General features: G+C 40.6%; 2 protein-coding genes across 9 annotated transcripts; one reads left to right on the forward strand and one right to left on the reverse strand.

The window, feature by feature from the left end:
* Positions 1-5,857: 5,857 nt before the first annotated feature.
* On the reverse strand, positions 5,858-82,006 carry MRRF (mitochondrial ribosome recycling factor). Of its 6 annotated transcripts, XR_775611.3 has the most exons (8): positions 81,898-81,971; positions 72,628-72,839; positions 62,579-62,734; positions 57,218-57,336; positions 50,702-50,793; positions 26,603-26,762; positions 15,595-15,726; positions 5,858-13,332 (listed from the first exon to the last, which is right to left on the reverse strand). XR_775611.3 is itself a non-coding variant. In XM_023544965.2 (7 exons), the coding sequence occupies exons 1-7, from the start codon at positions 81,963-81,965 to the stop codon at positions 15,649-15,651; spliced, it is 882 nt and encodes a 293-aa protein (XP_023400733.1). In that variant the 5' UTR covers positions 81,966-82,006; the 3' UTR covers positions 5,858-15,648. The 6 variants fall into 6 exon arrangements, 5 of the variants coding, with proteins under 5 accessions (XP_023400733.1, XP_010585963.2, XP_023400734.1 ...); XM_023544965.2 differs by having other exon boundaries at positions 5,858-15,726; positions 72,628-72,836; positions 81,898-82,006; XM_010587661.3 differs by having other exon boundaries at positions 5,858-15,726.
* A 2-nt stretch (positions 82,007-82,008) lies between these two features.
* RBM18 (RNA binding motif protein 18) lies at positions 82,009-108,139 on the forward strand. 3 transcript variants are annotated; one of them, XM_003407766.4, is made up of 6 exons: positions 82,009-82,123; positions 87,391-87,509; positions 96,710-96,836; positions 99,969-100,055; positions 101,706-101,791; positions 104,888-108,137. In XM_003407766.4, exons 2-6 carry the CDS (start codon positions 87,397-87,399, stop codon positions 105,045-105,047), a joined length of 573 nt encoding a protein of 190 aa, XP_003407814.1. In that variant the 5' UTR covers positions 82,009-82,123; positions 87,391-87,396; the 3' UTR covers positions 105,048-108,137. The 3 variants fall into 3 exon arrangements, with proteins under 3 accessions (XP_003407814.1, XP_010585964.1, XP_064147562.1); XM_010587662.3 differs by having other exon boundaries at positions 82,010-82,123; positions 87,381-87,509; positions 104,888-108,135; XM_064291492.1 differs by lacking the exon at positions 99,969-100,055 and having other exon boundaries at positions 82,010-82,123; positions 87,381-87,509; positions 104,888-108,139.
* The last annotated feature ends 7,388 nt before the right edge of the window (positions 108,140-115,527 follow it).

Below are 115,527 nucleotides of genomic sequence, written 5' to 3' on the forward strand. Positions count from 1 at the left end.
CTTGCTGGCACTGTGTGATTTTTGGATCTTTTTTTAATGTGTCCCAAGTAGACTGTGAGCTTCATGAGGGCAGGGACTGTGTGGTGGTTTGTTCACCACTGTGGAGTGTGGAGAACCATGCCTGGCACTTAGCTGATGCCTAGTAAGTATTTGTTGGATGGATCGATCTGTTTCAACTGGCAGCCAAATGTATTTACTCATCCATTCAGCAAATACTTGTTGAGCTCTTTGTTCCAGGCACTGAGCATATGGTAGTGACTAGGACAGTCCCTGCTCTCTTGGAGCTCACGCTCTGGTCAGGAGACAGGCATTTAAGCAGTAACATATAGTGAAACGTGCCAGTGAGGTGCTAAGGGCAGCACAGCAGCTGTGGAACAGTTGATGAGGGTACTAACTCAATGTGGGGAAGTCAAGAGAGGCTCCCCTGAGGCAGTAATATTAGGTTGAGATCTAAAGACTGGATAGAAGTTAGCAAGGCAGATTGGAATCTGCAGGGTCCCTGCAGAGGGAATAGCATGTGCAGAGTCCTGGATGTAGGGAGAACAGGCACGTGCGGAAAACTGAGAAAAGTCAGTGTGGCTGGAATGACAGCCAGGGAGAACCTGGCGTGAGACGGGGTTGGAGAGACAGTCCAGGTCAAGCCTTAGAGTTAAGACTCTGTGTTAAGAATTTTGAACTTTTTCCTGGTGGTGGCAGGGAGCCTTGAAAGGGGAGTGGCATGATTTGCATTTTGAAGAGTTTACCAGTTGGAGAACAGCTCAGAGGGGCCAACTATGGAGGAACGGAGATTGGTTAGGAGGCTATTCAGTCCTCCAGGCAATGGGAGCCATTGAATATTTATGAGCAAGACCATGTCATGGCAAAGACTGTTTTTGTTTATTTATTGTACTTTAGATGAAGGTTTACAGGACAAACTAGTTTCTCATTAAACAGTACACATATTGTTTTATGACATTGGTTAACAACCCTATGACCTGTCAACACTCTCCAGTCTCAACCTTGGGTTCCCTATTACCAGCTTTCCTGCCCCCTCCTGCCTTCTAGTCCTTGCCCCTGGGCTGTTGTGCCCCTTTGGTCTTGTTTTGTTTTATGAGCCCGTCTAATCTTTGGCTGAAGGGTGAACCTTGGGAGTGACTTTATTACTGAGCTAAAAGGGTGTCTGGCAGCCACACTCTCAGGGTTTCTCCAGTCTCTGTCAGGCCCGTAAGTCTGGTCTTTTTCTGTGAGTTAGAATTTTGTTCTACATTTTTCTCCAGCTCTGTCTGGGACCCTCTATTGTGATCTCTGTCAGAGCAGTCAGTGGTGGTAGCCCAGCACCATCTAGTTATATTGGACTCCATCTGATGGTGGATGTGGTCCGTTAGTCCTTTGGATTAATCTTTTTCTTGTATGTTTAGTTTTCTTCATTCTCCCTTGCTCCCAAAGGGGTGAGACCAGTGGAGTGTCTTAGATGGCCGCTCACAGGCTTTTAAGACCCCAGATGCTACTTACCAAAGTAGAATGTAGAACATTTTCTTTATAAACTATGTTATGCCAATTGAGCTAGATGTTCCTCAAAACCATGGTCCCCACAGCCCTCAGCCCAGCAATTGGGTCCCTTGTGGAGTTTGGATGTTATCTATGGAGCTTCCATGACCTTGAAAGGCTATGTTTTTAAATGGTCTACCAGACAGCAAAAGATGGAGCAAAGGGAAACCAGTTAGGAGGCGGAAACCAACCTGGCAGCCATTCATTCATTCAACACTCAACAGACATCTCTATGTAGAAGCAGCCCCTCCCTACATTCTAATTAATAGTTCCCAATATGCCCTGAAAAAGCCTTGGTGGCACATTGTTTAAGTGCTCAGCTGCTAACCCAAATGTAGGCAGTTCAAATCTATCAGCTACTCCATAGGAGAAAGATGTGGCAGTCTGCTTCCATAAAATATTACAGCCTTAGAAACCCTATGAGGCAGTTTACGCTGTCCTATAGGGTTTTTTTTATAGGGTCTCTATGAGTTGGAATCGACTCAACAGCAATGGAGCTTGGGCTGAATATGCTTTGGGTGTGGATGCCATATTGCCTATTATTAGAATGGGTTTGAAGGCTGGAGTCAGTAGGCTCTGAGACCCCAAGGGACTCTGCATCATGAAGCTGCTTTCTACTGCACAGACTTTGTACTGACTTTAAAGTGTCCTCATGAGTCATTGCCTTCTTGAGGCCTCAAATTCCTTATCAGTACAAGGAGGGAGTCAAACTAGATGGCCTCTAAGGTCCTCCCCTGTTCCCCAAGCCCTACAATTTTTTGTCCCATGATGGGAGGTTTAAAAACCCCAAAGTGAGGTCTGACTTGCTGTATGTGAGACTCCACTGGGAAGAGCCCTTGATGAAGAGTCAAGAAATCTGGGTTCAAATTCCACCTGTGCACTCACTTGCCGTCTTGTCAAGAGATGAGTCCTTCCTTTCTCTGCACCTCAGTCTCCCCTTTTGTACATTGGGGGAATTGGCTAAAAATGGGGAGACCTATGGCAGCCCCACCCACTAGACTCGAGACACACCTACCACCTAACAGACTTGACTTCCAGTTCCAACACTTACTTTCCCTGGTGACAGTGAGCAAGTCACTTAGCCTTTCTGAGTCTCATTTTCCTCGTCTGTAAAATAAAAACCCAAAACCAACCAGCTGCCATCGAGTCAATTTCAACTTATGGCGACCTCGTGTTTCAGAGTAGAACTGTGCTCCATAGAGTTTGTGTGTGTGTGTGTGCGTGTGTGTGTGCTTTAGGTGATCCATAGGATTTTCAATGGCCGGTTTTTTGGAAGTAAATAGCCAGACATTTCTTCTGATTCCATTAGAACCCGAGTGCTTAACCATTTACACCACCCAGGGACTCCCATCTGTAAAACAGGGGCAATAAAATCTGAGCCCAGAAGTTTGCCGTAAGCATTAAATTAGGTGATGTAGCTCATGTGCAGAGCATTGAGTAAATGCTCCCTGAACAGGGGCTGTGGTTATGGATGGACCAATGCCTGCACTGATGGGTGGACCAGCTCTAGTGAGGTCCTAGTTCTTTCCATCTCTACAATGGCTTCATTTTACCAGCAGCTGGGATTCACTGGAAGCTTAGAATTTAGGGGTTCGTTTAATCTTTGCTTTGGGTGAAAGAAGCTAAACGCCTCTCCACTCCACTGGGGGGAGGGCAGTGGACACTGCTGGGGTTCCAGCTTGAGGCTGTGTTAGCCACGTTGCCACAGACAACCAGCTAACTAGCAATGGAGTGATTTCCTGATCGGCGCAAACAAGACCTCCTCCTTCCTCCCTGAACATTGTTGAATAGTGGTTGCCCCCACCTAGATCCCCATTCTAAAAGGCATGCTTTGCATTTTAGGAACCCTCCCCCCAAAAAGGAGTTCATTGTGTGTGCTGGGTCTGAGATGTGACCAGAGACTTTGCGGGTTGCCTCCTACAGTGGTGGCAGGAACTAGGTCCAGTCTCACAGACACCTCTGGGCATCTCTGTGCTGGGCCTGTGCTGGAAGTCTCTGTCCCCAGGAGGCTCTCGTCTGATGGGGAAGACAGTCCACACACCTCACCAGGGGAAAAGTGCTTAGTGTCCTGTGAGTTTGGTCTGAGGAAAAAGAGGGTGCATCTATGAGTGGCAAATGGATTCCTGGAAAGCTTCCTGCAGGAGGTGGCATTTGTGTTGGGTCTTGGAAGATGGCTGAATATATCTATCTTTTTTTGGAAAAAATTTAAAAGTAGGGGAGAAGAAAAAAAGAACAGAAAACAAGGTAACAACCATTCCTATTTTCACCATCCAGAGTGATTATTAACATTTTGTCAGGTCTTTTTAAATATATATGCAATGTAACTAGTAAAGAATGTCTGCCTTGAGCATTATGTTCTTTTAAGAACTATCTATATAGGATCAAATTGGCCACAGCCACTGGAAAGATTAGAGAGGAAGCTTAGGGGGCAGTGAGTTAATGTTAATGGGGGATGAACAACACAGAAAAGGAGGGTGAGAATGGCTGCACAACACGAAGACTATAATCAATATCACTGAATTGTACATGTAGAAACAGTTGACTTTGGTGTATGTTTTGCTGTGTATTTTCATCAACAACAAATTTTTTTAAAAAAGAAACTAAAAGAGGTGTATATATATGTGACAATTTTAGGGTATCTTTAAGTCTCCCTCCCCCAATCCCCAATGGCAGTCACCATTATGAATTTATTAAGTGTCCCTCCGCCCTCTATTTTATGCTTTTATAGTCCAAAATAGAGTCAGGGATAATAATAATAAAAGAATTGTCTTGTGTTTGTGTCATTCTAACTTATATAAATGGCATCATACTACAGATAAGACTCTGCTTGCTTTTCCCCCTCCCCATTATGTTTCAGGGGAGGGGGTCCTATTCTTGTCGAAACGTAAGGCCCTAGCTTACCATTGCCTCGTACAAACGCATCACACGTATTTACGCCCGGAACAGTTAGGGCTTCCATGAATGGAGCAAACCATAAGGACAGTATTAATGGAGGTAGGAAAGCAGGGGACACATGGCGGGGAGGCTAGTGAGAGCACAGGGCTGTGTGAGGAGTCGGGTGGGGAGGCCTGGCGAGGAATCTGCAGTTAGTGCACTGGGCGCTGCAATTGTGGGGAAGGGCCCCCCTTCCAACCACCCACACGCCCTCCGCAATAATTCCACTTATCCACTCTTCAGGTCCTCCCTGGGGAGGCCTCTGTTACTCTTTCCATTAATTGTTTCATTAATGTCCCACTGAAGTCAAGAACCCATTGTTCTCCGGGCCTGGGGCAGCCTCCCTGGCTTTCTCCCCCCGGCGGAGGGGGGAGGTTTGTAAACGTCTTTCCTTCCCCTGCTTTCCTTTGGCAAGCGTCCTTATCTAGTCCCTGCAGCCTGCCCGTGCTGGTGCTGCCGCTTCCTCCACCCACACCCTGCGCACAGAACCCGGCCCTGCAAAACCACAGGCCTGGCGCCCCCCGCCCCGCCCACCCCCATATCTCTGCCAGCCTCACTCAGGCTCCCCCCATACGTGTGTCTCTTTGCATTTTTCCTTTTTTTTTTTTAACTGTCTCTCTTGTATGCTTCTCTCCCTGGATTTCTGGGTTGTCCTTTTGTGTGTATTTCTCTGTCTCCGTCCGTGTCTCTATCTCAGGGGCTCTCCTTCTGGGTCTATCTCAGAGGCCGTCCTCCTAGGTGTCTCTCTTGGTGTACCTCTCTGTGTTCTGTCTCTGTTACCGCCTCGCGGTCACCTCTATTTCTCTTCTCCGTGTCCCTGTGAGCATCTCTCTCCACATTTCTTTCTGGGTATCTCCTTGTCTGTCTGTCTCTATCTGCTGATCTCTGTGCTTGTGCCTCTGTGCACACCTGTACACCAGTGTGTGCGTACATGTGTGTGTCTTTGCCTTTGTCTCTTCCGCTCTTTTTATGTCCCTGTGTATATCTCTGTGTCTCTTTGTCTCTCTCTGACTCTGTCTCTTTGCCTCTCCCTCCCTCTGTCCCTGTGTGTGTTTCTCTGTCTACTCCTCTGTTTATCTCTTTCTGTCTCCCTTCTCCTCTCTCTGACTCACCTCTCCCCATCTGCCCCTCCTCCCTGGTGGGTCTCTGAACCCTCCTGATTAACTATTGTGCTGTTTCCAACCCTTGCCTCACTGCCACCGCTCACTCACCCACTGGGTCCCCGAAGCCCACACAGGTCAAACCGCCTTCTTCCCTGGTTGCCTCTCTCCCTGGTTACAGCTTCAGCTCCTCTCGGATGACAGCCTCGGAGATGTCAGCTAGGAGTAGGCGTGAGGTCCCATGGCTCTCAGACTTTACGATTTATGCACCTGTAAAGTTAAAAAATGGAGGAGACCAAAAGGTGATCGCAACTTTTTTATTTTCCTAAGTGAGAATTTTTTTTAAGTCACCAACTTCTTATCATTTTCTAATAGAAAAAAATTTAACATCAAAGCAAAAGTAGGAAGAGGGAGATCTAAAAATATAAGGCAGTCCTTTAAGTTAAATAAATTTAATGAAAACATTTGCTACATTGCCCTTATTTTACTTATTTTGTCCCAAATGGGTGAAAATTTTGTCAGGGACTAGCACGAGTAGTCTGGACCAGTTGGAAATCACTGATCTTGTCCAGCCCCTCGTGGTATCCATGGGGAAATGTAGTGACATTTACCTGAATTGAGGGTAGAAAGGGCAAAACTGGGACAGGACCAAGAACCTCTTGCTAGCAACTTCAGCACTTCACAGGGCCCTTCCCAGTCTCACTGGCCTCTTAGTTTAATAATTTATTAGGGCTGCCTAGGCTAAGGGTAAGAAACCAGAGCCATGGGGTTTGAATTCTTTCTCTGGTCCTTTGTGTCTTTGTACAAGTAACTTAACCCCTCTCTGTGTTTCAGTTTCTTCATCTGTAAAGTAAGTAAAATAATAACTACCTTCCAGAGTTGGCTAAGGAGAGCTGGTGGCACAATGGTTAAGTGCTTGGCTGCTAAGCTAAAGGTTGGCAGTTCCAACCCACTCAGTGGGTCAGCAGGAGAAACACCTGGTGATCTGCTCCCATAAAGATTACAGCCTAGAAAACCCTATGGGGCAGTTCTGCTCTGTCACATGAGGTCACTATGAGTCAAAAATCGACTCAATGGCAAACAACAAGAGTTGCCTAGGAATCCCTGGATGGCACAGTTAAGTACTCAACTACTAATCAAAAGGTTGCCAGTTCAAATCCAGCCAGAGGCACCTTGGAAAAAAGCCCTGGCGATCTGATTCCAAACGGTCACAGCCTTGAAAACTCTATGAATCACAGCTCTACTCTACAACACATGGGGTTGCCATGAATCCAACGGACTCCATGGCAACTAGTTTTGTTTTGGCTTGGAGCTGCCTAGGGGGCAGTGGTGGTTCAGTGGTACAGTTCTCACTTTCCATGCCTGGGTAACAAAAGGAGCCCTGGTGATGCAGTTGTTAAGCATTCAGCTGCTAACCGAACGAAAGGTTGGCAGTTCAAACCCACCCAGTGGCTCCACAGGAAAAAGACCTGGCAATCTTCTTCCATAAAGACTATAGTCTTGAAAAGTCTATGGGGCAGTTCAACTCTGTCCTACAGGGTCACTATGAGTTAGAATTGACTCAACAGCAAGGGGTATCACGTACTAAAAGTCCAGTAATTGTTAGTCACTGTGAGTCGGAATCAACTCAAAAGCAAAGGGTTTGGTTTTTATTATCATCGGAGCCCTAGTGGTGCAGTATTTAAGAGTTTGGCTGCTCACCAAAAGGTCAGCAGTTCAAATCCACCAGCTGTTCCTTGGAAACCCTATGGGGCAATTCTACTCTATCCTATAGGGTCACTATGAGTCGGAATTGACTCGATGACAATAGGTTTGGTTTTGGTATTATTATCATCATCAAACAGGGGATTTGTAGGACCATTTTAGAAGAAGAAAATATTGTGGTTGAGGCAGGAGCCTGCGAAGGAGCAGAGTAGAAGGGATGCCTGCCCCAGGGGCCAGATGGAACCCCAGCGTCAGGGGCAGTAGTCAGATTATGGAGGAGTTGCTATGCTGGGAGGACTTCAGGGTCTCGGGGACCCAGCAAGGCTGCTTTGGAGCTCAGGAGGCCAAAGGTGGCATGGAATTAGGAAGAGACCTTTCCTTGCCTCTTCAGGGAACCCACTCAGCACGCTCAGGTCCTAATACTCTTAAATGCTGGCATTCCCAGTAGAAGCAAAGAAAAACTCCCTCAAGTGGAATTCATAGCCACAGATGCCAGCGAGGTGGAGCCTGGGCTGGAGAAGGAGTATGGCGATGCCAGTGGATGTGGACACCATGTGAAGCAGCCCTTAGGAGATGTCCAGGAATCCTCGAGGTAGATTTAGTAGATGAGGTGGAAGGTCCTGAGCAAGCAGGTCAGAGTAATTAGGGAAACTTTGGGTTACTGATGTAAATGTGATTTCATTTGTATTCACAGCCCAGCAGGACCCTTACAATTGGGCAAACATTACCTCAACACCTGCTTTGCACCAAGCACTATACTAGTCAGGGGATACAAAGATTAAAAGAGCAGGGAACTTTCTTTCAAGCAACTTACCCACATTAATCTAGTGTATGAGTCGTGTTCTACCCCATGGGAACAGCAGCTCAACTCACCCGCTGAAGTGAGGCCCAGTGCTCAGAGACTTGGGTGAGGCCGGCCTGGAACATCTGCCATGTGTATTCCCTGGTAAAAACCACTCAAGGGTGTACCCAGAAAGGAGAGGCACTTTGAACGTAGAACTGACAGGACTTGGTGACTTATTGGACAAGGGGGTGAGAGAGAGGAAGGCAAATGTGGCTCCCAATGTCCTGGTTTGGCATCCTGGTGGACGGGAATGCCATTGCCTGAGAGAGGAAATGCAGGAGGGCAAGCAAGTCTGGGGTGAAATGTGCTCTCCAGGTGGTGCTGGCTGAGCTTGAGGTGCTTGTGGCACAGCCAAGTGAAGCTGCCCAATAGGTACTTCTTGTTGTTGGGTGCTGTCGAGTCGATTTTTGACTCACAGCAACCCCATGTAACTGAATAGAACTGCCCCGTAGGGTTTTCTGGGCTGTAATCTTTACGGGAGCAGATCACCAGGTCTTTCTCCCACACAGCTGCCGGGTGGGTTCGAACAGCCAACCTTTAGGTTAGCAGCTGAGTGCTTAACTGTTGCACTACCAGTACTCCTAATAGGCATATGCAGATCTAGATATCAGAAGAAACATCAGATACATACATGAATGAGTTCCCGCAAAGAAGGAGGTGGAATTAAGGAGTTTTGAAGGCTAGGTAAATTTTTCCCGTTGGGTAGGGTAGGGATTTAAGGGAGCACAATACCAGGCACAGAAAACAGTCTAAGAAAATGGACAGAAGTGGAAGAAAGCAGCACAAAATTTCAGAAAAGCTAACAAATTCCATTTAACTGAAGCACTTTTTGTATCAGGGCAGTTATGAGAGATGAGTGGATAAAGCTCAAGAGATACACCGGGCTCAGGCTGCCCAAGTTACTGAATGTCGGAGTGAAGAGTTTGTACATAATTCAGAAGGCAATGTGGAGCCATTGAAGGTTTTGGAGAAGAGTGACATGATAAAGGTGTATTTCACTTATTCATTTAACAAACACTGAACGTCCTCTGTGCAGAAGCAACCCTTCTCATCAATCTAATCTCTAGTTCCTAGTCTGCTGAAGGTTTAGACACCAAATCACACTTAGTATTAATATTTCAGGTAAAGAATGAATAAATAAGTTCTACTAAACACATCAGTGGTATCGATAAAAGCAAATGAGTTTAAGTCACCTATTTTTTTATTAAAAGGAGTTTCAGAATGCTTTATAGAATAAAACAACTCTAAAAAATGTGCCTAAAACATAGTGATCCTGAATGGCTAAAAATACAGGAATGGGGAAAGATAAACAAAGAAAATGCAAACAAAAAGACTGTGATCTTGATATATGACAAGACAGAATTCAGACTCAAAGCACGGAATAAGATGAAGATACGAGTTTGGATATCTATGCATCAGACCACACAGCAGCCCCTCTCTAAAGCAGAAATCACAAGAGACACAAGAAGGAGACGGAAACATACTATTTTCTGTCCAAGATTCATCAAAGGGTCAAAAAATTATGAAAGATATAGAAAACCTAAACAACATAATCTGTAAGATACATTTTCTTATGCATATCAAAATTTGTACCCCCAAAATAGAGAATATATCTTCAACTGCACATCATGAAAAGTGACCATATGTAAGGGCAAAAAGAATCAATGGCTTTTGAAGACATGAAGAGCTTTTATGATCATCATAGTGAGGCTTTTTGCATGGACTTTGTAACTGTAAAACTTCACTCAGTGGTTTCAATGAGACAATGGATGGAGAAGCTCTTTGAAAACTAAAAGCCACCAAGCAAATACTAGTTACTGATGCTGTCAATACTATTATTGTTATTGCTGTTATTATTGTTCACAGCTTGGTAATTGGTGCTTACTTCCTGGATCTCTGTCACATTCTGGAGAGGAAAGTCTGTCAGACAGGTGAGGTATAAATATGTAACTTTGCTGTCTCTGTAAGAGCTGCCATTTCTTCAGTGAGTGGGCAGCATGTTTTGCAAGCCTTCCTTTATTAACATAGCTTCCTGATTGTTTTATGAACATAAGATTTCTGCTTCTCTTGTATTACCTTCGGGGTCCAGGACAATACCTGGTTTATTTTGAGTAAGTGCTCAATGAGACTGAATCGAAGCACAGCCCACTTTAGATACACCTGGGTTTGAGATTTCACTCTGGCAAGTTAAATACCCTTCTTGAACCTTTTTTCTCATATATAAACACAGATAATAGTAATACCTACACCAACTAAGGAGCCCTGGTGGTGCAGTGGTTAAGAGATCGGCTGCTAACCAAAAGTTAGGAGGTTCCAATCTACCAGCCGCTCCTTGGAAACCCTATGGGGCAGTTCTACTCTGTTCTATATGGTCACTGATTCGGAACTGACTCAACAGCAATGGGTTTTGTTTATACCAAATAAAACTGTGGGGAAGTTTAAACACAGTAACGTATGTAACCAGTTACCAGTTAGAGCTGATTGTGATACGTGGTGACCCCATGCCTCAGAGAAATGTGCTCCATGTGATTTTTTTTGTTTTTAATTTTATTGCACTTTAGGCGTAAGTTTATAGCACAAGTTACTCATTCAAAAATTTACACAGAAATTGTTTTATAACATTGGTTGCAATTCCTGTGATGTATCAGCACTCTCCCCTTTTCCCTACCACCCCAGGTTCTCCATGTCCATTCATCCGGTTTTTTTCCGGTCCCTTCCTGCCTTCTCATCTCTGCTTTTGGGCAGGTGTTGCCCATTTGGTCTCATATACTTGATTGAGCTAAGAAACATGCTCCTCAAGTGTGTTATTGTTTTATAGGCCTGTCTCATCTTTGGCTATAGGGTTGTTATGAGTCGGAATCGACTCAATGGCACTGGGTTTAATCTTTGGCTGAAAGGTGGACTTCGGGAGTGGCCTCAGTTCTGATTATCCAGAGGCCACAGTCTTGCGGGTTCCTCCAGTGTCAGACTAGTAAGTCTGGTCTTTTTGTGTGTGAGATTGAATTTTGTTCTACATTTTTCTCCTGCTCTGTCTAGGACACACTATTGTGATCCCTGTCAGAGCAGTTGGTGGTGGTAGCCAGGTACCATTTAGTTCTGGGCTCAGGCTGGTGGGGGGTGTGGTTCATGTGGTCTATTAGTCCTTTGGACTAATACTTTCCTTGTGTCTTTGGTTTTCTTCATTTTCCTTTGCTCCAAATGTGATGGGATCAATAGATGTATCTTAGATGGCTGCTCACAAACTTTTAAGACCCCAGACACTACTCACCAAAGTAGGATGAAGAACATTTTCTTAATAACTATTGTTATGCCAGTTGACCCAGATGTCCCCCAAGATCATGGTCACCAGCCCTCAGCCCCAGTAACTCGATCCCTCGAGGTATTTGCATGCGTCTAGGAAGCTTCCATGACTTTGCCTTGGTCAAGTTATGCTGACTTCCCCTACTCTGTCTTTCCCTTCACCAAAGTTAACACTTGTCTACTATCTAGTGATTTCCCCTCCCCCAGGTCTCCCCTCTCCTCTCGCTAACCTTCAAAGATTTTTTTTGTGTGTAAGCCTTTTCTTGGGTTTTTAAAATCATTGTCTCATACAGTATTTTCCTTTTGAGATTGACTTATTTCACTCAGCGTAACGCCCTCCAGATTCATCCATGTTGGGAGATGTTTCACATATTCATCACTGGTCTTTATTGTTGCATAGTATTCCATTGTATGTGCCATAATTTATCCATTCTTGATGAATACTTGTTTCCATCTTTTTGCTATTGTGAATAACACTGCAATGAATATGGATATGAACATTTATTCATGTGATGGCTCTTATTTCTCTTATTCCTAGGAGGGTTGCTGGATAGTATGGTATTTCTATTTCTAGCTTTTTAAGGAGGTGCCATATCGTTTTCCATAGTGGTTGTACCATTTTGCATTCCCGCCAGTAGTGCTTAAGAATGCCAGTCTCCGGGCAACCTCTCCAACATTTTTTTTTTTTTAATTAGTGCCAGTAATATACGGGTTAGATGGTATCTCATTATAGTTTTGATTTGCACTTCTCTAACGGCTGATTGTGAGCATTTCCTCATGTGTCTGTTAGCTGCCTAGATGTCTTCTCTGGTGAAGTGTTTTTTCATATTCTTTGACCAATTTTAAATTGGATCATTTGTCTTTTTGTTATTGAGGTCTTGAAGTATCCTATAGATTTTAGAGATTAGACCTTGTCGGATATGTTGTAGCCAAAAAATTTTTTCCCAGCCTGTAGGTTCTCTTTTTACTCTTTTGGTGAAGGTTTTTGAGGAGTGTGTTTAGTTTTTAGGAGCTCCCAATTATCTGGTTTATCTTCTCCATATGATTTCAATGGCTACGTTTTCAAAAGCAAATCACCAGACTTTTCTTTCAAGATGCTTCTGGGTGGGTTTGAACCTCTAACCTTTTGGTTAGCGCTGAGCATATTAACCGTTTGTGCCACTTGGGGGACTCCTAACATATGTAAAAGGCCTAGCATTGTACGTGGTCCACATGAGGCATTCAATAAATATTCATCTGGGTCTGAGGGAGGAGCAGGATTTACCAAATATACTTAGAATAGGGGTTCTTTTTCCAACAACAACAAAGAAATCTATCTTCAAACAAAAACAACATCCAATGCATTTTTTTTTTTTTTTTAAGAAAATACCACAGGGGTAATAGTTATGATAGATTCATATTATGGAATAAATACTATATTTAATGAAATTGAATTGTATCTACATGCACACACATGGATAGGTGGCCATGATGTGTTGTTGGATTAAAAAAAGCAAGCTTTAGAATATGAACAGAATAGTCCCCTTTCCTTTAATTACACACATATAGACAAAGGTCTGGAAGGACACACACCTAGTTGTAAAAGAAGAGTAAGACTGGGCACTTATGAGAAGTTTTTTTTAGCTTTTTACATCTCAGTTTCTTTTATCATTTCCAACACACACGTACACACAAGAAAAAAAAAGTTCCTGAATCTTCTTTGGACTGAATTTTTCATGGGACTTTGAAAGCTGTTGAACTGAATAGAGGAGGTGGCTAATTCTTCTGGCAAGTGTGAGAATTTCCATACCCAGCTTTTCTTTTTTGAAAGACAGAGAGAGAGATTGAGGGATGCAGAGGAGGAGAATGAATTGCTCCAGCATTACTCATTACTCAGCACATCCAAACAGGTAGTCTTATTCTGGTCTGTGCCACCACTGCAGCCTGAAACAGAGGAACAGAGAAACTCTTTGATAAATGTCAGCTGAAATACAGCAATCAGCTGAAAGCCATTTGCTGAGCTGTCTGACTGCCCTGGGCTCCAGGTTTTCCTTTATTCATTTATCATGATATTCGGCTTTGGCCAACATACACACAGGAGAGAAATTGTTGACATGTGGAACCCAAGTACAGAAAATCTTTCATTTTCCCCCCGCCTGTTCACTAAATAAGTTTTTGTTTATTTAAAGACTACAGAGGATTTGGCTGTTAAGAACCAAATGCCTTTGGAGTGGAGTTACAACATAATTTATCATTTCCTCTGTTTATTAAAAAATCCTGCATCTTTGAGAACATTTGCAGTGAGTGGGGGATTTCGACCACTCACAAAAACTGTTGCAAAGTCCCTGCCATGTGGCTTTACCCAAAAACGGCTCCATGGTTGCTATCTCTATCCCTATCCTTCCCACAGCTATGACTTTTGGGTGTGTGATGGCCACTCGGGGCTGGTGAGTGGGGTTTGACTGAGGACAGGTAACTGGGGCAGGAGATTATTTTGATCTTGAATCCCCACTGGCTGTTTGGTACCTTGCTCCACCAGTATGAGCAGTGAAAGAAGTGCAGCCCTTACTACCTCTAGCGTGGGACAGTCTGGGAGGAGTAAAACAGCAAAGAAGAGCTGGATTCTACTTCAAAAGGAACTCAGCCAGGTCCTGCTGTTGCCAAAGTGGGTTCCATTCTGAATGCAGACACCTGGCAGAACCAGACTGCACTTCCTGTCTTTCTACCCAAGGCATTATAAGGGCAACTCAGTCCAGTGCACCCAAGCCAGGGATCATATCTTGCCTGTTTTTGTACTTCCAACATGTAGCACAGTACGTGATACGGCTGGTGCTCACTAAACATTTAGGAAGGCGGTAGGATGCAGTGGTAGAAGACACACTTTAGAAACAGGCCTTAATTTGAATCCCAGCTCTGCCGCTTGTTAGCTGTGTCATCTTGGACAAGAAACTTCACCTCTCTGAGCTCTTCCTTCTCTGTAAAATTAGCCTGACAATTCTTACTTTGTACAGTTATTTAATGGACTACAGATAATGAAACCTTCTACCACTTACTAGGTTTTGATACTTTGGGCAAGTTACCTAATACTGACAAATTTCAGTTTTCTTATTTGTAAAATGGAGATAATACATGTCTTTTGAGTTTACGGTAAAGATTAAAAATAATGCCTAGAATTATCTCTGGCTAATGGTGGCTATATTATGAATAAATGAATGAGAAGATATTGGGAGGGGAAAAAAAAAAACTACTTAACCCAGTACCTAAAGATAAGCCACAGCAAGCGACCTGTCTGTCAACAACAGGCAGGCCCTGAGGAGAAAGCATTTCACTCTAAGTAAATATTGAGGACAAGGGCAAGAGTGGAAAATGACAGAAAGGAAAAGAGGCCAGCATTTGTTAAGTACCTACTACGTGCTATTCAATCACAACAAAAATATCTGAGCGCCTATGTTCCAGGCACTATGCCAAGTTCTCAGGATACACAGACAAATGGGCAAAAAGGACCATTAGTGTTCAGATAAAAGCAGTAGATGGTACTATGAGAGCCGAAAACAGGGCTCCCCGTTAGCAGGAGAAGGAAGACTTCCTAGGGGGTAGTGATATCCAGGCTGAGAACTAAAGGATAAACAGGACTGGCCAGGTGACAAGGAATGGAAGGATGTTCCAGGCAAAGAAAACAGCAAGTGTGAAGATGACCAAGAGACAAAGAAAAGTACTGTCATGGCTGCTTTATATACAAATCCTTAGAGATAATCAATCCACCCCAACTCTATCCTTTCCTTTGTGGCTTTTATTCTTTTCAATTTCAGAGTTTATTGTTCAGTGAAACTGGGCTTCTAGCAAAGGTGCCCAGTCACAGATCAAGGCCCACATTAGCACAAGCAGAGTTCTACTTGGAGACAGGACCTGACTGCCTGTTTGAAAAGGAGGCTTCTGAGACAAGGAGCAGGAGGTGTGAATCCTGTCAACAGTCCTAGTCCCTTGGTGACTAGGCAAATGCCCCAAGTAAACAGCCTCTGCCAGCAGCAAGTATTCTCTGAGGGTCACCCATGACAGCAGGCCCAGAGCAGAATGGATGGACAGGGGTTAGGAGGAGGAGAGTGAGCAAGTCTGGGTGTCCCACTGGAAGGCTGGGCTTCACAAGGACCAACAACTGAGTGGGTGCCAGCTTCAGTATAGATGGGTAGAGAGGTCCCAATTTGCTACCCATGGGATCCACCAGAAACTGGGCTTTCGAGTGTTGCTGGCCCCTGTGGACTTTCATCCAAGGAGTTCTTTGGTCTTCACTGCCAGATGCCTGTCCAGCTCTGCAACTGTGTCATCGGCCATTTGGCTGATCTGCAGAAACAGAAAATGAGACAGTCTAATAACTGGGAGTGGAAAAGGGTGGGGGGACAAATATTCCAGAACTGTGAACAGGTTATCTAGGAAATACTAATGGTAACAAAAGCTCATATTACCATATTTTTTTGCAAATACGTGCCCATGTAAATAACGCACCCACACATATAACACGCGGCATAGTTTGATTACAAAAATAGCAAAGGAGGGAGGTTATGCACTTGGCAAAAATGTATAATGTGTGCATTATTTGCATAAAAATACGATAATCAAGTCCTAGTTAGGCATTTTACAAAAAACTTTATATACACTCTTATTGATTGCTAACAACAATCACTTAATATATACTATTATCCCCATCTTGCAGATGATAAAACTGAGGCAGTCAGATCATGTGTTCAAGGACACACAGCTAGAAAGTAGCAATGACAAAATTTAAACTTGGATAGTTTAACTCCACAGCCCAAAATTCGTAACTATTATTATACAATACAGAGAAGCCAGCCTTATCTTTCCCTTAATGAGTTCCTGGAATTTCCCACACCTCAGACACTGTTATATAAAGCCCTCATACCAACAGATGAGAAAAAATATTAAGATCCCAATAGTTAAGCGAAAAAAGAAAAAAGGTCTTGAAAAAAGATGAAATACATCTGGATAACAAACATGGAAAATTCAATAAACATTGAAGAAATGCAAATTAAAACAAGATACAATTCAACTCTCACAGTTAACAAAATTTGATGTTGTGGTTTTTAATTACAATATTCCACGCTAGCAAGCTATGGTGAAATGGATAAGCTCATATATCATTGATAGGAATTCAAACTGATGTAAGAGATCAGACCATTTAACTCCAAAATCTCTCAACTGGGAAATTACCACTTTAAACAAGATCTGAAAAACTTTTCTTAAGTTCTATATGCAAAGGTATTTATCCCAGCTTTATTTATAGTAATAAAAAATCACAAAATCTAAAATTATACAATGGGGAAGTAGTTGAATATATACTCAAACCCCAAAAAACCCACTGCCATCGAGTCAATTCCAACTCATAGCGACCCTATAAGACAGAGAAGAACTGCCCTGTAGAGTTTCCAAGGAGCGCCAGGTGGATTCAAACTGCCGACCTCTTGGTTAAGAGCCGTAGCACTTAACCACTACACCACCAGGGTTTCCTGAATATATACAGCCATTAAAAATGGTTTAAGATTGGCTATTTCCTGGGGCTGGGGATATAAATATGTGAACAGCTCATTGTAAACTTCTGAATTGTTTGAAAGTTTTATAACAAGCATAGACTGCTTTTTTAAGCAAGAAAAAACTATTTTTTAATAATGTTAATGTTTCAAGATATTATTTATAACATCATTTTAAAAATGATCATGTTACCATGCAAATTAAACAAAAAGCAGGACACAAAATTATAGTAGAAATTATCTCAAATACATAAAAAAATACATGCATATTTTAAAAAACTAGAAATAAACTTGCCAAAACATTAATAGTGGTTATCTTCCGGTGATGGGAATACAGGTAATATATTGCTCATGTCTGTATCTGTCACACCCAGCATAAGACCTAGTATATAGCAAGTGCTCAGAAATATTTACAAAATGGATAATTATTCAAGTTTTTTTCTGTATTTTCCAATTTTTCTGCAATAAACATGTATTCCCTCTAAGAAACAAAACACAATACAGTTTAGTAACTGCTACAGCCTCCCTCCCATGTCTAAATGGAAGGCAAGAAGCCTGAGACAGGAAGCTGTGAAAGGGGCAGCATGGTGCCCAGGATCTGTGTGCTCAGCAGCACGGGGGCTGTTTGAAATCTTTATTTGCAGACCACAGGCCTTGGCGAGGAACTGGGAAGTGAAAATGCACTGGAAGGGGCAGAAACGAAAAAGGACTCGGAGCAATTGCTCCCAGGCAACAGTCAGGCTCTCCCCAAAGCAAAAGTTGCACTTGTTTTAGCTGGGAAAGCAGAGATGCAGGGCTGATGAAGGCACTCTGGAAAAGCGGCTGAGCTCCGAACGGCTCTCTGGGCCCTTCTCACTCAGCTGCACAAACCCTTGATATGCTTCTGCCTCTGCGGCTGCCTTGTGTTGGGCATGGTGCCCACAGCACTCCAGTACCTGTGGGCTGACAGCCTGGACCTGCCAAGAACAAGGGCTGCAAGCCTCCTCTGGATAAAACGGGTTAGAGGGCAGTTTGGAGACAGGGATGGAAACTGGGGAGGGAGGACCTAGGGTAACAATTTGATAGCAGCGTTGCTGGGCTGGATTCTCACTAGGGTAACACTTCAGTCTCAGTTTCCTCATCTATCCAGCAGAGATGCTAGTCCCTTCCTCAGGGAGTAGTTGTGAGGGTTAAGCAAAATCATGAATATGCAAGCACTTGTTTAAACTGGTCATTTGCTATGCAAATGTTGTTTGTGTTGCCCTGAATTTTACTATCACTTCCTGACTTCTTTTGAAATTAATCAATCAATGAAAATATTTACTAACTTTCTTTTCCATCTTTATCAGACTTCTTAAAATGGTGATTAACAGCAACAAGAGCTCCCACTTACCGAGCACTTAGAACCTGCCAGACACTAGGCTAAACTTTATATGCATTGTCTTGCATAATCCTCACAACATATGAGATACTAGTATTATTCCTTTTTAATATATTATAAATATTAATTATTTTGCATGGTAGTTGCATAGTATTTCATACTGTGCAAAAGTGTTTTGTCCTCTGTTACTTCGTTTAAACACAACAACCTCATATAACCTTTATAAGGCAAGTGGGACAGTTTTATCCCCATTTACAGAGGAGTAAACCAAGGCATTGATGGTTAACAAATCTCCCCCAAGATCACGAAGAAGTCAGTGGCATGGCTGGGTGAAGAACTAACCCACTCCTGACTGCCAGGAGGGTGCACCTACTCTCTTGGGGGGTCCGCAGCTCCTGGCCTAGACCTTCCTCATTCTAAGCAGGCGGTGTTAGGGTGGCTAAAGCAGCCAATCCCAGCCTCATATTCAGTCACAAGGTTGGGAGAAGAGTGAGATGGACAGACAGAGTAAACAATTACTGAGGACCAGCAACCATCTGGCCATTTTTAAGTATGTTGTATCATTTGATCCTTGTATCAATCCTGTGAGACAGGCACTACTGCTCCCACTTTATGGATGAAGAAACAGAGGGCCAGAAAGGTGAAGCAATCTGCTGACTCTAACAGCTGAGAAGTGAATCCAGGTCTGTCTGACTCCAAAGCAAGAGCACATACCATTATCATATGCTGCCTCATAAAGATTATAACTTATAATAAAACCTAAAACAATAAAGATCATGGAAGAAAAAATAGGGACAATGCTAGGAGCCCTAATGCCTGGCATAAATACAATACAAACCATAACTAATGATGCACAAACACCAGAAAATAAACTAGGTAACTGGGAGCTCCTCAAAATTAAACACTATGCTCATTAAAAGACTTTACCCAAAGAGTAAAAAAGAGAACCTACGCACTGAGAAAAAGTTTTTGGCTACAACATGTTCAACAAGGGTCTAATCTCTAAAATCTTTAGAATACTTCAACACCCCAATAACAAAAAGGCAAATAATCCAATTTAAAATTGGACAAAAGATACGAACAGACACTTCACCAAAGAAGGCATTCAGGCAGCTAACAGACACATGAGGAAATGCTCACAATCAGTTGCCATTAGAAAAATGCAAATCAAACTATAATGAGATACCATCTCACTCTGACATTACTGGCACCAATCAAAAACACAGAAAATAACAAATGTTACAGAGGTTGTAGGGAAATTAGAACTCTCATGCACTGCTAGTGGGAATGTAAAATGGTATATAACCACTATGGAAAACGATACAGCACCTCCTTAAAAAGCTAGAAGTAAAAATACCGTATGATCCAGCAATCTTATTCCTAGGAATATCCTCAAGAAGAGCCATCACACAACAGACATATGCACACCCATGTTCACTGTGGCATTATTCACAATAGCAAAAGATGGAAACAACCTAAGTTCCCATCAACAGATAAATGGACAAACTATGGTACATACACACAACAAGTAACAATGATGAATCTGTGAAACATCTCACAATAAGGAAGAATTTGGAGGGCATTATGCTGAGTGAAAGTCAATCACGAAAGGACACACGTTGTATGAGACCACTATTATATAAAACCCAAGAAAATATTTATACACAGGAAAAAACTATTTTTGATGGCTACAAGGGAGGGGAGGGGTAGGGAGAGGAAATCACTAACTAGATAGTAGACAAGTGTTAACTTTGATGAAGGAAAGACAATACACAATATCGAGGAAGTCAGCACAACTTGACCAAGGGAAAGTCAGAGAAGTTTCTAGACACATCCAAACACCTTGAGGGACCGAATTACTGGAGCTAAGGGCTGAGAACCATGGTCTCAGCACACATCTAGGTCAACTGGGATAATGCAGTTCATAAAGAAAGTGTTCTACATACTATTTTGGTGAGTAGTGTCTGAGGTCTTAAGCTTTTAAGACAAGGAGCCATCTAAACTACATCTACTGGTTCCATCATGTCCAGAGCAAAGAAGAATGGAGAAAACCAAAGACACAAGGAAATTACTAGTCCAAAGGACTGATGGATCACAAGAACCTCGGCCTCCACCAGCCTGAGCCCAGAAGAATTAGATGGTGCCTGGCTACCACTACTTATCGCTCCAACAGGGATCACAATAGAGGGTCCCCGACAGAGCAGGAGTAAAATGTAGAACAAAATTTCAAATTCACAAAAAAAGACCAGTCTTACTGGTCTGACAGACACTGAAGAAACCCTGCTAACTCAGAACTGAAGCCACTCCCGAAGTCCACCTTTCAGCCAAATCAGACAGACCTATAAAACAAACGGAAGCCCTGGTGGCACAGTAGTTAAGTACTACAGCTGCTAACCAAAGGGTTGGCAGTTCAAATCCGCCAGGCGCTCCTTGGAAACTCTATGGGGCAGTTCTACTCTGTCCTATAGGTTGCTATGGCTTTTTTTTGTGTGTGTGTGTATAAAACAAACAGTGACACACTTGAGGAATGCGCTTCTTAGTTCAATCAAGTATACAAGACCAAATAGGCAATACCTGCCCAAAAGCAAAGACGAGAAGGAAGGAAGAGACAGGAAAACTGGACACATGGACACAGAGAACCCAGGGTGGAAAGGGAAAGGGGAAGAGTGCAGACACATCACCGGGATTGCAACCAAAGTAACAAAACGATTTGTATATAAATTTTGAATGAGATACTAATTTGCACTGTAAACTTTCACCTAAAACACAATAAAATTTAAAAAGAAAAAATTATAACCATCAACATATCATCGTCATCATCATCATCACATTTGCTCCTTACAAGTCCAGAAAAATGAAAGGCAGGGGCAGAGAAGGGGGATGGCAGGAGCACACAGTACACTCTTGGGGCAGGTCTGGGTACAAGTCATCCTTCCTGAGGCCTGGCTCAGAACAGCCATGATGCCACTGGGTGCTGCTCCCATACAACTGCCTCACACAGCCCAGCCTCCCTGCCTAGTTTACCGAAAGCCCATTCCTCCCTCAGCTCCACTAGCGCTCTGCTTCTCTCATTTCAGAGCACTCTGTTTCTCAGAGAAGGGTGGCAGTGAAAGGATCTTGGCCAGAGTCACCACTGGTTTCTGCCAAGTGCTTTAATGTTCAGCAGACCCGTTTATGGCAAAATAAAGTTAAGGTGAGACAGCAGGCTGGCAGATGTCAGAAACTTGAGTGGGAAGACCCTGGTCCTTCTTCAGCAAAGCTGCCCTGGGCTGGGGGTTGGGCAGTTTGGGGCCAGGAGTGAGAGGGGTGGAGGTCTGACATGTCTGCAGGGATGGAACCCACAACTGAATCCTTTCATTCTTACACACCAAAGATGAAACATTTTTTATAATAAAGTTTTAAAAAGTCTGAACCCAAAATAATTTTGGAAAATTTTAAAAAAGAAAACTAAAATTGGTCATAATCCCATCACCTGGAATGACACCGTGAATATTTTGATGTGCAAAAGCTACCAATCTTTTTATATACATATAAATTTTCTTTATAAAAATGGAATCATATTATAATACTGTTTTGTAACCTACCTTTTAAAATATAAATATAAAAATAATTTTATGATATCTGTAAAATATTTTAATTAACTCTCTATCTATAAATTCCAGTGAACAGATATAAAACAATTTTCCCACTGTTAGAAATTTAGTTCCCAGTTTTCTATTATTAAAAAGAATACATCAAAAAAATCCCTGTAGAAAAGATGCTTTACAATTTCTTTTGAATAAATTCCTAAGTCACTGAATCAGAAATGTATGGCTTTTAGTATATACTGACATATTATCCTCTGGAAGGTTGTATGGATTTACACAAAGAATAAATTAAACTTTTCTGTGGAATGTGGACGTAAAAGCAATACTTCCAAGATAAGCAACATTTTAAGCTCACATTAAAAATTCCAGGCACAAATTCGTTAAGAAAGGCAAATTTTTTTTAAAGTATACATATTCTAGAAACTCTGTAAGTGATTTAGGCAGTATGTACCAAGTACCTTAAAAATATGCATTTCCTCTGTGCAGTAATTCCACACTTGGGACACCCACGTAAAGAAATCATCTCAAGAAAGATTTATGTACAGAGATATTTGCTGCAACCTTGTTTATAATAACAAAAAAATTTAAACAAACTAAACGTCCAAGAAGGGGGCTTATGAAAGCAATTTATGGGATAACCACAAAACGGACTATTTAGCAGCCATCAGGAATGGCTGTTTACAAAGAGTTTTTAAAGACACAAGACAATGCTAATGGTTTTAATGCTAAACAGGAAATGAAAAACTGGACACAAAATTGTATATAAACTGTATGTCCTGAACCATGTTAAAAACTATGTAGTTAAAAAATAACAAAAGGAAGAAGAAATACCACAAAATGTTGAGAGCAGTTGCTTCTGAGATGTGGGATTATGTGGTGAATTTTCCCCGTTTAAAAAGAATATTCTTCTGTACTCTCTACATTTCCTACAATGAGCATTCATTACTTTGATAATCAGGAACAAACAAATACATTTTTAAAAACTGATGAGTCAGTCACTGACCTATTTTTAAAAAACAAGTAAATAAAAACACTACACCGAATCAGTCCTTTCTGTTGGGGAAAAATAAAAAAACAAAACAAAAATCAAGTGTATACTAGGCTCTCTTGAAAATTTTCTTACTCCAACTCTTAAGTGTATGACTGTAAATGAAGTTATCAAAAATAATAGTAAAAACTAACATTTAAACGGTAATATTTTAAATAATAAAGATTATTGTCTGGAAAGATATCCATAGAATATCATGTAATATAATAATTTTCTTTTATAATAGACGCTTAGAGAGATAACTGGAAGGCTATGTACTAAAAGTTTAACAGTGCTTATCTCTGGGTGGTGAGATTTCAAGTGGTTACTACTTTCTTCATTTTTTAAAAAATTTACAGTAGACATGTATTTTTTTTTTTAATCAGGAAAAAATAATAAAGCTATTTTCATTTTGAAAAATAATAATAATCAACAGTAAGAGGCACTAAAGAAAAAAAATTTAATTTGAAGAGGATGGTGAAAAGCCAGTGCTAAGGAGTGAAGGCATTTAGCAAGGTCTTTTCAAGAGTTCTATCATGAATGCAGGTTATGCAGGGGTCCTCTGGCTTATCCTTTTTCAATGATTGGTGGGCTCTAGCCCCTGAAGCAGACATCCTACCTTGCTGAGTGAAGAGTGCCTGGCAGGCCCTGGAAGTCTGCAGGCTTACCATCTGGAAGCAAGGCAAAGGCAAAGTGTCAACTGAGATGGAATACCCTGGGAGGCAAACAAGGAGCTGGCCCAGGTGGGGCTCAGAAAAGGTCAGCCTAGTCTATCAACCTCCTTTTTTAGATAATCCAGGGAAAGAGGAAAACAGAAAGAAGACAAAAAAAGAGCTTTGAGGATCTAGGTGCTAGGCACTCCAAGGGTACTTTCTAGCATCCCCAGGGCAACCCTTCCAGGCAGGAATTACCTACTCCTTTTTACAGAAGAAACAGACTCTAAGGAGTCAAGTAACTTTCCCAAGGTCACAGTACACTGGGAATCAAGCACAGAACAACCTCTTTCTAACTCTGGTATAAACTGTGAGGCCTCTGGGTCATTACCTTCCATATCTGCTTTTAAGGAATCACCCAGAGAGCTTTTTTAAAAATACACATTCCTAGGCAGACTTACTGAATCACAAAATGCAGGAGCAGGGCCCAGGTATCTATCTAAAATTCTCCCCCAGGGGATTGTGCCAGTTAGGAGAAAGGGAGCAGCTTGTCAACTATGGTCTCCTCCAGATGTTCCCCTTAACATTGCTCCTTGCCTCCCATTTTTTCCCTCTCGTTCCCCTTCCTGCCCACGCTCCTGTTCAATCTTCCCAAAATAATGCTGAGAGCTTTGGGCAAATCCTTTATATTGTGCTAAACATTACGAATTCTATCTATTAAGTAGGAGCCCTGGTGATGCAATGATTAAGCGCTCAGTTGCTAACCAAAATGTTGGCAGTTCGAACCCACCCAGTGGTTCCTCAAGAGAAAGACCTGGCGATCTGCTTCCATGAAGATTACAGCCTAGAAAACCCTACGGGGCAGTTCTACTCTGTCAAATGGGGTCACTGTGAGTTGAAAATTGACTGACAGCACACAACACACATACACAAGTACTGGTAAATCCATCCTCCTGTCTTAATTCCCACTGTAGTGCTCAGGTTCGGATCATTTCCTGGTTGGATTTCTGCAGCAGCTTCCCTGGGCTCTCTGCCTCCAGTCTTGCCCCCCACCCACTGTCATCTTTCATAAACACAGGTCTGATATCCCAATCCTCTGAAAAAATCTTTCAAGGCTGATACCGTATTAGAATCAGCTGGGGAGCTTTTTAAAAATACAGATTCTTGGGCCCCATCCTGGATTCAGTAAATCAACCTCTGGGAGGTAGGGCCCAAATATTTCTATACGCTCTCCAGGTGATCATAATGCTTTGGTAGATTATCTATTATTCAATACATATTCATTCCCTCCCCCAGACCTCCCTGTACACATACTTCCCTGCCCTGGTGATAATGGGCTTGACGATATGACTTGGTTTGGCCAATGGGATGTTAACAGATATGACACAAGCAGGCACTTAAAAATGTTCTTGAGTGGTTGGGCTTACTCTCTTGGCATCTGCTATTGCCATGAAAAGATGCCCTGGAAAGCTTGCTGACTCCAGAATATTGAGGGATATGTACAGCAGACTTGAACCTGATCTAAGACCTGGAGCCAAGTCAGTAAGCCCAGCCTAGAACAGCTGAACCCCAGCTGAACCACATAGTGCTTACTGTTGCAAATCATTGAGTTTTTGGGTAGTTTGTTATGCAGCATTACTGTGGGTGACTGATACAGATGCACAGCCAATGTGGGAACCTGTGGACATGTTAAAGTTCAATCTCCTCAACCTGGTATTCAAGACCTTCTATGACCTGGCCATTCTGTCTTCTCTGTCCATTCCGTAGTTTCACCCTAGGTTCAAGCCACGATGATCAAACTGAACAATGTTCTTTTACATCAGCATGGCTTTGCACATGCTGTTCTACCTTTGCCCTGTCTCTCACTATTTTCTGCAGTACACCCACTCTTCACTTATTGGCATGGTTAGGTTCCAACAACCAGGTCGTTATGCAAAAATCGGTGGGTGTTATGCAGGTCTGCTCCAGTCCCTTCCTCCTTTTTGCTCTTGTTCCCCTCCTTCTCTTCCCTCACTCCCAATTCCTCCTCCACCCCCTCCCTCCTTCCTTCTACTCCCTCTAGTCTCCTCCTCCCTCCATTCTCCAGCAGGCTGGGTCAGCTGCACTAGAGGGATCTAAGCGTAGTAGGTGCAGGCCCAGGCTGGGACTGCACGGGAGCACTGAGCCTGAGGCCATTCCCCGATGGGTTGCCAGCCCTCCTGGCTCACACCCGCCATTCCGCACTGCCCGGAGCCGGGAGCCGCCATGAGCCACCAGGAGCTGGGCACCTGCATTTGCCACCAGGAGGTGAGTCCCAGGAGCCTAGGGTGCTTCCCCTGAGCAGGATGGGGCTGGTACAGGAGGAGGCCCATGGGGGGAGGGGTGACACCATGAGTTACCGCACTGGGTGACACCAACCCTAGTGATGCCGCTGCAGTTACTCTCACCTCACACCTCAGGGTTCGTTACTGCCAGACGTATGTCATTAGTGCACAAAAAAGTTAGATAAGTAAGATTTCTTACTATTGTTGTAAACGTGAAATGTCAGATAATAAGATAGTCAATAAGTGAGGAGTAGGTGTACTTCCTTTAAGACTTGACCAAGTGCCACTACTTGGAACACTGAGAACATTTTTAAGTGCTCACTTGTCAGTACCTAGAAAACCAACGACAGACTGGACAGCACAGAGTATAGGCTCTGAGATCAGTCTGCCTGTGTTTGGGCCTCACTTCTACCATTTACCAGCTATGTTACTTTGAGCAAGTTACTCTGAGCCTCAGTTTCCTCATTACCTACCTCACAGCTTTGTACTAACAAGGATAAATGAAATAATGTTAAGTGTTCAGCACAGAGCCTGGCACATAGTAAAAGTTCAAAAGCATTTTATCCTCCTCCATATTCCCACGGTCCAGCACAGGGCTAGGTCCAGAGCAGGGACTCAGTCCATGCTGATCATGTGAATGAAAGAAACAGGGGTATTCTGTTTTAATTTTCCTCACTCAAACATGTACAGACAACCCACCAAGTCAGGTACATAAACCAACACTCCATTTGTTGGCAAGAGTACCTGTTTCTCTATGAGCCTTAAGGTGTCCTCTGAGGTCTTGCCCTTTGATTTCTTCAGTTTATTCATTGCATTGGTACGAATCTTCCTCAAGGAGTCTTTGGCCTTGTTGGTGTTCTGTTTGGCCAGTTTCACCAGCATTTCCCTGTGCTCCCTGGTTACTCTAATAAAAGACAAAAAGAAGGTTCAATAAAATCATCCTATATACTAACTGCTAGCAAGAAATTTAACATCATTCTATCTACTAACTAAGCATTCTTAAAACGTGCCCATGGGCATGCTCAGGGTCAAGTACAGTTCCTATGCGTTAGCTGAGGAGAACCAGTAAAAGCACAAGCCAGGGAGTCTAGGTAGGCATGGGTCAAATCCTAGCTGTGCCACTTAACTAGCTGCGTAACTGACTTTCTCTCCAGGCCTCAGGGTTTCCATCTGCATAATGGGGACTGTATCAGCATCTGTCTTAGTGTGGGTCATGTGAGAATTAAATGAGATGAGGCACATAAATTGCTTTTCATTGACCCTAGCACATCTTAAGTGGTCAAATGAAAGGAGGCAATTATTAGCTATAACTCCACCCCTTTCTCTCCCACTAAAGAAAGCAATGCAAGTGAGTGATGATGCTACTGAAACAGCATCATCTCTAAATCATCCAAAACAAGTCATTAACAAACTTCAGAATCTTCAGGGTTATCATCACAAACCACTGGTGAATCACCTCGAAAGCCAAGACACAACATGAATCCCAATATCACATGTGAGAACCATTGCACCGGTTAACTTCCATCAAGTACCCAACATAGTGTCTGCCACATCGTAAATGCTTAATACATGGCAGTTATGTTTACAGTTAACATCCTTATCATAATAACAACAACAAAAATACTGAAGGCCTAATATAAACCAAATACTCTGGATAGGCACTTTGTATACTGATCCTTGTGACAACCCTATGAAGCAGTTATTATCATTCCTATTTTACATTTAATCACAACAACCTAGCATAGTAGCCTAGCATATTTGCCCTGCCTTCCTTTCTTCATCATTTACAAACTGAGTACATACTACATGTCAACACCAGTATTGAGCACTGAGGGTACTATGATGAGCATGACAGACTTTTGTCCTTCTCTTAGGGATCTGAGCTGGGGAGAGTAACAAGTAAAGAGACAGCTGCAACAGAGCATGAGAAGTGCTATGGTAAGGAAACCGGGAAAGTACAAGGTGTCACAGAAACACAGAAGGGCACCTGATTCTCAGTTTGGGGAGGTGAGAGTAAGGGCAGACTTCCTTGAAGAAATGATATTTAAACATGGTAGTCATTAGGTCTGTTCACCAGTATTCTGGTTCTTATTCTCTCAGGCATATAGCAGGAATGTACATACCCACCCCCCTCTGTAAGTTAGGTGTGGATGTAAAATGATGGAGCAGAAATGATGCGTGTCACTCAATTCAGGGCAGAAGCTTTAAAAGCCAGTGTGTGCTCCACTACATTTGCTTCCCTTGGCTTCAGTACAAGTTGAGATGAAGCTCCTCTCAGCTTGAGTCCAAGAATGACTATAATGAACAGTGCCCATCATGCAGCATGAGAAAGAAATAAACTTTTGTTGTTATAAACCACTGAGATCTTGGGGTTGTTTGTTACTGCAACATAGCCCATCCTATCCTAATACATCAAACTAGCAACTAAAGAATGAGTGCAAGTTGTCATTCTTAAATGGCAAGTTACCAATCTGCAGGGATTTCCAAACAAAGGAAAGAGCATGTACAAAAGCTTAAGCTGCAAAGATACCATATTTCATTTGAAAAAGCAGCTGCAGCATGGATAACAAAGAAGAGAGTGATAAGAGGCTGGAAGCCTTATGAGGGTGTTATAAGATCATTAACCTCATTTTACAGAAGAAATGAGGCCCAAAGAAGTCCAGTATCTTACACAAAGTCAACCCTGTCTCAAAAACCACTGATCTTAAAAAAAAAAAATTAACAAAATTCCTCTGTCCCTTGGGTCCTGAAGTGAACATCACTGGTGTATGCTTCCTGATCCTCAAATCTCCTTGGTTCTTATTGCCTAAGGACAATCCCAAGCTCTGGATACATGTTCAGTGTGGTATTAAAGATTCAGTGGCATCTATCTAATATTTCTCCCTAATGTAATGAAAAAAAAAAAAGTTTAGTTCTGAGAAAGGATAAGCTCTGAAGACAAAGTAGACGCTATGTTATAAATAAATCTTTCTGGATTCAGCTATTTGAAGATATTCTCAAAATAAAAATGATACTGATTACTACCATTATCAACCCCTCTATGTAAGGTAGGTAAGGTCACTGGGTGGTGCACTTTACTCCTAATCTGAAGGTTGGCCGTTCAAACCCACCCAGCAGTGCTACAGAAGAAAGGCCTGGTGATCTTCTATAACAATTATAGCCAAGAAAACCACAGGGAGAGTTCTACTCTGTAACACATGGGGTCTCCACGAGTCGAAACTGACTAGACAGCAACAGGTTTGGCTTTTTTATGTTAGGTGGGCACTTTAAGTGTGCTACCTCACAGATCCTCATAGCAACTCTTCAAATTAGATTCTAATACCCCTATTTTCCAATAAGAAAATTGAAGCACACAGATGTTAAGTGACTTGCCTACAGGCCTGAGTAGCAGCACTGGGATTCAAACCTAGATATTTCTGGCCTGTACTCTTTCCACTACTCCATGCTGCCTACCCCTTGTAATCTATTTCAAATAAATCACGCACTGCTGCCATTACTTCTGCTTCCAAGCAGAAAGCTTTTCAAAGTCAGTAATATGAATCTTGGGACTGAAAAGGACAAAACCACCATGTCAGGAGTTTAGGGATTTGGATCAGATCTTGTTACTTTTATGGTTTTTAATTCATTGAACAAAAATCATGCTGACATGTTTAGGTCTCTTTTTTGTTCTGCCAAAGCATATGTCAGTATAAGGAAGGAACAGGAAAATTAAAACTTGATCCACTGATTCAAAAAACTTAATCCCGCTGAAATACTAGGAGGAGCAGAAAATAAACTGACTCTAAGTCTGTCAGAAACCTCTTAAACTTCTCTAAGAAGACCTTATTGAAGTATTTCAATCTTGTATTTCATATATAGTTTGAAACAGGTATCCTACTGTTTAGACAATCTTTAATAAAATAAAAAAAATTAACTTTGTTTTCACTACATTGTTACACTTACATTTTAAATGGCAGGAATAAACCACACAGGCAGTCCCCAGACTACAAACGAGTTTGTAAATCTGTCTTTAAGTCAAATTTGTATGTTAAGTCAGAACAGTTGTGTACGGTTTGTATCTAATGTAAGTTAATAAAAAGTTTGTCTTAATATATAGCGTACCTTTCTATGCTTAAAAAGCATTAAAAAAAACTTGTAGATGCACTAAAACATCTTTAACATAGTAACACAGTAATGATAATGTTCTAATGTGTGTCGCAAAGTAGTGCCTATTTGTTATTACAAACCTTTATATGTACCTCAAATTCTTAATATGATAGGCTTTAAGGGGCTTTTTTTTGCAACTAAAGGTTGTATATAAGTCAGATATTTGTAATCCAGGGACTGCCTGTACATTTTAAATATAAACCAAGACTCAAAAAAATCTCAAGAGCAAAAGGCTCTAAAGAAAACAAAATCATAATACATGTAATTTGGCCTTAATAAAATGTATTATTTTGTCTTTATCAATACAAATACGACATTACTATACTGTTAACACCTGAAAGTATCCATACAGGATAATGTCCAGTTATTACTGACAATGATAAAAACATTAGTTTCAAGTTGTAATACAGAGGCAATAATCAAAAGGATACTACAAGGAAATGAGGAGGAGGGTTCAGTGAGCGTGAGAGAAGGGAGGAGTAGGAAGGGATGCTGGGCACAGGAAAGGATGAGAGGAATAAAGGTATATGCCTATTGGTTCAGGGTGTTAAACTGAATGGTATCTAAAATACAGGACCAGAAACACTGTACCATGATGGAAAGGCACTGGTTTTCCCGTCAGACAGACCTGTTTGATTCTCATTATCACGCAGAAGCTGACTAACCTTGGGCAAACTACTTAATCTCTCTGAGCCTCTGTTTCCTCACCTCTAAAATGAAAATAATAAAGATACCTTACAGAGTCACTGGAATAGTAGACATAACACACGTAAAGTACGAATAAAGAGAGTACCACATAGTAGCCTTGAATAAATGATAGCGTTTATGAATGTTTTAATCAACATACTTAATTACTTCCTCATGAAACAATAAGGGCACATCTGTTTTAGAAGAGAAACATACTATGTTATGGAAATATTTTAATTGCTTTCCAAACCAGTGATTAATATATCTGATCGTCTCCATCTCGTATTCATATGATGTTGTCGTATATGCTAGAGTTTGTATTTTAGGCTTCCAGACTCAGCCAGTTGGTTCTGAGCGCCCACTCTGTACTCATCAAGTACTGGCTGAGCCTCCTGGACCAGGCTGAGGAGCTCCAGAAAGGAGGTAGGCCTGGTCTAACTTCTCCAGAGGCTCATTCCAGCAATGGAGACAAACTTGTCGACCACTACTTAGAAAGAGTACGACTACTGCTAGGACAGAGGGACAGACCTTGTGGGGGAGGAACATGGAGAAAGTACAACTCATTCTGCCTTGAGATCTGGAAAATACCTTACAGATGCATTGCAACTAGTCAGCTACAGAAGACAGGAAAGGGCATTTCTGGCAGAAACATGGTGAAAGAAGATGAGGAGGAAAAGAGTGCATCAGGGTCAAGTTTGTTCTGCAGGCCTGGAGTTTTCAAATTCTTCTTTAGCCACAAAACTCTGGCTTCAAAGAAAACCAAGGCAGAGGCCCCATTTATAAAATAGATAAAAAGAGAGCTACACAAGTTGATGCAAGAAAAGGGGGACAGGGGACGGTGCAGTGTTCTATCCCAGGCTACACAGCTCAGCTCCACTCACTCCTCTTCACTTCTGGGTCTGCCACTTACTGGCTGGGTAACCTTGAGCAAGTTATTTAAACTCTCTGAGCCTTGGTCTATTGCTGCTGTTGTGTGCTGTTGAGTTGGATCCAACTCACAGCGACCCTATGTACAACAGAATGACACTGCCTGGTCCTGCACCACTGTCACAATTGTTGTTACGCTTCAGGCCATTGTTGCAGCCACTATGTCAATCCATCTCATTGAGGGTCTTCCTCTTTTTTGCTGACCCTCTACTTTACCAAGCAGGATGTCCTTCTCCAGGGACTGGTCTCTACTAATAACATGTCCAAAGTATGTGACAGTATGCTTCTAAGGAGCACTCTGGCTGTACTTGCTCCAGGACAGATTTGTTCATTCTTCTTTCAGTCCATGGTATATTCGATGTTCTTCACCAATACCATAATTCAAAGGCATCAATTCTTCTTCAGTATTCTTTATTCATTGTCCAGCTTTTGCATATGTGTGAGGTGACTGAAAACATCACTGGCTTGGGTTAGGCACACCTTAGTCCTTTGCTTTTTAACACTTTAAAGAGGTCTTTTGCAGCAGATATGCCTAATGCAATGCGTTGTTTGATTTCTTGACTGCTGCTTTTTTTTTGCTTCCAGGGGTGCTGATTGTGGATCCAAGTAAAACGAAATCCTTGACAACTTCAATCTTTTCTCCATTGATCATGATGTTGCTCATTGGTTCAGTTGTGAGGATTTTTGTTTTCTTTATGTTGAGGTGTAACCCATACTGAAAGCTATAGTCTTTGATCTGCATCAGTAAGTTCTTCAAATCCTCTTCACTTTCAGCAAATAAGGTTTTGGAGCCTTGGTCTACTCATCTGGAAATACGACTTAAAAAAAAAAAACCAACATCTACCTACCTTTCAGAGTATTGTGATAACTGAGATAATACATGGAAAGTAGCCAGTACAAAGTCTGGTAGAAAATAACCACTCAGAATATACAAGCTGCCATTGTTGATGCTGTTGTTTATGTTTTGGGAACCCCTGAGGGACTTTCAAATAATGAAGAGTTTATTCAAGAAGGTTTTCAGAAAGAAAAATGAACAGGCAAGTGATCTACGACGCTTCAGCAAGATGCATTTTTAAGATCTGACTAGTAATTTAAATCTTCAGGTACATTTTAAAATCCAAATGCTCTCAGAATATACTCCTGAAATTATCTTATCAGTATGTATTAATCAACTAAGGAATTAATTAATTTATGCTTTCATTCAACAAGTGTTCACTGCACATCTATTATGCACCAGTTCCCATGCCAGATGCAAGGGATATATAGCATTAAATACAACAGGAACTGCTCTGTACTGTATGAACATAGCAAGGAAGGCAGGCATTAAACAAACACATACACAGTTTATTAATAAGTTACAGCTGTAATAAGTACTATAATGATATATGCAGCTCTACGAAAATAATAAGCAACGTAAGGGCTCTGACCAAGTTTTCCATGAGACTCCAAAAACTAAATGTGGAGATATTTAAGTAATATTTAAGTTAAATAAGAGTGAAAGGGATAGGGTAGCATAATTTCATCTAGAAGGAATAGCATGTATAAAGTAAAGGCATTTTTTTTCCAGGTGAAAAGGAGGACACTGCTCTTGAGGGACTGAAAAAAAAAGGAGTGTGACTGAAGTACAGAACACAGAGGTGAAGGACTATCCCAAATGAGGAGGCTGGAGAGACCGGCAAGGCAAGACTACGCAAGCCCTTCTATGTCATATGAAGAGTTCTAGTGATTGTTCCTAAGAACAACGTGGAACACCATTGAAGAGTCTTGAATAGGGCAGAGGAAGCATGATCAGATGTATTATTTTGTGTAGACAGATCTAAGGACATGGCAAGAGTCTTTCCAGGAGCCTCTCAGCAGGCAGATGGGGAGCTCAGGACCCACCCTGCAACAGCTTCTTAGCTGCGTGATAAAGACAGCAGCCTTTTCCGCTGGGGTCAGAGAGCCTCCCAGCATAAGACAGGGGTTTTGGCTCTACTGGCAGGGTCACACTGTTTGTACAAACTCCACCAGGCAGGTCTTCCAGTAATATCCTGGATGGGGGCCTTCCTGCAAAATTCCTTCAGCATGTTTGCATGAACAATAAGCAGAGGGTATGCCCCACTGGTAACTAACACAGCACAGAATCCCACTGACTGAAATGATACTTCCTACTGTTTCAATGAGAATGCGACCCACGTACAAAACTATATACCAGTTGTGTATCTGAGGAAGTCATGCTCAGCTTGGGCAGTTACAGCAAAAACCAGTTATAACGTTTCAGACGTTCAACTTCAAAAAGATATCTGCTTGCTTACAGGGGACTTTAAAAGATAGAAACGACATGATTTAGAGCCAGGAAAACCTAAGTTGGAATCCCAGCTCTGCCACTAAATAGCTTCAGAACTTTCAGTATGCTATTTAACTTCTGCAAACTGAGTTTCCTTGTGCATAAATTGAGAGTATGAATATTCCTAGGAGGGTGGAAATGAGGATTAAATGAAACGATGGGTGGCAACGACTTGGCACACTGCCAATGCGCCTGCATGGCAGGAGCTCGCTACAGGGCAGCTCTATTATTAGTCTTACTATGGAATCTCTAGAACTTTGGGACAATAGGATGTGAGTGGTGAGGGAGAAAACAGTCAAAAAGGATTAAGTAACTTGAAGCCCGGGCTACTGAGTGGATGGTGAGCAGAGAGGGAAAGAATAGGAATAGGAGGCTGCAGGTGAGGTGGGGAGCCATGTGAGGGAGAAGGAAGCTGCTCTCGAGGGGAATGGCCCATCAGAACATTTTTGACAGCTCCTCTGAGAGAAAACCTTGCCACCTATCTCCTCACTGGGCTTCTGCAAGGCTCTCCCTAGCAGAAGCACAAGCCTGCAATCGGCAGTAGATACATGCCCTGTTTTACTGTTTGCTGGAGCGTGCTGCCCACTCCCTTTGCGCTGCTAGTCCTAAAGGGAACTGATTTTGTTTGTGTAGCCCAATGAGATTTCCTATTCTTCTAGGGACATGTGCAAAGAGCTGGAGATGAAAAACCAAAAGGGAAGAACACACTCGGCATTTCTCAAGCTGAAAGAACTGAAGAAATAATTCAAGCCTCAAGCTGCAATAGTGAAGGATTCCATGGGGAAAATATTAAATGATGCAGGAGGCATCAAAAGAAGATGGAAGGAATATACAGAGTCATTATATGAAAAAGAATTAGTCGATGTTCAACCATTTCAAGAGGTGGCATACGATCGAGAACCGATGGTAATGAAGGAAGAAGTCCAAGGGGCTCTGAAGGCATTGCCGAAAAACAAGGCTCCAGAACTGAAAGAATATCAATTGAGATGTTTCAACAAACAGATGCAGCACTGGAGGTGCTCACTCGTCTATGCCAAGAAATATGGAAAACAGCTTCCTGGCCAACTGATTGGAAGAGATCCATATTTATGCCTATTCCCAAGAAAGGTGATCCAACCAAATGTGGAAATTATAGAACAATATCATTAATATCACACGCAAGCAAAATTTTGCTGAAGATCATTCAAAAACGGCTGCAGCAGTATATCGACAGGGAACTGCCAGAAACTCAGGCCGGTTTCAGAAGAGGATGTGGAATCAGGGATATCATTGCTGATGTCAGATGGATCCGGCTGAAAGCAGAGAATACCAGAAGGATGTTTACTGTGTTCTACTGACTATGCAAAGGCATTCGACGTTGTGGATCATAACAAACTATGGATAACACTGTGAATGATAGGAATTCCAGAACACTTAATTGTGCTCATGAAGAACCTTTACATGGATCAAGAGGCAGTTGTTTGGACAGAACAAGGAGATACAGATTGGTTTCAAGTCAGGAAAGGTGTGCATCAGGGTTGTATTCTTTCACCATACCTATTTAATCTGTATGCTGAACAAATAATACAAGAAGCTGGACTATATGAAAAAGAATGGGGCATCAGGATTGAAGGAAGACTCATTAACAACCTGCGTTATGCAGATGATACAACCTTGCTTGCTGAAAGTGAAGAGGACTTGAAGCACTTACTAATGAAGATCAAAGACCACAGCCATCAGTGTGGACTGCACCTCAACATAAAGAAAACAAAAATCCTCACAACTGGACCAATGAGCAACATCATGATAAACAGAGAAAAGATTGAAGTTGTCAAGGATTTCATTTTACTTGGATCCACAATCAACAGCCGTGGAAGGAGAAGTCAAGAAATCAAAAGATGCATTGCGTTGGGTAAATCTGTTGCAAAGGACCTCTTCAAAGTGTGGAAGAGCAAAGATGTCACCCTGAAGACTAAGGTGCACCTGACCCAAGCCATGGTATTTTCAATCGCATCATATTCATGTGAAAGCTGGACAATGAGTAAGGAAGACCGAAGAAGAGGTGACACCTTTGAATTGTGGTGTTGGTAAAGAATATTGAATATACCATGGACTGCCAAAAGAACGAACAAATCTGTCTTAGAAGAAGTACAACCAGAATGCTCCTTAGAAGCAAGTATGGCGAGACTGCGTCTTACATACTTTGGACATGCTGTCAGGAGGGATCAGTCCCTGGAGAAGGACATGATGCTTAGCAGAGTACAGGGTCAACGGAAAAGAGGAAGACCCTCAATGAGGTGGATTGACACAGTGGCTGCAACAATGAGCTCAAGCATAACAACGATTTTGAGGATGACGCAGGACCCGGCAGTGTTTCGTTCTGTTGTGCACAGGGTCACTATGAGTCGGAACCGACTCGACAGCACCTAACAACGACAACATTCTTCTAGGTACATTCTCTCACCCTCCGGCTCTGTCTCCCCCACCATCACCAGCTGTCTTATACATACTAATGTCTCATGAAAACATCAGACCTTCTGAATGTGTCCTTTCAGTCCAAAAGAAATCATACACACACTTTGGAAGGATTTCTACCACCAGCAGTAACGTAAGTTCCCTCTGGGGACACACTGGCCATCTGTTTTCAAAGGACTGTCCTGTGCCCGGACCTGGCTAGAGCAGGCACACCATCCTGAGATACAGCCCAGCATAGTGGAAGAGTGATCTGATCTACAGTAGCCAATTGCTAGGCACCAAAAATAGCTCCATGACATAAAGAGAAGAGGGGCAGGTAGAAGAGGAATTTGTCCCTTTGTGTGCAGTTTTTGCATAAGTGTTGATGGCAACTTTCTCCTCAACTAGCTCATGCTCCACACTTGATTCCTGATTGCATTTCCCTGTGTGTTTCAATCAGAGCATCTGTGCTGGAAGAAAGTCCGCATTCCACACATTTGGGAGCTGCTCAGGAGCTGTAATAGCAAGAAGGCTCCCAACAAGCCGCAGACCAGGTGGGAAGCAACACTGAACAGAAGGTAGGTATCCCAAAACTGCATGGAGGTTCACCTGGGCCTGGAAGATGGAAAGAAATGGTGCATTGGAAATCACCTGGCAGAATGAATGGCCCTGTGAAAGCAGGATGATGGCAGGCGGTGGGAATAAAAGGGACGGAAAACCAGCTGCAGTTGTTCAAATGCCGTTTGTGGCTGCCCCAGCCCAAATGAGGTCATTAAGCATTCTTCTCTTTTTTTCCCCTTTCAAGATTGCTAGAGGTCTTTATGTGTGTGGGTCGTATAAGAAAAAGGTATTAGCAGTATTTCCTAGAACGTGCAAATTGTACACACTAAACCTGTAACAAGAGCCTGATACAGCAGCTATCACAAGGAGGCCACAGAACTAAGTGGAGATAGGTTCCTGGTCAGTAGCCCAAGGAGCAATGTGATAATGTGACAAGAACAAGGGCTTTGGAAGCTGGCAGAGTCAAGTTGGAATAATGGCTCCTCTGCTTACTAATCTGTGACCTTGGGCAAGTTACTTAAACTTTCTGATTCCCAATTTCCTCATGTGTATTATACCCATCTCTAAAGGGTATTACTATGCAGCAAAACAAACAAAAACAATGAAATCACCATGAAAGGATGTACACAGGCTATTGTTAAGCAAAACAAAAAAAGCAAGTTGTGGTACTACAGACATTCAATCCCATTTATGTAAGCTAAATATGTATATACAGGTTTATATACGCATTTTTGGAGTCTCTGAGTGGTTTAAGCAGTTAAGCACTTGACTACTAACCAAAAGATTGGTGGTTCAAACCCATCCAGAGGCTCCTTGGAAGAAAGTCCTGGTGATTTGCTTCTGAAATGAATCAACTTGATGGCAACTGGTTTTTTAGTTTATACGCATTTTTTTTTTTTTTTAATTTGGAAGGATATACACTGAACTTAACAATGGTATTTCTAGAAAGAACACTTGGGGAAACAGTAAAGGAACTTTTTATTTATGTAGGATTTGAATTTTTGTATGTGTATTATTTTTGCAATTAAATATAAGGGATGAAAATCATGTATCTGATAAGGACCTAATATCCAGAATATATAAATTCTTACGCCTCGACAATAAAAAGACAACTCAATTTAAAAATTAACAAAGGGTCTGAATAGACAGTTCTCCAAAGAGGAAATACAAAAGCCAATAAGCACTTTAAAAGATGCTCAACTAGTCATTAAAGAAGTGTAAGACAAAACCACAATGAGCTTCTATTTTGTAACCACTAGATGCGTTATAATTTAAAAAATAAAGAGTGAGAGAGAGAAACAAACAAGGTGAGGGGAGAGGAGGGGAAGGAAATGAGAAAGAAAATAAGTGTTGGCCAGGAGGTAAAAAAATTAGAACCCTCATACGCTGCTGTTAAGAATATAAAATGGTACAGTCACTATGGAAAATAAATCGGCAGTTCCTCAAAAAGTTAAACACAAAGTTACCACATGAACCGGCAATTCTGCTCCTAAGTACATACCCTAGAGAACCGAAAACATATACTCACACACAAACTTGTACATGAATGTTCACAGCAGCATTATTCATAAAGCCAAAAAGTAGAAACGACTCAAATGTCCATCAGCAATGAACAACAATGAATGGAAAAACAAAATGTGGTATATCCATACAATGGAATATTATTTGGTAATACTGATACATGCTACAACATGGATAATTCTTGGAAATACTATGCTAAGTGAAAGAAGCCAGACACAAAAGGCCACATACCATATGATTCCATTTACATAAAATGTCCAGAAGAGGCAAATTCATAGAGACAGAAAGCAGATTAATTGCCAGGGTCTGAGAGGAGAGGGAAATTGAGAGTGACTCCTAATAAGTACAGGGTTTCTTTCTTTCCTTTTTAAATGGAGAACAAAGTTTTCAGTGATTACCAGGGTACAGGGTTTCTTTCTTTCTCTCCTTTTTAAATGGAGAACGAAGTTTTTAGCAACTACTACAGAGTTTCTTTTTTAAGTGATGAAAATGATATTCTGGGTGTAGATAGTGGTTACGCAACACTGTTAACATACTAAAACCACTGTCTTACACACTTTAAAACAGGGAATTTTATATTATACGAATTATACCTAAAAAGTTTTTTTTTTTAAAAAAAAAGAGAGAGCTCATTGTAAGAACTCTTGATGCTAAGTAATTGACTTACTGAATCCTCACAATACCCTAATAAGGTATACACCATCACTTTTCCCATCTTAAAGCTGCAGAATTGAGGCTTCTCCAAAGTATTATATAATGAATAAGAGGCAGAGGCAAGACCAAAAAAGATGTCTTCTGATGTTTACTTCAAAGCCTGCTCCATCATATGTATGTTGCTTAATGACAAGAGCATATTTCCATTTCCTCATCTGTGGAATGGGAATGAGATACTGCTCCCCTCCCCATGTTATGGACTGGATTATGTCTCCCCAAAATACATGTTGTAATCCTAACCTCTATGCCTACAGGGTTGCTATGAGTCAGAATCAACTCGACGGCAACGGGTATGCCTGTGGTTATACACGTTTACCCAGCTATCCGAAAGTACAGCATTCCTATGAAACCTTTTGTAAGCCAAAATGGTGTAAAGCAAAGAAGCAATTACCATTAATTTTATGGGAAAAATTTTTGAGCACTCACAGACCCAAAAAATAACCTGCCAAATCATACCAAATAACATATAAAACCTAAAATAACACTAACATATAGTAAAAGCAGGAATGATATAACAAATACACAGCATATATAAAGTAGAAATAATATAAGTACAGTGTAGTTTTCTGAAACCTTAGGAGACATCTTGCCAACACACACACAAAACAAATCAAGATAAAGCACAAATGCTTACAGACACAGTTTAAAGCTATGCTGGCTTGATGCTGAGTGCAGTTCCTGGGGAAGGAGCTTGGTGACAACACTCTCACTAACAGCTTGCTGCAAAACAAACACTGAACACTATTTCTACTTTTCTTGAAACAGTGAACATCCTCTTCGGATTTCCTTCTGTTAGTGAAAACTGGTACTAATGCAGGTCTTTTGTAAAAGAGAAGTGGTGTAAAGCGAACTTTCAAAAAGCAGGGGGATACCTGCAATCCCATTTGTGAATGGGTTGTCTTTGTCGTGTTAATGAAGTGTAGGATGTGTCTTAAACCAATCTCTTCTGAGATATAAAAGATATATTAAACAAGCAAGCAAATACAGCAGAGATGGGGAAAGAGAGATGCCAACCCACGTGAACATCGCCCAGGAGGAGAAGCTCAAGAGACAAGGACCTTCCTCCAGAGCCAACAGAGAAAGCCTTCCACTAGAGCTAGCACCCTGAACTTGGACTTCTTGCCTCCTAAACTGTGAGAAAATTAATTTCTCTGTTAAAACCACCCACTTGTGTTATATCTGTTATAGCAGCACTAGATAACTAAGACACTCCATAACAGTTAACAATCACCATGAAGAAAACGTCATGGGAATGTTTAAATAACAACAGCTAACTTGATAATAACAATTTTCAAAAAATAACATTAACCCTCATTTACCGTATTTCTTTCTTCACAGGTGTCAGGCCTGCATCACAGTCTAAAGACTCCCCCTGCTCCTTCTCCCCTATACCCTTCACAGGAGTTTCCCTCAATAAATCTTGACAAATACTGCTATTACCTCATTATGCAAATGAGGAAACTGAGGCTCAGAGAGTTGAAGCAACTAGCCTAAGGTCAACTCTTTTTATTGGTTTTCTTTTTAGAGTTCTTCTGACTATAACCCTGGCTCCTTGAGCTAATAATTCTGGCTCTCCCTGGCTACAGCACAGCTACCTGTCCCCATTTAACCCAGCCTGGGGACCATCCTACCCTGCCTTACCCCATCTGCTCTCCCTGGAAAAGCCTGGTCATCATCCATGAGAAACTGCAAATCAGCATATGTTGGGGGGGGGAACATTTGAGGAAGACAGAAGTTAGGCTGGGGATATTATAACTCAGGGCTTTTTATTGTTATCTAGGGAAACCCTGAAGGTCCCTGGGTGGCATAAATGGTTTGTGCTTGACTACTAACCTCAAGGTTGGCGGTTCAAACCTACCCAGTGGCACTGCAGAAGAAGAGACTTGGTGACCCTCTTCTGTAAAGATTACTGCCAAGAAAACCCTATGGGGCGTTTCTGCTCTGTAACACATGAGTCAGAATCCATTTGACAGCAATGGGTTTGGTTTTTTGGGTTAGGAAATTCCTGGTCAGATTTTAAACAGACTTCTATTCATTGCTGTAGCCTCAGAATAAATAAAGTCTGAGGGAAGGAGCCTAGTCTAGGCATAAGGTCTATCATCCTGACAATGCTGGGGGAAGATGCATTGTCACTATTGTGAGGTCTTGGGGAGCAGTCCAGTGGTCTTAGAGTGCCAAAGAGAAGAGCCAAGTTCCCTCACCCTTACCAGAAACAAAAAGTGAATCTCACACCACAGGAGCGACTAGTCATCAGATTTTGTTTGGGACATGGCTTCCAGGAGGTCTTGTTCACCATAATTCATATTCAAAGAACCAACCAGGTGCTCATAAACAATCAAAACTACAGTGTTCCTGGGCAACTTAAATTCTAAGATAATTACAACATAATGGTTCAACTCCTCCCACCCCTAAAAAGGAGGAAAAGATTGGAAAAAAAAAAAGAGATCTCGGGTGGGCCAGGAGGCTAACGAGGAAGAAAGGGAGGATATTAGGACTAAAAGAAAAATCAGCAAACAGAAATATCATTGGGTTTACTCCCAAATAACCAGAAAAAGGATATATCTAAGAACTCCTTAACCAGGAAAATTAGATAATGTCAAAAACTGTAAGATAAAGGAATTAAAACTTAAGTACCTATAACATGCCAGGCCTCACACTAGAAGCCTCACATATAATATCCCATTAATCTTCATAGGACCATAAAAATTATTCCAATTTTACAGATGAAGAAGCCAAAGCACCAAAAAAACTAAGCAACCTTGCCCGAGGTCACTGCAGTGGCCATGGAGGTACACCGCGCAGACCTCCCTCCAAGAGAGCCTGCTGTGAGGAGCATAGCTGCCTGACAGCTTCCAGCTGCTACACATTTGGATCCACCACGGCATTCACAGGGAGGCCAGATTCCCAGCCCACGACCGAACATGGCAGAGATACTAGAGCCAAGCTGTTTATGCCTTATGTTCAACTCCTCTAACAGGCAGCCTTTGCTCAGGAATGCCCCATAAGCCTGGCGGAGAAGTTTCTCAGAGCTGCATCCTTTTCTCACTGGTTTTAGACCTGCATCGTGGTCTAACAGCTCTCCCTGTCTACTCCTAGGAGTCTGCTTCTCAGAGGCCCTAAGCCAACAAAGCTGGAGAGCAACAGAACAGAGATTTGAACCTAGGTCTATCTAACCCCAAACAAAGCCCTTTTGCTTTCCTTTATACCAGAGATTTAGTCACTGCTAAATACATCAACTTGCTAAATGCAATGATCGATTTTCAGACCTTAGCTTCCCTGAACCATCAGCAGCATTCGGCACAGCTGTTCACTCCCTCATCTTTGGAACACTTTCTTCACTTGGCTCCCAGGACCCCACACTCTCCTAGTTCTCCTACATCACTGGCCACATGTTTCTCCTCATCTCCCTAACCCCTAAACCTTGATGTGTCCAGGGCTCACTCTCCCAAACCTCTCTCTTCACTATCTACATTTACTCTGTAAAGTACTCTCATCTAATTTCACAGCCTCCTCACATGCTCAAGATTCCCAAATTTATCTCTCTAGTCCACACCTACCCTCTGAACTCCAAAAGCATATATCCATTCGGATGTCTTATAGCATCTCAAAATAAATATGTACAAATCCTGACCTTCCCCCACATCCAACATGCTTCTCCACAGTCTGCCCTATCTCAGTAAATGACAGCTCCATCCTTCTAGTTCTCTGAGTCAAAATCCTTGGAGTCACTCGAGTTCTCTCTTTCTAAATCCACAACCAGTCCATCACCAAATTCTGGCAGCTTTTCCTTTAAAACTAATCCAGAATCCAACTACTACTCACCAACTCTACCATTGCCACCCTAGTCCTAAGCCACCATCATCTCTTCTTGGCTTACTGCCATAGCTCCTAACTGGTTCCCTGCTTTCACCCTTGCCTTCGCTTCAGAGAGAAAAATACGACCATCTGACACATCGTCTATGTATTTGTGTTATTGTCTGTCTCCCCTATAGAAGTTCAATAAGGCGGGAGCTTTGCCTGGTGTGTTCACTGCTGTATCTTCAGCATCTAGAACTATGCCTGGCACGTATTAGGTATTCAGTAAATACCTGTTAAATAAATTTCTGAATGCCCTAGAATTTTTACATTTCAGTATGAAAATTATATTCTGATGAAAGAATACATGGTTGTCTGAGAGCAAGGGAAGGGAACTGGGGACCGTCTGGCAAAGGAGGATAGGGAAACTTTTTAGGGTGACTAAATTGTTCTATATGTTGACTGGTGTCATGATTACACGGACACATATTTGTCAAAACTCATCAACCTGTGCATCTGAAATGAGTTCATTTTTTTGGTATGTAAGTTAAATCTCAACAAAGCTGATTAAAAACAAAAAAACTATATTATTCAGACAGCCTCCCACACCAAAAGAGGCATACAAATTCACAGTCTTGCAATTTGAATTTCAGAAAATATATTCCATGCAATTTGGCTATTATAAATCAAGTTTAAAAATAACAAATGCACCCCCCTTGCTACAAAAACAAATAAGGAAACAAAAACCAGCCTCTCAGAAGTCCACAGATACAAGAATATAGACTTTGAAGTCAAGCAGACTAGAGTTTGGATCCTGTTCAACTCTATTAGTTGAATCAACTTGGGCAAGTTATTTCACCTGTCTTAGGCTAATTATAGGAGCCTTGGTGGCACAGTGGTTAAGTGCTTGGCTACCACCAAAACTTCGTTGGTTCAAACCTACCAGCTGCTTCCTGGAAGAAAGACATGGTGGTCTGCTTCTGTAAAGATTACAGCCTTAGAAACCCTATGGGGCAGTTCTACCCTGTCCTACAGGGTCACTGTGAGTCACAATCAACTCAACAGCAATGAGTTTTAAGCTCACTTTGCTCACGTGTAAATAGAGAGTAATAGGATGATATGAATTAACTAATATAGCATGAGGCCTAGAACAGAGTTTGCATTAAACAGTTACGTTGCCTAATATTAGGAGGCATTCAATACCAGTGGGTCTCCTAAAAGAGCAATGTCAAGTTTGGCTCCGAGAACCACTTGTGCATGGTATAGATGTCTGTCTGGCCCTGGAATGTCCATGTCTCTAAGAAGCTTAGCAATAGCAGTGCTGTTACAAATACGCACTCAGACAATCAAGCAACAATAGCTCCACCAAGACCTCCCACGCTCCACAGTCACTTCTTTCCCAGTTACAGTTCCCCTCCACCGCTGCCCACCCCCACCAGAAGAACAGGAAGCAAGGTCTAGAGAGATCATTTTAACCCTGTTAGTTGAGGTGAAAAATTTTAAACAATCAAGATGTTTAACAATCGTAAACTAGTTAAAACCATCTTTAAATGCAAACAAACAAAAAAAAAGAGTGGGCACAAATTCTCACCAGAGAGTGCAATGGCATGTTAAGGTTAAAAAAAAAAAGGGGGGGGGGTGCAGATCAGTATGTATAGCATTATCCCTTACCCTTACAAGAAAAATGGTGGAGACAGAGACCAAAAAAAACCAAACCCAGTGCCATTGAGTCGATTCCAACTCATAGTGACCCTACAGGACAGAGCAGAACTGCCCCATAGAGTTTCTAAGAAGCTCCTGGTGGTTTGGAACTGCTGACCCTTTGGTTAGCAGCCATAGCACTTAACCACTACACCACCAGGGTTTCCGAGACAGAGACACGTACTTGATTTTATCCAGTAAAAAATCTAGGAAGTCAAGGTGTCAAAAGTGGTTACCTGTGGAGAGGATGGAAGGGATTTTTATTTTTTACTTAATTCTATTTAATTAAAATAAAACCAAGGCAGATAGTGACGAAAACTAATGAAAGAGTAGAGGACAATCATGGAAGGATACCACCCTGGTGGGGAGTCAGTCATCTACACTTTTGTTCCCTGGGTGAAATCATGATTTCCCTGCAGTGTTTATTTAAAGCCAGACATGAACATACTGCTTGCAAACCAAAGAAGTCCCATTTTACTTAGTGTGGTTTTCCCACTAATATTTGTTAAAGCAATGAGTAAGGGAGTATTTGTTTGTTTGGGGGCACAGTGAAGACATGAATACGCTGGAGGTAGAAATCTAGTTTGTTCAAAATCAACTGCTCAAAACTTTTCAGGTCCTCTTGAAAAGACTAATATTCTAGATTGAGAGATGAGAACAGGAAGAAAGGAAGTAACAAAGATCCAAGTTCTAATTATGCTTCTGCCACTTACTAGCTATGTGACATTAGGCATTAACCTTTGTTAAGGTCACCCATCAGTCAAATGGACATAATAGTCTCAACTCATAGCGTTGTTGTCCAAATTTAGGGAGAAACTGTAAAGCATTCAGCATAGTGCCTGGTATAGTATAAACCAAAAAACCAAACCTGTTGCTGTCGAGTTGATCCCAACTCATAGTGACCCTATAGGACAGGCTAGTAGATTTGAACTGCCAACTTTTTGGTTAGCAGCCAAGCTCTTAACCATTGTGCCACCAGGACACCAGCATAGTATAGGTGATTTATAAATGGTACCAAAAATTTGATTACATAAACAGAAAGGAAAAACAGAAGGAACTATTTCAATGAATCTTTATTAATGGGAATATTCAGAGAATTCATCCAGTTGACTGACTGATTTAAATCTAAATAAAAGGGCACTGGCGAGAGAAGAAAATATGAGCTATATACGTTGTCAGTGGGGAAGAATCGAACCCAGGGCCTCAGAGGCTCAATGGTATCTTACCTGAAGAGGAGCTCTGACAAAGACTTTGTACACAGCCACACAGAGCTGGGTTCTCACAGGCCTTGAAAAGAAGACTTAGTGATAAGAGCCACTCAAGCTCCAAGCCTGACCTGTTAATGATTTACGATTTAACCCCCTCTACTTCCCAATTTTTTAGTTCACTTCCCAAAGGAAGCCCTGGCGGCGCAGGTGCTAAGAGCCAAGGCTGCCAACCAGAAGGTCGGCAGTTGGAATCCACCAGCCACGCCTTGGAAACCCTATGGGGCAGTTCTACTCTGTCCTATAAGGTTCTTATGGGATGGAATGGACTCAAAGGCAACGGGTTTGGTTTTGGGGTCCTTCCCAAAAGGATCAGAGGCAGATTAAACAGTAAGAGTCACATGCTTAGTAGGCTCATTTAAATTAAGAGTGTAGGAATCAGAAGAGTGTTACGAGGATGAGGTACTACCTGAGAGCTGCTCCAACTGAAAGTAAAACACAACTGGGCATCCAGAGTTAACGACAAAAAAGCGAACTCATACACCATCATTAGGCTAAGGAAGAATCATGATCAATCAGGAAACGCAAATTTTCCTAGAACAAAGCTTACAATTTTATAATTAGAAACTAATCCTAGGAATTTATGCCCACCTCCCCCACCTCAAAAAAAAAGCAACTCCTAACACAAGCCTAGGTATGTTATTTTCCTTCTTGCAGCTTTGCCAGTTACCAGCTGTGTGACCTGGAGCCAATGCCTCACTTCTCTGAATCTGTTTCCTCAATCATGATGCTCCTATCTGTTTGTGAAAAGGAATGAAGGAAATAGCAACATTTGTTAGCATTAACTGGGTTGTTACTAAGCATCAAACGTTTTGTGCAGATTATCCCACTGAAATCTTCCTATAACCATATAAGGGAAGTCCTGTAAATAGCATTTTACACATAAGCTCTCTGAGATTTGGAGGCAGAGACAGTTGCCATTGTCACCCAGCTAAAAAGCAGATGAGCTTTTAAAATACTTACAAAATACTAAGAAACGTATTAACCACTATACTGTTCACTTCCCCTGTACCTGTCAAGCACGTAACAGTTCCTGAGACATAGTAGGTGCTCAATATATTAGTTCTCTTCCTCACACACCTTCCTTTTCTCCTAGAGTAAGATTATACAGAGAGAGAATTTAAAGTTTATTGAAATAATACTAGTATATTATACAGCTTCATTTCTCTAAGAAAATCATACTATTTAATCTTTCTTCTCTACAAATCCCACCAAATTTCTGCATATTATTATGTATCATTTCACCCATTTTACAAATGAGGAACTAAAAGGCAGCAAGCTGTAGGGTGATGTGCCCAGAGTCATGTGGAAATCACTGCCAAAACCAAACAAGAACCTCAGTCCCCTCACTTCTAAATCAACCTTTATCCTCTCACATGACACAGGCTCCATAATAAAGAACAGATCATCCATTTTTTATCTGGAAAACTACCAAACGTATAATTCAGTAAGGGGCCTCATGACCCCACCACCTTGTCAAATGGAAGAAAGTACATAAAAAATGAGCTCTGCAGGAGCAGACGGTTTTGGTCTGTCAACTTTCTCTTGGATTACGCCCATTAACCAACACAAAATAATGTAAAATATAATGTAACAGATCCCCATGTCCTTGGAAATTCAAGTTAAACTCACTGATCCTTCAAACTGCACCTACATACAATGCACTAAGGGTGACTATTAACTCCTGTGGGTCTGCAGAAGTGCCCGTATGTCAATTAGATGTTCGAAAGAAAAATATGATACACAATTGGGCTGCTCTAAGAAGAATCCAAGTCAGCAATGAGCCCTTAGCTGCAAAAATCCATAGCACCACAGAATTTTGGAACTCCAAAAGGGATCTGACCGGCACTGAGAACAACCCCTTCATCTGGTATATGAGGTAACCAAGGTTCAGAGAGGCTAAGTGCCTTGTCCAAGGTTTCACAGAGTTAGTAGGAAAGCAAGAACTAGAAAATGAACTTGCTAACTACTATGCAGGAGCCCTGGTGGTCCAGTGGTTAAGAGCTCAGCTGCTAACCAAAAGGTCGGCAGTTCAAATCCACCAGCTGCTGCTTGGAAACCCTATGGGGCAGTTCTACTCTGTCCTACAGGGTCGCTGGGAATCGGAATTGACTTGACAGCACCTAACAACAACAACTACTATAAAGGAGTCGCAGGGTGGCACAATGGTTAAGGGTTGGACTACTAACCAAAAGGTTGGACTAACCAACCTTTTGGTTAGTAGTCCAACCCACCCAGAAGCGCCTTGGTAGTAAATCCAGGCAATCTACTTCTGAAAGGTCACAGCCTTGAAAACTCTATGGAGCAGTTCTACTCTGCAGATGTGGGAATGTCATGAGTTGGAACTGACTTGACGGCCACTAACAACAACAACTACTACACATTGCACTTTCAAATCTTGCTTCGAATATCCATAAGAATATTTAGCACTTTCCACTGAGCCATCACTACCCCATTGCTGTAGGATCGATTCTGACTCATAGCGACCTCACAGGACAGAGCAGAGCTGATTCACAGTTTCCAAGGCTGTAAATCTTTCAGAACCAGACTGCCACATCTTTCTCCCAGCCATCAATACAGAGAGGAGGTAATATAGTACAGTAGAAAAAGCCTGTATTTTGGTAATAGAAAAATCCAGAATTCAATTCCTGACTCCGCCACTTACTCACCATGTGATCAAGTCCCTTAACTCCTCTGAACTTCAGTTTTTCATCTGTAAACTATGGGTAATAGTGAGTTCCATGATGATGGTAGAGCTGGAGGTAATATAAACAAGGGGCCTGGCACACAGCCTACATGCTCCATGAAGGCAAGGACCACAGCTGTACACCCCCAGCACCCAGCACAGAGTGTGGCACATGATACAGCATCAGAAAATCGGCTGAACAAATCAATGAACTAACCAAACAGGTACTAGACTTGAACCCAGGTCTATCTGATTCTTAAACACTAAGTTATATTGCTCCCAATTCACGTGATTTCAAAGCCTTACAAAGTACTGAGAACACAATGGGACAGGACAGCTATTTTCTGGCCATAAAGCAGGAAAAAGTTCAGTGGGGCAAGTCCCTGGACTCTTAGTGTTAGGATTAATTTTTGTTGCTAGCACGGGTACATCATGGGGCTTTAAAAAAAAATCTAAATTTGGCTTCAGGTTCCAGCTTCAGCATAAGCCATGTGACCTCAGGGATATTACTTTACATCTCTGAACCTAATTTCCGTACCTGAAAAACACCTACTTCACAGGAATTGTGTGACAAATGAGGCAATTTATGTAAAGGAATACAGGATGATGTGTGGCACAAAGAGACACTCAAGTACTGTTATACTCCATTTCCCTTTTAGCTATTTGAAGGCTTCGTTCGTTCTTCTCACTTAGGTCTCTGTTCAAATGTCATTTCCTTCCTGAACCTCCCTATCTACAGTGACACACCCCAACACTCTCCATCCTCTTATCCTGCTTATTTTTCTTCCTACTTCTTATCATCACATGACATTACATTATGTGTTTATTTCCTTTTCTGTTTACCGTGCCTCCTCAACTAGAATGTAAGCCCCAAAAGGACAGGAGTTTTTTGTCATCGGTTTTGTTTACTAGTATATTCCAACAATTAGGAGAGTGCCTAACAAGTAGTGAGTGCTGAATTGTCAAATGACTGAATGCATTAATTCAACACTTACTTGGGACTTGTATATGTGAGTGAGACACTGTAGGAACAGAGACTTAAAGATAAGTAAGAAATGGTCCCCTATCCTCAAAGAGCTTCCAATTTAGAGAAGAAGGAGGATACATAAAAAGATTAATTATATTAACAGTAAATAAATCCCGCAGCATTCCAATATGCAAAGTACTATGCGGCTACAAAATAAGAAACCGATTGTCTGCTATGGAATCTAAAAAAATTTATGTCTCACCTGGAATACTGCAGTTGCCTCCCAACTGTTCTCTCTGCGCCCATCCTGTTTCCTACGTTCCATTTGTTAATCAGTAGACAGAGAGATCCCCACTTCCCCTGCTTTACTCCCTTCAACGGCGTCTATTTACATTTCGCACAAAATCCAAACTCCTTACCACGCCCTGTAAAGCCCGAATGATCAGCCTCTGTTGACTGGTCCAACCTCCACATATATGTGTGGGTGTATATGTTACATATATGTGTGTATATATACAACACACACACATATATAATTTCTATGTTTTATATAGAATAAAACCTCTCTCTCCCTCACTCAACTTCAGAGACACTGGCCTTTTTCATTTTCAAACATGCCAAGGTCCGCTCTGACTCAGAGCCTTTATTTACGCCTCTTATTCACTCTGCCTGGAAAGCTCTTCCCCTGAGCTGGCTCTTCCTCATCATTTAGCTCTCAGCTCAAATGCTATCTCCTTAAAGAGTCCTAGGCTACAATCGCCCCTTCCACCATCACCCCCTCCAAGTCATTCTCTATTAGATCCTATTGCCTTTTCTTTCTCCACAGCATTTCATTATCTGGAATGGCTTTATTTGCCCTATCTTCTCAACCAGAATGTAAACTACATGAGGACAAGGACTTTGTCAGGTTTACTACTACATCCCCAGCACCTAGCACATAGTAGGTAACCAATAAATACTTCTGAACAAAGCAAATCTCAAGAGGTTGAAGTTTTCCAGGATGAAAAGTACAGGTAAAGTATGCTATTGGCCTAACAGTATCATGGAGTGCTGGTTTCCTTCCAAGGACAACTGCCCCATTTCATTGAAATACATGAATTTCATCCAGACTTACTTGGGAATGGGCACCCGAATTAGCGTCCCTTCCACTTCTGGGTTCAGATTCATTCCACTTTCTCTTATAGCCTTGATAGCTGCAGCTGTACACTGAAAACCAGATCAAAAGGTAAACAGAATTAGTAAATAATTATTACCAGATGCAAGCCCTCTGTCGATAACTGGCAACCCATCTTGGCAGAACATGGAAACATTTAGTTCTGTTACCAGTAAGATCAGGAAGTTACATTGGTGCAGAGTTCTTTGATCAAGCTGAATAGCAAACTACGTCCACTCCTGGTACCAGTGTACTCTGGGAGGAAAAAGAAGAAAAAATAAAAAGAAAACAGCTCTGCTTCTTTGAAAAGATTTCAATGGTTTGAGGCAATGCAGATCAAAACCACAATAAATCCTCAAGGGAGGGGGGGCTGTTCTGTGCAAAGATTGGTGTAAAGACAGATGAAAGATTTTATACGTTAAAAATTCCAGTTGACATTTTACACTCAAAATATACCAGTGCTGATTTGGAATGAGTAAATAAATTTAACTCATTCACATCTACACTCACACCAAACTCACTCATGTTTTGGAACAAACAATAAGTCTCTACTACCAGGAAAGGCAATATGGCATAGTAGTTAAAAGCATGGGATTTGGAGTCAGAAAGATCTCAGTTTAAATCCCAGCCCTGTGAACCATGTGACCCTGAGCAAAAAGCTTGACCATTCTCAGCCTCCATTTCGTAATGTAAGAAAAGACGACCCTGTTGTACCTCAACCTCAGAGTGGACTGAGTAAAATAAGCAATACATCTTGTTCTGCGCCTGGCACACAGTAAAAATCGAGGGGAGTTATTACAAATACATAATATAAATTTATTATAGGTAAGAATGCACAGAACACCCAAAAAAGGTTGAGTCAATATCATCCAGCTGATGCACTGCCGCCATGCCTGACATCTTCCAGGGGTTTCTCTGACACAGTCTTGCTCTCTAATGTGCCAGGTGACACGCTGGTACAGTGACTTCCCAAAGTGACTCACTTTACACTCAAGCAACATTATAACCATTATAACTGGTATGCAATTCTGAAGGATAGCAAGAAAACAGAGATACTTTCATTGGCAAGACTACGTGAAATTCATGAAAACAAGGCCTCTGACACTTTCAAAAGAATTTTAGCTTTGACCAGAGCCAATCTACATCACGTAGAAAGAGTTTCATATTCACAGGACCAGTTCTTGGCCTTGAGTTCTTCTAAAGTTTCTGGTTTAAATGAGTCGTGGTTGCTGCATACCTACTTTACTTTTCCGATTTTTTTTAGGGGTGCCTAAAAATTTCCGTTTCATTTTAAAATGACTCGAATTCTGCATCTGTATGAGGTATTACTATATGTCAAAAAGACAAACCAGAACTCTATAATGTAGATGAATCACCTTCTTGGAAGGCTATACACAGATCTAGCAGTGTGGCAACTGCTTAAAATAGTAAATTTTTAAAACTGTACCACTGACCACAGACTGTCAAAGCTGTAAAAAAGTCTTCAACATAATCAAGTACAGCCCCTCATTATGTATATGGAGACCTATAGGATAAGGTCACATCCCTGAGAGCCCAAGAGAAGTCCTGTAAGGACCCCACTCATTACACTTTGAGTTACTGGCAGAGTTAGGAGGAGACTCTAGGCTCCCCAACTCCGAGCCCAATGGCACTACTTTGTATTTTCTTCCAAATCCCGTAGCTTAATTTTTTCCAAAAATGATTTGGAATTAGGTCTGGTATATTTAAAAAAAAAAAAAAAAACAGTGCCATCGAGTCGATTCTGACTCATAGCAACCCTACAGGACAGAGAATAGAACTGCCCCATAGAGTTTCCAAGGAGTGCCTGGTGGATTCGAACTGCTGACCCTTTGGTTAGCAGCCGTAGCACTTAACCACTATGCCACCAGGGTTTCCAGTGTATATATATAAAAAAAAAAAACCAAACCCACTGCCATCGAGTCGATTCCGACTCACAGGGACCCTATAGGACAGAGGAGAACTGCCCCATAGAGTTTCCAAGAAGCGCCTGGCGGATGTGAACTGCCAACCTCTTGGTTAGCAGCCGTAGCTCTTAACCGCTACGCCATCAGGGTTTCCCCCAGTGTATGAAGGGTATACCAAAAAAGCAAATTTACTGCTGTCCAGTCAATTCTAACTCATAGCGACCTTAAAGGACAGAGCAGAGCTGCCTCAAAGGGTTTCCACAGCTATCAGCCTTTACAGAAACAGTCTGCCACATCTTTCTCCCGTGGAGTGGCTAGTAAGTTTGAATCACCAACCTTACAGTAGCAGCCAAGTGCTTTAACCACTGCACGACCAGAGCTCCCATAAAGGGTATAAAGAACCCAGTGCCGTCAAGTCGAAATGGCCAAGTTAAATAAGAAAGCTGGATAAAGAAACGAAATTAATTTTTCTCTGGAAGAGAACTGCCATCTTCCTGAATAAAATGAAATACAGCTCTCTACGGTTAACAATAAAGGAAATCTCCACGTTGAAGGGTAGCCTGGTCTCAAGTCTCCAAATCCTTCTCTCCTGAAGCTCCTCACTGAATGACTGATTACTCACTCCTGTGACATCCCACCACCACCACCTCTCTTTCACAGTCTGGCCAAGTGTTTACTTACAACCTACTCCTATAGGCACTGGAGCACTGATACCCAGCTGGAACATTTAAACTCTTTATTTAGGGATCTGGGATGGCAAAAGGGAAATAAACATAAAGAGTAACATGAAACCAGACAGACTAAATTATAAGACACAGCTTGCCCTGTGGGAAATCCAACCTGCCCCCATGTGGTTAGTGACCTACCACCTGAACTACCCAACAGAAAAATCTATATATAAAGAAAATAAGATCCCCTCACTGAAAGAATGCTCACCAGTATCCCAGGACAAATAGGTTGCTCTCAAATGGCAATATTGATCAACTGGTTGTGGCTGCTTAGAGTACTGTGCCAGAAAGATCACAGTTTCCATCTGGGGTCAGGCAGGAAAGTCTGCAGTGATCAATTAGCAATGTCTGTCATTGCTATTCTTAAGCTAATCTATGCTAAAGGACAAAAGGTGATAAAATACTGTGGACAGGTAAACAAGTTCTTAAAAGTCTGGGATCAAGTCAATTTTGTTAGGGTCTTAATTACTGGCCTTCCATTTCCTTTATTTCCCAATGAGTCCCTAGAATGTAAGGTCTATGAGAGCAAAGGCCTTGTCTGTCTTAATTAGCACTGATTTCCCAGCACCTCAAGTAACTCAGCCCAGTGCCGTTGAGTCGATTCCGACTCATAGCGACCCTAGTAAAAAAAGACCCTAGTAGAGCCTAATAAATCGCAGGGACTCAAAAAATATTTGTTGGATTACTGAATGAATGGTAAAAGGCTTTGATGTCATACAGACCTATATGCAAACCTTGGCTCTATGACTTACAAGAGTGTGAACCTGAGGAGATATTTTACTTCTCTGAACCTCAGTTTCCTCATCTATAAAATGGAATAAACCATGTCTAATCAAAAAAAAATTTTTTTTTTTTTTTAATTTTAGAGAGTAGCTGTGTTGCTCACATGACACAAAATATGAAAAAGTGCTTGGCAACAGAGCAGACACAATACACATTAGCTCCCTTTCCTCTGTAAGAGCAATAATGAAGCTTAGAGAATTCTTTTTTTTTCATTTGCCTTGTTTCGTTCAAATCCTGCTGTGGTTTTTATCCCCTTCTTTTCTTTCCCATCATTAACGCTAGCTGCAGGCAAGTTTATGGAAGGCAGCAACCGCGTGTATCATTTATCAAGCAGGACACATGTTAAACAAATGCAACACAGTTTTCTGTATTCAATGCATTTGAAAAGATTATGCATGTAAATCTGCATTGTGTCACTACAGCATGACACAGAAACGCTCAGGTTTGGAAAGAAAGCCAACTGCATGTGAAACAGAAAGGAATTACATAAACACAGAGAGGATTAGCTCAGCATTTTGAAGCTATGAACCTGGGTACTCTATAGACAGCTTCTAAGCTGGAGGAAGGAAATGTTTAGTTAGAGCTATTTGTTTAATATATACACCAGATGAGATAAAGAAATTCAAAGGACAATGTACCTCATACTTCCTCACTCTGTCCCTGTAAATGAACCTCTCTACCAAGACGCTTGTAAAGTTTCTTTCAAAACTCACAGAATTTCAACTTGGAGAAATGACAAGATGCTTTGGCAGAAAATGAAGATATATCCCAACTTCCAAAGAAAAATTAAGCTGTTAATACCTCCTCCTGCCTCGTGTAAGATGTTCTGACGGCCAATCAGGTGCTTCTTCTGTGTATGGCATTTGCTATTTAACAACAGAAGTGGCTGGCCCTGAAAAGCAATCTGCCTGATGAGGCCTTCAAGCTGTGTAATTAGGAGGCTATTCCCTAAATTGGCCTACGGTGCCTACGGGATTAGAGGAACAAGGGGGAAAGGCCTCAATGTTGGGGGGGTGAGGGCAGAAAGGGAAAGAGTTGATAGTTTCCTTCTCATCCATTTCGTTGCTCCTCCGTAACACCAGGAATGAGTGCCTCCCTTTCCTGAACCTAATGACAAGTATTCATCTAAAAAAAAAAAAACCCACTGCCGTTGAGTCAATTTCGACTCATAGCGGCCCTACGGGACAGAGTAGAGCTGCCCCATAGCATCTAGTCAAGGAAAATTTACTGAGTGCTTCCATGTGCTAGGCACTGTATTAGTTGCTGAACACAATGAATTAAATCAGATATGATTCTTACACTTCAAAATGACAACCTAGTGGAAGTGGGATGAAAAATAAACATGTAAATAAATGTGTAATCATTAATAGTGGTAACTGCAGTGAAGAAAAAGGGCCGTGCTATATGAGAGCTTAGTGTGGAGGAATAATTTAGATTGTGGAGATTAAGAAAGAGTTCCCTGAGAAAGTGACATTTAAGCTATTGTTGAAATATGAGTAGCAATTAGGCAGGCACGAGTGTTCCAAGCAAAGAGAACATCATATGCAAAGGCTGAGGATGGAAAAGGTTTCGTGCATTTGAGGAACTGAAAGAAGGCCAGTATGGCTAGAGTGGAGTGCAAGGATGATGGTGGTACAAAATAGAACTGGAAAGACTGGCAAAATAGGCAGGGGCCAGGCCATGCAAAGCCTTCAAGTCCACAGTAAGGATTTTGGACTTGTTCTTAAAGATTATTTGATGCCATTGATAAATTGAAAGCATGGGAATGGCACGATCCAATACATTATTTTTAATACTGGCCCATTAATATGTTTTATTTGCCTCACAGTTTTTAAAAAAGACAAGTGAATTAGTTATTAACATTTTAATACTTAATATTTTTAATATGATCCAATGGCACGATCCAATACATTATTTTTAAAAGCTCACTTTAGCTGCAATATGGAGAATGGAGTGTAATAGAAGCGGTAATGGAGTGCCTGGTGCATTAGCTACAAGAGCCCTCTGATTTGAAAAAGATTGTTCATAGCAAAGGCTTTCCCATTCTCATATCTCTAACCAAGTGTGTCAAATCCAGCAGGTCCAACTTTGGTCTATGTCTTTGGGATGGAATTACTGAAATAGACGATCAAAACAGGGAAGAAATTCAAGTTCCTGTCACCTCATGTTAAGAGATGAGGAAACAGAGGCCCAAAAAGTGAAGCAACTTGACCAAGGCCAAACAGCCAGTTGGTAGTAGAAACGGGATCAAATCCCAGGTCCTCTAGAACCCCTGATGCAGGCCAATTCCTACTGGACCAATAGGGAAAAGCCCAATCACCTTCCTCAACTAGACTGAGAATCATAAAGTCTCAAGGTTGCAATAATCAAATGCAACCCACCTTCCAGCCTTGGCAGCATTGTGTTCTGTGTGATATCCTGCAATGGTCAGTCCAGTTTGAAAGGAATATGAATTTCTGAAGGGACTGCTCCAGATACTAACGCAGAGGTCACAAACTTGTGGCTCAGAGGCACATCTGGCCCATTAATATGTTTTATTTGCCTCACAGTCTTTAAAAAAGACAAGTGAATTAGTTATTAACATTTAAAAAGGATCTCACATAAAAATTTAGGGTACTAGTTTCTTCTGGAAATAAAAATTGCAATATCCAGTAAGACTGATTGTTAGGGCTACATTTCTGCCTAGTAACCATCAGCAGGAGCTGAGCCCAGGCTGCCTCCTTCAGACAGGGCACAGGCTTTCCAGTTACCACAGCCCCCTCCCCATCACTGCAAGTGCCAATCACTGCATTTCCACTCTTGTTTTTCTTAGATGGGGCCTGTTTCAGTATTCAAATTACTTGCCTGGCTCCTACAGCATCTGAGTTTAACAAAACAAGAATTTAGAAACAGGAAGAGGGTTTTTCCTTATCCTTAAGTCCCTTTTACTATGCCTCCTCTCTTGTTTTCTCTCAAATTGGAGAAACATCTCCTGACCTGACCCAGCCACTTCCATTCCAGAAGAGTCCATGGAGAGTGACCCTATCAGCATGCCACCTTACCTCTGGGAAGCTGGTCATGTTCACCAAAATCAGCTGGGGTGACCTCATGGAGATCTGGCCAATCTGGTTTAAAGCAAGCTTCCCATCAGAAGTTACCACAGTAATATTATCAAGGGATCCTAAAAAAAAAATTTATAGGGTCTTAGAACTCAGAGGGGTCTGAGTACCCCAACATCTAAGTCCTTATCTAATTCTGATTCAAATACATTCTAACACAGATTCACTTCAATATTCATGGATCCCTTATCAATATGCCTGGAGCCCTGGTGGAAGAGTGGTTAAGCTTTCAGCTGCTAACCAAAAGGCCAGCGGTTTGAATCTATCAGCTGCTCCCTGGAAACCCTATGGGGCAGTTCTACTCTGTCCTACAGGGTCACTATGAGTCAGGATCAGCTCATTGGCAACAGGTTTGGGTTTTTTGTTTCTGTTTTCATCAATATGCCAAGACTATTTAAGAGGCTTTCATAGCCAGCAGCAATATCATGTGATGAAAAGAGCTTTGAATGCCGACAGACCAAAAAGAAAAAAAAAGAGCTGCCCCATAAGGTTTCCAAGGAGAGGCTGGTAGATTCCAACTGTCACCCTTATGGTTAGCAGCCAAGCTCTTAACCACTGCACCACCAAGGCTTCAAGTAGGTTGGAATTCCTTACCAGCAACTAGGGTGACCAACTGTCCTGATGTGCCTGGGCCTGAGAGGTTTCCAGGGACACAAAACTCTCAGTGCTAAAACTGGGAGGTTGGTCACCCCTCTAGCAACTCATTCATTTACTACTAAGAAACCTTGGCCAAGTTACTTATCTTCTCTGGGCCTTGGTTTCCAAATCAGTCAAAAAATAACTACTTTAGAGGATTAACGTGACGACTGTAGCTAAAAGATATAAACAAGTATACGAAGTAGTAAAATGTATGCACAAATAAAGGTACCTCTTATTACCTTAGTTCTTACATCCACCCTGCAACATTGTATTACTAACCACATTCTACAGATGAGAAAAATGAGGTTAAACGAAGTTAAATGACTGGCCCAAAATTATAGAGCTAACAAAAGGAAAAACAATCAAGTGCCAAGACGCAAGCTCAACTGTATGTAATTCCAGTTCCAATCAAGGGCCCTTTTCCTTACACCAAACCCAAAACCCACTGCCGTTCAGTCAATTCCAACTCATAGTGACCATGTAGGATACTGCAGAACTGCCCCATAGGGTTTCCAAGGCTGTAATCTTTACAGAAGCAGACTGCTACATCTTTCTCCTGTAGAGCTGCTAGTGGGTTTGAACTGCCGACCTTTCCGGTTAGCTGTGAACACTTTAACCACTGTACCACCAGAGCTCCTTCTCCCTTGTACCAGTGGAACTCAAATTTGGCTGTATATCAGAATCCCCAGGGAGCTTTCTGATAAAGATTCCTGGGCTCCACCCTCAGAGATCTTGATTCTGTAGGGGCTTGGGGATCTGTGATTTTGCGGGAAGTTGCAATTTTTTTTTTAAGTTCACCATATGATTCTGAGAGGCAGCCATCCCTTACACTACCTTGATTTTGGAATTTACATCACCTTCAGAAACAAGCACCTTTAAAAATAAGCAAACAAAACAACACTATTAACACTTTGCTGTTTCCCTAGGTCTCACCATTTTCATCGAAATTTGAACTCTGAAAAACCCTGGGCAAAATTTTCAGAAACCCAAGAAGGAAAGCAAGTAAAGCTACAGTTATAGACGGAAAAGAAGCATTATTCAAACTCCCTGATTTCCTATGCAAACAAGAAGTAAAAGAAGAGCCTTACCATGCACAGTAGAAACTACTCACGGATGGCTCATTCTGTGACACAAAGAGAAAGCGGGGGAAATGGGCCTTTTAAACAAATTAGAGTTGTCCTGGCAAATTCCTGTTAGAATAATGGCAATACTATACAATGGCCCAAAGATCTGATTTGGCATACTCGACTAGATTCAATTTCATCGCAGGATAGAAGGCTGCTGACACCACTAGCTTCAATCTGGAAAAATCAGGAGGTATAATGGTAACAGTCACCATGATTCTGAAGACAGATGACCTGGGTTCAAATACTAACTCCACCACTTCCTGATTGTGTAACCCTGGGCAGATCCCTTCACCTTTGCGGACCTCCATTTCCTGATCTGTAAATGAGGCATAAAAATCGCACTTATCTCAGAGGGCTGTTATGAGGATTAAATGAAATGGTGTACGTAAGGTACTATCGTCAGGAGGGATCAGTCCCTGGAGAAGGACATCATGCTTGGTAGAGTACAGGGTCAGCGGAAAAGAGGAAGACCCTCAATGAGATAGACTGACACAGTGGTTGCAACAATGAGCTTGAGCATAACAACGATTTTAAGGATGGCGCAGGACCAGGCAGTGTTTCGTTCTGTTGTGCACAGGGTCACTATGAGTTAGAATCGACTCAATGGCACCTAACAACAACAACAATAAATGTAAAGTACTTATAACTGTGTCTTGGCATACAGAAGTGCCCAACACATATTTATTATTATTACTTCTTGACATTCTCCTATGTTTTAACCAAAGTAATCTACTTACAATCTCTGTGATATACTCTGTTCTCTCTTGCCTTAGGACCCTTGCATATATTTTTCCTCCTACTCAGAGCTCCCTTTGCTCATATACCTCCCACTCATTCTTTAACACTCAACTATAATAGCATCTAAGGAGCCCTGGTGGTGCAGTGGTTAAAACACTTGGCTGCTAACTGAAAGGTTGCTGGTTTGAACCCACCAGATACTCTGTGGGAGAAAGATGTGGCATCCTGCTTCCATAAAGATTTACAGCCTTGGAAATTCTATGGGGCAGTTCTACTCTGTCCTATAGGGTTGTTATGAGTTGGAATCAACGTGACAGCAGTGGAATAGTAGCACCTAATCCTAGAAATCTTGTCTGACCACCTAGGCTGGGTTATGAACCCTTTTTATGTGCTCCTAAGCATTCCATACACACCCCTTTAATAGTGATAATAACAGCCAATATTTACTGAGTACTTCCTATTAGCCAGCCATTGTACTAAATGCTTTCTATAATTTGTTGTCCTTATTACAATAACTTGATGAGATAGTTGTCAATATTTCTACTATTTTACAGATGAGGAACCTGAGGCATAGAGAATAACTTGCCCAAGGTCACAACAGCTCTTAATAATGGAGTTGAACTAAAACCCAGGTCTGACTGACTCCAAAGCCATGATCTTAACCAGTCTGCTTTGCTGTATGGTTTTATACATGTTGGTTTATTTGTCTGTCTTCTCACATTAGGCTCTAGGCTCCTAGAAGGTGAGCATAATGTCTTTTCTCTCTGTATCCATTTTTGCTGTCGTTTGCCATCAAGCTGATTCCAACCCACTGCAACTCTTCCATAAACCCAGTGCTGTCGAGTTGATTCTGACTCATAGCGACCCTATAGGACAGAACAGAACTGCCCCATAGAGCTTCCAAGGAGCGCCTGGCAGATTCGAACTGTCGACCCTTTAGTTAGCAGCCGTAGCACTTAACCCCTGCGCCACCAGGGTTTCCAACCCTTCCATAGCACCTATTAAAAGCTAATCAGCACAAAGTAAGTACTCAGTAATGCTTTCATGAATGAGTGAATGTATGGAGGGATGGATGGATGGATGGATAAGAGAGAGAGCAAGAATGAACAAACGAGTAAACCATACCTTAGACAACTGTTTAAAAGTATCAACTGTCTTGGAGATAACAATCACTGGTGAACAGATGGAGGTGTAAGAGGAAAAGTGCCTGCTGGTTCAGATGGTAATGAAAGATTTAGAAGAATCTGGCAAAAAAAAGACTGGCTAAACTCAGCCTGTTTTACCCAGTCTCTTCCTTACCCTAAATTCTACATAAAATGTTACACAAACATAACCCTGGAAAGAAAGAAGCAAAGAGGAAATACCAATGGGAGGCCTTTTGAAAAGGATCTTAATTCAGCCACAGAAGTCCCAACATGGGCTTTTCAGTATGCAATTGTGGTGGTTCCTATTCCCTAAATCCATATTGACATAATGCATCAAATCCTTTACCCTCAATCTGTCCCCAGCGAGAATCTCCCTCAGCCTCATTCCTGCCCCTCATTTTCTCAGAGGTTAACATTTAACAAATTACACTCCCAACCTCTTTCCAGGCCCATCATCTTTTTAAGTTCAACAATAGTGGAGCTTGCTGGCTAATTTTAAGTATCACATTTCTCCCTCAGCAACTCTCAAACTGCTCTCTGGTTTCGGCTGCAGAATGTTAACAGGCCAGAAAGCACAGGGGAGACAGAGCACTTTATCAGTTTCATACCTAAAATAATAAGCAAGTTTAAAATAAGCAGTTGGGAGAGATTGAATGGCACGCTCTACTGTCAGCAAAGGCAGAAATGCCCCAGTCCAAAGATTGACAAATGACGGGAATGGTCTTCTGGTTTCACGATGGGTCTCATCTCTGAACTCAGTAAGCTTCTGATAGTGTTTATATATGGAGCTGTACTCTTCATTTGGTTTCCTTAAGAACAAGTTCATGAAATATTTTCTACTTTCCTTATAAACTATCCTAACCAAGATGTGAGTGCGAGCAGCCCAAGATTCCAGACACCTTCAGAGGGGGTCCTAGGCTTGACTCTAGGATGATGACAATTTCCAAAAGGCCAATTTAACAGCAATTGGATTTTTCCTGCCTGCCTGCACCATTAGCTGACAACTCACTTCTCCATCACATCTGCAAACAGTTCACCTAGACAGTTCTGACATTTCCCACTTAGAAAAGCCACTTTCAGGAAGTTATTAACCCAAACGGAATCTTCCTGGTCAAACTCAGGGGTATAGAAATGCCTCAGCTGGGCAGGTTTGCAGCCATTTGGTTCCCAGTAAGGGATAAGAACTGTCAAATAGAAAAAATTGGAAAAATCAGACCAAAGAAGCCAGTTATTGTGAGACTAACTTTCTAGAGGTGTTTATAGTACAGTCATAATAACATTTCCCATTTCTTGAAAGGATAGTTCCATGAGAACAAAGACCATACCTATTTTTGTTCACCACTGTGCATTAGCACAATGCCTAGTTCATAACAGACAAATATTTGTTGAATGAATAAATAAATACAGTGTTAATTATGTGCTAGGCATTGTACGAAACCCTTCACATATGTCATCTCATTTAATTTAATACCCACCCCAAAGCTTTGAGGTAGGTACTGTATCCCTATTTTTAAAGGAAACTAAGGATCAGAAAAGTAAAGTAACCACCCATAGTCACTAGTTAGTAAGTGGCAAAGCTGGGACTAAAACTCAACTCTGCCAAACCATGCTCTTTCCACTACACCACTCTCCGAAGCGTTCGTTCAGTCACTAACCTGGTGAGGTCCTTATGTTGAGAGTCTTATTGAAATTATCTTCAAGTGCTTCCATCACAGACTTCATTTCTTCATCCACTTCTTCTAAGTTGATTATATCTTCAACTAAGGTAGTGTTAATATTCACTCTGGTTTGCAAATGTCCTTTCCCTTTGGCTAGAAAGTCAACATTCGGTGAATAAAAGAACAGCCGCTTAAACAGAGACAATAAGCAATTAGTTATGGAGTGCCTATTGTGTACAGGGCAAAATGCCAAGTGTAAGAAATTATAAAACATTATCACTGCCCTAAAAAAGAACGTACATTTACTGAGTGTTTACTAGGTGCCAAGAACTATGAGAAATACTTTCTCAGATATTAATGAAGGTACAGGCTTTGCAATCAGACACCCCAGGTTTAAATCCTGCCTATGATGCATACTAGCTTTAGGATCTTAGGCAAGTTACTCTACCTTTCTATCAGTTCCCTACCTGTAAAACAGGGATTATAATAACTACTGCAAGGATGGTACAAAGATACAAAATACGTGAGTCAAATGCATCAAAGAGTATTACCTATACAACAAGCGCTCCACAGTGAATTAATCACTCAATTTTCAGAAAAATAAACAGAATACAAGAAAAGTAAAGTAACTTGCCTAACATCAAAGGTCAGGAATGGAAAAGCCAGGATATGGTCCCAGATCTGCCTAAATTTTAAACCCATGAAATTTCCACTAGGCTGTCTCCATATAACTTAATTGGAGAGACAGGAAATATATTAATTCATTTAAAAATGAATAATAGGAAACAGATACACAAAGTACCTGATGACTGAAAAAAAAGATCAACAGTAGTTTAGAGATATTAAACACTACCAGCGGTAGTGACAATAGCTTATATTTTAGAAAATCAACAACAATGGCTTATTTTTAAGAAAACAGCATTGCGAGCTGAATAAAATCAGAACATGTCTAAACAATCATAGTGATTTTTCACATACGTTCTATAATGTATATACATAGATCACTCCCATGAATGATACAAGTATTCTTGCATTTCTTTATGGTAGAGTAGGGGAAGAAGAAAAAAAATAAGAGTGGAATATTATTACCTTACACTTGTTATTCACTGAATTGAACATTCGCTGAACATTCAACAAACATTTACTGAGATTAATTCAACAAATTTTACTGAATATCACAATGAGTTTGATCCTCTGCTATTTGTATAACATATTATAGTTTGCAATGCATTTTCAAGTACACTATTTTATTTGATATTCATGACAGTTATCTGGGGTAGGAAGAATAATAATTATGATTATCCCCACTGTACAGATGAGAGGAGTGCTGGTGGTGCAGTGGTTAAGAGCTCTGCTGCTAAACAAAAGGGTTGGCAGTTCAAATCCACAGCTGCTCGTTGGGAACCCTACGAGGCAATTCTACTCTGTCCTATAAGGTCGCTATGAGTCAAAATCGACTCAACGGCAATGAGTTTGGTTTTTTGTTGTTGTTGTTCACATGAGAAATTGGAGGTACAGGTCATTTAAACGTTTTGCCCAAAGTAACCAACCAGTAAGCAGCAGAAAGAAATTGGACAAATGTCTACACACTACCTACCTAAGCTAACACAAACTGAAGTACAGAAAATAAATAGACTGATAACAAAAGAAAAGAATGAAGAGGTAATAAAAAAACTCCCAATAAAAAAAAAAGCCCTGACCCAGAGGACTTCACTGGAGAATTCTACCAAAGATTCAGAGAAGAGCTCACACCAATACTACTCAAACTATTTCAAAGCACAGAAAAGGAAGAAATACTCCCAAATTCATTCTATGAAGGCAATATAACCCTGATCCCAAAGTCAAGCAAAGACACCACTAAAAAAAAGAAAATTACAGACTAATACCCCTCATGAATATAGACATAAAAATCTCAACAAAATTCTAGTGAAGAGAATTCAACAGCATATCAAAGAAATAATACATAATGATGAAGTGGAATTCGTACCAGGTATGCAAGGATGGTTCAGCATTAGAAAATCAATCAATATAATCTACCACATAAAAAAAAAGAATCACATGATCATCTCAATCAATGCAGAAAAGGCATTTGATGAAGTCCAACACCCATTCATTATAAAAAAAAACTCTCAGCAAAATAAGAATAGAAGGGAAATTCCTCAACATAATAAAGGGCATTTATACCAAACCAACAGCCAACTTTACTTTCAGTGGAGAGAGATTGAAAGCATTCCCCTTGAGAATGGGAAATCAGACAGGAAATCACCACTCTTATTCAATATTGTACTGGAAGTCCTAACCAGGACAACAAGGCAAGAAAAAGAAAGAAAGGGCATTCAAATTGGTAAGGAAGAAGCAAAACTATCCTTGTTCGCAGATATGATCCTATACATAGAAAATCCCAAAGATTCCACAAGAAGGCTACTGAAACTAATAAAAAGATTCAGCAAAGTAGCAAGATACAAAATCAACATACAAAAATCAGTTGGACTCCACTACACCAACAAAAAGAACGTTGAAAAGGATATCACGAAAATAATACCACTGACAATAGCCCCCCAAAAGATAAAATACTTAGGAATAAATCTAACCAGGGACATAAAAGACCTATACGATGAAAACTACAAAACACTACAGCAAAAAACCAAAAGAGACCTATATAAATGAAAAAACATACCATGCTCATGGATAGAAGATTCAACATTGTGAAAATGTCAATATTACCCAAAGTGATCTACAGATACAACGCAATCCTGATCCAAATTTGAACAGCATTTTTTTAACAAGATGGAAAAACTACTCACCAACTTTACATAGAAAGGAAAGAGGCCCAAGATAAGTAAAGCACCACTGAAGAAGAAAAAGAAGGAGGCCTAACAATACCTGATCTCAGAATCTACTATACGGCACAGTAGTCAAAACAGCCTGGTATTGGTACAACGACAGACCCATAGACCAATGGAACAGAACTGAGAACCTAGAAGCAAATTCATCCACCTACGGATACCTGATCTTTGACAAAAGACCAAAATCAATTACATGGGAAAAAGACAATCTCTTTAACAAATGATGCTGGCAAAACTGGATTCTATTTGTAGAAAAATGAAACAGGACCCATGCCTCACACCATACATAAAAATTAACTCAGAATGGATCAAAGACCTAAATATAAAACCTAAAACTATAATTATGTGTCTTCTATCTATACAACTGTAAAATTATAAAGATCATGGAAGAAAAAATAGGGACAATGCTAGAGGCCCTAATATATGGCATAATAGAATACCAAACCTAACTAAAAATGCACAAATGGCAGATGAAATAGATAAATGGGACCTCTTAAAATTAAACAATTATGCTCTTATCGAAAGACTTCTCCAAAAAAGTAAAGAGAACCTACAGACTGGGAAAAATTTTTTGGCTATAACACATGTGACAAGGATCTAATCTCTAAAATTTGTAGAAAACTTCAACACTTCAACAACAAACAATCCAATCAAAAAATGGACAAAGGATATGAACAGATACTTCACCAAAGAAGACACGTAGGCAGCTAACAAACACATTAAGAAATGCTCATGATCATTAGTCATTAGAGAAATGCAAATCAAAACTACAATGAGATACTATCTCGCCCCAACAATAATGGCACTAATCAAAGAAACAGAAAATAACCAGTGTTGGTGAGGTTGGGGGGAGATTGGAAGCTTATATACTACTAGTGGTAATTTAAAATGGTACAACCACTATGGAAAATTGTTTGGCACTTCCTTAGAAAGCTAGAAAGAGACATACCATATGATCCAGCGATCCCACTCCTAGGTATATACCCTAAAGAAATGAGAGCTGCAACATGAATAGACATATGCATACCCATGTTCACTGCATTATTCACAACAGCATAAAGACAGAAACAACCTAGTACCCATCAATGGATGGCGGATAAACAAACTGTGGTACATACACACAATGAAATACCATGCAACGGTCAAGAATAACGAAGAATTCACGAAACATCTCACAGCATGGGTGAATTTGGAGGACACTATGCTCAGTGAAATAAGTCAATCACAAAAGAACAAATATTGTATGAGACCACTACTATAAAAAAAACAAGAAAAGGTTTACCCACAGGGAAAAACAAATTCTTTGATGGTTACCAGGGATAGGAGGGAGAAGGAGGGAAAACCACTAACTAGATAAAAAGCACGTGTTAATACTGATAAAACGAAAGGCAATACGCAATATGAGGGAAGTCAGCATAACATGACAAAGGCAAAGGAAGACACTGAGAGAACGTAAGAATAAAGGGCAACTATTAATTATTGTAACATAGATAATCCTTCAACAACGGTACTAACAAACAATAACTTACAAATTGATACATAGGCTAGCAGGTATGTTAAAGAGGTGGGGGGTGGGGGATGAGAGGGAGCACCTGAACCAAACCAAACCTGAAGAGGTAGGTTTGGTTGTAGATATTCCCATATACATAATTGTAAGTGCTGTATGTATAGTAATATAGACAATAGAGCACATAAGGAGCACAGTCATGAAAACTTCTTAGATACAACCCAAACACCTAGCAGGATGAAGTTCCTAGGCTCAAAGGTGAAGGACCACAGACTTGGGGAACATCTACATCAATTGGCACAACACAGTTCATAAAGACAATGTTCTGCATCCAACTTTGGTGAGCAGCTTCTGAGGTCTTAAAAGATAGAGAGCAGCCACCTAAGATACAACTATTGGTCTCTTCCCAACCGGAGCAAAGTGGAGTGAAGAAAACCAAAGACTCAAGGGAGCAATCAGTCCAAAGGACTAATGGGCCACATGAGCTACAGCCTACATGACCCCAAGACCAGAAAAGAACTAGATGGTACATAGCTACCACTATCAACTGCTCTGACTGGGATCACAGCAGAGGGTACTGGACAGAGTGGGAAAAAAATGTAGAACAAAAAATCAAGTTCACAAAAAAAGACCAGACTTACTGGTCTGACAGTGACTGGAGGACTCCCAATCTATGGGCCTAAGACACCCTTCTGACTTAGAATTGAAGTCATTCCCAGAGACCACCTTTCTGCCAAACCATATATTAAAAAAAAAAAAAAAACCAAACCCGTTGCCATCAAGTTGATTCCAACTCACAACGACCCTATAGTACAGCCCTATAAAATAAACGATAACACCAGAGAGGAATGTGTTCCTTAGAACAATCAATTATATGAGATTAAAAAGACAACATTTGCCCAAAAGCAAAGATGAGGCAGGAAGGGGTAGATAATCTGGATGAAAGAAAACAGGGTAACCCAGGGCAGAAATTGGGAGAGTGCTGGCACATTGTGGGGAATACAACCAATGCGACAGGACACTTTATGTACAACCTATTGAAATGGAAACTAATTTGCTCTGTAAATTTTCACCTAAAGCACAATTAAAAAAATTTTTTTAAATGCTAAGAGCACAAAAAAACAGCCAACCTACAATCCTATACCCAACAAAACTATTATTTAATAGTAAATGTGAACTCAAGTTATTTTCAGAAAAATAGAATTTAACATGTCTTCACCTAAATAAGAAGCCCTGGTGGCACAGTGGTTGAGCACTCACTTGGTAACCAAAAGATCAGAAGTTCAAACCCAACAGCCACTCCAAAGGATGAAGATGTGACAGTCTGCTTCCACAAAGATTACAGCCTTAGAAACCTGATGGTGCAGTTCTACTCTGTTCCATAGGGTCACTATGAGTCATAATCAACTCAATGGCAATGGGTTTGGTTTTTTTGGTTCACGTTAATAAATAATAATGGTATACTTCAGGAAGAAGGAAATTGAATCCAGAAGGAAGGAATGAGAAGCAGCAACGGTGAGCAAAAAAACTGGCAGGCATAGTAAATCTAAACAAACACTGGCTATGCAGAATGATATGAATAAGAAAGTCTAATTTAATCTCTGAGAAGGTTAAAAACAAGATGGAAGTAAAATAATGAATAATAATCACAAACAAGAAAGAAGAAGATGATCAAAGTTAAAGATTTCCAAGGTCCTCATATTGTTTAGTAAAAACATACTGATAATCTTTAACTTTAGACTTTTAAAATCAATTACACATGTTAGAATTTAAAGTTATGCTCATCAATATTAGAATGGATAAATAGTGGTATGTTCACACAATTAAATATTATGCAGGCATGAGAGATAATGAGCTACAAGTACACAGAACAATTTAAAGGAATCTCACAAACAATGCTCAGTGAAGAGGCCAGATACAGGAAGACATACTGTATCGTACAAAAACAGACGTAGTAACTAATCCACGCCAACAGCAGTCAGAATAGTTACCTATAAGGAGTGGAGGGTAGTAATTACTAGAAGGGAGCATAAAGGGGACTTCTGAGGTGCTTGGAATGTTCTTGTTTTTTAATCTGCGTACTGGTGGGTGTTTTTAGGATATGAAAACTATTAAGTTATACTCATGATATTTTCACTTTTCCTTAGGGTTTTTTTTTCTTTTAACATTCTCTCCCTCCTGTATAATTTCTCCTATCATTAACATCTTACATTCCTATGGTACACTGTAATAATTAATGAACCAATGTTGACACATTACTATTATCTAAAGTTCACAGTTAACATTAGGGTTTACTCTGTGTTGTACAGTCCTATGGGTTTTGACAAGTGCATAATGTCATGTGTCCACCATTACAGCACCATACAGAACAGTTTCACTGCACTAACATGCCCTGTGCCCCATTCATCCCTCCTTCTCTCCCCATAAACTCCCCAAAACCACTGATCTTTTTATTGTCTATAGATGTGCCTTTTCAAAAAAAATCATACAATATGTAGCTTTTTCATACTGGCTTCTTTCACTTGTAGTCCCTAAGTAGCACAAATGATTTGTGCTCAACTACTAACTTAAAGGTTGGTGGTTCAAATCCACCCAGCGGTGCTATGGAAGAAAGGCCTGGCAATCTGTTTCTGTAAAGATTACAGGCAAGAATATCCTATTAAGCAGTTCTGCTCTGTAACACATGGGGTTGCCATGAGTCAAAATCAACTCAATGGCAATCAATTTGGGTTTGGTCTGGTCTTTTGCTTAGCAATATACATTTAAGGTTCTTCCATGTCTTCTCATAGATTCATAGCTCATTTCTTTTTATTGATGATAATACTCCATTGCAGGGATGTACCACAACTTGTAGTACCTATTGGAGGCATCTTAGTTGGTTCCAATTTTTGACAACTATGAATAAAGCTGCCATAAATATTTGTGTACAGGTTTTTAAGTAGACATAGTTTTCGACTCATTTCGGCAAATACTCAGAAGTGGTACTCCTGGATCATATGGCAAGCTTATGTTTAGTTTTATAAGAAACTGCCAGACTATCTTCCAAAATGGCTGTCCTATTTTATAATCCCAAGTCTTTTTCTTATTTCTATAAAAAGTTAAAGAAATTAAAGGTAACCACTAAAAAAATGAAAAAAAAAAACAGAATGTATAACTTCCAAATCAGAAGAGATGAAAAAGGGGAGTAAAGAAATTTGATTAATTCAACAGAAAGAAGGAAAGAAGAAAAAATAAAGAAAAATCATGATAAAGTACAAAATAAAATGATACAAATACAAAATGCTCAACAATCACAATAAATATAAATGGACCAAAATTACTAGTTAAAAGCTGTCATTCTCTGTGAGATTTTTTTTCTTTATCTAGCCATTTACAATTTACAAGAGGTTTTCCAAAAACACAAGATCACAGAAAGTTGAATACATATAAATGGAAAAGTGATAATCTTAGCAAATATTAACCAAAAGAAAACTGGTGTAGTTATATTAATATTAAACAAAACAGATTTTAAAGTAAAATGAATTATTAGAAACACTAAGGGTTACTTTGGAGCTCTGGTGGCACAGTGGTTAAGAGCTCAGCTGCTAAGCAAAAAAGATCAGCAGTTTGAATCCACCAGCCACTCCTTGGAAACCCTATGGGGCAGTTCTACTCTGTCCTATAGGGTCGCTACGAGTTGGAATTGACAGCAATGGGTTTGGTTTTGTTTTCATAATGATGATAGAAATAATTCACCAGAAAGATACAACTCTGAGCTTAAATATACCCAGTATTATAGCCTAAAAACTAACAGAATTAAAAGGAGAAACTGATAAATCCACAACGATACTTGATGTATGACAAAGGGCCATTACAAATCTGGGAGTAACAGATTGTCTATTCAGTAAGTGGTGCTGACATAACTTATTACCCATATAGATAAGAAACTTAGATTCCCTATCTTACACCATATTCTGAAATAAATTCCATATAGATTAACAACCCAAATGTGTAGAGCAAAGAACTTTAAAATGTTTAGAAGAAAGTACAGAAGAATAGTTTTAAGACCTCAGGATAGGGAAGTATTTCGTACAGAAGACACAGAAGCACAAACCATAAAGGAAAAGGCAGGAAGATATGACCACGTAAAAACTTATGCTCAACAAACGAGACCATAAATAAAAAGTACATAACTGTGACATACATAATCAACAAAGAATTAGCATCCATAATATAGAAAGAATTCAATAAATCTAAAAGAAAAAAAATCAAACAACCTACTTTTTTAAAGAGGCAATCAAAGAAGAAAAGACTGAATAGCCAATAAAATATGAAAAGATGCTGCTTACTCACTGGTTAATGCCTAATGTACTAGAAGACTGCAATGCTGTGGGTATCAGGAGCTGAAGGTTTCTAATTCCACCACCAGCTAGACATGACCATAGGCAAATTTCTCACAAATGTACCTCAGTTTCCTCATCAGCGAAACGGTGAGATCTGTGCTTCAGTGGGTAATTAGAATTCTTTCAACAGATAATTGTAAGCATCAAATTAGTAAACATATGTAAACAGTTTCTTTAAAATATAATGTAACCTTAGACCAAGAATTATCACTATTAAGAGAACATAAGTCTTATAAGGATGAATGCTTTCATCAATTTGTTAATGTTCAGAAAGGGGAAGGTCGTCATGAAACTAGGAAAGACGAGTCAGTGGGAAAATACTCAACATCATTTTTCTAACACCATCCTTTGGAGTGGACTCCCTGACTCACTCCTGCGAACGGCTGGTCTGTGTGACAATTTTCTGTCGCTCATTCATTCATTCAACAAAATTTTTTTAATACAGACTGTGCCAGACCCTGTGATAGGTGCTTATTAGAGAAAGACACAGATCCTATCTTCACAGGGTCTAACAGAGAAGATAGACAGCAAATAATAATCAATTTTATAAGTAATTAATTGTTAATTAATTAATTTGTACTGTGCTACGTACACCAAAGGTAAAATACTGTGTACACGAGGACATGTAATGGGATCTGATCTAGTCTAAGAGGTCAGAGAAGGCTTCCCTAAGGAAGTGACATTTAAGCTGAAACCTGTGGTACATCAAAGTCTCATTCTTAGATGACACGAGTCATTAAGATCATCCATCTAAACCCACAGCTCTAATACCCCCTCACCCAACAACCTTCTGGCTTTAATTTTACTTGCAACATAGATCTTCAGATAAGGAGAGAATGTGTTGATCTGATCTGCTTAGCATTTATACCTCTAATTCTAAATTATTCTAATTTACTTAAAGAAAGAAATTAGGCATTTTCTGAGCCACCAAAACAGCAAATAAGGAGGCAGCATGGTAATGGGAAAACAGGCCCTAGGTTCTAATACCACCTCTGCAATTGTGACCTTTTAAGGTAATCAATTAACTATCTGAGGCACCATTTCCTCATATGAGCAAGGGGAGAAATTTAGTACATCTCTGAGAACTGAGGTTGCTGACCACAAGGTCAGCAGTTCTGATCCACCAGGTGCTCCTTGGATCAGGAGCTATCAGGACCTATAGGACTCTGTCCTATAGGGTCACTACGAGTCAGAATGGACTCAACGGCAATGGGTTTGGGTTTTTTTTCAGTTTCTGAGACATCTTACAGCTATAATTCACTAACTAAACATAAGAAAGAGGAGAGAAGGGGGAAGGTCATATGTCTTTACCTTTGGCTTTCTTGGTAGCAAAATGGCGGACTGGTAAAGCTGGATAGGCCATGTATTGTCTATGGTCATTTTGTCTTCCACTCACTGCCTTCAGTGTAACTTCTGAAACAGGTCTGGTCAGGGCTGCAAGGGAGTTGCAAAAGGCAGGATAAACCAAGCGGGAGCACCTTAATCCTAAGGCCATAACTGAAGACAATCCTTGTGAGCATCTGCTAAAAGAATAAGACAAAAATGAGAACCAGTAAAACTGACCCTATTACAGCTTCAGAAAATAACAGCTACCAATTACCAAGTTACTACTATAATCTGATCTCTGTAGTAGGCAATTTAAATACATTATCCCTAGAGAACACTGGTGGGTTAGTGGTAGAAAACTTGCCTTCCATGTGGGAGGCCTGGATTCAATTCCCAGCCAATGTATGTTGCTGTGATACTGAACAGGTTTCAACAGAGTTGCCAAACAAAGGCAGACTAGGAAGAAAGGCCTCACAATCTACTTCTGAAAAATCAGCCAATGAAAACCCTATAGATCACAATGGTCCAATCTACAACCAACCAAGGGGATGGTGCAGGACCAGGCAGCATTTCATTCCATTGTACATGGGGTCACCACGAGTTGGGGGCCAACTTGATGGCAGCTAACAACAATCCCCCCAACCCTCCTACAAGGAAGTATTATTTTCAGCCCCATTTTACAGGATGAAGAAACTGAGGCTTGAGAGATTTAAGTAACTTGCCTATGGTCTATAGGACCCCTAAGTCCATGTTCCTTCCACTTGTCTTAGTTGTCTAGTGCTGTTATAACAGGAATGCCACAAATGGATGGCTTTAACAAAGAGAAATTCATTCTCTCACAATTTAGGATGCTAGAAGTCCGAATTCAAGTCGCCAGCTCCAGGGGAAGGCTTTTTCTCTCTGTCATCTCTGGGGGTAGGTCCTTGTCATCAATCTTCCCCATTCTAGGAGCTTCTCCATGCTGGAACTCTGCTCCCAGTGCTGCTTTCTTGGTGGTATAAGGTCCCCGTCTCTGGCTTTTCTCTTTTACACCTCAAAAGAGACTGGCTCAAAACACAATCTAATCTTGTAGATTGAGTCCTGCCTCATTAACATAACTGCCGCTAATCCCATCTCATCAACATTTTAGAGACAGGATTTACAACACATAGGAAAATCACATCAGATGACAAAATGGTAGAAAATCACACAATACTGGGAATCACGGTCCAGCCAAGCTGCCAGATATTTTTGGGGGGGGACACAATTCAATCCATGACACTACTGCACCAAAATGCCTTTTAGAACACTGGGAAGACAGAGTTAAGAGAATGGTGCAGCAGCCTAAGCCTTACTGACATTAATTAAATCTTGTATGAGAAAAGGCACAAAATACTGAGAAAGTTATACCATAAGAGGGAAGGCAGAGTTCTGAAAGAGGACTTTAAATAAGAAAACCATTTCAACAGCCATAAAATGACTGGAAAATTCACACAACAGCATTAATTAAAATTCTCTTTGGTCCTTTATGCACTGATTACCAATTTGAATGCACTTCAATGTGAGTCTGAAGCATGGTTGAGGTTTGAGGTCTTCCATGTGATAGAACTAAATGTCTTGAAAATGCCACCCTCCTCTACACTGGAAACGCTGATGGCATGGTGGTTAAGTGCTACAGCTGCTAACCAAAAGCTCAGCAGTTAGAATCCACCAGGTGCTCCTTGGAAACCCTATGGAGCAGTTTTACTCTGTCCTATAGGGTCGCTATGAGTCGGAATCAACTCTATGGCAATGGGTTTGGTTTTTTTTTTTTCTCTCTCTCTCTATGTTAATACAAGTTACACATTATATTTCTGAGGTCTTTGACCACGGAAAGATATTATGGCTTCTGGGACAGAACAAAGGCCTTGCTAACTGGCAAATGTAGTATTAACAGCTTCTGCCAGGAATCAGGCTATCACTCATTTTAAAATTAAGAACCATTAGCACCAAATACCTGGAGGTTGCTATCTTTGAAAGGCAGTTTCACACCTCATTTAACAAAAAATCCCCTCCTAAAATCTGATTATGTATATAAATGGGGTGCTTAAGGGGATGGGCTTTGCAGCCAGGATGTCTTAGAATCCAATCCTGCCTCCATCATTGCCTAAATGCCCCTGAACCTCTCTGTGTCTTGATTTTTTTCAACTGTAAAATGGGGGCAATGATACATATTTCTCACAAGCTGCGAGGAAAAAATAAGGTTACACATAGAAAACACTTGGTACAGTGCCTGGCGGACAGAAAGAGCCCAAAAAAGGATACTTATTGATAGCTATGACTCTTCCTTTCAAAGCCTTTCGTTCCAGCATCAGACACAACTAATAAAGAAACCTTGTATGTCATCACTGATGTACAAGGAGCCTAGAGTCAGGCAAACTTGGATGCAAATTTCAACTTAGAGCAATTAGCTCTTTTTCTCTGGGTATCACTTTCTGCATCTGCAAAATGAGAAAAATAACCCTAATCTTAAAATAAAATGAGATGGTGGCACATGTAAAACACCTACCACAGTGCCTGGGATATTTAAAAAAAAAAAAAAAAAAACAACTCATTGCCGTTGAGTCGATGTTCACTCATAGCGACCATATAGGGTTGAGTAGAACTGCTCCATAAGGTTTCCAAGCTATGTTGGTGGATTCGAACTGCCGACCTTTTGGTTAGCAGCCAAGCTCTTAACCACTGAGCCACGAGGGCTCCATCTGGAATATAAACCAAACCAAACCAAACCCATTGCCATCAAGTCAATTCTGGCTCATAGCGACCCTACAGGACAGAGCAGAGCTGCCCCACAGGGTTTCCAAGGAGCGCCTGGCGGGTTCAAACTGCTGACCTTTTGGTTAGCAGCCGTAGCACTTAACCGCTACGCCACCAGGGTTTCCCTCTGGAATACAGTAGCTGCTTAATAAATGGTAGCCATCCGGAAACCCTGACAGTGTAGTGGTTAAGTGCTATGGCTGCTAACCAAAAAAGGTCGACAGTTCGAATCCACCAGGTGCTCCTTGGAAACTCTATGGGACAGTTCTACTCTGTCCTATAGGGTCGCTATGAGTCGGAATTGACTCGTCGGCAGTGGGTTGGTTTGTTTTGGTTGTATGATTATCATCATTTCTTTTAAAAAAAAGTGAGTAGCACAGGCAAACAATTTCTCCTAGCAGAAATTTAATACCGTGGATGGCAGATGTCCATGATCACTGTACTAAGTCAGTAAAAGCAGACTTTCATTTTCACCCAGGTCTGTTTTTACTGACTACATACAGTGATCACTGACATCTAGAATCCATCGTTATTAAAAATTCTGCCCGGAGAAGTTATTTGTCTGTGCTACTCATTTAAAAAAAAAAAAAAAGAAATGATGACAATAAAAAACCAAGCCAAGCCAAACCAAACTCATTGCCGCTGAGTCAACTCTGACTCACAGTAACCCTCTAGGACAGAGCAGAATTGCCCCATAGGGTTTCCGAGGAGTGGCTGGTGGATTTGAACTGCTGACCTTTTGGTTAGCAGCCAAGCTCTCAACCACTGCGCCACCAGGGCTCCATGATGATAATGATAGCTACCACTTATTAAACAACTACTATACTCCAGGCACCATGGTAGGTGTTTTACATACATCACTATCTCATTTTATTATCAGCATTTCTCAAGCTGAAAGAACTGAAAAAAAAAATTCAAGTTTCAAGTTGCAGTACTGAAGGATTCTATGGGGAAAATATTGGATGATGCACAAAGCATCAAAAGAACATAGAAGGAACATTGTACCAAAAAAAATTGGTCGACATTCAACCATTTCAGGGGGTAGCATATGATCAAGAACCAATGGTACTAAAAGAAGAAGTCCAAGCTGCACTAAAGGCTTTCGTGAAGGACAAGGCTCCAGGAATTGACAGAATACTAATTGACATGTTTAAACAAACAAGTACAACACTGGAAGTGTTCACTTGCCTATGCCAAGAAATATGGAAGACAGTTACCTGGCCATCCAACTGGAAGAGATCCATATTTGTACCCATTCCAAAGAAAGGTGACTCAACAGAATGTGGAAATTATCAAAAATATCATTAATACCACTGTTATGGATTGGATTGTATCCCCCCAAAAATGTGTGTATCAACTTGCTTAGGCCATGATTCCCAATATTGTGTGATTGTCCTCCATTTTGTGAATGTAATTTTATATTGAGAGGTTCTGGGTGGGATTGTAACACCCCCCTTACTCAGGTCACCTCCCTGATCCGATGTAAAGGGAGTTTACATGCGGTGTGGCCTGTACCACCTTTTATTTCTCAAGAGATAAAAGGAAAGGGAAGCAAGCAGAGAGTTGGGGACCTCATACCACCAAGAAAGCAGCACCAGGAGCAGAGTGCATCCTTTGGACATGGAGGTCCCTGTGCCTGAGAAGCTTCTCGACGGGGGAAGATTGAGGACAACGACCTTCCTTCAGAGCCGACAGAGAGAGAAAGCCTTCCCCTAGAGCCGAGACCCTGAATTTGGACTTGTAACTTACTACACTGTGAGAAAATAAATTTCTCTTTGTTAAAGCCATCCACTTGTGGTATTTCTGTTATGGAAGCACTGGATGAGTAAGACAATCACGCACAAGTAACATTTTGCTCAAGATAGTTCAAAAATTGTTGCAGCAATACATCAACAAGCAACTGCCAGAAATTCAAGCTGGATTCAGAAGAGGACATGGAATAAGGGATATCACTGCTGATGTCAGATGGATCTTGACTGAAAGCACACAGATGTTTACCTGTATTTTACCGACTATGCAAAGGCATTCGACTGCATAGATCATAACAAATTATGGATAACACTATGACTATGGGAATTCCAGAACATTAATCGTGCTATTGAGGAACCTGTATATGGACCAAGAGGCAGTCATTCAAACAGAACAAGAGGATACTGTGTGGTCTAAAATCAGGAAATGTGTGCACCAGGGTTGTATCCTTTCACCATGCTTATTCAATCTGTATGCTAAGCAAATAATCCAAGAAACTAGACTATATGAAGAACACAGCATCAGGACTGGAGGAAGACTTATTAACAACCTGCATTATGCAGATGACACAACCTTACTTGCTGAAAGTGATGAGGACTTGAGGCACTTACTGATGAAGATCCAAGACTACGTCCTTCGGTACGGATTACACCTCAATATAAAGAAAACAAAAATCCTCACAACTGGACCAATAAGCAACATCATGATAAATGGAGAAAAGAAATTGTCAAGGACTTTATTTTACTTGGATCCACAATAAATGCCCATGGAAGCAGCAGTCAAGAAATCAAATGACGTATTGTACTAGGCAAATCTGCTACAAAAGACCTTTTAGGTGTTAAAAAGAAGAGATGTCATTTTGAGGACTAAGGTACACCTGACTCAAGCCTTGGTATTTTCAATTGCCTCATATGCTTTCAAAAGCTGGACAATGAATAAGGAAGACTGAAGAAGAATTGATGCCTTTGAATTACGATGCTGATGAAAAATATTGAATACACCATGGACTGCCACAAGAACAAACAAATCTGTCTTGGAAGAAGTACAGCCAGAATGCTCCTTAGACGTGAGGATGGCAAGGCTTCATCTCACACACCTTGGACGTGTTATCAGGATGGACCAGTCCCTGGAGAAGGACATCACGCTTAGGAGAGGATCAGCAAAAAAGAGGAAGACCCTCAATGAGATGGACTGACACAGCAGTGGCTGCAAACAATGGGTTCAAACACAGCAACAACTGTGAGGATGGCACAGGACCAGGCGCTGTTTCATTCTGTTGTACACAGGGTCACTATAAGTCAGAACCCACTTGACAGCACTAACAACAACTGAGACTTGGCCCAGGCTGCTTAATTTATCCATATTATTTCATTTAATCTGCTCAATAATGTCACAAAGGAAGTATAATAATCCTCGTTTTACAGATTTAGAATCTAAGGCCCCAAAAATTGTCACTATCCAAGGGCATGAAGCTAACAGCCCTGCCCTATTTCAGCAGAACCATTCACAAAAGTTTGGCTCTGAACAAGGTTTCTATATCTAGGTTTTTGCCTAATATAGCCAATGCCTAACCCACATTGATATCCAAATATGGCTGTATAATAATGTGTAGTTTTCTGTTGGTTTTTTAATCTACAGGGTCTGAATCTGGCTGTTCCATTTAAGATAGGTTTCTTGGTGTTCCTGTCACAGGTCACAATATGAATCCACAAAGCAACAGGAAATCAAAATGGGTTAGAAATAAACAACCTTTGACAGAAAACACAGCACCCAAAAGCAGACCCAGTACACGTGAACCGGAAGGTAACTCTATAAATAAACCACATTGCTTAAATGCTTAAGGCGTATATTTTAACTGCACAGAAGTCAGGAAATTTCAAAGTGGAAGTTCAACAAGGGCACTCCCTTGGGTCCTTTGCCTTAAGGACACACACATTTAATACTCGGTTCTACACAGATGAAGAATTAAAGTTGAAGAAAGAAAATGTTCTGGTAGCCCAAGTATTATCCAACAAAATTAACATATACTCAGAAATAACACATCAGAAAGGGGCTGGGCTTTGGCGGCAGTCTTGAACTTGAGTCTCAGCTCCTCCATTTACTAGCTGTGTGACAATGGGTAGGTCATTTAACCCCTCTGAGCTAGCTTCCACAACGTCTTTTTCAAGGTGATATTAATCAGCCTCTAAAAAAGACAGTAATAACAATTATTATGATAGCTAACACATATGTAATAACTATGTGCCCAAAACTATTCTAAGTGCTTTAAATACATTAACTCATTTGAAACTCATGATAATCACGTAAGTACCATTATTATCCCCATTTTACAGATGAGAAAAGAGAGGCACAGAGAAATAAATAATTTGTCCAATAAATAATTTGTGTTCTTAACCACTAAACCTTCCTGTATACATAAAGCACTAGTACAGTGTCCGGCATCGAGTAGGTGCAAAATAGCCCTCGTGGCACAATGGTTAAGAGCTCCACTGCTAACCAAAATGTCAGCAATTTGAATCCACCAGCCACTCTTTGGAAACCCTATTGGGCAGTTCTATTCTGTCCTCTAGGGTCGCTATGAGATGGGATCCACTCGACGGCAATGGGTTTGCTTTCTTTGGTATGTTATTATTCATACTATTGAAATACTTTTTTAAAATGACTTGAAGCACACATTCTTTTTCTAAAATTGAGAGTCTTAAAAATTTGAATTGTCCTGTTCTTTATAGAAGATACATTTTAATTTTGGAAATAACTAGATGATGAATTCAGTCCTGGTTATCCACTGTCCCAGCAACTCCTCCCAATCCAGCTATATATTAGTTTATATCCATTTTTATAAATGTGCATGTACATGCATACAGACCCTTATTATATAGAATACTTTCACATTATCTCCACTGATTCTCACAATAACCAAACAGTAGCGATTACCACCCATAGTTTACAAAAAAAGCAAAATGATCTTTCATTTCCTCAAATGCTCCTCCTACTCCAGGGTCTTCAAACCTGCTCTTGAATCTGCTTGAAATGATCTTCCTCCACCTCTTTAACTGACTACCTCCCATTTTACTTTCAGATTTAAGCTTAACCATCACTTCCTCGACCACCTCTTCCACCCCAAGCAGATCAGGTCTCCTGCAGATCACTTTCATAACACACCACATTTTTCATAGCATGTATTTTAACAATATCAGTTTGTATTTGTGTAATTACTTGATTATTGTCTAATTCTCCCCATAGACTTATAAGCACTACAAGAACTGATTTATGGTTGACTTGTTCACTGTCATATCTTCAATGCCTAGCACAGTGCCTGAACCCAGATGATGCTAATAAATGTGATAAATACATGGATGAAAGTCCAAAAAGATTAAGTCCTTGCCCAGGGTCACAATAATGGCACAAGTATTGGAATCTAGTTCTGGTTTCTACTTCCCAATACTGCCTCTATTATCCCTTAGTTTGCCAGATTTTCGCTAAGCGATAGGGAATGTTCTTCTGGAAAAGTCCCAGAAACCAAAACCCATTCCCATCAAGTCAATTCTGACTCACAGTGACCCTACAGGACTGAGTACAGCTGCCCCATAGTGTTTCCAAAGGCTGTAAATCTTTATGGAAGCAGACTGGCATATCTTTCTCCTGCAGAGCAGCTGGTGAGTTCGGAGCTGACCTTTCGGTTAGCAGCCAAGTGCTTTAACCATGTCGCAACCAGGACTCCTTCTCTGAAGTCTGTGCCATGTACAGTTATTTGCAGTATCTGACCATAAACAGCCAAAGGAGGGATGAGAAACTTTAATAGGTGAAGTTAGAGTTTCTGCCTAGGAGCTAGGTCTGGATTCCAGTATTCCTACCCCATTACTCCCTATCACCCCTTTTAAGATTCATAACCACCTTGTATTCAAACAGCTTTTGTGGAAGCTCTACCACTGGCTTATTTGCAAACTTGTATTATTTGTGACAAGTTATTTCTCCTATGTTTTGTTTCAACTACAAAATGATAGGTCAGACCAAGTTTTCATCCTTTGCAACTATAAAACTCTCTGGTGAAGAGAAAAAGGCACCAAACTCAGAAAAGCCATAGGAAAGTGTCCCGTTTCCAGCATTTCCTAGATATGTGACCTTAGGCAAGTCAAACTCTCTGGACCACAATCTCATTTGTAAAATACACATGACAAAGCTATTTGTCAGGGTTATGGGAGGACTGAATAAGGTAAGGGATGCAAAAGCACTTTGTAAATGGAGAAGGGCTAATGAAAAGACAACTGTTTTGCCACTGGGCAGCAAAGAGTACCGGTTTAAAACACAAGCTTTGAAGTCAGACAGACCTGGGTTTGAATTTGAGCTCCGGCACTTAGTAGCCACGTGACCCTGGTAAAGTTACCTGAACTTCCGTTTCCTCATCATAGAAATAATACCTAACCCCGTAGGATTGTTCTGAAAATTAAAGTTCCTGTCAGGTAGTGTACGCTGAATAAAGGATACGACTATTATTTAGGAAACCTCCCCTCCAACCCCCATTCCCTAAATTCCTAGCTGGAGAGACGGGCCCCGCCCCCACCTCGTGAGACTCTTTCTGAAGTGACATGCCCCGCCCCAGCTTTAAAGCTCAAGCCGGATTCGATTGGAACACATGGGGGGGACGATGGTCAGGCACTCTGGAGTGCCCCAGAAGTCCTGGAGTAGGGGTCTCTGGCACCCGGACCCCGTCCGCGCCTCGAGGCCACTCACCCACTATTCACCAGGCTACTAGGAAAACACTCGTGCGACGGCAAAGACGGCGGGGGCGCGGGCGTCATGACGTCACGAGGCGGCGCGGCGGCGCGGGCGTAGCGCGTCACAGGTGGCCTGGCAGCGGGCGGCGTTGAGGCGGACGTAACTACAGAGGGCTGTTGAGCAGTGGAGTCGGGACCTGCTCTTGGGGCATGAGCCGAGGGGACAACGCCGAGGCCACGAGGTGAGTCCGGCCGCGTCACATCGTAGCACCTCAGCGCTGACCCCGCGAGGGGATCGTAGAGGAGGCCTCCCTAGCAGGACAGGTTCTCAGGCCCCGCCCCGGATTGTCCCGCCGCTGGCCCGGAAATAACAATCTGAGTAATGACCCCTTGCATCTAGGAATTCGCGACCGGGAGTCGGGAAACCTGGGTCCCAGGCTTGGCCCTCCGTCAATTTTAGAAACAAGTACCTTTGCATCGCTTAGCTTCAGTTTCCTGGCGTCCAGGGTTGCTGCAGCTCGGATGGGAAAATGGATGTAAAGGCATTTTGTGAATTCTGTTACCCCAAGGGGTTGTCGCCATTGCAAACCCAAAGGATTTTGATAATCGCTTGCCCTCTCGATGATTTTGTTACACTTCACTGTACCTCAAAAATCCCTGTGCTTAGCTGTCACAGTTTTGTCTTATTTAAACCTCATAACCCATGATATAGGGATAATTATACCCATTCTGGGTTGGGTTTTTATACCCATTCTAGGAAGGAAAAAGAAACTGAAGTTCCCAGTGAAGAAGTGGCTTGTGCCATTCATTCAGTAAATATTGAGCCCCAACCATGACCCAGGCAGTGTAGTAGATGCTTGGGATAGAACCATAATCAACATAGGCAAGGCCCTACCCTATAGGAGCTTACATTCTACTGAGGGAGACAGAAGATAAAACAGTAAACAAAAAGATAAAGACACATAGAATTAGCACTATATGGCGAGAAAAAGGTGGCCATGATAGAAAATAACAGGGGGTTCTACTTTATTCGGGAAAGGTTTTTCTAAGGAGAGGACTATTCCATAAAGATTTACAGCCTTTGGAAACCCTATGTCTTAGCAAACATCTGGCAAACCATGGGATAATAGAGGCAGTATTGGGAAGTAGAACCCAGAACTAGGTTCCAATACTGGTGCCAGCATTGTGACCCTGGGCAAGGACTTAATCTTTCTGGGCTTTCATTCATGTATTTATCACGTTTATTTAGCATCTTCTGGGTTCAGGCACTATGCTAGGCATTGAAGATATAACAGTGAACAGGACAACCATAGACCCAGTTCTTACAGTGCTTATAACTTGTTAAAGTCATGCAGTAACTAGGCACAAAAGCCAGGATTTGGTTCCAGATTTCTCTTGCCCGTGTCCTGTATTCATCTCACTAAAGCAGGGTACGTTCCTGTGGTATTAATAGCTATTTTTAAAAATGAGACAAAAGGTGGGGCCCTGGTGGCTCAGTGGTTAAGAGCTACGGCATGCTATGGGTGCTAATCAGAAGATCGGCAGTTCAAATCCACCCACCTTTCCTTGTAAACCCTATGGGGCAGTTCTACTTTGTCATACAGTGTCACTGTGAGTTGGAATCAACTCTAGGGCAACAGGTTTGGTTTTTTGTTTTTTGTTTTTATTAAAGTCTAAGCTCAAATGTCATCTCCTCCAGAGAGGCCTTCCCTCTCCACTCAATCTAAAGTAACACAATCCCCGACTCTGTGTTTGCAGCACTTATCACTAAATATATCTTGTTCGCTTATTTTTCTTCTGTTTTGTCCCACTCCTCCCAAATATAAGCAGCCTGAGGGCAGAGACCTTGCTTATTCACTGCTATTTTCCCAGTACCTAGACAATGCCTAGAAAACAAGTTCAATAGATTTTTTCATTATTATTATTGTACTTTAGATGAAGGCTTAAAAAATAAATTAGCTTCTCATTAAACACTTAGTACACATACTGTCTTATTACATTGGTTAACAACCCCACGACATGTCAACACTCCCTTATCGACCTTGGGTTCCCTATTACAAGCTTTGCTGCCCCCTTCTGCCTTCTAGTCCTTGCTCCTGGGTTGGGGTGCCCTTTTAGTCTCATTTTGTTTTATGGGACTGTCTAATCTTTGGATGAAGGGTGAACCCCAGGAGTGACTTCATTACTGAGCTAAAAAGGTGTCCAGGGACCATGCTCTCCAGGTGTCTCCAGTCTCTGTCAGGCCAGTAAGTCTGGTCTTTTTTTGTGAGTTAGAATTTTGTTCTACATTTTTCTCCAGCTCTGTCCAGGACCCTCTATTGTGATACCTGTCAGAGCAGTCAGTGGTGGTAGCCGGGCATCGTCTAGTTGTACTGGACTCAGTCTGGTGGAGGCTGTGGTGGTTGTGGTCCATTAATCCTTCTGACTAATCTTTCCCTTGTATCTTTAGTTTTCGTTATTCTTCCTTGCTCCCGAAGGGGTGAGATCAGCGGAGTATTATCTTAGATGGCTGCTCACAGGCTTTTAAGACCCCAGATGCTACTCACCAAAGTAGAATGTAGAGCATTTTCTTTATAAACTATATTATGCCACTTAAGCTAGATGTTCCCCAAGACCATGGTCCCCACAACCCTCGGCCCAGCAGTTCAGTTCCTCAGGGAGTTTGGATGTGTCCATGGAGCTTCCATGACCTTACCTTGTACAAGTTGTACTGGCTTCCCAGTATCATGTACTGTCTTACCCTTCACCAAAGTTACCACTTATTAATAGATATTTTTTGAATGGTTAATCTCTAAGAAAGTAGGAGGAAAGGAAGGCAGAGAAGACAAAATGTTTCTCCTCCCCTGTTTCCACTTCCGGGATTTTATGTTTATGTCTGTTTCACCTTCGTCTCAGGAGGGCAAGAGGTATGACTTACTCATTTCTGTATTTCCAGAACATACCCCAGGGTTTCTCAGTTAGCAGTTACTTGTCACACATTGCTGGACAGATCAAACATGTTTAAGCGGGAGAGGAAGAAAAATATCCTCATGTTCAGGGGGTAGATAAACGTGTTCAACAATGGGGCCTACTGTATACTGGACCTTATAGGGTGTGCTGAGATGATGGCCATGTATGAATAAGAGATGATGGCTGTGTTCAGTATATTCAACTGTCATTATTAAGACAGTCCTTGCAGTGCTGATTTCTGAGGCACTTGTGGGTATATAGGACACATGTTTTCTCTAGCAGGGAGTTGTGAAGTCTGGTACAGCTTGCCTTCTCCCGAATCGCTTTATCCTTTATTTCTCTACCACATTATACATTGACTAAAGCTTTATTTTAAATTCATCATCTCATTTTTGGTCCTCTCAGCAAACTTAAGTTATAAGTACGGCAAGTTTTACTATTTAGAGATGAGGAAACTGAAGCTTAGAGAAAAGTGACTTCCAATGGAAATGCCAAAATTTGGAACCAGGTCAGACACCAACTTTTTGCTGTTTCCACTACTGCCTTCATCATTACCATCATGCTCCCTTTTTGGCTGTGAGATAAGCTGGGCTTTGAATGGTTCATTTTGGTTTGAACCCCTGCTAGGAATTTGCCTTTCCACCCAGATATACTGAATCAGAATCTACAGTTTAACAAGATCCCCAGGTGATTCTTATAAATAATAAATTTTGAGAACCACTGCTCTGCTAACATAGTGATTAAATTGCTTTTCCCCCCAAAGTTTGCAGCTATTTTATTTACAAGTATACATTTAACAATCTAACACAATGAAATAAACACTGAGATATCAAGCTTAGAGTAGTGTAACAATAGGTATTTTAATGATTACATTATTTAAACAACAAACTACACTGAAAAATTAATGCCTGTAAAATTCTTGGTTATAATATTAAGAAATACAGTATATAAATTGAAAATATGATCCCTTAAAATTTGAAAATGGAAGTGAACTCATTTGGACAGAGTTAGAGTTTAACGTAATCTGAAAGTGGGGAGAAGCTCTGATCCAAATGATATCTTTCAGGTTAATAGGAAAAAAAAAAAGGAAGCATAGTATATCTTAAAGGAAAACGGGAATTTTGCTTCTTCAGGTAGAATATATTCCCAGTGTCCTCAGGTTTTGCAGTAGAATTACATCACCGAGCATGAAGACTTCCCTTAAGAAGCTGACCTGTCAATTTTTCTGCCTCTAAAATTATCCTTCTAAAAACATCAACGGCAGTCTTATTTTCTTTAGCAGATGGTTCCAAAAAGCAGCATTCAAAGATTCTGCTAAAGCTTTCCCTTCTTCATAACTGATAACCTTGTAAGTCTTTCTTATTTCCCACCAACATAATAGATATTTGAACCAGGGCTTTGAACTGGAGATAAGATATTTCAGGAACTAAAAAAAAAAGAAAACAAAAACCAAGCACGTTGCCGTTGAGTCGATTCCGACTCATAGTGAACCTATAGGACAGAGTAGAGCTGCCTCATAGAGTTTCCAAGGAGCGCCTGGTAGATTTGAACTGCCGACCTTTTGGTTAGCAGATGTAGCTCTTAACCACTACGCCACCAGGTTTCCTCAGGAACTAAGGCTAGTAATAATTTAAGCTAACATTACTTGAATACTTTCTAGTGCCATGCTCTATTCTAAATGCTTTAGTTGTGCTAACTCAGTGAATCCTTATAACAACTGTGTGAAGTATTATCTTCATTTTACAAATGAAACTGAGGCACAGAGTGGTTAAGTAATTTGGCCAGGGTTACACAGCTAATAAATGGTAGAACTTGAATAACTAAGGAGAAGGTTTTTCTTCTGAGTCTCTCTCAAAATGTTAAACATGGTAATAGCTAATACTTACTACTGTTGTTAGATAATAGCGTTTAGTGATATTTCATGCGCTGTCTTTAATCCACACAACAGCCCTAATAAGTAAGAACTATTATTATTTCCATTTATAGAAATAAACTGAGACCTAGAAAGTTCAGGTAATTTACCAAGTCACGCAACCTGCTCTCAAACCCAGTTATGTCTGACTCCAAAATCTATGCACTTAAAATTTCTTATACTGCATCTTCCCCTTGATATATTGCCTCTTACATGAAGAAGAGAGATATACTGCTATGCTTCCCCCTCCCGCCTCCTTTCGTGCCTTTAAGATTCTCTTCCTCGTGGTTTCCAAGGCTTGTTTTAGGTGCCAGTTGTTGAACTGGAGTATCATGTAGTAATAGAGACTTTGGCCCCCTGCCCAGTCAGCCTCTGGCTTGAGGGGAGGAAAACTTTAGTTTTCTGTACACAGAACCACACCCCCTTTCACCTCAAATGGCAGTTTCTGTGCACTAGCTGCCAGAGGAGCTGTCCCAAGGGAACTGATGTTGGGGCCCTGGTCATGGTGTAACTGAGGACTTTGAAGCATTGCCCAGAAGACATGCCCTCCTTGAATAAATGTTTGTTGAATTGAATTTGAAGTCTCATGTTCACACAGTGTTGCTCCTCTCCTGCCTGAATGTTCACATGTCCTTTAGTATTTCATAGAGATTGATGGAAGCAGAAACCAAAACTCTTCCCCTGGAGAATGCATCCATCCTTTCAGAGGGCTCCCTACAGGAAGGGCACCGGTTATGGATTGGCAACCTGGACCCCAAAATCACGGAGTAAGTCTAAGTCACCTTTCTTCATTACCTGCAAAATTGGAGTGTTTGCAGTGATTCTGTGCAGAAGAATTTTCAAAAGGTGTAGGATATATTTTGGCACTTTTACTTGTGTTTTAATTTATCTTTGAAGGGGGTATGATGTTGTTACTAGCTTGTTAGCTTGTCACTTTTCTTACATTTAGACTCTTCTGTAAGAACACAGACCCGAGTATCCTTTCAACCATGTACATACATCTTTTTCCTACTTGCCAAAGATGTTCTCTCATTTCCAACTATTTAAATCTTCGTGCCCAGTGGTTATAGGGAATTATTTTCTAGAATCAGCCCTGGACATACTTTTGTTCCCAAAATGAAAGAATAAGCAGAAGCCTTGGTACCTTTGCAAATAGGCAGAGAGGTACCACTTGACTGTAATTCATGTACACTATTAAGTATGGAGCCATAGAAGGTCATAGCTGGAAAGGTCTTAGACATCATCCCAGTCCCTTTAGTTTTCATTTATTAAGTGATAGGAGTGCCTATTGTATGCCAGGTGTCATGCTAAGGCGTTTTCATACTTTTTAAGTCTGAGGAACTCTTCGTTAAATAATCAGAAGCTATATATAAAATTAAAGCTCAGAGCTACTCTGATTAAAGAGAGGTGCCTAAAGTCTTTTGTTGGAAACTCTATGGGGCAGTTCTGCCCTGTCTTGTAGGGTCAGTATGAGTCAGAATTGATTTGACGGCGCTGGGTTTGGAAACCCTTTTGTCAGCTCTCACCCTGGCCAAATTACTTAACCACTCTATGCCTCAGTGTCCTCATTTGTAAAATGAAGATAATACTCCATAGGGCATCCCTGATGAGGGTCTGTGGAACTTCTTGCGCTCCGTGGAGCGCGCTTGAAAACCACTGATATGATCAGCTCCCTTATCCTACCGTTGAGGAAACTGAGGCCTGAGAGAAGGAAGTGCCTTGCCCAAGGTCGTAAAACTAATTGAATTGTCCTGACTCCCTACTCTTTCCATCACAGCCATTATAGTGGAAAGGAATTTCCTAGCAGAGAGAATTGAGAGGTTTTCCTCCCCGTAATTGTCTGGTAGGGGCAGGGTGGTAAAGGGTGAATGGGTTGACCTGCATAGGATCACTGCCTAATGCAAGCATGGAGTATATCATCAGCCCCAGAAATTACTCCTTTCCAGTACAGTAAAGGTAAGGGGAGAAGAGGCAAACAAACCTGCTTGACTGAGCCTGGGATGAGAGGCAGGGGATGTAAAGATTGGGTCTGGGAGAGAGGAAAAGGGATGCAAGCTTATGGATCAGGATCATGACAGCAAGTTTAGTTCCTTGAACCTGCCTCAAGTGCAAATCAGCTATATGTTTGGGTCCCTCTAGAAATTGTGATGGTGTTTACTGTGTGTTGCACCCATATCATGTTACCTTGGATAGGGATCCACAGAACCCTGGAATATAGATAGTATATTTATTCCTGTTCTCTTTTATAGTTCATAGTTTTCAGGCTGAATGTTTGTACTGTGCAACCTCTCAATTAGTGTCTGTTGATCAGAGAAGCAGTTTCCATCATCCAAACTCAAGTTATGAGGGGATCCCCCCAGGTAGTAGTTTCCATTCCCACCTCTGCTTGTCTGAATGGAAATCTAAAGTGTGGAAACAATGTTCGTTGTGTTGCCTGCACTTCTCTGTAATGATACTCTTGTTTTAATTGTGTCCTGCTGCTTGATGGGAAGGGACACATGGGCATTTGCCACCTCAGTTTATGTCATAAGTTGGAGTATATGCGTGTTATGTTCAGTTAAAGCAGTAATAGGAACATTGAATCAAAACTTTCCCACTGGGTAAAGTTTTTACATCAAGCCAAAAGTGGACATCAGATACTACACTTCAGATCAAGGCCTTGCTTGCCGGAAGGGCTTGTCCCCTTCTTATGGTTTCCCCACCTTTGTACCACCAGAGATCAGCTTTACTGTCTTATTTTCTATGAATTCCTTATCCTAAAACATTTCAAACAAACTGATTTATTAAGTAGTAATAAATTTCTTCTTAAAGCATAACTACCAATCATAGTAACTTATGGTTGCCCTGAAATATGTAGTATTCATTTAATTCACCTAATTACAGCAAAAAAAAAACTAACATTTTAGTAAGCCTAGGTAGGCCTTATCTTGTGCAAATATGGTTTCCTTCCAAGTTTTTGAAATACATAAATAATAGATCCTTATTCTAGGCTTATAATTACCCAGAATGGGTAATTATGGGCCTAGAATAATTACTGAAATATAATCAGTCCCAAACATTGAAGGATTATATGATATAACTCATGTGAAAAAATGGTACCTAGCTTATAGTTCAGCCTTCAGAAGTATTGGTGGAATCCAAATCTCTAAATTAATAACTCTTAATTGAAGTGTGCAGGGCACCTTGCAGTTTTCATAATTAAACTTAGCCCCCCACCCATAAATTGCTACTAGTTCCTGCTGTTTCTCCCTTCTACAGACCCTTCTTATTTCTCTTTCCTTTACGTACGCTTGCTACTTACCACCTCTCTTGCTGATATCTTTTATAAGCTGATTTGAATGCCCCTCCAATATAAATAGGTTCCTATGTGGCACAGTTTGTGCTCAACTACTAACCTAAAAGTTGATGGTTTAAACCCATCCAGCAGTGCTGTGGAAGAAAGGCCGGGCAGTCTGCTTCCATAAAGATCGTGGCCAAGAAAACCCTATGGAGCAGTTCTCCTGTAACACAAATGTTCTCTCACTTCTTGTTAGAAGGCGAATTATATATTTACTGTCGTGAATGGTTACAGAGGTATATAAAACAACTGCAATTTAAAGAAAAAAAAACTTTTCAACTCAATTTTGAAGTTTATTTTGTAATTAATTTCTACTCATCTTATGTGTACATGTCTGTTACTCATTAATCAAGTCCTGCTCAAGTTATACTAAGTTGTCCATCAGTCTTCTCTCAACAGAATATGCCTTCCTAACTGACTAACACTCTAATATTCTGCTTTTCTATTTGTCTTCTCTTTGTGGTTTTAGTGCTGACCATTTTAGGGCCATGCTAGATGCCAGGAATAATTGTATGATTAAATAGATCTTAGAGATTTGGATTTGAGGGAGTGAGGATGCACTCTGAGTTATGGAGGTAGCAGATTCCAAACCTGTGTTCTTTCTGTTATATTCTTACTCTGAACTGTATTTTGGACCTCATATTTCTTACCTATAAAAGGAGAATATTCAGCTAAATGATCTGAGTATTTCTTCTAGCACTAACATTGTATGAGTTGGTCTTATTTAAACTCATAATGACCTTATGAGGTAAGTGGAACAGATATTATTTTCCCTATATTATAGGAAAAAAAGTCTAAGTGACTTGGCTCAGTTTTCTGACATAGTTAATGATAGAACTAATTTCCCACCACCTAATTTTAAATGCTTTGCATAAACATTCTAATAGTCCAAATAATTGAACAGTCATAACCTGAAGTCTCCTAAGTTTAAAAACATAAAGGCTCCTTGAAGTTGTTGTGGGACCCAGTCCAACTCCAAGGGTTAACAATAACTTAAATATCATTACTAGTGCCTTCAACAGGGAAACCAAAAAAGTTAATGTTAATGTCCTTCGACATTATCTGTTTTCCACACTGTGGTTCCCTTTAAAAAGGTTACTACTGACATTCTTTTTCAAATGCTTAATGTGCTATGTAGAAGGCCAAAATAAGAGCCACTGCAATTAGGCATGGTTTGTGGATATACAGAGTTGGTTTTATGGTGACAGTTAATGTTTTATGTTTTTCTTAAAATATGGGGTAGTAGTATTATGATGCATTTGGGAAGTTGTATTGTTTAATCTTTATGAGTGTGAGCCATGGAGTCAGGCCAAAAGGATTTTTGTCTACTTTTTCTTATAGAATGTTTCCAACATGTTCAGAAGTAGAGTGAATAATAAAATGAATCACCATGAACCTGTCACCTAGCCTTAAACCATTACTAACTCCTAGCCAGTCTTATTTTTATACCCCAACTTGAAGTGAGTCCCTGACATCAAATCATTTCATCTGATAATATTTTAGTATATATCTCTAATGTAATGGATTCAAATCCTTGCTCAACCATTTACTCTGTGATCTTGGGCATATTACTTAACCTCTCTGAGCCTTCTCATCTATAGATGAGGATACAAAAGTACCTATCTCATAGAATTGTTGTGAGGATCAAATTAGAAAGTCAGTATAAAACAAAACAGTGCCTGTTACATAGTGAATACTCATTAAAAGTTTGTTCTACATTCATTTGTTCTACATTCTACTTTGGTGAGTAGCATCTAGGGTCTTAAAAGCCTGTGGGCAGCCATCTAAGATACTTCACTGGTCTCACCCCTTCAGGAGCAAGGAAGAATAAAGGAAACTAAAGATACAAGGGAAAGATTAGTCAAAAGGACTAATGGACCACAACTACCACAGCCTCCACCAGACTGAGTCCAGTGCAACTAGATGGTGCCCGGCTACCACCACTGACTGCTCTGAAAGGATCACAGTAGAGGGTCCCAGACAGAGCTGGAGAAAAATGTAGAACAAAATTCTAACTCACAAAAAAAGACCAGACTTAATTGACCTGACAGAGAATGGAGAAACCCCGAGAGGATGGTCCCCGGACACCCTTTTAGCTCAGTGATGAAGTCACTCCTGGGGTTCACCCTTCATCCAAAGATTAGACAGGCCCATAAAACAAAACGAAACTAAAGGGGGTCACCAGCCCAGGGGCAAGGACCAGAATGCAGGAGGAGACGGGAAAACTGGTAATAGGAAACCCAAGGTCGAGAACAGGGTTGTTAACCAATGTCATAAAACAGTATGTGTACTAATTGCTTAATGAGAAGCTCTTTTATTCTGTAAACCTTCACCTAAAGTACAATTTTTAAAAAAGCTATTTTTTTATTGTTATTTCGACAGCCTGTTATCATTCTATCACTAAGTATTAGATGAACACCTGCTATGTACTTAATATTGTGCTACCCCTTTTGGTAACCAAGAAGAGATCATCATTCCTAACTGACCCCATCTCAGCCCTTTCTGGGTCTGGAAGTTCTCCCTGGTTATACTTAGGTTAAGGACATTGATCTGTCTCCACTAGGCTCTTCTTTCAAAAGTTCACCAAAATATAAGACATGATCCCATCCTTCATGGCATTTGTAAATCTGTAGACTAATTTCTTTGTTAATGATGCCAAAATCCTTTTAAGAACAATAGGAAAAAAAGGAAGGGATAAGTCATTATGGGGTCAGAATGGGTGAAACGCTTATAGTAAGCAGAAGAAATAACATTTCATTCCTGTTAACTCACAGTATGAGCTGAACAAAGCTTTTTGCTTCTCTTGGCTTTAGTTACTTCATCTATAAGACAAGAATATGGATTAAATGATTACCAAGATTTTTTCTAAGACTGACATTCTTTGCTTGTAGATTTGTGGGGGCAAATCAGACTTGGATGGGACAACACAGAGAAGTATGAGAGAGCACAAAGCCAGTAGGAATTCTAATTCTAATAGGAGCATTCTAAGTGGAGGGAGAATAATAAATAACGGCACTAAGAAAGATGTTTTAAGTGAGCAGAATTTTAGGAAGACCTTTTTGACTGAAGAAGGGGTTGAATGTTAAATGGTAATGAAAATAGTAGTTGGATACATAGAATACTATCAGATTAAGACAAGGTTGATCTTTAAAAATTATTCAGACAAGTTCAGATTTCATGTAGAAGAGATTAATTATGGGTATACAACAGAAGACTGACATACAAATGATATTTTAGTAGGGAAATTAGCCAGAAGAGACTGCCATAAACCAGACCTGTTATCAGCATAACCTAGATAGAGACAGTGAACTTGAAGACCAATGAAGGAGTCTGAGAGATGAAGAAATAAGACATAGGCATTAAAGAAGAGTGCAGAGTTGAAGGTGATCCCAATATTTCTTGCCTGAGAAACTTAGAAGAATCATGCCTCCACTGACCGGTGGGATATCTGGAAAGGACCACCAGTTTGTGGTGCGGAGGAAGTCAGTTTAAACAGTCAAGAGCGGTCCAGGTGAAATTATCCTTCTAATGAAGATTTGCAGAGATAAAATGAGAATGCAAGTGAGAATAAACGTGTGAGTTATGTGAGAACAATGTGTTTATTTCTGAAGAAACCCGTTTCTCTCAGCCTTTAATTTCTTTCATTGTCCGTGCTGCTTTTATGCATTGGTATGCGTGAAACAACCTTTGCTGTTACTTAAACACCCTTTGCTTACTTAAATTTCAAAGACAGTAAGACCATTTAATAAAATATATAATACCCCTTAGCATAGACCATAAAGACCCACCTTATAGTTTCTCCAAGATTATAAGGAAAATTTTTCCTGAAACAAATTGTACACTAAAAGTAGTCTTAAATGTCATTTTATTAGTTTCCCGTTGTCTACATCATCAAACTAAAATTTCCTAAGCACAAAACACCCTCCACAGCCTGTCCCCTGCCTCATCTCTTACTGCCTTCCCCTCACTCTCTTCAGTGTATCAGACTCTTCACCTTCATGTCTTTGCACATGATGTTCACTCACTGACATACTATGCTCAGATATCATTTCTTTCGCAAAGCCTTCCTCGACCACTACCTTCCTGCACAATTAGGCCTCCTTCATCTGTGCACTCATGTACATACCTCTGTGTGTAAGTATCACATGATTTTATAATTGATTACATTTCTCTCTCTTCTAGTGAGGATGTGAGCTCCTTGAAGGCAGGGACCTGGTAGTTTTATTCATCTGGATAGTCCAAGTGCCAATCGTGTAGTTCTTGACAGATAGGAGGCATCTATTTTAACGTTCCTGTGAATTAAGTATTTCTGAGCCATTAGGAAGGGTACTTTAAACACCCATCACAAAAAGTACTGATGAAGTTACAGAAATATGCATGGGCATGGTGTTACTAATTCTCGACCTCCCGGAGACAGTGAGGCTGACATTTCATTAAGTGATGCAAACCTCTGATGAGTAGTGAGCTCTTCCATACTTCAGCAGCAGATAAAAGTGCTTGCAGATGTGGAAGCAAGAGTCTTCAGTCTTGTTTCACTATCAGAGTTTGCAGTCCCCATCTCCAGGAAGCAAAATAGTAAACATTTCATTCCTTTTGTTTCGGTGTTCCGATAATTTCGAGAAATTATCAAACAAGAAAAGAAATCCTGGAGAAGTTGAAAGACACAGACCTAAGCAGATGTTCCTGGAATCTTAAGGTCACACATCTCTAGCAGAATGTGTTTGTTAGCTTTTCAAAGAATAATCTGCTGGCATATTTTTTTCTGAGCGAATTAAAATTCATTTCCTAGGAAATGCCAATCGCCTTACCTTCCTGCTATTAAGCAGAATAGAGCTAATGAAAAGATGACCAGCCCACAGCAGCCACTTTTTTTTTTTTTTAAGTGGCTTTAACCCACCATTCTGTGGCAACTGGCACTGTGTTAAGGTTTGAATGGGTGCTATAAGTGGAATATGCAGCTGTGAATTAAAGACCTGAGGGAGAGACTCTTCTAGCCCATCTTTCTCTGCATTTGAGAGAGACATCCTTGCTGTCGGCCTAGTTAAGCGATCCAGTAAAGCTAGAAATTTCACTTGAGGTGTCTCCCTTTCCCCTGAATATCAGCTCCCACATTCTCACTAGCAGTTGAGGTCTCCTGATGGGAGTTGAGAATTTGGAAAGTAGGGGGTCACTGTTGTTTTCCCTTTTAAAACAGGTCCAAGGGCCAGATTAATATCCACAGTATGCCTTGGGATCCTGCATCCTGCCCCAGCACTAGATCTGCATCATGTCTTCCTTGCACCACTGTGTCTCAGGCACCTGGTCCAGGGTAATGGCTTGCTTGTTGATGTGCATTAGTATCAAATTTAGTATAACTTACGATCCATTTCATATCTTTCTACCTCCCAAAGGAGATTCTCACTCAAAAATCAAATCCTGATGAGTTTCTTCTCTTAGAAAACAATGTAAATATAAATGCGGCTCTAACGACAACTTTACTGACTCCCTGTGGGGTAGAGTTCCCAGTAATAACAGATTTAGCATGTGGGCAGATACCTTTTTAGTATCACAGGGACAGCATTGTTTAGAGAAAGCCTTGACTCCATTTGAATAGCGCAGAGGATGCCAGGAGGAAGGCCAAAGGAAAAGGAAACGGGAGAACTGTTGGTTTGTCTCACCCTTACATCAGATGACAGGAAGTCGGAATTGAGATTGGCCACAGCAACCTGTTAAGGCCACATCTGTTTGAATAACTTAAAAGCTCTATAGAAACCAAATAAGTTTGAGAGTAGGGAGTCCTAGAAGAGGATGCGGGGCAGAGTGACAAGCAAGAGCTTGGGGTGAACATCCAACCTGGAATAAATTTCTTCCTTGGCCATCTGTATTCTTTACTTGACCATATCCCAGCATATAACTGTGTCATAGCAACTGAGATTGGTTAATTATCCACGAACTGGCCAGGTTCCCTTCCCCTGTGTGAGACCAGCCTTGCTCATGTTATGGTTCCACGTTGTCGTAATGTCCATTCAGATCAGGGATCGAAACTCTCAAGGAGCTACGGAAGTGCCGCTAGCTGTGGTTTGGTCTTTGGCAGAGTTTCTCACAAGCGCAATTCGGGTCTAATGATTAACTATAAAATCTAAGAGGGAAGTCTACCAATATTGTTTTGTTTTGTTTGTTTGTATGGATATATGTGTTTGTTACTTTGTTTATTTTTGAGGTAGCGTGGCCTTTGGCTTTTGGCTTATGGGTGTGTGTTTTCTGATGAAGTTACAGCTATTTATTCATAAATACTATTGCATTGCCAAGAAATTAAAAATAAATAAATCGACACTATTTTTGAGCTTTTCTCCAAAAGAAAAACAAATGGTGCTTGTGGGCCAGACAACTGTTTGTTAGGTTTGGTTTTTTGTTTGGTATTTTTGTGTTGGATGGATGCACAGCCATGACAATTCTAGTTCCTATTCCAAATAGAGGCAAACAACTCTGTCTGCCAAATAAACTAACACAACAGTTTGGAGGAAGGCGGGGGAGGGGGCAATGTGAGATTTTATCCCTGGGGTAAATTACTCCTTGCTTTTATCTCGCCACTTCAGGCCAAGTAACCAAAAAAATTCCCATAGCGTACTCACAGCTCTTCTTTCTCCACAGATACCACCTCCTCAAGCTACTCCAGAAATTTGGCAAAGTAAAGCAGTTTGACTTCCTCTTCCACAAGTCAGGTGCTTTGGAGGGACAACCTCGGGGTTACTGTTTTGTTAACTTTGAAACTAAGCAGGTAACTGAGCTTCCTCACCCTTTTTCTAGTACTTAATTTTCTTTTTATCTAGCTATATCATAATTATTTGTGCATCTCTCTCAACTACTAAAATATCAGTTGCTTATGGGCCAAAGCCATGTCCGATTTCCATATGCCTAGCACTGAGTGCTAAAGTAGATCCTTAGCAAACACACATTGTTAAACATTGAGACCTGGGCTCGAGGTCTGAGGCACTGACCTACTTTTCTGACCGAGTGCTTTGGGATGCCTACATTAAGTACATGAACATCCTCCTCCCTGTTCTGTTGTATTTGTTCCTTTAGTGGCTGGCCAACAAAAACCTCCTTTTCTTTCCATAGTTTTGCCCTGTGGTGCAAAAGCTCTGTCTGTGGTGAGCCACCCACAAACTCTATTTTGTTTTGATTTCTTAAAAATGTACCCTTCTCAGTGTCTCAGAGCAAATGCATACAAATTTGAATATATGTAGACAAAGAGAATATGCAGCTTCAACCATGATGGTATATGTGTATCTTCTTATATTAAAGTTTTAGCCTTTGATATGGACATGCATTGATAAAGAAATTGAATTTGAATGTGATATACAGATACTGCCTAGTACTCTTAACTTTATTAGTCATTTGTAAAAACATTGTCTAGTTGTTGTTTTTATTGTTTTCATTATTATTAATTGTATTTGAATTTTTTTATTATAAAAGTAATACTGTTTATTATAGATGAATGTACATGCCCAAAGAAAAGAAAATTTAAAAGTCACTTATCAACCCAATACCCAGAAATAATGGCTGTTAATAGTTATATGTCTTTACAGTCTCTCTTCAGATTCATGTACACACATCACACATAAGAACACATGGAGTTTATACCATAAATAAGAGCATACTGTCATGTTTTATCAAGGAGCCCTGTTGGTGCAGTGGTTAGGTGCTTGACTGCTAACCAAAAGGTCAGTGATTCAAGCCCACCAGCCACTCCTCAGGAGAAAGATGTGGCAGTCTCCTTCCATAAAGATTACAGCCTTGGAAACCCTATGAGATAGTTGTACTCTGTCCTATAGAGTTGCTATGAGTCAGAATCAACTCAACAGCAAAGGGTATCATGTTTTATCATTCATCATATATTAAATTTTTACATCTTTTAATATGTATCAAGATAACATTATTATGATATTCTGATTTTATTGGTATATATATATAAATTCGTTTTTGTGTATCCTTACTATTTGGGCATTATATTATACATATTTTAGAACTCAGTTTAAAAAAAACTAAAAACAACATTTTTGATCACCGCACAATATTTAGTTGTATGAGTATACAATAAGTTATTTAACTAATCCCCGATTGTTAGCTATTTAGGTTGTATCCAGTGATTCAGTAGTGTAAACAGCACAGTAGTGAGTATCTTTAGAGCTGTAACTGTGTGCATATTTACTACATTTATGGCGATGAAATGGTGTGGTCAAAGGCCACGCATATTTTTGTTAACACAATTACCAATTGCCTTCCAGAAATGATGTGTGTTCTGAGACTGTTTGAGAGTGTCATTTCCCCTTACCAATGCTGGTTATTTTTTATTCTTTCTAATTTTTGCAAGGATTGTAGGCAGTAAGTGATGCATTATTATTCTAGTTGTTCAAGGTGTCTTACGGAGACTAAAAGAATGCTCTATATGGTTAGCATTTTTAAAGACTTTACTCTTCCCTAATAATAGAATGTGGGGAGGATTCTTGAGGACAACTAAAATCAGTGGTCACCTTGGGGATAGATGTTGGCTTAAAAACACTGGACTATAAATCACAAAGGCGAGCTTCTATTTCTGTTTTTTTTATTTATTAAATTCAAGCAAGTCTCTTAGCTTCTTTTGGCCTCAGTTTTTATCTGAAAATGAACTTTGAAAACAACATTTATAACCTGATGGTATCTGATTACTGCTGATGCTACAGAATTAATAGAGAGCGCCATGGAAGTTCTGATTCACCAAATGAAACTTGAAAGAATAAAATATCTCTTATATATCTTTCTAACTGTGTGTTATTGTGAGGCAAGCATGCCAATGACCATCTGATGCCTGACACGTAATGGGTACTCGATAAATATTTGTCAGACGTCATGCTGGCAAGCTCTGAAGGAACAGGAGACTCACCAACAGACCCAGACACAGGACCGCCTGCTGGTATTACACTCTGGCCTCAGATAGACTCTTCCTGCCCTCTAGGACTTCTTTCCCCTTCTGTTCCTTGAGGACTTTTTCACCCCAGTTAACACGGGTTACACTTGGCTAAATGCTTTGTGGATACCAATAGGGCATAGAAGATTTGGCAGGATAGGAAAGTACAGCCAGGTTTCCTGGGAATGACTTAGAGTGACTATTATCAAGCTTCAGGAATTCCTTTCAGCCTTGTTGCTCCTATATCTGATGGGGAAAGGGTCAGAGAACTTTTGGTTCTAAAAACCAGGTGCTAGATTGACTCACACAGACACCTTGTTCATAGTCTCTTTGACTCACTCCTTTTTCCTGCCTAGTTTCCCTGACTCCCATATCCTTTTAAGCCATTACTGTTTCTCACTTTAGACCCAGGGTGTAAGCCCGAGTCCAGAATATATAGTTCCAGGGCCCCTGGGAGTACAGTTTCTTGACATAGTAGTCACTACCCTGACTAACAGAAATGTGTAGAAAGTTATCACCTAGTAAGAACAATAATATTAGTTAACATTTTTAAGTCCTTACCATATGCTCTTTATATGTATGTACTCTTTGAATCCTCACAGCAGCCGGTGAGTTCTTTTTTGAACCTTCACTACAGCCAACAAGTGATATGATATCATATTTTATAGGTGAAAAAGCTCTAATATTTGGAGAGATTAAGTGACCTGCCAAACATCACACTGCCAGCAAGAGACAGAGCCAGGATTTGAATTCTTGCCTCACTGACTTCAAAAAGCTCATACCCTTTTTGTTCTTCTGCTTTCTTTCTTTTTTTTTTTTTTTTTTGTAAACCCTTTGCCAGTTATTTTGCAAAAGCAGCTTGGTTAGAAACTCAACCATCCAAGGTCAGGAATCCCTGTGAGAGCACCTACAGCTAGTTAGGCATTTGAATGTTTGACTAACATTAGTCCCTTTCCTGGACAGGAAGCAGAGCAAGCCATCCAGTGTCTCAATGGCAAGCTGGCTCTATCTAAGAAGCTGGTGGTGCGGTGGGCTCACGCTCAAGTAAAGGTACGTTCAGGAGGCTAGAAAGACAACATCAAGCCTCATCCTAAAGGAGTTTTCTAAAAGGCAATTGTCCACTTACCCATTTCCATCCAAGCCTCTTCACATCTGGAACAGTCATACTTTGGTCTCCTACTTGTATTTACCATGTGTGTTGCCAGATTTTTCTTTTGAGAAACATCTCAGGAGGGATTAAGTTCCTTCGTTGTTTCTTTCCACATGCCCACAGATCCTGCTTTTGATTGATTTTTCCATGCGGCTGATGTGTATACTCAGACCTCTATCATTTTTTTAGTGGGAGTTTTTCTTTGTAGGAAAAAAATGTATTTATTTTTAAAATTAGTTGCTTTAGGCATTATTAGAGTCTTCCCAGCCTCTTAACTCTGTGGAGAGTTTGAATATGTTTATTCTAAATGCTTGAGAAATGGGTAGTTTGTATGAGTGTTTAAAGCACCGGCATCTTTTTAGTGTAGATATTTGGGGAGTTATTAGGGTGTGGGTTTGTAGGACTTCACATTGCCTTATTGTCTCCACGCCTTGAGAAGTGGCAAACACTCTTGCTCATCCTGTAGTTGGTCTCTGTGGAGAATGCACTGGAAAAGCTGAGAAATTTTTTTTAAAAAGGGAATTGCATTCTATTACAGCTGGCATGGATAGTGAATTATGTGGGGCAGAGCAATGCCAAGAGTTGATTCTTTTCTTTCTGCAGAGGGGTTTTGACAAACTTGCTGGTGAAAAGACTTGTGACAGTTAAAAGTCGAAGCTTTAGCTACTCTCTACCCAACAAACTTCCCCGTAAAGAGTCACAGAAATTAATCAGACTTTTGAGCTTAGTGTCCAACCTGAAAAACAAAGCTCAGACACTTTGGATCCTTATGAGTATATCAGGTAATCAGAGAGCCTTCTCAATTTGTAGGACACATTGCCTTAAAAGTAGAAACAACAAGGAGAATTTCCAAATACTTTTTTACTCAAAAGAAAATCAAGTCTCATTTGCCAAACTGGCTGTCATTTTCTCATTCTGCATCTTATTGAAAAGGCACGCAAGGGAAATTATCCTTCATTCCTGTCTTTCATTTAAGACTCTCTGGGCCGTTCAGTTTTCTTCTCCAAGTCTCTTTTTGACCAGTGGCTCCTGATTGCTCTTTTATATTTACTTTTTACAAAACATATATAATTACTCAACATCAAATTTAACTGTAGAATGTTTTCTAGATCAGTGGCTAGAAGCTGTTACTTTTCCATTCATGCCTGTTAAAAGTTGAATATTATGCCCAGTGCTTTGCAAAATCTAGCAGAATTTTAAGTGTTTGGAATAAAATAAAATGAGTATTATAAGAAGTGGTATGACAATTAAAATAAGAATGTAAGAGGGCAATCCTACTGTAATTTGCACCAAATTGAAATTCTTTCCCTACCAAATAAGGAAGACTAATGGCTAGATAAGCTTCTTCTCAACTTTTTTCCTAAACTTAAACACCTTTTATGCCAAAGCTGTGTGGAGTTTTACATTAATTCAAAATGTAAAACAGTTTTGAAATTGTCTAGAAATATGCTGACAATCCGTTGGTGGGGTTGGTGCTTCTGAACCTGCATGTGACGGTAGAGAGCTTGTTTCTGCCCATGTGACGTGATTTCCCTTTTTCTTACTTTCAGAGATACGATCATAACAAAAATGATAAGATCCTTCCAATCAGCCTTGAGCCATCCTCAAGCACTGAACCCACTCAGTCTAACCTAAGGTAAGATGGTGCACTGTGTATAGACAAACACAAATAATTACTCTAGAGCTTGATTCATTCCTTCATTCATATCCTAGTAAATCTTCAGACTCTTAATTTAAAATAGAATCTATTAACTTACGACATGTTGAGAGAATGTTCAGTTGATCCCCAGAATATATACATTTCTTCCCCTACCCCCCCCAAAGATGGTATACTCGTCTTTTATAGAACTCATTCACTCAAAGAATGTTGAGTGCACCTACCATATGCCAGGCATTGTACTTGACACTAAGAATACAAAGATAATATGCAGTCTTTACCCTAAAATCGAACATTTTAATAAGGCCTTGGGTCTCTTTGGTATTTGTCATTATATACCCATTCTTGCCCGACTCTGAGTTACCATTATACAAAATTTTAGTTTACAAAAGTTCAATCCTTTGTACCATTTCAGCAACTATAACAGTTTGGTTCCCATATGGACAAATTGTCATTTACTTCTTTGGAGTTAATTCAAAACAGAAAGAACTAAGGGTATGGTAGAGAAAGGAGAGGTTAAGTAGATGCTGGGCAGAAGTAGAGGTTTTTTTTTCATTGTAGCCTAGGAAGAAATCTTAACACTGTAAGTAACAATAGCTAGAATGTATTGAGCTTGCTATGAAACAGCACTGTGCTAAATACTTTACATACAGTAGGTCATTTAATTCTCATAAAAATTCTAGTGAAAGTATTCTTACAGTCATCTGAAACTGAAGTTTACAGAGGCAGAATATCTTACCCAAGATCACACAGGTAGCAAATAGCAGAGTCAGGATTCAAAACCAGGTCTGTTGGACTTCAAAATTCAGTCTTCTGCTTACTCCTCTGAAGAAACTCCAGGCTGTTCTAGAGTTCTAAAGCCTGTTCCAGGAAGGTGAAGGAACATCAATGGCACACAAGGATCAGAAACCAACACTCAGTAATAAAGTCAGGAAAGCGATGCCTATTTAGATGGAAAACCAAAAGACAAGAAAAGTGCCTTTCTTGTAAATTATCTGCACCAAAGCAAAACAGATTTATAAATATCTCATTAAACTGGAGGGAGGTCCCTAGATGGCACAACGGTTTGCACTCAATTACTAACCTAAAGGTTGGTGGTTTGAACTTACTCGACCATGCCATGGGAGAAAGGCCTGGTGATCTGCTTTCATAAGAATTAAAGCCAAGAAACCCTATGGAGCAGTTCTACTCTCTACCACATGGGGTTGCCATGAGTCAGAATTCACTACAACAAAGGATTTGGTTTTCTTTCCCTTTTTTTTTTTTTTTTTAATTGTGGGTGGGGGTAGGGCAATGGTGGTCCCAAAATGTTTTCAGGTGAGTCAGGAATGATAAAACTGGTAAATTGAAATTAATTTTATAGTTAATCTATGTTTCTTAACTTTGTGCTGCCTTTATTGTTTTGGAGCTCTGGTAGGGCAGTGGTTAAGAGCTCAGCTGCTAACCTAAAGGCCACTCCTTGGAAACCCTACGGGGCAGTTCTAATTGGTCCCACAGGGTCGCAGTGAGTCAGAATTGACTCAGTGGCAACAGGTTTGGTTTTTGGTTTATTGTTTTACCCTCCTAGAAATAAAAAGGAAGAAAAATTATAACATCTTCAATAAATTCACTGGGAACTTATATCCACTGTTCCTTTTTCCCGATAATATTTGAACTTCCTTGATCATAGTAGTCTCCACGAGTTTTTCATAAATGTAACTGTTGGAAAAGGATCACTGCATTTATGTTTGTTGGTCTTTGTGGTACATTTAACATGTCTTTAGTTTCTTATTATCAGTGTTTTCTACTTGTTTACCAAGTAACCTAGTGTTTTCCATTTATTTTTGAATATTTTTTAATAATGGAAGCCTCAGCTTACATCTTTCTGTTAACATCTATGCCTGACTAGCGAAGATTGTTTCCCTGTGACTTTTACAGAAGGAATGGCTGTCCCATTAATGGAAGAGGTGCTGGAATGCATCTCGGTAATACCTCGATGTTCCTTTTATTATAGTTTTCTAGTTTCTTGCCCATGTAAAATTATAGACATGTACAGCAAATACACCCCTTCCAAGAACCTCTAAAAGGCCATGTATACACTCCCTTCCATATATATATTCTCTCCCTGACTATAGACCATTGACAACCCTCAGGAATGGAAAATAAAGGGAGCCAGGGGCCAGAAAAGACCCACTGCCTGAGTGCTTTGGATTCTGGCCCAGGGATAGCAATGAGCCCAATCAGAAGGGAATTCCTCACACTTCTGCAGTGTTTCCTCATGCTTTCTCTCTAACAAAGGGCTGGTGAATAAACTGATTCTGGCTCTGCAACTTGTTAGCTGTGTGAACCTTGGGTAAATCAGTACCTCTCTGCATTTGTTTCTTTATCTATAAAATATGGATAAGAACCTCTACTTTGTATGGTTACTACAAGGATTACAAACAATAAAGTAAAATGCTGGGCATAGTGCCTGGCTTATTATACATATTCTGTAAATGATAGCCTTTTTAAAAATATTTGTCAGTAAAAAGAGACTTTATAGAATTTCTAGAATATTTTTATTTTCCATTACTATTCAGTGATTGAAAAGGTAGTACAGTGTATTGGATAACAGCATGGACTTTGGAGTCAGGCTGTATTCAGACATCAGCTTTACCAGTTACTAGCTGTGTAACATTGAGCAGTTTAACCTTTCTGTGCCTCAGTTTCTTCCACTGCAAAATAAGGAAAGTAACCTCCTTTATAATGTTGTCTTCAGTCCTACAAGAATTATTTTTGAGTTCCTACTACCTGACAAGCACCAAGGTGCTAAACAGTTTTTGTGTCTAAGGATTAAATGTAGCAATATGAGAAATATTCATAAGAGTGTCAGGGCTTATAGTTAAAACTTAACAGATGGTGCAGACTTGATCTGTTTTGTAAAATGAGAGCATTAGTTATTTTTTTCCGTGTTTTATATAAAATGTTTGAATGTTCATATTTAAATATTTTGTTGCTTCTCTAATATTGTATAAGAAACACAAGGAAGATGAAATACGCAAGCATTTTCTAAAAGTACCCAGGCCCACTCTGATATCCTCTCTATCCTTTTTTCAGCGTCACTGCAAAGATAAAAGCCATTGAAGCAAAACTGAAAATGATGGCAGAAAATCCTGATGCAGAATATCCAGCAGCACCCGTTTATTCCTACTTTAAGCCATCAGATAAAAAAAGGACTACTCCTTACTCTAGAACAGCTTGGAAATCTCGAAGATGATGGTTGTGAATTTCTGTAGCAGCAAAAGCAAATTGGTCTCCACACCTGAACTCCTCTGCCTTTGTACTTTGTAGGTGTGAATGGTGTATCCAACAGAGCACAATCACATGTTAGAGTTTGGTAACATGACATTTTTGGATTTTCTTATGGATGTTTCTTCCTTGAAGTATGTGTGGAATTGAGCATCATCCAGAATAAATAGGATTGTATCCAAAATTGTGATTTGAACACTGGGATGCTCTAGTTGGCTGGTTTGTTTGGCTTTGTAACTTCAGAAACATTATGAAGTATGCCAGAGAGAAAAGAAAACATAGAAAATGTTATTATTTAAATCAGGAAACGAAATTTACTAATGTCTTTCTTAAAAAAAGGAAAATAGGTCATTTTCCTGTACTCTAGTGTCTTTAGAACATAAAGGAAAAGAGACAGGGAGGGAAGTGAGAGACAGTTTTTAAATCATGTTCTGAACTGTTGTTCCAGGATTTACGATGGAAATCCCTCCAAAAAAGAGAAAGTTCTTGGCAAGAGGGAGTTGGTTCTTTGAGCAAATGTGGTAATCCGTTTTAGGAATCATGCTTATCGTTTCAAAATCCCAATTAGGAAAATATGGTGTATATCTTGAAATTGTTGGGTCAACAAAACTGTAAAATCAAATTTAGCATTTTATACCGCAACAGAAGTTCCATTTGGAAACCCAGCTTTTATTCTATAGTAATCTTTTTTTTTTTAATCTAAATAATCCTGCCTTCTATAATACCAAATGTTATTAATGTAGGACTTTTAAAATTGCACTTATTGCATGAGATTGTTTTTATAGCATGAGAATGTTATATTTGGAATTGTATCATGGTCAATCTAAATAGAAAACGCAAGATTTCTTTGAAAACGTAAAAGTTGCTATATTGATAGCTATCAAACATATTATTTCCTAATACATGTGCAGGGGTCTGAGGTTGTACTGTTTTGGGAGGGTGGGTGTTGGGGCACATGCAGGAGACACAGAGAGTCAATGGAGCCGGCACTACTCAAGCACCGAGATTTTAATGAACCTGGAGTTTATGTCCTTTTAAAGGCTTTAAAGATTGCATGACTTTGAAATGATCATTCATTCGTAGAACATAGATATTTTTTGCCACATTGAACATTCTAAATATGACAATATGGAGAGATAAATTAATCAACAGATTTTGAGACATTCTTCAGTCAGCACCGTTTTGGTCCTTTTGGTGCCAAGTTTGACAGACTGTTGCGTTGGACAGCACCATTGTCCTTTCCCAGGTAAATCACTGTTACTTCTACTGCCATTCTGGTGATTACAGACTGTTTACTACTACAGTTCCTAGCAAGAGGAAGCTTTCGTAATGGGAACTTAAGTCTTCCTATGAGCATAAATTAATTTAAGACACTTGAACAAAAATTTCAGTATATTGAAGTTTCAGAATTCATAGAACTGGCTCAGAGAAATTCTTATCACTTTTCCCAAGATACCTTTAAATATCAAACACTTTCTGCATTTACTAGCTCTATCTATAATGTAAGTAACTCTTCTTCCATTTGGGGAATAGTTCAGGGAGATGGGAGTACTATCTCCCATTTTTCTGGTGACTTCTTGGAGTATAGAATTCACCATTTTATCCTTAAGTCCTCAAGGGTTATGGTGGAGTAGGATTTACTTAATGCAAAATAGTCTTCTATTTTTAATAGGAATTTAGGAAAAAAAAAAAAACTTCGAATTACATAGAGTTGTTTCCTTTAGAAACCAGATCTATTTATTTGTATTTAAAGCAATGTTTATTATTTGTACCAATTCTTATTCCTGTGTGTGAATAAATGCAACACAGTGTCTGTGTGATTGTGTCTTCTCTCTTCCATTTACTGAAATAAAGACTACAGATCTCTGATAGACTTGTTCCCACTTAGGACTGGGGCTGGTGTGTCCTGGCAGGGTGCTGCTTCTAGATTCGATACTCTGCAGAGGTCTTTGCCTAGAGTCAGCCTCAGGGGTTAGTCGTAATTCTTTCCACCCATTATGCCTGCCTACTTTGTTAGATGAAGAGACGAGCTCTTCTCATTGCAAATGTAACTATTTAAGAAGTTATTAATGGAAGTCCCTGTGTTGATTCTCTCAAAGTAAAGGTTTCAAAAGAATAAATGTGTGTGTCATAAATAATTGCTAAAAAGCAGCCTGGTGAAACGTTTGTAAAATGCAAGTGTTGGTGGATTCATTGTTATGAGGTTATCTGTACTTTGAGTAAATTTTTCTTTGGTTTGCATAAAATTATGTCACTTATAATTCTGATGCATGCAAGGGTGGAAAATAACAGGCGAGAGGATGAACTATCTTCTTAATCTCAGCTCCTGTTTTATCAAATGCAAATTGTAACCCTAACCAGTTGATTTTTGTAATTGGTATCTAAGTATTGGGGAAGAGGATAACACAAGGAAAGATTTTTCAAAACATGTCAAAAATCAGCAGCAAAAGTTTTATGAAACCAAGTATTCTAGAGCCCTGTCTCTTATTAAGGCATGTACAATTAATGTCCAAATTGGCAAATATTTGTGATTTTTATATTACTGTGAAAGAACAATTAATTCTTGCCTTACATATTAAATGTTACACATTTCCTGGGTATAATCATTATGTTTCTAAAATGTGATTTGTTTCCATTATATTCATCCTTCATTGCTCTCTCTCTCCCCCATTCCTATCCAGTTCTTTCCCAAATCCTCTCAACTCCGCCCTCAAAATACATCGTGAATCCAACTGCTTCTCATTACTGCCAACACTACCATTTTGGTCAAGTTACCATCATCTCTTGCCAGACTATTGCAATACTTTCCTAATTACCTCCCTGTCCCCACTATTGACTCCTTATAGTCAATTTTTGACACAGTAGCTGAAGTGATCCTTCTAAAATCTAAGCATGTCATTCCCTTATCAATGGTTTTCCGTCATACCTAGAATAAAATCCAAAGACCTGTAAGCCCCCAAATGACCTAGCCCCTGACTATGACTGTGTAGCTTACAGTTTTCCCTTTCGCTCACTGCATTCCAGCCACACAGACCTCTTATTTTTCTTTGAATACAAGGCAGCTTCTACCACAAGACCTTTGCCTTGGCTGTTCCCTTTGCCTGGAGTGTTCTTTCCTTTCCCCAGATAGCCACAGAGCCCACTCATTTGCTTGATGTCTCTCGGCTCAAATGTCAGTGATCAAGGGGCCATCCCTGACCTCTCTAAAATTGCAACCCTGTCACCCCTAGTCCTTTACCCTTCTTTATTTTCTAAATAGCACCGCTACCCAACATTATGCATAGATTTATCTTCTGTCCTCATTTGAATGCATGTGAGCGGAATCTTATTCTGTGTTATATCCCCCAACATTTTAAACAATGCCCTATGTAACACACGCTCGGCATTTGTTAAATGAAAGATCGTGGTATTTGAGAGCTGAAGGACCTTGAGAGGTCATCCCATATGGCAGATGGGAGTAATAGAAAACCTGAGGGTCAAAGTAACTTGTCCAGAGTCACATAATGGGAGAACCTTAGTTAGGACCCAATCTATAAACTCCTAATCCATCGTACTTGAAGCCGTGTGTCAATGAGCTAGCCTGTGCCGCCTCTTTATACAGCCCACAAGCTGAGCGTGACTTATATTTTTTAGTTGCTGGAGAAAAACAAAATAGTATTTCATGCCACATGAAAACTATGAAATTCAAATTTCAGTATCCATAAATAACATTTTGTTGGAACATAGTCACATCCATGTGTTTACATACTGTGAATGGCTGCCACCCCACACACACCTGCAATGGTAGAGGTGAGCAGTTGCAACGAAGACCATATGACCGACAAAACCTTACCATGGCTCTTTACGGAAATAGTTTGCTGACCCCTGCTCTAAACTATATCCCATTAGTGGAAATGTCTTTCTAAATCTTTGTGATGTTAAAGATTCTGGTGTTACTGCAGAGAATAGAAGCAAAAGCTGATAGAATGATGTTGCACTGAGTTCTGTTAGTTCCTTATTCACTTCTCTGATCCCTTATACATTTTGAGGATAGGGAACTGGCTATCTAAGCCCTACTAGCATCACTTTTCTGAACAGAATTATACAAATGCAGGCTAAATCCACCTCATTGTACATGTGAGGAAACAAAGTAAGGCCCAGAGAGTTTTGACATCTGGTATGCCTGAGTCAGAATTCTAGCCCTAGCCGTGCGAGTAGGTTAGTCAAGACACTTCAAGTGACAAAAACCCTATTCCAACTACCCTATGGTAGAAAGTTTATTGGCTCATGTAACGGAATAGTCCAGGTGTTCAAATGATACGGTCTCTTGATTGTGTTTTCCTCTCAGTTGGTTTCATTCTCAGGCCAGCTCTCCTTTAGTGGTCTCCAGAGAGACTTGAATCCCAGGTAAAAACAGATCTGTCAGAATGTATCATTAACCAGCCCAGGACACAGGCCTACGTCTTTTTTCCTCCACATCCAGTCTTACAGAGTTAGGGTTACTGACTATACAGGATGGCATTTTAGTTTTGATGTGCCCTGTGACCTTTTTATGCTAGAAACAATTATGAATTTAGCCTTAAAAAATCAAACAGGGAAATTAAGTTTTCTTCTTCTAAAAATAGGCCTCCCAATTGAGAAGCTTTCTGGTAAGTGACCTCATCAGAAGGAAAGTTATTCACTCCTCAAACATCCTGAGCATCCACCATGCACCAGGCATGGAGGGTATAAAGATGATAAGGTATGGGCCCTGTGCACTATCATGTAAGACTTGGGAGCTGCAGGCAGAGGATGGACACATAACCATGGTAGAAACAAGAGGTGAGGATAGAGATGATTTCCCAGGGGAAGCAACACCTGAGCTAAGCACTGAAGGCTGTTTAAACATTAGCCAGGCAAAAGGTTTGGGAAGAGTGTTGGAGGAGAAAACCAAAACCCTGTGAAGTGAAAGCCCTTGAGATTTTATCATAAGATGAGCTAAGACACTTCTGAATACCTATACCCATAGGATAAGCCCAGGCTTATGAGGCCTTCTACAATGTACCCCCAATATGCCATTCTTCCCCCCATGCTCCCAAGACTAAACTGCTCGTATATCCCAAACACAGTTCAATCTCCCAGATTCCCACATCCTTGCACAAGATATTCCTTCTACCTGGGAAATCCCTCTGCCCACTCACCGTTTGTCATCTTCCTACCCAATCTCATTTCCTCAAGGCAGCTAATTGGTTTTCTGCTTCTTAAATGTCTGATTCTATTTTTGCACTTAATACTATATACAATTTGCTTTATTATTTAAAAAAGTATCCCCATTGAAAATAAGATGAGCTTCAGGTGCAAGTTACTTTCCCCCCACCCCCTGAAATTGGAAAAAGCAAACAAGTCAACTCTCTTCTCTGTATGTAGGGTTAATCCTGGCTGCTGTAAAATCGTATCGACACCCATGGCTTCAATGCCATCCCTATGCTGATGTCTCTGAAATTCCTTTCTACACTCCCAGCCTCTCTTCTGAGCTCCAGACCTATAATATCCATTCATTCCTGGGCACCTCCACATGACTATTCCCCTGCTACATTGAACCCAAACAGTTCATCGTTCCCCCCTGCCCCCATTTCCAGTTGCTCCAGTGTTTCATGTCATTGGGAACAACATAGTGAAAAATTATTAATAAATTAATAAAACAATTAATAAAAGATTAGAAACCTGGGAGTTATCTGTGACATTTACCTCCTCTTACTCCCCACATCCAGTCTCCTAAATAATCAACTTTACATATTAAAGTTATATATGCTATCATATATAATCACATACACAGCTTTAAGGATATATATGATTATATGTAACTTCATAAAGTTATATATGATAATTAATAATTAACTTTCAAATCTATTCCTTCTTTCCATCCTCCTTGTCCCCACAGCTGACTCACCACCTCTTCATCAGATTATTGCAATATTTCAGCGAAAGACTCATTCTCTTCAGGTGAGTGAACCAACTGCATAAATCATCTTTCCAAACTCCAAATCTGACCATATCCTTTTTACACTTAAAAGCCTTTGATGGCCCTTAACAGTTTATAATTCGAAGTTGAAATTCCTTAGCGTGATACACAAGGCTTATGACAGTCTAGCCTATTTTTCAGCCTTAACTATGCTTTGCTGGAAAAAGAAAAACAGAAGCACTTATTTTAAATAGTGTGGTCAGAGAAGAATTCTCTGAGGAGGAGATATTTAGCGCCTTGAGAACTCTCCTCACTCAGCTAATGCCTCCTGTGCCCCCATTACAACCTGTTCTTAATGATGACAATGGCTCTGAGTGACTAGAGTACCAGGCCTATGGATTTTGGCCTCTTGGAATCAGCACTTGTAAATGGGTTCTCTGTCAATGCCCACTTTATGGTTGAGGACACTAAGGCTAATAGAGCTTGTCCCTTGCCTTAGGTTACACAACCAGTGTGTAATAGAGTCAGATTATCAACTCAGGCTAACCCAAAACCAAGCCAGCTGCCGTGGAGTCGATTCTGACTCATGGTGACCCTATGCATTGCAGAATACAACTACACTCCATACAGTGTTCTTGGCTGTGACCTTTTTGGAAGTGGATCACCAGGCCTTTCAAGGCACGTCCAAGTGGGTTTGAACCACCAAACTTTCAAACCTTCCGTTAGTAGTAGAGTGCTTTGCTATTTGTACCACCCAAAGACTCCCCAGTTTAGGTTATCTGACTCCAAAACCAGGATGTTGAACCACTTTCCCATGCTAGGTCTGCAAAGACAAGACATTGCTTCCTGTAGAAGCTTTCTAGATGAATCCAAACTCAGCACTCAGCCCGCCATGATCTGGCTCCTTTCTGCGTCTCCAGGTTCATCTCCCAGTGTGGCTCCAGCACACCACTAACTGGACACCCTAAAGGCTTCACAGATGCCAGCACTGTACTCTCCATCCTGATCCAACTCCTTTCAGCCCTTGCCTGCCTCAAAGTTACTCATACTTTAGGACTTCACTGAAAGGGTACCTCCTCTGGGGAGCCTTGTCTGATATCCACCCATAATCTAGGTTAAGTGTCCCTTCTCCTTGACTTTATAGCAACCTTTATAGCACCTGTCATACCGCACTGCAAATGTTGGCTTCCTTCTCTCCCAGTTTACTGTGGGTTCCTCATGGGCAGGTGTGAGTGATGATACACTCACCAGGTTAATTTCCTCTGTGTTCCCTGTGCTTAACCCAGAGCCTGGCACAGAGTAAACGCTGCATAAATGTCTACCGAACTGAATTTACTCCCTGGATGTCAGAACAAGAAGGGGGGGCCTTGGGTGAGTATAATTGTTCATATTTGTAAAATACTTCGAGGTCTGAAAAACCCTATCACACTGATTATTTCATCTGCTTCTCTGAGATTGATAACCCCATCATTGAGGAGACAGGTTCACCAAGCCAGGAAGTCACTGGGCCGAGATTTGACCTCAGGCTTCTTTGACTCCAAGGTGCTCTCTCCGTCACTTCCCAGATCATCTGATTCAAACAACACACATTTTACCAACGAGAACACTGAGACCAGGAGAGGGCAACTGGCTTGCCTAGGGTCATGCAGCTTGTACTCCATTCTGTGTTGTTCGTCTACTCAGACAGGAAATGCCGAGGTGACAAGGTGAGGATAAGGTCCTGGGCTTGGGGGAGGGGGACTGCCTGTGTCTCTCCCCATTGCCTCCTCCCCATTTGTCACAACATGAATGATTAAATTTTGTATTTAGTATTTACCCTGAAATGGCTTTCATCTGATTTCCCCCCTTGCTCACCAATTTAGCTGTCAGAGTAAATAAATGTGAAGCTGGGTCTCCAGCCTCCTCCAGCTCACGTTACCTTCCTAGAATTACTCCCTGGCGGGGCAGAACCGCTGCTGGGGGCGTCCCACAGAATTATCCGATTACTAATGAAGTCTCTTTTCAAACCCAAACCTCAGGTCATAGACTGAAGTTGGGGGGAGATGGCAAAATTCACCTCAGAGGACAAGATGTCCTCATCCACTCAGTGCCCAGGAGGATTGTGGGGAGAACCAGAAGACATAATACATGTAGGGGACTTAACAGGACACCAGGAATGGAGTCAGCACTTTAAAAATGCTGGTTTTTAATAATATGGTTAATCATCACCACAATCCTGAGAGCTAAGTATTGTTATCCCATTTTGCAAGTAAGGAAACTGGGACTCAGTGAAGCAAAGCGACTTGCCCACAGTCTCCTGCAGGAAGAAATCAAGTATCCTGATGAAATGTACTAAATTTGCTAATCCTAAATTTTGCCAAGGTCACTCCTAACGGGACTCTTTTTCCCGCTGGAGTTAGGGGTTGTTGGAAGAAAGGTTTCTTTCTCAAAGTAGTTTCACTTCTGTCGTCTTTGAAGTCAGGCAAGCCCTGGGTTGAAACAATCATTCTGCAGCTTCTTTAGGTAAGTGAAGAGTATTCAAGTGCCTGGTTGAATACCCTGCCTTGTTCCAGAAAGGATTTGATGTCGTACCTAGTAGAATAATAACTGGAAAATGCAGCCAGTTCACGTTGTATTAATGACTAATATTTATTGGTTGCTTACTGTGTGCCAGGCAGTTCTGAGTCCTCTACATGGATCGTTCCTATAATTTTCACAAATTATAGAGTTAGACTCTGTTGTCATTCCCATTTTACAGATGAGGAAACTAAGACTGAATACTGTCAGAATAATTTGTCCATGATTATGCAAGTACTAAGAGGCTATGTCAGAGATTCATGGGTAGCTCAAATGGTTTGCACTGGACTACTAACATAAAGGTTAGTGGTTGGAACCCACCCAGCGGCAGCATGGAAGAAAGGCCTGGTGATCTAGTTCCATAAAGACTACAGCCAAAAAAAACCCCTATGGAGCAGTTCTACTCTGACACATATGGGGTAGCCATGAATCAAAATCGACTCAGTGGCAGCAGGTGTGGCTTGTTTTTTTCAGGGGCTGTGCCAAGATTGGCACCCAGGCAACCTGGCTCTAGAGAGCTTCATTACTAAGTCTAACGCGTCCCAGTTTTTATTTTCTGAGCACCTACTCAGAGTTCAGAAGCAGAAGTGCATAGTAGGTAAGGCTTTAGGTTCTGAGTCTGAGTGCCAGAGCTTGAAATGAGGCTCCCATACGCTTGTTTCCTCAACATTAAAACAAGAATAAACTTGTAGGGTTGCTTCAAGGGTTAAAGAAGGTAATGCATGTCAAGCACAGTGCTTGACATACGAGTGCTCAATAAAAGCTCCTATTCATCCCCATAGGAGAGCAACAGCTTGTCTGTCCAGTCTCTGAACCTTTGCAGTCATCTGTCTACCTGGAATACTTTGTTCTCTCCCCTGAACACGTCCAAATTTCACCTGTCCTTTAATTTTTAGCTCAAGCCTCCTCCACTCTTCTTGCCTAAGAAGTTTTGAAAAACCAGTACAATCCTATTAATCTTCTTTCTTGGCGTCCTTCTGCACTCACACATCACATATCCAGATCTTTTGACATATATTGTGGAAAATGTGTGTGTGTGTGCGTGCACATGTGTGCGTGTGTATATGTGTGTGTGCAGCCTAGAAATCAAGAGCGTGAGCTCTGATTTCAGACTAGTCTGATTTTGAGTTCTTGACTCTGGTGGCACCAGTGTGGACATATCACATGATCTCACTGAATCTCACTTTCTTCATCAGTAAAATGGGCACAATAAGAGACGCTACCTCTTGGGGTTATTATGAAAAGAAAATGAGTTCATGACAGTAAAATGCTTAGCATCATGCCTGGCATGGATTAAAGGACCCAGGAGTACTAGCTTGGATCGTTATATACAAAAGATGTATTAGAGGAGGTAGGAGTTGTTCATCTGTGGCCATGTGGACTTTTGAAGCTGCATGGGTATGTGTGTGCGTGTGTGTATACACGCACACCAGCTCTCACATTGCATTCTGTGCGCTTGGTATAAAAGATTAGGATTCACAGAGAAACTCTTTTCATTCTGAATCTCTGTGTCTACAAGCAAATGACTCGAATATAGGGAGTGGGGGGTGCCGCCGGCTGGGGCTGTTTTTGTGTACCTTGAGGTCTGTACATGATCAGATGTTTGTATCTTTCACAGTACAGGTATGGGTCTTTATTTATGTTGGCGTGTAGAGATCCTCGTTTGCCTGTGTCCATTAGGATGTGCCTGCGTGTGTGCACTACTGAGACTATGACAATTGGGAATCACATGTTTGTAGAGATGTGTCTGATGTTTCTGCCTATAAATGGTTCTTTTGCCATCTGTAGAGATGCATGTGCATATTTGTGGGTGTCTGAGTAGAGAGCATAAGGTTATATGGCATATGGTTTGAAGCTCTGTGGGAATTTGTGCACCCTTGAGTATGGGTGTGTGTACAAGCTTAAGAACAATTGCGTGGGGGTGTTTACATCGATAAATGAGGGCAGTTATAGAGGTGATGGGATGTGCGAT

Source organism: Loxodonta africana, chromosome 9 (genome assembly GCF_030014295.1).
Source record: "Loxodonta africana isolate mLoxAfr1 chromosome 9, mLoxAfr1.hap2, whole genome shotgun sequence".
In the NCBI taxonomy this organism is placed as follows: Eukaryota; Metazoa; Chordata; class Mammalia; order Proboscidea; family Elephantidae; genus Loxodonta; species Loxodonta africana.

What these genes read in the sequence shown, in the direction of transcription:
- RBM18 (XM_003407766.4), top strand. Translation starts at nt 87,397, where the DNA reads ATGGAAGCAGAAACCAAAACTCTTCCCCTGGAGAATGCATCCATCCTT. An exon ending in TTAACTTTGAAACTAAGCAG is followed by an intron (nt 96,837 to 99,968) that starts GTAACTGAGCTT and finishes TTTCCTGGACAG; the next exon opens with GAAGCAGAGCAAGCCATCCA. An exon ending in CCCACTCAGTCTAACCTAAG is followed by an intron (nt 101,792 to 104,887) that starts GTAAGATGGTGC and finishes TCCTTTTTTCAG; the next exon opens with CGTCACTGCAAAGATAAAAG.
- MRRF (XM_010587661.3), bottom strand. Translation starts at nt 81,965, where the DNA reads ATGACGCCCGCGCCCCCGCCGTCTTTGCCGTCGCACGAGTGTTTTCCT. An exon ending in CAACATAAGGACCTCACCAG is followed by an intron (nt 57,337 to 62,578) that starts GTTAGTGACTGA and finishes TTTTTTTTTTAG; the next exon opens with GATCCCTTGATAATATTACT. An exon ending in ATTCGGGTGCCCATTCCCAA is followed by an intron (nt 26,763 to 50,701) that starts GTAAGTCTGGAT and finishes GTCTTTTATTAG; the next exon opens with AGTAACCAGGGAGCACAGGG.